We start from the raw sequence: 144,179 nt of genomic DNA, 5'->3' as shown, positions 1-144,179 counted from the left end.
ACCAGCTCAGTCATTCTCGGAACAGGAGGGCCAAGTCCTGGAGGTTTGGGGGGGGTGTGGGCAAGGGGTTGCTGCTTGCAAGCCTTTGCGGGGCCTCCATTATTATCGTGCTGTTGGTCTCCAATGAATCTGAAGGATAGGTGGGATGGGGAGTGCCTGGTTACAGTAGCAGGAAAGGACAACTATTGAGCTGCTATCCTCGCAGAGGGGAGGTTGAGGACATCCTGCTTCCAGCCTATATGTGGGGTTGGCTGACCATGCTGAAATGAAATGAGGGTGGGGAGGCACTTTAAGGATACATCATGTGACTTTTGAAAAGTTAAACGGTGCTAACTTAGGTGGTTCACATCTACTCAGACCTAAACTCACCCGTGCCCACGCTGTTACTATAATTTCTCAGCCTTCCTGACCGTACATCTCGGTGTCTCCCCCGGATCCACAGCTGAGGACGAGGTGGTCTGCTGACTGCCACACCCTGTTGCCGAAGATGGCCTTGGCGGGTGTCCCCTGGAGGGCCGAGTCCTTGAGGATCTGGGCCTACTTTCAGGCAGCACGGCAACATCGGCAGAGATGCGTTGCTCACAGGGAGGGAGGGATTCAGGTGGGTTGGACATCCCTAGAGTCTTCTGGGTGGAAGGCCCCAGGCTGCGCACCAAAAGATCCTCTTCCCTGTGGGTGCTCGGAGGGGTCCCTGGGTTCCTCCATGGAATGGAGGGGCACCTGGAGTGAGATCGAGAAGCCCCGCCGTCCTCTGGTGCTGAAATTCGCGGGTTCCCACAATATTCTGCACCATGCAGCTCACGCCCTCATCCATGGAGCAGACATCCCCCACCATGGAGTGCATGTCCTGCACCAAGGTCTCAACCGCGGATGCCACCCTCGTAGTGTTGTCCTTGTGCCTTGAGTGACAGCACCATCTCCTCAGACAGAAGGCAATGGGCCACCTCCATTTGCCTTGTAGTCTGAGGAGGGATGCGGACATCCCTTCCTGATATTTCCAACTCTGCCTTTGTAGCTCCTGCAACTATGGGACAATGGAGTCCAGGGGCATGTCATCTGTCTGGGGCTCAGCAGAATCCTGGGCTCCTGCATCCCTCTGAGTTATGGTTCTCTGGGCCATCCCTACTGTTAGGATACCGGATGACAATCGCAAACAGTTTTTCTATTGTAAAACTGTGAGGAAAGGATACTTCACCCCAGGGATGATTACTCTGAACAATAGGTATCTTTTATGTTAAAACCAAATTTAATTTAAACACAGGATTAACAACATTAACATCAAAGAAATAGCCTTACAATTATCTGTTACACAGTTCTTACATTAAAGGGAAAACATGAATTTACTATCTATACTTGTTATTAATCAATTCCAGTTAAGCAAACCAATACAATTAAAATGCCACCTAAAAATAAAGTTAACACATTAGGTTACTTGGTTAGCTGTGTAGATACTTTTAGAGAGAGACTATTTCAAGAGCAGATCCACACTTCTGTCTTGTCAGACTCAAATCCTATGGCATGCTGCTGTCCAAAGTAAAATCTTATAACAGACTGTAAAACTACAGACAGACCTAGCTCCTCACATTAATTATAGAGTCTGTATCCCACTAAGTTCCATGACCTCCTTAGCTAGGACTAAACAATACTCCCGCATAAATTACCTACACTCCTGGAAACCATTCAAAATATAAACAATGTTCTATTTGTCCTTTATCTGTAACTAACTAAGTGGTTGGAATGAATGATTACTACACATTTTACAACACCTTAATTACAGGTTTAGCAGACATAGTATATGTTTGAATTTGAAACCAGGGTTTTTAATGACATTACTACAACAAAATATAATATATACCAATTTCTTACATTAATTGCACTACCTCCACCAGCTGTGGACCATCAGCTGTGAGGTGCTCACTAGTGACTGATCCAGATGTCTGTCTACTAGATATTCCCATCGAGGTGAGTGTTTCTGCGCTGGGGGAGGGTGTGGGTGCCAGATGTGATGCCTCTTCAATGCTGGTCTCTGATTATTTCCCCTTGGAGCTGCTCGGATCTGTGGTTCCAAGTGGGTGAGAGATTGGTCCAGGCTGGTCAACTGATTGACCTGAAAGGGAAGCAAGATTGCATTAGTGAGTGACATGGGCAAAAGGATAGCAGCAACTGAACTCACATGAGGATGGCGCCATGGTTAGATGTGTTGAGTGTTCTCACTTTTGCCTCTTGCCCCCACTTTCCCTCAGCGGTCCTGGTCCTCCACAGCCAGCTCAAGGGTTCTTTTTTCAAATAGGGTAAGGGTCTTCGTCGGCAGCATCACTCAGGCCGGCTGTGCCCATTCACATCGATTGTGCTCACGTTTGTCCTGCAATGAGACAAATGGGGAGAATGTAGGCAAGGCGTATACCATGTCAGATAGTAAAGATTCCTGGCATGACTGGGATCAGGGATGGGAGGAGGAGCGGAGCCAGTGGGGGATGGAGGGGTGACAACATGGCAAGTGGTGAGGCCCCGGGAGGTGGCTGAGAGTGAGATCACCATGGACGTTTGATGAATGTGTTAAGGGATGCAGGTGGACACATGAGAAGAGTAACTTACCCTGGCTACATGAAGGTCATTCATCTTCTTCCTGCACTGGATCTCTTAGCAAGCTAACACACGCGATCGCAGCCACTGCCTCCCATGCAGGGTTGGTCACTTTGCTGGCTGCAGTATAAATTGATGCTCCCTTCACAATTTAGCATTCTAGCGAATTGTCCTGATGAGTGCAAGATGAAAAGCTTTGACGACATGCCTCTTTCTTCAGCAATACTCGAGTTCTCTACTCCCAACCAACAATTCTTTTCCTTGATTCATAGATGTTTACAGCACATAAGGAGGGCATTTAGCCCATCGTAACAAGCCGGTCGACAAAGATCTGACTACACTAATCCCATATTCCAGCGCTTGGCCCATAGCCCTGGAGGTATGGCAGTGCAAGTGAATATCTAAATACTTCTTAAATGTTCTGAGAGTTTGTGACTCAACCATCCTTTCAGGCAGTGAGTTCCTGACTCCCACCACCCTCTGGGTGAAAAAGCTTCTCCTCAACTCCCTCTTGACCTTATACCTCTTACCTTAAATAAATCTATGCCCACTGATTATTGACCCCATTATTCAGGGGAAAAAATGTCTTCCCATCTATCCTAGTAATTGTATATACATCTCTATCAGGTCCCCTCTCAACTTTCGCAACGCCAAGGAAAACAGCCCCAGACTGTCCAATCTCTCAACGCTCAGACTCTCCAGCCCAGGCAGTATACTGGTAAATCTCCTCTGCAACCTCTCCAATGCAATGACATCCTTCCGATAATGTGGTGACAAGAACTGTACATAGTTGTGGCCCAACCAGCATTTTATACAGTTCCTGCCTGACCGACCTGTTCTTGTATTCTGTGCCTTGACTAATAAGAGGCAAGTATCCCATATGCTTTCTTAACCATCTACCCTGCCACCTTCAGTAATCTGTTGATATGAACTCCAAGGTCCCTCTGATCTTCAGTACTTTCCATGGTCCTACTATTCATAGTATAAACCTTTGCCTGGTTAGATCTCCCCAGTACATTACCTCATGCTTTTCCAGGATGAAGTCCATTTGCCACTCTCTGCCCACCTGGCCAGTCCATTCATATCCTCCTGCAGACTACGGCTATCGTCCTCACTATTTACCACCCAACCAATTTTCAAGTCAGGGCAGCACAGTAGCACAGTGGGTAGCACTGTTGCTTCACAGCGCCAGGGGTCCCAGGTTTGATTCCCGGTTTGGGTCACTGTCTGTGCGGAGTCTGCACGTTCTCCGTGTCTACGTGGGGTTCCTCTGGATGCTCGGGCTTCCTCTCACAAGTCCTGAAAGACGTGCTGTTAGGTGAATTGGACATTCTGAATTCTCCCTCTGTGTACCCAAACAGGCGGCGGAATGTGGCGACTAGGGGCTTTTCACAGTAACCTCATTGCAGTGTGAATGAAAGCCTACTTGTGGCAATAAAGATTATTTTAAAATTATGTCATCCACAAACTTCCTTATCATACCCTCTACATTTAAGTCTAAATCATTGATGCAAACCACAAATAGCAAGGGCCCCAGAACCGAGCCCTGCGGAACTCCACTGGAAGCAGAATTCCAGTCACAGAAATATTCCTCTAAATCGCCCTCTGCTTTCTGCCTCTCAGCTTGCCACTCTCAATGTGCCACTTTATCTTGGATCTCGTAGGCCCTTACATTCTTGACCAGTCTGCCATGAGAGACCCTATCAAAAGCATTGTAAAGTCTACATAGACCACATCAAATGCATTGCCCTCATCAACACTAGAATAGAATCCCTAGTGTAGGAGGCCATTCAGCCATCGAGTCTGCACTGACCCTCTGAAAGAGCACCCTACCCAACGCCCCCCCCACCCCCCATCTCCGTAACCCCACAGAACCTAAGGGGCAATTTTATCATGGCCAATCCATCTAACCTGCATGTCTTTAGACAATAAGGGACAACTTAACATGGTTAATCCACATAACCTGTATATCTTTGGACTGTGGGAGGAAATCAGAGCACCCTTTTATACATGGTATGTAAACTTTACCATTCTCAAACAATATCTACTGAGACAGTAAACAAAAATGACATCGATACACAAGACAAGTCAACTTTTTCTTGGCATTTAGGAAGCTAATGAGAAATTAATAACAATAATCTTTATTATTGTAGGCTTACATTATTACTGAAATGAAGTTACTGTGAAAAGCCCCTAGTCACCACACTCCGGCGCCTGTTCGGGCAATCCGAGAGAGAATTCAGAACGTCCAATTCACCTAACCTGCACATCTTTGGGCTATGGGAGGAAGCCAGAGCACCCGGAGGAAACCCACGGAGACACCGGGAGAAAGTGCAAACTCCACACAGTCGGCCACAGCTGGAATTGAACCCGGGTCCCCAGCGCTGTGAGGCATCAGTGCTAACCACTGTGCCACCAAGTTATCCTGGTTATCTCCTCAAAAAATTTGATTAAATCCGTGAAACACAACCTTCCCTTAACCATTCCATCCTGATCATCCCTGATTAATCCGTATCTATCCAAGTGCAGATATACTCTGTCTCTCAGAATTCCTTTATTCAATTCATTTATGGGATGTGGGCGTCGCTGGTTAGGCCAGCATTTATTGCCCATCCCTAGTTGACCTTCAGAAGGTGGTGGTGACCTGCCATCTTGAACCGCTGCAGTCCTTCAGCTGTAGGTACACCCACTGTGCTGTTAGGGAGGTGTTATGGGCCAGGGTTTAGAGAACCCCAAAGTGTATCATGGAGTTCACCTGACCCACAATTTTTACTAGATTGTGGTATGGGGAGCACACGGCACACTCTACAGGTGTGGTACATCAGAAATGGAAAAGTATTTTTTAAAGCAAAACAATGTTTATTCTATGAACTCAAGTTAACCTTTCTTTAAACATAGTGAACATCTTAGCAACCATCAATTCAAATACGACCCCCAAAGAATACAACACTAAGTAATGCTTGAGCTTTCCTTTCAACTCCAGAAGACTTAAAACAAAATCTTTAACAGAAGCACCTCAGGTTTAACTTCACTTCTGAGAACAGTTACCACGTTGAAATCAGTAAATGGACATTCATAAGCTTGCAGAGATTCACACACATCCTGCTGTGATTGCAGCTTCTTCAAAACTAAAATGAAACCAAACCCACCCTGCAGCAAAAAGCCTAAAGCGAAAGTAAAAAGCTGACAGACAGCCCAGCTCCACCCACTCTCTGACATCACTGCAGTAATAAACACCCATTTCTTAAAGGTACTCTCACTACAGATATTTATATACACACCCATTTATAAACACCCATTTCTTAAAGGTACTCTCTTTTATATTTAAAAATAATTTTTATTAAAGGTTTTCATAAAACATCAATAACAAAATGAAAAAGTAACCCAACAGGGTGAAGTACAAAACACAGTCCAGAAAAACAACCCTCCATACACCCCCCCCCCCCCCCCCGCCCACAATAGGCAGCTATTTTAGATGCATTTGGTTATACCAGAGGAGATCCCGTAGAAGGTCTAAATCGTTGCAGACAAAAGAAGGGAGAGCATCCGACTGCATACGCAGGACGCCTTTGGATACACTTCAAAGTGGTATTTGGAAATTTAGTCCGCGCACTCTTAAATGTCGAAAACACAACCAAATGGACCTGTATTTTAGTCTCCCACGCCACGTCAAAAAGCCTGTGCGAATTATGACCCCCTCAGACGCCACACATAACGAAGTGTGGGTTCTGAAGAGACTTTCTAGAGTTTGGGAACAATCCCTACATAAAAAGGCAGAGCAGGAGAAACAGAAGCAAATATGAATCTAGTAAGAACACATCAGGACCCCGCATGGGTAAACGAGGGTAGACATGACAGACAGCACCACAGCCCACAGGGATGCTACAATTGTGGACAAAAGGGACATTACGCCCGCGAATGCAATGTCCCCCCGAACCAGCAACGGAATCAGCAAGCGAACGCCCCACATAAGAACAATGCCAGGCCTATACACAGTATTAGCAGCCGCCCAGACAATTCTGCCATAAATACCACAGATTGACGGTGTTCGGACTCCCCAACTTGGGTCTGCGACACACTCTGGGACAAGTCAGGTAGACCAGTAGTCACAGGCACAGTCCGGGTACACCCCGTAGAGTTCCTTTGGGACAAAGGAGGGTCCCGCACCACTTTAAACTCCTCCACAATGTTTCAGCGTGACAAATGGCCTACTACAGACATTATCCCTCTTAGCGGATTTACAGGACATATCCAGCAGGGATATATTACAGCCCCCGTAGATATCCAAATCGGAAACGTTAATGCCAAGCACGTTGTTTTAGTAGATTTGCTCCGAACAGCAGAACACATTTTAGGGATCGACTTCATAAGTTCACACAACCTTTCCTTTGACCCCGTGAATAAGTGTGTTTGGAAAATGGCTAGAACAGCGAGGGCCCCCGCCACGCTCACAGTAGGAGACTACAAACACAGAATCTGCTTAGTAGGCGATTATTGGTTTGATCCGTAAGCCATTAGTACAGGTAGGACAATTAGAGAGGTCCTAAGGAAACACAAAGCATCCTTCGCCCAGCACAAGCACGACTGTGGAAAAATTCTGGGAACAGTCGCCATTATAGGTCCCGATCCCAAGCCAAAAAAAAAATACGGCTTCCCACAGCAAGCCGAGGGAGAAATTGCAAAAGTAATTCAAAGTTTGGTAGACCAAGGTGTAAATCGGCCCTTAGCCTCAACAAACAATGCCCCAATTTGGCCCGTAAGGAAACCAGACGGTACATGGAGACTGACCACTGATTACAGAGGACTCAATAAAGTAACTCCATTAGCAGCCCCCACCATTGCCACGAGCCCCGAGACAATGCTGAAGCAGAGACTAGTCAAGGTATTTTACAGTACTGGACATTAGCAATGGCTTCTGGTCCATTCTATTAGATAAGAATTGTCAATACAAATTCGCCTTCACGTTCCAAGGACGGCAATATACGTGGACATGCCTTCCGCAAGGTTTCCACAACTCCCCCCTCCATTTTCCACCGACAATTGGCAAATGGATTATCCAAATTTTCCTGACCCGAATGCCTCATTGGACGACTTGCTCCTGCAAACTGACACCAAGGAAGAGCACATTTCGCTCCTTTCCGAACTATTAGGTCTTCTACACTCAATTAGATGTAAAGTTAACCCGAAAAAGGCCCAAATCCTAAAAGAATAGGTCTTTTATTTAGGCACAGTCATCACACACGGAAAAAGAGAGACAGAGCAAAAACAGATTGATTTGATTGTTAAATTGCCCTTGCCCATAATGTCACTGCACTCCGGTCATTTTTAGGACTGGTTGGTTACTGTAGGAACCACATAGACGGTTTCGCCACCAAGGCAGCCTCACTTTCCGAGCTCCTAAAAAAGAACGCCCCTTGGGAATGGCTTCCACAGCATACGGATGCCATTGATACATTAAAACGCGCCCTAGGTACAGCACCCGCTTTGCAGGTGCCAGACCAACACTCCCCATACGCCATAGAAGTAGCGACCACCGACCAAACCCTATCGGCCGTACTACTCCAAGAAAGGCACGATCGTTTAGGACCCGTAGCCTATGCCTCACGAGTTTTGGACCCAGTGGAGCAAGGATTTTCAGCCTGCGAACGGCACTTGCTCGCAGTTTTTGGGGCCTCCTCCCCCTCCATCACCCACTTGCACACCATCGTCGCATTGGCGGCCCAGTACTACCCACAGAGGTTGGGTATACTTCGCATACATCACAGGCCTCAACCCCGTAACAATTTTAATCGAGCACACCCCAATGCAACTACTGTTAGATGGTAGGTTAAAGGACGTTTCAGTTAGCCAGATTAAAGCAACGCGCTGGACCCTACTCTTACAAGGAAGGGACATCACAGTAAAAAGGACAAAGACACACATTTTTAGCAGATAATTTGCAGTATGAAGGAACCCCACACGAGTGTGAAATCATCGCAGCCAGGCACAACACAGGACCCTTTATTCCTAAATCGCTACCAACAAAAGCAGGCACCAGACCGCAGAGAACCCAGCCCACGGATAAATCTTTAAAAATTTATGCAGATGACTCCTCCACCGTTGATAATGGAAAAAGGATTACAGGATGCGGTATATATGTGGAAGACACGCAGGGACGCGCATTAGAGCAGATTTCGCTAAAATTACCAGGACATTTAGGATCGCAGGCAGCCGAGTTAGCAGCCATCGCATACATAGTGCAGCACCCGGATTCTTTCCCGAGCCCCGCAGATGTGTATTCGGACAGTTTATATGTCTGTAACAGTTTTTTTTTAAAATAATTTTTATTAAAGGTTTTCATAAAATATCAATAATAAAATGAGAAAGAAAAAAGAACACCAACAGGGTTAAGTACAAAACACAATCTAAAAAAGCAACCCCCAAACCCCTCCCCCCTGTACATAAATAATAAATTAACATTAACACCCCGACTTAACACAACAGGTGTATACACCCCCTCAGACCCTCCAGTGTAAATAACAAACAAAAATCAAGTAAACCCCCCCGAGCTGCTGCTGCCATTGACCAATGTCTATCGTTCTACCAGAAAGTCTAAGAACGGTTGCCACCGCCTAAAGAACCCTTGTACCGACCCTCTCAAGGCGAATTTCACCCTCTCCAATTTAATGAACCCTGCCATATCGCTGATCCAGGATTCCACACTTGGGGGTCTCACATCTTTCCACTGAAGGAGAATCCTTCGCCGGGCTACCAGGGACGCAAAGGCCAGAATTCCGGCCCCTTTCGCCTCCTGCACGCCCGGCTCCTCTGCCACCCCAAATATTGCGAGCCCCCAGCCCGGTCTGACCCTGGATCCTACCACCCTCGACACCGTCCTCGCTACGCCCTTCCAAAATTCCTCCAGTGCTGGGCATGCCCAGAACATCTGGGTGTGATTTGCTGGGCTCCCTGAGCACCTAACACAACTGCCCTCACCCCCAAAGAACCGGGTCATCCTTGTCCCGGTCATATGTGCCCTGTGCAGCACCTTAAACTGTATGAGGCTGAGCCTCGCGCACGAAGAGGAAGAATTCACCCTCCCTAGGGCATCTGCCCACGTCCCCTCTTCAATCTCCTCTCCCACGTATCTTTCAACTCCACCACCGAGGCCTCCTCCTCCTCCTGCATCACCTGGTAAGTTTCCGAGATCTTCCCCACTCCCACCCCCCCCCCCCCCCCCCACCCGAGAGCACCCTGTCCTGTACGGTGTGTGGCAGTAGCCACGGGAATTCCACCACCTGCCGTCTGGCAAACGCCCTTACCTGTAAGTACCTGAAGGTGTTCCCCAGGGGGGAGCCCGTACTTCTCCTCCAGCTCACCCAAGCTCGCGAACATGCCGTCCACAAACAGGTCCCCCAACTTTCGTATCCCTGCCCTGTGCCACCCCGAAGCCCAAAGAACAGGTGGAGACCTGTTCTTCCTGGGGCGACCGCTGGTTCCCCCGTAATGGGGTCCACGCCGAGGCTCCAACTTCCCCCCTATGCCGCCTCCACTGCCCCCAAAGTTTGAGGGCCGCCACCACCATCGGGCTCGTGGTATACCTCCTTGGCGGGAGCGGCAGCGGCGCCGTTGCCAGCGCCCCCAGACTCGTACCCACACAGGACGCCGTCTCCAGCCTCTTCCATGCAGCCTCCTCCCCCTCCATCACCCACTTGCACACCATCGTCGCATTGGCGGCCCAGTACTACCCACAGAGGTTGGGCAGCGCCAGCCCCCCCCCTATCTCTACTCTGCTCCAGGAACACCCTTCTCACCCTCGGAGTCCCTCGCGCCCACACAAACCCCATTATACTCCTGTTAACCCGCCTGAAAAAAGCCTTCGGGATAAAGACGGGGAGGCACTGGAACAGGAACAAAAACCTTGGGAGCACCGTCATTTTGATTGACTGCATCCTACCCGCCAAGGACAGCGGCAACGCGTCCCACCTCTTGAACTCCTCCTCCATTTGCTCCACCAGCTTTGTAAAGTTAAGCCTATTCAGGGCCCCCCAGCTCCTGGCCACCTGGACCCCCAAATATCTGAAGCTCCTCTCCGCCCTTTTTAGCGGGAGCTCGCCAATCCCCCTCTCCTGGTCCCCTAGCTGAACTATGAACAGCTCGCTCTTCCCCATATTGAGCTTGTACCCCGAAAAGTCCCCAAATTCCCTAAGGATCCTTATTACCTCTGGCATTCCTCCCACCGGGTCCGCCACATACAGCAGCAGGTCGTCCGCATAAAGCGACACCCTATGCTCCTCCCCACCCCGCACTAACCCCCTCCAGTTCCTCGACTCTCTCAGTGCTATAGCTAGGGGTTCAGTCGCCAGTGCGAAGAGCAGGGGCGTGTCTGTAACAGTTTGACGGAATTCCTGCCCCTGTGGGAATGTAAAGGATTCATATCCGCCGACGGTAAACCCCTACTCTCAGCGCCATTACTGAAGCACATTCTTGAAACAACTAAAAGGCATAATAAAAGTCAGTCCCCACCCGGTAACGTAAAAGCAGACGCCCTAGCAAAGGCAGGATCACGACACGGTCACTTTTGGCAACCCCCCGAGAGTGCCCCAGTACATGCAGTCCAGGTCTCACAGGCGAATATCCAACATTTAGCACAGGCCCAAAAGGCAGACGACACTCTTCAGCAAATTTTAAATGGTAACTTCCCAGCCCCCTACGACAAATTCAAGGACACACTGACGGTACAGGACGGAATTGTATTAAAGAATGGAATTTATGTGGTCCCCACCCAGGACAGGAAGCAGATTATTTGTCAATTTCATGACGGACACGGACATCAGGGGATAGAAACCACCATTGCCCACTTAAGACCTTTGTGCTGGTGGCCCGATTTAAAAGCAGACGTCATACATTATATTGAAAATTGTTTAATTTGCGCTCAAAATAATCCAGACAGATACTCCAGGAAAGGTCAGTTAATGGCCCATGGACGAATTTACAGTTAGATTATATTGGCCCCCTCCACCCCCTGCAGAAATTGTTTTAAATATGTGTTGGTGATGATCAACACCTTCACAAAATGGGTGGAAGCATTTCCCTCCAGGACAAACACGGCTAAGGCAACAGCCAAGATTTTAACACAACAAATATTTACACGCTGGGGACTCCCCCGCTGCACTGAATCGGACCAAGGTTCGCATTTTACAGGAAGAGTGATGCAGAAGGTTTGGATGATTTTTGGGATAAAACAAAAATTCCATATTGTCTAACACCCACAATCCAGCGGCATTGTGCAACGTATGAACAGAACCCTAAAAGCGACTATCAGGAAAATGGTGCAACAGCACAACACTACATGCGACACAGTTCTCCCAATTTGCACTTATGTTTATTAGGAACACGGCATCAAGTTCCACTCCCCACACCCTTATGACCGGACGACCCATGAAAGGAACGGAATATTTATTAGGACTTGATTTGGTCAGCCCCACAGTCACCGCCCTCACCCACGAAAAAGCAGTCCAACAGGTAATGGAAAATGTCAAGGCAGCCCAGCTCGCTGCAGCTGTCCGACTAGGCGCTAGAAAAAAGCAGAGTAAGGCCTGCTTTGATAAAACAGTACACCCAGTAGAGTATACAGTCGGTCAGCAGGTGATGTTTTCCCTATATAACCCCAGTTCATTCCTCTCCCCTAAATTTTCAGGACCCTACTCGATTTCAAATAAAGTAAGCCCCTCGGTATATAAAATAACATATCCTAATGGAAAGTCAGGGTGGTTTCATATCAACCAACTCAAGGTTTATGGAACCCAGGGCAGCCACTCACACCACGTCTCCCTGGCAATAGCAGACGACTACGCCCCGCCCACTGACAATCTAGGCCGACCCTCCCCCAGCCAGGACAGCACGTCCACAGACCCGACCTTGTTCCCGCCCCCAGGAACGACTTTCCACCTTAAACTTGATTCGGACGCTAGCGACAGCGCTCCAGACTTACTTGAAATTCATGACCAATGGCACAACCGCCCAGGCCCCAGTCATTCCAGCCCCAGGAACCCCGACCACGATATGTTTGGCCTCTCATACCCCCTTTCATTGCCACAACCAGAGCCACTGCCCGACGATAGAAATTTGCCCTTTGCAGCTACCTCCCCTTCTGACCAAAGAATTACCCATTGGCACCACAATAACTCTTGTCGATTGATACGCAACGACGATTCGGATCCCACCACGGCCCACACGGCCACGGCACGAAAACGCCAGACACAAGTTTGGCAACCGGGAGATGGTGATGACTCAAGAGTCTGACTCCCGTTATGGTAACCCTTTTATGATGCTTTTTGAAATGAAACCCTGAGGTGTCCAGATGATGAGAAAAAGGAACCGATTGAGATTTACAGTGTCCTATTTTCTGATGGAACCTGCCCGCCTTTCTCGAATTTCTTGATACACTATTCTTCCGGTCTCGAATGTTTAATTAATGTCGCCCGTCCACTAAATTTCTTGATGCAGTCATGATTACTCGTCTGCACATTCTCAGAGTCCGTATGTTACAAACTCTTTCCGCTCGTGTAAGGTCTCCCAGGCGGTGGAGTAACGCCACTAATCCCTGCCCTGCCTGAGGACCCCCTCTGCATTCGGTCAGCCAAGCTCAGGTAGTGGAGCAACGGCACTGATCACCGCCCTACCCGGGGATTCCACCCATTCTTGCCCTGCCGCGGCTCATACGCACCCCATGTTCCCATCACTGATTTGGAAAACATTTTTAAAACTCTTTGGTGTCTCTGGCAGGTCTTTGTTTCCCCTGATCTGTTCTTTTTTTTTGCTAACCCCAACTGCTATTTACATGTTCAACACGCTTGGTTGAAACAATATTTGCTATTACAAAAACTACCTCGGCGCTGGACGGATAAATTGTCCTCCCACTCAACGCACCAACCACAAGCTGCGAGAATTCCTTGCACTTTAACAGAATGTTCTTTTCGATTGTCTTGTCTCCAAAATGGTTGTTTTTTTTAAAAAATGAGGGAGTCACACATGGTGACAATTCTAATGGGAAATTGATATTAAGGAGAAACAGACAGACAAATGAGATATTAAACAAAGGTAATAACAGATATTATGCTTGCACCCCCAGGAATATACGAGGATACAAGGAACAAAAAGACAAGAGGAAGGCAGAACTGATGACCTCCATCATGACCATTGTTGGATCACTCCAGTTGCGCGCGTCGACGACCCTTGTAACCCACACTACATTGGCCCCAAACACAACCATACCACACGATACCCCTAGCCCGGGCACACCTCACACGAAAATAAACACTGATACCCCCACATGGTGCGATAACATCGTAAAATGGTATTCGCTCTCATACATGGTAGAAGCCCTATTAGTTATTGCAATCCTCTGCAGTGTCGTTCAGACACTTAGACTTCGAAAATGGCGAAGGAGAGCCTCCCGCTCCCCGATATATACACTCCAAGCCCCCTTTGTTGGACTTCAACAGATCCCACACTCTTTTTGAATCCTTTTCTGATAAATGAAGTTCGCGTTTCGGTAAATGTAACAAGTAGGAATGTGATGCTGTTATTGTTTAAAATTTTTGTACTGTAATATAAGTTCTTTTTGGTTATTAGCTAGCAGCATAAGTGTAGTTTAGGTGAGGACGGTTAGAGGTTTCCCTTGTGTAAAGAAGTTAAATGAATGATGAAATGTTATAGTGCCCCTTTAGAATTTATGAATGTGTTAAAAACTTAGGTAAATGCTCCAATGGGACAGAGTAGTATAGAACCTGTCCTTGACCAAGGGTACCCGGCGCAACAAAGAACAGATGAAGGATCAGTATTGTGATCCACCACGCTTCGCGTTTAGGATCAAGAGGACGGACTGTTGCCATCTGGGATGGCCACTTACAAAGGAAACATGGATACTTGCAAAGCCTCAAGGGAAATATGGCCAATACAGGATTCAGGCAAACTCAGAGCCTAAATGTATATTTGCTAACAGAGAACCAGACAGTATCGAAACTCCTAGCCGATTTGTATTCTAAGAGCCCATTTTCCCAGGACAAAGGACTGGTACTCAGGTATCAGATACAATTCCAGACACATTAACGTCACTCCCTTCACCCAGGAAGCCCAAACAGCCAAGGTCAATGGCCGCTCAGGACACGCCCAGCCGTCAAGGCACCCACCCCTTTATTAGCTCAAATCGAAGGCAGTAATCAAAGCCTGCCGAATTATTGGGTTCAAAGCTAAGGACCGCCCAAAAGAGCGCGAAACCCCAAAGGATAAAGAGAGACATTGCCATGTGTTCGATCTTTTTTGGCCCTGGCACACCGGCCTTCTTCAGCTCGACCTATACCTGAAGCCAACTGCAGCACCACGACCAGAAGCAAGTTCAAGATCAACAATCGCTACCAGGCGGATGGACCCAGCAGAACCGAAGTTACTTCTCCAGACCCAGCCACTCCAGATCCGAACAAAGGCCTTGTTCCTCTGCCAAAGCCGGGTGCCTGAAGTGAAGTACAGGTTGTTGTAGTGCTAGGTGTAATTTAGCTTGTAGTGCTTTGATGTTGCATGTGAGAGTTAATCTTGTGTGTAAATAAACTATTATTGAACTTGAACTAACTGACTGGTTGTTGGGTCTTTGATCCATATCCGGTTGAACCTTGTGGTGGTATCATCTGATACCTGGCGACTCTGAAAAGCAATATCACTCAATATTAAAAAGGGCAACATTATTGGCGTCTCCGGTGCAAATTGGCAACAGAGATTACCTATATGGTCCGTAATTGGCCCTACTCTTTCCCTAGTTATTGTCTTGTTCTTTGTATATTAAGAAAAACCTTTTGGGTTTTTCTTTATTCTGCCCGTCAAAGCTTTTTTATGCACTCTCTTTGCTTTCCGAATTTCCATTTTAAAGTTCCCGCCGACACCGTTGTATACTCCTATCATATTTGCCCTCCGTATCTACCATAAACTTCTCTTTTTTCTTCATCCTCACCTTTATGTCCCTTGATATCCAGGGTTCTCTGGTCTTAGTCCCACCCTTTGTCTTTACAGGGTCAATATTTATCCTGTACTCTCACTGTTTCCTCCATGAAGGCTTCTCACTAATCTGACAGTTTTATCCGCTAGTAGCTGCCACCAGCCCACTTGTCTCAGTAAAATTAGTCTTTCCCCAGTTAAGAACTTTTATTTACGGCTCATCCTTATCCTTTTCCATAACTATCCTGAATCTAACTGAATTATCATCACTAGCTCCAAAATGTTTGCCAACTGATGGGCCTTCCACCTGCCTGGGTTCATCTCCAAATATTAGGTCCAGAATTTTTCCCTCCTTGTTGGGCTTTCTATGTACTGGATAAAAAAGTTCTCCTGGATGCAATTTAAGGATTTTGGCCCCTCCCTACCTTGCACACTAAAAGTATTCCAGTTAATATTTGGGTAGTTAAAATCACCTTTATTACTGCCTAGTAGGTTTATTCACAGGATGAAGCCTCACAGATGTCTGGCTCTTACCTACTACCCCCCATGTGCCATCTGGCTCTCTTTATGATCCCAGTCCTTAATCAAACAATGCCCATCATTTGTGTATCTTTAACAATGTAATCAACAAACCATTAACACAAAAAATACAGGAGATCATCAAAAGGCTATCCAATTGCCTCATCGTTCACAAGTTCCCTCATTTTGTTCCTTTTCAAGTATTTATTATATTCCCTTTCGAGTCTGCTTCTGCCAACTGTGCAAGCGGCATATTCCAGTTCACAACTTGTCTCAAAAATATATATATTCTCCTCCTTTCCCATTTGAATGTTCAGCCAGTCACCTTAAACCTATGTCCCCAGGTCCCCACCCTCTTTACTTACCTTTATCCTCCAGTCTCTCTATATTAACCGATGTCCCTCACAGATCATAAGATATAGGAGCAGAATAAGGTCATTCGGCACATTGAGTCTGCTCTGCCTTTCAATGCTCATCCCCTGTATCATTTTGGTAAAATCTCCTCTGCAACCTCTCCAAGGCCTTGACCTCTTTCCGACAGTATGATGCCCAGACTTGAACACAATACTCCATCTTGAGCAGTGTTCTTCAAACTTTTTTTCCGCGGACCCAATTTTTACCAACCGGCCAACCTTCGGGACCCAACCCGGCCGACCTTCGCAGCCCATGCTGGCCGACCTGCGCGACCCACCATTTTCTCTTACATTGTTTTCTGCTGACAAATATGGAGGAAATGGTTTTGGGTCCCTTAGGCCCTCGTCCACGCCCCTCCAATGGAACCTGTTGGATGAAGGTGAAGCCTTCCGGTGTTGGAAAGTATGGAGTCTCCATCTGCCCAAAGTTCTTCATTTTATCCAATAAAATTTTATCAAATAAAAACCCCCCGAACTTGTAGAAAGAAAAGTAAAAATAAAATAAATGAATAAAATGAATAAAACCACCCCAAACTTGTAAAACAAAAAGCTGCGGCTGTTTCAAATAAAAAAGCGACGACACTGCGTATGCGTGCCTGATCATCGGCGCGCATGCACATAGTTATTTGGCACGCATGCGCAGAGTGGCTGCATTTTTTTGAAATGTTTGCGGCCATTTTGAAGGCCGCATGCAGCCAGCGTTATTAACAGCCGGCTGCTGCGGCTGTTGGGCGCAGATTTGCACGATCAGGGGCGCCACGACAGATGACACCGTGACCCTCCCGACACCCGCCCGTGACCCACCCATGGGTTGCGCCACCGAGTTTGACAATGCCTGATCTAGAGGACTAATCACTGATTTCTAAAGGTTCAGCAAAACCATCTTGCTTTGCAATCTACGCCTCTATGAATAAAGCCAAATGTTTTATTTTTTTTTCTGAACAGATTTCTCACCCAGTCCTGATGCCTTCAAATGATTCCTGTAGACAAAATCCGCCAAGTCTCTCTGTTGCTGATACATGTTTTAAAATTACACTGCTGCCTTTCTTAATTTTTCTTACCCGCCAAAAAAATCACTTCAAATTTCACTGGCCTATTTCATTCTTAACTCTGTAACTATCCTCCTCATTGTTTATTACAATCCCAACCATTGTGCCAAACCTGAGACTGTCATGGTCCATGTAGCAGAACAAGAAGGCAGCTCACCACTACCTTCTCAAGGGCAGCTAGAGATGGCCAATAAATAAATAACCGAGCCAGCTATCCCACAATTGAGTTAATATAAAATGTGATTGTCTATGATTCTATCAGTGCAGACTCGGTGGACCAACTCAAGGGGCCGAATGGCCTCATTCTGCACTGTAGGGATTCTATGATTCTATGAACTTATCACACATGAACCATCAGAGAAACACATCTTTTTCAAAACAAGAACAATGACTCATTTGTTAAAGATTATGATGAAAATAAATGCACATCTCGTCAATCTTAGATTTCTGAAAATTATTAAAATTTTCAGCAGACTGTTCATGGTTTTACTGTTGATTTCGAAGTCAACAGATCCATTACACTAAATTGAGTTTTTAAGCTGCTCCAACAAGGTAGAGCTTCAACTCTCTTTTGTAATCACTTTGATGAATAATTTTATATTTTGGTCTTCATAACAAGTACTCGGGCATTCATTACAACTCTGATATATCATATGGCTATGTGAGTGAAATGCATGCCAACCTAAGCACCAGGAAGCCAGAAGGAATGGAGGGAGGAAGAAAGAAATCGGGTGGGATTCTCTGGCCTCAATGCGGCATGTTTCTCGGGAACAGGAGGCAGCAGGCGTGGGCCGACAGCGAGAACTCCTGGTCTTGCCATGGTAAATCGGATTTCCCATTGAATTCACCCCACGCTGCTGGGAAACCATGGTGGGAGGGGTGCACTGTCAGTGGGACAGGAAGATCCCGACGGCATGAACAGTTGGAAGATCTCATCCATAGTGTGCATTTCCGTAGCGCTTATCACGGCTTTAGGATGTCCCAAATTGGTTTACAGACAATGAAGTACTTTTGAGTACTTCAATTGAGTAATGTAAGAAATACACCAGCCAATCTGTGCTCAGTAAGCTTGTATAAATAGCAGTGTAATGGTAATGTCACTGGACTAGTAATTCAGAGGCCCAGGGGAACATGGGTTCAAATCCCACAACTGTTGAATTTAAATTCAATTGATAAATATGGAGCAAGTTAGTCTCAGTAACGATGACTATCAGACTGTCATTGATTGTTGTAAAAAGCCATCTGGTTCACTAATGTCCTGTAAGGTAGGAAATCGGTCGTCTTTACCCGGTATGGCTTATATGTAACTCCAGACCTCCAGAAATGTGGTTAACTCTTAACTGCCCTCTGAAATGGCCGAGTGAGACACTCGGTTCAAGGGCAATTAAGAATGGGCAATGAATGTTGGCCCAGCCTGCAAACGCCCACAACCCTTGAAAAGATAACAAAGAAAAACCACAATGAAGTAATGACCAGCTTTGGTGGCACTAGTTGAGAGGACAAACCTCAGCTCTTTCCTGAAAAGTGGCCCATGATCTTTTACGTCCACCGAAGGTTTAACCACTCGTCCAAGGGATGACTCGTCCAACTGTGCAGTACTCCCTCAGTAGTACACTGGAGAGTCAACACGGGTTATGTCTACCATCTCTGGAAGGGGACATGAATTCATGAGCTTGAGACTCAGGAGACAGGAGGGCTACCCCTGAGCTAGGGCTAACCTAAAGACTTGATGGAACTTCCAACAAATTGCTCCTGCACTACGCAGTGGTAAAAGCCCTGTTTATTTAACATGTACAAAAGCAGTATTCCCTGATTTGACAAAGAGTCATCCAGACTCGAAACGATAGATCCATTTTCTCTCCACAGTTGCTGTCAGACCTGCTGAGATTGTCCAGTGTTTTCTCAGGGGGCTGGGTTTCAGATTCCAGCATCTGTGGTAATTTGTTTTCAACTCCCTGATTGGTAAACATGCCAACAACCCCCAGCAATGAGGTTCTGTATCTGGATGTGTGCCCATTTAACTACAGAAGGCCCTCGGAGGCTTGGAGGATCCCAAGTTGTGAAACATCACTTTTTGTGGCTAATACATAGTGCAAAATATGAATTCCAAACAGACTGGAGTGTTAAGCTGTTATTTCAAACAAGAACTGAGGAGGCACCTCCTCCCACCTCACCGGGAAGGGGGGGGGGGGGGATACGCCAGTTCCACGGTATTTCTGACAAAGCATCTTTGTATCAGCAAGCCTGCAGCTGCCACAGGTCAAGGACAGGTTACCCTTGGGGCTACAATAACAAGTAAACCCCTTCAGAGATTGTCCCCATTTTAAACAACCACATGCACCAAATGCAAAAAAAAATACAATGAGGGGAAGGAAGGAAGAGCCAAAAATGAACACCTGCTTTATTTGAAGTGAGGGCACAATTAAAATACACAAACTTATTCCTGTCTACGGTTGCAGAGAAAGGTACTCTGGATTTAATTACCCTTTCTGCCAAATCTAAATGATTTAATCCAGTCCCATTAACAATTGTATTATTGACCTTAAATCACTGCCACAAAATTAATGCCACTTCTCCTGCTCTTCAATGTATTGTCCTCTCTATAATCAGTCCCTATCATTATTCCAGTGCTGGTCCCTGATCTGGTCTCTCTGTCGCCGGGGTGGGGGTGGATCTGATGCTGCAGCTCCTCGGGGGAAGCACGCCTGCTTTGCCGGCTGCTAGCGCACTTTGCTGGCCGCTCTCCCTACCTGTTCGTCGGGGGGAAGCTGCGAGGAGCTCCGCCATCTTCTCCCTCCTTGGCCACTGGTCTTCCGGGCAGAAAGCGCAGTGCGGCAGCCCCCAGCCCCGGGGGAGACCGAGGCAGAGCCCGGGACACAGAGACAGACAGAGCCGGGGACACACGTACAAAGCCCAGCACACGGACTCAGAGCCGGGTCAGCTACCTGAGCAGCCCGTCTCCTCTCTCCCACTGTGTACACCTCCGGACTGCAGCACTGAGATACTCTTCAGTATGTCGAGGATTTAACAATGTACTATGCCTCCCCCACTGTGTGTGTATGTAAAGAGTGCTGTCCAGGCAACTACATACCTGTGTCACATGTTGACCCCAGTCCAACGCCGGCATCGCCACATCATGTTGATGTATGTTGAGGAATGTAAATACTGTGTTACATGGAGGCATATGTTAAGGACTATACATGCCCATGTATAAATTTGGAAGTATGTTTTGGGATGTACATACCTGTGTACACATGTAGAAGTGTGTTTAGGAATGTATATACCCTTGTACACATGTAGAGGTGTGTTTAGGGATGTGCATACCTGTGTACACATGTAGAAATGTGTTTAGGAATGTACATAGCTGTGTACACATGTAGAGGTGTGTTTAGGAATGTACATACTTGTGTATATTTGTAATCTATAATAATAATCTTTTGTTACAAGTAGGTATACATTAACACTGCAATGAAATTACTGTGAAAAGCCCTGAGTCGTCACATTCCAGTGCCTGTTCGGGTACACAGAAGGAGAATTCAGAATGTCCAAATTACCCAACAGCACATCTTTCGGGACTTGTGTGAGGAAACTAGAGCACGCGCAGACAAGGGGAGAACGTGCAGACTCTGCACAGACAGTGATCCAAGCCGTAATCGAACCTGGAACCCTGGCGCTATGAAGCAACTGTGCTAACCACTGCACTACCGTGCCACCTCAGATGTGTTTAGGAATATACATACCTGTGTACATGCAGTTATGTTTAGGCATGTACATACCTGCGTACACATGTAGAGGTGTTTAGGAATGCACATAGCTTTGTACACATGTAGAAGTGTGTTTAACAAAAACAAAGAACAAAGAAAAGTGCAGCACAGGAACAGGCCCTTCAGCCCTCCAAGTCTGCGCCGACCATGCTGCCCGTCTAAACTAAAATCTTCTACACTTCCAGGGTCCTTATCCCTCTATTCCCATCCTATTCATGTATTTGTCAAGACGCCCCTTAAACGTCACTATCGTCCCTGCTTCCACCACCTCCTCCGGCAGCAAGTTCCAGGCACCCACTACCCTCCGTGTAAAAACTTGCCTCGTACATCTCCTCTAAACCTTGGCCCTCGCACCTTAAACCTATGCCCCCTAGTAATTGGCCCGTCTACCCTGGGAAAAAGTCTCTAACCATCCACTCTGTCTATGCCCCTCAATTTTGTAGACCTCTATCAGGTCACCCTTCAACCTCGGTCATTCCAGTGAGAACAAACTGAGTTTATTCAACCTCTCCTCATAGGTAATGTCCTCCATACCAGGTAAAATCCTGGTAAATCTCTTCTGTTTAGGAATGTACATGCCTGTGTACACAAGTAGAGGTGTGTTTAGGAATGTACATACCTATGTATACTTTGTAAAGATGTGTTTAGGAATATGTATACCTGTGTGTACATGTAAAGGTAATTTTAGGAATGTACATACCCGTGTACAGATGTAAAAGTTTGTTTAGGAATGTACATACCTGTGTATACATGTAGAGGTGTGTTCAGGAATGTACATACCTGTGTACACATGTAGAGGTATGTTAAGGATATACATACCTGTGTACACATATAGAGGTGTTTTTAGGAATGTATATACCAGTGTACACATGTTGTAAGGATCCTCGTGTTTAATCCTATTTGTTTCCTGTTTTCTCCTTTTTATTTTTTGCTATTACATTGCTTGACTTGTGGATGGTTTATGGACATGTGTCTTGAAGGAAACCTGTATCTTAAACTGAAGCAGAAGCAGTGACCTGGGATTTTAAGAAAGCAGTCGGCATGAAGCAGCCTTTCATTTAAACAAGCAGATTCCAGAATGATTTGACTGACTTGGTTGGCGGCCAATGAACTGACTTGGAATTCTGGGCTTTGCCGATAGCCCGTGGTGATTGGTTCTGAGTTCTCTGGAATGTTTCTTTCCCAAATAAAGCCGGGTTGTAGTTTTGCCTTCAGTTCAGAAACTGGAAGTAGCTTCACTGATTTTCTCTCTCGGATATAAAATCTCTCAGCAAAATCCAGTGTAAGAACTCTTCTTCCCCCATAAGGCTTGAGAACATTTTAGTGAGACTGAAAGGATTGAGATTAAAAATTCAGGCTGGAAGCTGGGTTTGATGCGAGACTAAGAATCTTATGAGAGAAGATGTTTCAAAGGTGGACCTTTGAGTTAAAGGCCCAGTTTAATAAAGATTAAAGTATCTCTCCAGAGGAAATCCTACTGCCTCTGAGTACTGAATGAATGTTCTGCCACTGGTGGCAGAACTGTACACTGGTGGCTTTGATCACCCAGTTGTGTAATCAACTTTTGATATCAGGGTTTGATACCTTTTGTATTGAAGTTTTGATGCTTTTGTGGTAGCTTGATAGGATACAATAAAGGAAATTATTGTATGATAATTTGGGTATTTGAGTGTCTTTGCCCATAACGTCAGTTGACCAAAGTCTCAGGGCCAACAAGAGCAATTAAAAAACTACTTCAGGGACTTCCGGTTGCGGCGGGGATGAGCTAGCCGCACGTTTCGGCGGCTCCAGCTCCGACGGATCTTCGGGCTCTTTTAAGAGCCCCAACGGGGACTTTGCCGGCCGAAAAACCCGGTGTGAGGTGCGTGGGAAGGGAGTCCCCCCCGAACGACGGAGGGAAAAACCGGCGGCGGCGGCTGCAGCCCGAAGAATCTTCAACCACAAGGTCAGAGGGAGTGGAGAACAAAATGGGTTGCTGCTGCGGAAATCCAAAAGGAATTGGCTAAAGAGTGGGTGGTCGGGGGCGGAGTGCGACGCTGGGGGAGCGAGCGGGTGCGCGGAGGCGGGATATGGGACTGGCCTAGAGAAGGTAATGGCTAGTCGACACGGGAGGGGGGCAGGTAGCCCCCCAGTGAGGCTGATCACGTGGAACGTGAGAGGCCTGAATGGACCGATAAAAAGGGCCCGAGCGCTCGCGCATTTGAAAGGACTAAGGGCAGACGTGGTTATGCTCCAAGAGACGCACCTAAAGGTGGCGGACCAAGTTAGGCTAAGGAAAGGATGGGTGGGACAATTGTTCCACTCAGGACTGGACGCAAAGAACAGAGGGGTGGCCATTTTGGTGGGGAAACGGGTAACATTTGAAGCAAAGAACATCGTAGCAGATAGCGGAGGTAGATATGTAATGGTGAGTGGTAGGCTGGAGGGAATGGAGGTCGTGTTGGTTAATGTGTATGCCCCAAATTGGGACGATGCGGGGTTCATGAGACGGATGCTGGGGCGTATTCCGGACCTGGAGGCAGGAAATTTGATTTTAGGAGGGGACTTCAATACGGTGCTGGACCTGGGGCTAGATAGATCCAGCTCAAGGACCGGAAGAAGGCCGGCAGCGGCCAAGGTACTTAAGGGGTTTATGGACCAAATGGGGGGAGTGGATCCATGGCGATTTCTTAGACCCAGGGCGAGGGAGTATTCCTTCTTCTCCCACGTCCATAAAGTGTACTCCCGGATAGATTTTTTTGTTTTAGGAAGGTCGTTGATCTCTAGGGTGGAAGAAGCTGAATACTCAGCCATAGCGGTTTCGGACCATGCCCCACATTGGGTGGACCTGGAAGTAGGAGAGGACAGGGAGCAGAGAACACTCTGGCGATTAGATGTGGGACTGATGGCAGATGAGGGAGTGTGTGCAAGAGTGAGGGGGTGTATTGAGAGATACCTGGAGGTCAATGACGACGGCCAGGTCCCTGTGGGAGTGGTCTGGGAAGCACTAAAAGCGGTGGTCAGAGGAGAGCTGATTTCTATTGGGGCCCACAAAAGGAAAACAGAGGCCAAGGAAAGGAATAGATTACTGGGGGAGATTTTAAGGGTGGACAGGGAATTTGCAGAGACCCCGGAGGAGGAGCTGTACAGGGAGAGGAGACGACTCCAGACCGAGTTTGACCTTCTGACCACCAGAAAGGCGGAGGTACTGTGGAGGAAGGCAGAGGGGAGGAGGTATGAATATGGGGAAAAGGCTAGTCGCCTGTTGGCGCACCAACTGCGAAAGAGGGCAGCAGCGAGGGAGATAGGAGGAATTAGGGATGAAAGGGGAGACACTGTGCGAAGGGCAGGAAAGATAAATGAGGTGTTTAAGACCTTTTATGAGGAACTGTATAGGTCTCAGCCCCCAGAGGGAGAGGAGGGGATGCGGCAGTTCCTGGACCAATTGAGGTTCCCGAAAGTGGAGGAGCAGGCGGTGGCAGGCCTGGGGGCGCCGATTGAGGTGGACAAGGTTATTAAGGGACTGGGAAGCATGCAAGCAGGGAAGGCCCCGGGGCCGGACGGGTTCCCGGTGGAATTCTACAGAAAATATGTGGACTTGTTGGCCCCGTTGTTGGCGAGGACGTTCAATGAGGCCAGGGAAGGGGGGACTCTACCCCCGACGATGTCGGAGGCGACGATATCACTAATTTTGAAGAGGGACAAAGATCCGTTGCAGTGCGGGTCCTATAGACCTATTTCACTATTGAACGTGGACGCCAAATTGCTGGCAAAGGTGCTGGCATCGAGGATAGAGGACTGTGTCCCAGGGGTGGTGCACGAAGACCAGACAGGGTTCGTAAAAGGGAGACAATTGACTGTTAACATGCGACGACTATTAGGGGTGATAATGATGCCCTCAGTGGAGGAGGAGGCAGAGATAGTGGCGGCAATGGACGCAGAGAAGGCATTTGATAGGGTGGAGTGGGAGTATTTATGGGAAGTGTTAAGGAGGTTTGGGTACGGGTTTATTCGCTGGGTTAGACTACTTTATGGGGCACCAACGGCAAGCGTAGTTACAGGTCGACATAGATCGGAGTATTTCCGATTATATAGGGGAACAAGACAGGGATGCCCGCTGTCTGCATTGTTGTTTGCATTGGCAATTGAACCTCTGGCCATGGCGTTGAGAGACTCCAGGAAATGGAGAGGGGTGACGAGAGGGGGAGAAGAACACCGAGTCTCGTTATACGCGGATGACCTATTGTTATACGTGTCGGACCCAGTGGGGGGGATGATAGAGGTTATGCGAATTTTGAGGAGGTTCGGGGAATTTTCGGGGTATAGGTTAAACATGGGGAAGAGTGAATTATTTGTGATACATCCAGGGGACCAGAGTAGAGAGATAGAAGGCTTACCGCTAAGGAAAGTGGAAAGAAACTTCCGATACTTGGGGATTCAGATCGCTAGGAGCTGGGGAACCTTGCACAGACTTAATCTGACACGGCTGGTAGAACAAATGGAGGAGGACTTTAAGAGGTGGGACATGCAGCCTTTATCGCTGGCGGGCAGGGTGCAAGCAATTAAGCTGATGGTCCTCCCGAGGTTCTTATTTGTATTTCAATGTCTCCCTATTTTAATCACCAGGACCTTTTTTAATAAAATAGATAGGAGCATTACGAGCTTTGTGTGGGCAGGGAAAGTTCCAAGAGTAAGGAGGGGGTTCATTCAACGCAGTAGGGACAGAGGAGGACTGGCACTACCGAACTTGGGAGATTATTATTGGGCCGCCAATGTGGCAATGATACGTGGATGGATGATGGAGGGTGAGGGAACGGCGTGGAAAAGGCTGGAGAGAAGGTCCTGTAAAGGGACGAGTCTAGAGGCGCTGGTGACGGCACCGCTACCGCTCTCACCTAAAAAGTACACCACGAACCCGGTGGTGGCGGCAACACTGAACATATGGGGACAGTGGAGGCGACAGAGAGGGGTGCGGGGAGCCCTGGTGGGGTCCCCTATCAGGAACAACCATACGTTCGCCCCAGGAAGAATGGATGGAGGATTTCAGAGCTGGTACCAGTTGGGAATTAGGAAGGTGGGAGATTTATTCATAGATGGGACTTTTGCAAGCTTGGGAGCACTGGAGGAAAAGTATAAGTTACCCCGGGGAAATTTCTTGAGATATATGCAGGTGAGGGCGTTTACTAGACAACAGGTGAGGGAATTTCCGCGGCTCCCGACACAGGGGATACAGGATAGGGTGCTTTCAGGGGTGTGGGTAGGAGAGGGCAAGGTGTCAGAGATTTACAGAGAGATGAGGGAAGAGGGGGAGGAGTCGGTGGGCGAACTAAAAGGAAAGTGGGAAGAAGAACTAGGGGAGGAGATAGAGGAGGGTATGTGGGCTGATGCCCTAAGCAGGGTAAACTCCTCTTCCTCATGCGCCAGGCTTAGCCTGATTCAATTTAAGGTGCTACATAGAGCACACATAACGGGGGCAAGATTGAGCAGGTTCTTCGGAGTGGAGAACAGATGTGGGAGGTGTGGCAGGAGCCCGGCAAACCATGCACATATGTTTTGGGCGTGCCCGGCACTGGTAGGATATTGGAAGGGAGTGACGGGAGTGATCTCGCAGGTGATGAATGCCCGGGTCAAACCAAGCTGGGGGTTAGCTCTATTTGGAGTTGCAGAAGAGCCGGGAGTGCAGGAGGCGAAAGATGCCAATGTCGTGGCCTTTGCGTCCCTCGTAGCCCGGCGCAGGATCCTACTCATGTGGAAGGAGGCGAAACCCCCCGGACTGGAGGCCTGGGTAAACGATATGGCGGGGTTTATTAAACTGGAGCATATAAAGTTTGCCCTGAGAGGATCGGCTCAAGGGTTCACCAGGCGGTGGCAGCCATTTCTCGACTACCTAGGGGAACGTTAGAGGGAAGACAGATGACCAGCAGCAGCAACCCAGGGGGGGGGGGGGGGGGGGAGAAAGAGAGGGGGGAGGAGGTCTAGTTGAGTATAGGTCAATAGAGTATGAGGTTTTGTTACTTGTGTGTTATTATTATTATTATTATTATTGTTAAAAAGTTAAAAATTTCTGTTTTGTTATTGTTATCGTTTCGTTTGTTTTGTAAGCGGGAAAAATGTTGCTCAGGGAAAAAAATTTCAATAAAATATATATCTTTTTTTTAAAAAACTACTTCAGTTCTGTCTTCACGGCGGAAGACACAAATTCAGGGAAACCAAGGGTCCAGCGAGAAGAAGAAATTGAAGGAAATTAGTATTACTAAAACAATAGTGCTGTAGAAATTAATGGGACTGAAAGCCAACAAATCCCCGCGGCCTGATAATCTACATCTTTAGCACAGGGCTAAATCGCTGGCTTTGAAAGCAGACCAAGGCAGGCCAGCAGCACGGTTCAATTCCCGTACCAGCCTCCCCGAACAACCTCGCCGGAATGTGCCGACTAGGGGCTTTTCACAGTAACTTCATTTGAAGCCTACTTGTGACAATCAGCGATTTTCATTTCATTCATTTCATCACAGGGTGCTAAAGGAGGTGGCCATGGAAATAGTGGATGTGTTGGTTGACATCATCCAAAATTCTGAAGATTCTAGAACAGTCCCCGCAGACTGGAGAGTAGTAAATGTAACCCCGCTGTCTAAAAAATAATAATAATCTATATTAGTGTCACAAGTAGGCTTACATTAACACTGCAATGAAAGTTACTGTGCAAATCCCCTAGCCATCACACTATGGCGCCTGTTCGGTTACACTGACGAAGAATTCACAATGTCCAATTCACCTAACAAGCACGTCTGAGGAACCCGGAGGAAACCCACGCAGACACGTATAGAACATGCAGACTCCACACAGATTGGACTGCACCTTTAATTCGAGTGGCTGGTAAACGGAGGATTGATTTATGACCTCAGGCAAGGCACGTTACAAAGAACTGTTCATATTTTGGATCAGCAGATTAAAAGAAGATCATTGCTGACACATCGTGATGGACCTGGCAATCGGCCAATGGACTGTTTCAAATGGCATCCTGGGAGGAGAGCCTGCTGCAACGACCTCGGCAGCAGAAGCAAGGACACTCATCTTTCATTTCATTTTAATTCCTAATATTTAACCCCCCCCCCCTCGTGTTGTCTGCCTTGTGTGTGTTTGGGTAGAGGGTGGAATGGTAAAAGTGGGTAGTAGTAGATAGCTGGCTGTTATTCTGTTATAATGATTGCATGTTTCAACTCTATTTCTGTTTTAGATAAACAGTTGTTGTGTTTAACTTACACATCTGGTCTGGACATCATTGAAACAATCCAGGGCCAAAGATCTTAGAAATTTTATACGAATTATTGGTCAATTCACTAGTGTTGGGACTCCGGGGCCTGTGGGGCTGGAATTGACCGCACACTCGCCTAGAGTGTCATACCATCAGTGAGTGGGCAAACACATGCTTTTGCAGGATAATGTGGATGAGTGTGAAGTTATCCATTTGCAGATACAGAATGGCAGAGTATTATTTAAATAGTGACACACTGGGAAATGTTGAAATACAAAGGCAGTATTGAGTATCCTTGTAGACCAGTCACTGAAAGCAAGCATGAAGGTACAGAAAGCAGTTAAGATGGCAGATGGTATGTTGGCCTTCATTGCAAGAGGACTCGAGTACAGGAGCAAGGATGTCTTACTGCAGCGGGGGGGGGGGGTAAACTAATTTGGCAGGGGGATGGGAAACTGGTATGTCGTCCGGAAGATAGATTTGCTGGAGTTCAGGAAGTTGAGGGTAGTGCAGTACTGAGGAAGGTACCACGGTCATAAGAATGGACCTGCAGGCATGAAGGAGGTTTGAAGTGTGTCTACTTCAATGCGAGGAGCATCAGGAATAAGGTTGATGAGCTTGAAGCATGAATTGGTACCTGGGACTATGATGTTGTGGCCATTACGGAGACGTGGATAGAACAGGGGCAGGAATGGTTGTTGGAGGTTCCAGGGTTTAGATGTTTCAGTAAGATTAGGGAAGGTGGTGGAAGAGGTGGAGGAGTAGCATTGTTAATCAAGGATAGTATAATGGCTGCAGAAAGGCAGTTTGAGGAGGATCTGAGGTAGTGTGGGCTGAAGTTAGAAATAGGAAAGGAGCAGTCACTTTGTTAGGAGTTTTCTATAGGCCCCCAAACAGTAACAGAGATGTGGACGAAAAGATTGCAATGCAGATTTTGGATAGGTGGGCTAGTCACAGGTATTTGTCCTGGGTGACTTTAACTTTCTAAATATTGATTGGAACCACTATAATTCTAATTCGAATAGTTTGGATGGGGCTGTTTTTATCCAGTGTGTGGAGGGTTTCATAGAACATAGAACAATACAGCGCAGTACAGGCCCTTCGGCCCACGATGTTGCACCGAAACAAAAGCCATCTAACCTACACTATACCATTATCATCCATATGTTTATCCAATAAACTTTTAAATGCCCTCAATGTTGGCGAGTTCACTACTGTAGCAGGTAGGGCATTCCACGGCCTCACTACTCTTTGCGTAAAGATCCTACCTCTGACCTCTGTCCTATATCTATTACCCCTCAGTTTAAAGTTATGTCCCCTCGTGCCAGCCATTTCCATCCGCGGGAGAAGGCTCTCACTGTCCACCCTATCCAACCCCCTGATCATTTTGTATGCCTCTATTAAGTCTCCTCTTAACCTTCTTCTCTCCAACGAAAACAACCTCAAGTCCATCAGCCTTTCCTCATAAGATTTTCCCTCCATACCAGGCAACATCCTGGTAAATCTCCTCTGCACCCGCTCCAAAGCCTCCACGTCCTTCCTATAATGCGGTGACCAGAACTGTACGCAATACTCCAAATGCGGCCGTACCAGAGTTCTGTACAGCTGCAACATGACCTCCTGACTCCGGAACTCAATCCCTCTACCAATAAAGGCCAACACTCCATAGGCCTTCTTCACCACCCTATCAACCTGGGTGGCAACTTTCAGGGATCTATGTACATGGTCACCTAGATCCCTCTGCTCATCCACACTTTCAAGAACTTTTCCATTAGCCAAATATTCCACATTCCTGTTATTCCTTCCAAAGTGAATCACCTCACACTTCTCTACATTCGCCACCTCTCAGCCCAGCTCTGCAGCTTATCTATATCCCTCTGTAACCTGCTACTTCCTTCCACACTGTCGACAACACCACCGACTTTAGTATTGTCTGCAAATTTACTCACCCACCCTTCTGCGCCTTCCTCTAGGTCATTGATAAAAATGACAAACAGCAACGGCCCCAGAACAGATCCTTGTGGTACTCCACTTGTGACTGAACTCCATTCTGAACATTTCCCATCAACCACCACCCTCTGTCTTCTTTCAGCTAGCCAATTTCTGATCCACATCTCTAAATCACCCTCAATCCCCAGCCTCCGTATTTTCTGCAATAGCCTACCGTGGGGAACCTTATCAAACGCTTTGCTGAAATCCATATACACCACATCAACTGCTCTACCCTCGTCTACCTGTTCAGTCACCTTCTCAAAGAACTCGATAAGGTTTGTGAGGCATGACCTACCCTTCACAAAGCCATGCTGACTATCTCTGATCATATTATTCCTATCTAGATGATTATAAATCTTGTCTCTTATAATCCCCTCCAAGACTTTACCCACTACAGACGTGAGGCTCACCGGTCTATAGTTGCCGGGGTTGTCTCTGCTCCCCTTTTTGAACAAAGGGACCACATTTGCTATCCTCCAGTCCTCTGGCACTATTCCTGTAGCCAATGATGACATAAAAATCAAAGCCAATGGTCCAGCAATCTCTTCCCTGGCCTCCCAGAGAATCCTAGGATAAATCCCATCAGGTCCCGGGGACTTAACTATTTTCAGCCTGTCCAGAATTGCCAACACCTCTTCCCTACGTACCTCAATGCCATCTAATCTATTTACCTGGAGCTCAGCATTCTCCTCCACAACATTATCTTTTTCCTGAGTGAATACTGACGAAAAATATTCATTTAGTATCTCGCCTATCTCTTCAGACTCTACACACAACTTCCCATCCCTGTCCTTGACTGGTCCTACTCTTTCCCTAGTCATTCGCTTATTCCTGACATACCTATAGAAAGCTTTTGGGTTTTCCTTGATCCTTCCTGCCAAATACTTCTCATGTCCCCTCCTTGCTCGTCTTAGCTCTCTCTTTAGATCCTTCCTCGCTACCTTGTAACTATCCATCGCCCCAACTGAAACTTCACACCTCATCTTCACATAGGCCTCCTTCTTCCTCTTAACAAGATTCCACTTCTTTGGTAAACCACGGTTCCCTCGCTCGGCACCTTCCTCCCTGCCTGACCGGTACATACTTATCAAGAACACGCAGTAGCTGATCCTTGAACAAGCTCCACTTATCCAGTGTGTCCAACACTTGCAGCCTACTTCTCCACCTTATCCCCCCCAAGTCACGTCTAATGGCATCATAATTTCCCTTCCCCCAGCTATAACTCTTGCCCTGCGGTGTATACTTATCCCTTTCCATCCTTAACGTAAACGTCACCGAATTGGGATCACTGTCCCCAAAGTGCTCACCTACCTCCAAATCCAACACCTGGCCTGGTTCATTACCCAAAACCAAATCCAATGTGGCCTCGCCTCTTGTTGGCCTGTCAACAAACTGTGTCAGGAAACCCTCCTGCACACACTGTACAAAAAACGACCCATCTAATGTACTCGAACTATATCTTTTCCAGTCAATATTTGGAAAGTTAAAGTCTCCCATAATAACTACCCTGTTACTTTCACTCTTATCCAGGATCATCCTCGCCATCCTTTCCTCTACATCCCTAGAACTATTTGGAGGCCTATAGAAGACTCCCAACAGTGTGACCTCTCCTTTCATGTTTCTAACCTCAGCCCATACTACCTCGGAAGATGAGTCCCCATCTAGCATCCTCTCCGCCACCGTAATACTGCTCTTGACTAGCAGCGCCACACCTCCCCCTCTTTTGCCTCCTTCTCTGAGCTTACTAAAACACCTAAACCCCGGAACCTGCAACATCCATTCCTGTCCCTGCTCTATCCATGTCTCCGAAATGGCCACAGCATCGAAGTCCCAGGTACCAACCCATGCTGCCAGTTCCCCTACCTTATTTCGTATACTCCTGGCATTGAAGTAGACACACTTCAAACCACCTACCTGAACACTGGCCCCCTCCTGCGACGTCAAATCTGAGCTCCTGACCTCTATACTCTCATTCTCCCTTACCCTAAAACTACAATCCAGGTTCCCATGCCCCTGCTGCATTAGTTTAAACCCCCCCAAAGAGCACTAACAAATCTCCCCCCCAGGATATTTGTGCCCCGCAGGTTCAGATGTAAACCATCCTGTCTGTAGAGGTCCCACCTTCCCCAGAAAGAGCCCCAGTTATCCAGAAATCTGTATCCCTCCCGCCTGCACCATCCCTGTAGCCACGTGTTTAATTGCTCTCTCTCCCTATTCCTCATCTCACTATCACGTGGCATGGGCAACAACCCAGAGATAACAACTCTGTTTGTTCTAGTTCTGAGCTTCCATCCTAGCTCCCTGAAAGCCTGCCTGACATCCTTATCCCCTTTCCTACCTATGTCGTTAGTGCCAATGTGGACCACGACTTGGGGCTGCTCCCCCTCCCCCTTAAGGACCCGGAAAACACGATCCGAGACATCACGTACCCTTGCACCTGGGAGGCAACATACCAAACGTGAGTCTCTCACGCTCCCACAAAATCTCCTATCTGTGCCCCTGACTATCGAGTCCCCAATTACTAATGCTCTGCTCCTCTCCCCCCTTCCCTTCTGAGCAACAGGGACAGACTCCGTGCCAGAGGCCCGTACCCCATGGCTTACCCCTGGTAAGTCCCCCCCCCCACAAGTATCCAAAGCGGTATACTTGTTTCTCACAATATTTCCTCACACAATATGTGGATAGACCGACAAGAGGCAGGGCCACATTGGATTTGGTACTGGGTAATGAACCGGGCCAAGTGTTAGATTTGATTGTGGGAGAGCACTTTGGAGATATCACAATTCGGTGACTTTCACTATAGCAATGGAGAGGGAAAGGAACATACGGCAGGGCAAGGTTTAGGGTAATTACAATGCGATTAGGCAAGAATTGAGGAGCATAAGATGGAAACAGGAACTGTCAGGGATAGGCACAATTGAGATGTGGAGCTTGTTCAAGGAGCAAATACTGCATGTCCTTGATATGTATGTCCCTGTCAGGCAGGGAGGAAATGGTCGGGTGAGGGAACCATGGTTTACAAAAGAGGTTGAATGTCTTGTCAAGAGGAAGAAGGGTGAGAAAACAAGGTTCAGTTAGGGCACTTGAGGGATAGAAGATAGCTAGGAAGGAGCTCAAGAAGGGGCTTAGGAGAGCTAGGAGGGGGCATGAGAAGTCCTTGGCGGGTAGGATCAAGGAGAACCCCAAGGCTTTTTACACTTATGTGAGGAATAAAAGAATGACCAAGGTGAAGTTAGGGCCGGTCAAAGACAGTAGTGGGAACGTGTGCATGGAGTCTGAAGATATAGGAGAGGCCCTAAATGAATACTTTTCTTCAGTGTTCACAAAGGAGAGGGGCCATGTTGTTGAGGAGGATAGTGCGATACAGGCTGGTAGGCTGGAGGAGGTAGATATTCGGAAGGAAGATGTGTTAGAAATTTTGAGAAGCCCGAGGACAGATAAGTCCCCTGGGCCTGATGGGATATATCCTAGGATTCTTTGGGAGGCGAGGGATGAGATTGCAGAGCCTTTGGCTTTGATCTTTATGTCCTCACTGTCTACAGGAATAGTGCCAGAAGACTAGAGAGAGGCGAATGTTGTCCCCTTGTTCAAGAAAGGGAATAGGTATAACCCTGGGAATTATAGGCCGGTTAGTCTCACTTCGGTCATAGGTAAATTATTGGAAAGGGTCCTGAGGGATAGGATTTATGATCATTTGGAAAGATACAGCTTAATCCAGGATAGTCAGCACAGAATTGTGAGGGGTAAGTCTTGCCTCACAAGTTTGATTGTATTATTTGGGGAGGTAATTAAGCACATAGATGAAGGTAGAGCAGTTGATGTCGTATACATGGATTTTAGTAAGGCGTTTGATAAGGTGCCCCATGGTTGGCTCCTGCAGAAAGCAAGGAGGCATGGCACAGAGGGAAATTTGGCCGATTGGATCAGTAACTGGCTATCACATAGAAGACAGAGGGTGGTGGTAGATGGTAAATTTTCATCCTGGAGCCCAGTCACCAGCGGTGTACCACAGGGATCAGTGCTGGGTCCTCTGCTATTTGTGATTTTTATCAATGACTTGGATGATGGAGTTGAAGGTTGAGTTCATAAATTTGCTGATGACACCAAGATTGCTGGAGTAGTGGATAATGTGGAGATCTGTTGGCTGCAGAGACATTGATAAGATGCAGAGCTGGGCTGAAAAGTGGCAGATAGAGTTTAACCCTGATATACCATCAATTCACAGCGAGACCATATGAACTAGTGAACGAAGGCTTTATTACAAAGAACTAGCCTGCCAGTGACTTCTGTACAAATGAGCGCCACCCACTGGGCGCAGGACTATATACCGTCCTGGGGGGGGGGCGGAGCCAGAGGCGGAGCCCACCGACCGGGCTTCCAGCTCAATCCTTAAAGGTTAAAGGTTACACAGGCACCACATCTCCTGGTGAATACATTTCACCACAAACCCTGATAAGCGTGAGGTGATTCATTTTGGAAGGACAAATTTGAATGCGGATTACAGGGTTAACGGCAGGGTTCTGAAGAATGTGGAGGAGCAGAGAGATCTCGGAGTTCATGTCCATAGATCTCTGAAAGTTACCACCCAAGTGGATAGGGCTGTGAAGAAAGCATATAGTGTGTTAGCATTTATTAACAGGGGGATTGAGTTTAAGAGCCGTGAGGTTATGCTGCAACTGTACAAGACCTTCGTTAGACCACATTTGGAGTATAGTGTGCAGTTCTGGTCACCTCATTATAGGAAGGATGTGGAAGCATTGGAAAGGGTGCAAAGGAGATTTACCAGGATGCTGCCTGGATTGGAGGGTAGGTCTTATGAGGAAAGGTTGAGGGAGCTAGGGCTTTTCTCATTGGAGCAAAGAGGATGAAAGGTGACTTAATTGAGATGTATAAGATGGTGAGGGATAGAGTGGACATTCAGCGACTTTTTCCTCGGGTGGATGTAGCTGTTACAAGGGGGCATAACTATAAGGTTCATGGTGGAAGATATAGGAGGGATGTCAGAGGTAGGTTCTTTACTCAGAGAGTGGTTGGGGCGTGGAACGCACTCCCAGCTATGGTAGTGGAGTCGGACACTTCAGGAACTTTCAAGCGGTTATTGGATAGGCATATGGAGTGCACTAGAATGATTAGTAGGTTGATTTGATCTTAGCACAACATCATGGGCCAAAGGGCCTGTATTGTGCTATACAGTTCTATGTTCCATACAGGGCCTTGGTGAGACCACACCTGGAGTAATGTGTGCAGCTTTGGTCTCCTTACCGAAGAAAGGATATACTCGCCATAGACAGAGTGCTGTGAAGGTTCACCAGACTGATTCCTGGGATGGCAGGATTGTTAAATGAGGGGAGATTGAGTCACCTGGGCCTGTATTCACTGGAGTTTAGAAGAATGAGAGGGGATCTCATTGAAATGTTTAACATTCTGGCAGGGCTGGACAACCTGGATGCAGGGTTGTTGTTTCCAGTGGCTGGGGGTGGTGGAGGAGAGGGTCTAGAATGACAGGGTACGCCATTTAGGACTGCGATGAGGAGAAACATCTTCATTCAGAGGATGGTGAACCTGTGGAACTCTCTACCATAGAAGGCGGTGGAGGCCAAGTGACAATATATTTAAGAAGGAAATAGATGTCTGGACTCTAAAGGTATCGAGGGGTATGGGGATAAAGCAGGAACATGGCATTGAGACAGAGAATCAGCCATGATCCTATTGAATGGCAGAGCAGACTCGGAAGGCAGAATAACCTACTCCTGCTCCTATTTTCTATGCTTCTATGTAAAATAGCGAGTCTTGGCAAATGGTTGTTTTTCGGACTAGAGGATGGTGGACAATGATGTTTCCCAAGGGTCAGCGCGAGGACTATTGTTGTTTATGACTTGGATACTGGATTGCAAAGAAACATTTCAAAATTTGAGCTCCAAGATTAGTTTGGAGCAAAGGTGATTGAGGTGGACAAGATTATGACAGGTTTCAATTAGGTAGGTAAAGAAAAACTCCCATTAGTTGATAGTACAAGGGGCGGTCACAGAGTGAAGGGTAGATTGCAGGGTAGCAGTGTGGACAAGTTTTACACAGTGAGTGGTATTGACCTGGAGCGCACTGCACATGAGGGTGGTGGAAGCTAAGACAATGAATGATTTCAAAGGAAATGTAACAGGCACTTGAGATGAATAAACTTACAGGGCAATGAGGATAGAGTGGAGAAATGGGACTGACTGGGTTGTTCAATAGAGAGCCAGCATGGCTCAGTGGGTCAAATGGGCATCTTCTCCACCACAATGACTCCATGGCCGGGATTTTCCGGCTGTTATGTCCTGGCCCTGCTGATGGCACGCCCCTGTCACAGGTTTCCCGGCGGTGAGGGGTGCATTCAACGGGAAACCCCATGGATAACGGCGGCACCATGGGTTTCTGCTGCCAGCCAAAGGCAGGCCCCCTCCGCCGCTGCGAAACATGCAGCAGGTTGCCCTGAAAATCCCACCCGGTGACCCTTATGATTCATAGAATCATAGAAGTTTACAGCATGGAAACAGGCCCTTCGGCCCAACCAGTCCATGCCGCCCAGTTTTTACCATTAAGCTAGTCCCAGTTGCCCGCACTTGGCCCATAACCCTCTATACCCATCTTACCCATGTAACTATCTAAATGCTTTTTAAAAGACACAATTGTACCCGCCTCTACTACTACCTCTGGCAGCCCATTCCAGACACTCACTACCCTCTGAGTGAAGAAATTGCCCCTCTGGGCCCTTCTGAATCTCTCCCCTCTCACCTTAAACCTATGCCCTCAAGTTTTAGACTCCCCTACCTTTGGGAAAAGATGTTGACTATCTACCTTATCTAAGGCCCTCATTATTTTATAGACCTCTATAAGTTCACCCCTAAGCCTCCTATGCTCCAGGGAAAAAAGTCCCAGTCTATCCAGCCCCTCCTTATAACTCAAACCATCAAGTCCCGGCAACATCCTAGTAAATCTTTTCTGCACTCTTTCTAGTTTAATAATATCCTTTCTATAATAGGGTGACCAGAACTGCACACAGTATTCCAAGTGTGGCCGTACCAATGTCTTGTACAACTTCAACAAGACGTCCCAACTCCTGTATTCAATATTCATATCCATCTAGTGGACAATTCATACTGAAGAGAATTTCTTCCAAACCTTTAGTTTCATGTCCATTGCTTCAAAGATGGTTTCTCCATGGAATATGTTTCAGTGTCTTGATGGTTCAAAATGTCATCTCACTTTCCTGACCACATTAATTATTTAATGCTGTGCTGTTTCTCAGATAACCGAGCATATCATAGGCGGGTTCCGACATGGAAATTCACCATTAATTTCTGCATGTCAGTTTCTCTACATGGAAAATCACATTTGCACAATCACACCGATATCGCATTAGCATGCCACGTGGAGCATCTGATACAAACTCTTGAAATGTCAAATGATCTTACCAAAGGACTTGGAGTGTCTGTCTCAAGATCATTGCTTATATCCTCCTGTAGGCTCATGATGCCTCGGGCAACTGTCAGATTAGCAAATATTGATTCCTTAAGTAGTTAATAGGCAACAATACAAACAAGCATTAGAGAAACCTTCCATAAGTAATGTTATGCTGACTTGTTTCCCAAAATTCCTTTCTTCCTTGTGCATAATCTTCTCATATAACTACTGTTGTTGGCTTATCCCAGTTTGACTATCCCACTTTGGTTGGTTTGATATTAAAGGAGGCCTGTCGTTGTGTACATGTTGCAATATCATCCTAGTCAAAACTAACCATAACTCCTTTAACTTTTTTTGCTGACACGTATATCATAGGCTGGCCTTATCTACTATGCTGTACTGTCCCATGTCCAGTAGTTCAAACACACCCAACCTCATAGTTTCATACCATCATATGAAGAAGTTTGACACCATAAGGCAGCCTGCTTGATTGGCACCCCAACCATAGACATTCATTCCCTCCACCAACAATGCATAGTGCCAGTCATGTATACCGTCTACAAGATGCATTGCAGCAACTCACCAAGGCTCCTTGGACAGTAGCTTCCAAATCCATGGCCTCTACCATCTAGAAGGTAGGCGAGGGGCAAGGTTAAGAAAGCGGGACCTTCATGAATAACCTCAGCCAGTTCGGGAATTGAACCCTCACTGTTGACCTTGCTCTGCATGACAAACCGGCTGCCCAGCCAACTGAGGGCAAGGGCAGCAGTTACATGGAAGCACCACACCATGGAGGTTCGTCTCGAAGTTGCTCTCCATCCTGGCAACTAGGGATGGGCAATAGATGCTGGTCTAGCCAGCGACACAATAATTGAATAATTCAATAAAATGTCTTCTGTGACCTACTGGGAAACTTTTTGTAGTATTGCACCCAGGTGATTTGTTCACTTCCTATTGGAGATGATTTTTCTGTCTCTATCTATAATCCTCGGTCACTTCCTCTCATTCAATCTTACACAGCCTATTACTTACCAGTATCCCCAAAGATAGTGAATCACTCTATTAGGTTAAGGCCAAGTCTTTGAAAAGAAAACTCTTTAGTTCAAATTGTCATCATCACTGTGCTGTAACATTGGATGTCTTCAATGAAGATCTTACCCCTTGCTGCTGATCTCTTGCTGCAGTGTTCATGTGAACCCTGTTTAAAAGAGAATTAATCGTGGCTCTGCTTCAGAGTCCAATGTATAAATGTTGAAAATCCTATCAATCAATTTAGAAACTTAAAATTCAAACTGTAATAATTTCCAAATTTTCAGCTTTTTTATTTTTGTGGCAGTGATTTCCACATACACATCACTCTCTATGTAAGTAATTCTGTTTGTTTTTTCTCCCAACTGCCTGCCCTCCCAACTAACCCCCTAATGCCTGACAACTCTCCCATCCCCTGACTACACCCTCCCAACTCCCCAAATACCCACATTCCCTTGACCACCTTCCTGTCCCCTGCCTACCAGCCCCACTATCTCCTCACCCCCAACTACACCCGCCCCTCCACTGACCACTGGGCCCTATCACATCCCCAGCTACATATCCATTCCATCATTTGTCCCACAGTCTGACCTTATTAGCCTGTTATACTGGCCAAGCCAGTGATACCGACATCTTATGAAAGAATAAAAACAAAGGCCTTTTGAAACTTCTTGCATTATTCAGGTCTACACTTTCAAAAGAAAGAACACAAATGAGGTCAAGCAAGATTTTCTCATGTGAAATCCATGCTGACTCTTCCTCATTAAATTCTATTTTCCTATCACCAATGTGAAGCTGACTGGTCTATAGCTGTTATATTCTTTTATTTCTGCAAAGAGAAAAGGTATGGAGGTGCCACGCTCTTGAATTTCTTCAAAGCATGATGCAGGGTTTATTCAGGAGGTGTTGCTCATACAGAGCTATGATGAAGAACTGAAGCCGCGCAAACACACTGTTCACTACAGATCACGTGACATTCCACCAGCAGGGATGTATCACTTAAATACATAACACCCCTGTCCCATTACTTCTTTAGTACAAACAACAATTTTCTTAACGTTTAGATCATAGAATTTACAGTGCAGAAGGAAGCCATTCAGCCCATCGAGTCTGCACAGGCCCATGGAATGATCACCCAATTTAAGCCCACACCTCCACCCTATCCCCATACCCCAGTAACCCCACCTAACCTTTTTAGACACTAATGGCAATGTTGCATGGCCAATCCACCTAACCTGCACATTTTTGGATTGTGGGAGGAAACCGGAGGGCCCGGAGGAAACCCACGCAAACACAGGGAGAACGTGCAGAGTCCACACAGACAGTGACCCAAGCTGGGAATCGAACCTGGGACACTGGAGCTGTGAAGCAACTGTGCTAACCACTGTGCTACCATGCTGTCCGTTTAAATAACAGACTCAATTATACATTAGATAGATTACTTTGCATCATTATTTTGATTTTTTTAAAAACATATTTACAATTTAATAAGGCAGTCTCTTAGGTGGACGTCTATTTCTTTTGGGTTGGACTCAACGTTTTGGAATCTGGCTACTCGAGACCTTTGAAATATTTTTTTTCTTCTGTTGGTAGTACTTCCTATGAAGTTACTGCAGTGTCCATCTCCATTGGGGTTGAAGATTCCTGAGAAACAGAATTTGTCTTTGTGGTTGATCTCTGTCAGAAGTATCACTGCTTAGATTGTCCGATGGAAACACTTCGAGAAGTTTCAGCAATTTCACTGTTGGTCAGTGTGACATCACCAAACTCTCTCAGGCTGCAGGGTTGCTGGGAGAGGTGGGTGCATATTTAAAAGAGACTTCAGTTCCTGGAGCAGGCCACAGGCTCCAGGGTTGCTGGGAGAGGTGAGTGCATATTTAAAAGAGACTTCAGTTCCTGGAGCAGGCCACAGGCTGCAGGGTTGCTGGGAGAGGTGAGTGCATATTTAAAAGAGACTTCAGTTCCTGGAGCAGGCCACAGGCTGCAGGGTTGCTGGGAGAGGTGAGTGCATATTTAAAAGAGACTTCAGTTCCTGGAGCAGGCCACAGGCTGCAGGGTTGCTGGGAGAGGTGAGTGCATATTTAAAAGAGCTTAGTTTACAGGTCGAGTGGCAGTTGGAGACTTCACTTCCTGGAGCGGGCATATTGGCTCATTGGAAATCAGGCAGGGTACAAAAGGTGTGGCAGGAGTGCCCTTAGTCATGGAGTGCTGATTGGAACAGAGTGCATCTGAGTTTAGGTGAGTGACTGAGTTCGGGTGAGTGGCGAGAGAGGGCTGTGTTTTTGTTGGTGTTCGGGTTTATCCTTGAGGTTCTATTAAAAAAATTTTTTTTAAATTAATTAACTCGTTGAATATGGCTAGACAGGTGATGTACTGTTGCTGTATGATGATGGAACTGGTGGATCCCATTGAGACCGTCAGTGACCACATCTGCAGCAAGTGTTGGCTGCTCGAGGAACTTCGGCTCAGAATTGATGAGCTGGAGACACTGCGGCGCACATCAGGGAGGGGGAACATTACCTGGACGCTTTGTTTCAGGAGGCAGTCACACCCGGTAGAATAAGTACTGTTAATTCGGTCAGTGGTCAGGGACAGAGTGGTGTGACTGCAAGGGAGGCAGGTAGGGGGATCCTGAGTTTAGGAGTTGAGGAGCCTCAGCTCTTGACCTTGTCCAACAGGTATGAGGTACTTGCTCCCTGTGTGGATGAGGAAGAGGGCTGTAGGGAGGATGCGTTGACTGACCACTGCACCGTGGTACAGGAAGCCATTCAAGAGGGGGGAGCAAAAAGATAAGTGGTAGTTGTAGGGGATTCTATAATTAGGGGGATTGATGGCATCCTTTGTAAGCCAGATCGTGAGTCCCGCATGGTATGTTGCCTGCCCGGTGCCAGGGTGAGGGACATCTCTGATCGGCTTGAAAGGATTTTGGAGAGGGAGGATCCAGTTGTTGTGGTCCACGTTGGGACTAACGACATAGGTAAGACTAGGAAAGAGGACCTGTTTGGGGATTATCAAACACTAGGGACTAAATTAAAGAACAGGTCCTCCAGGGTTATAATCTCTGGATTACTACCCGAGCCACGTGCCAATTGGCATAGGGTTGAGAAAATTAGGGAAGTTAACACGTGGCTAAAGGAGTGGTGCGGGAAAGAGGGATTCCATTTCATGGGACATTGGCATCAGTACTGGGGCAGGAGGGACCTGTACCGTTGGGATGGTCTTCACCTGAACCATTCTGGGACCAGTGTTCTAGCGAATAGGATAAATAGGTTGGTCACAAGGACTTTAAACTAGCAAGTTGGGGGGAAGGGAAGGGTAAAGCTATGGACAGTATAACGGTTAATGGAGAGCAAGGCAGCAGGTTACGTGACAGGTTATTATGTAGAGATGGTTCAAAGACAAGGAAAATTAGGAGAAAGGGTAAGAGGAAAAATAATTTGCGAAATGTTACTGATCAAGGTGTCAGGATTCATAACAAAGACAGAAAAAACAGCATAAGTGTACTTTACCTGAATGATCGTAGTATACGGAATAAGGTGAATGAGTTGATGGCGCAAATCATCGTGAATGACTATGATTTTGTGCCCATTACTGAAACATGGTTAAAAGATGGTCACGACTGGGAGTTAAATATCCAAGGGTATCAGACTATACGAAAGGATAGAGTGGACGGTAAGGGCGGTGGTGTAGCTTTGTTGTTTAAGGATGGCATCCGGGCAATAGTAAGGGATGATATTGGTGCTATGGAGGACAAGGTTGAATCAATTTGGGTGGAAATCAGGAATAGTAAGGCGAAAAGGACACTGATAAGGAGTAGTGTCTTTAGGCCACCAAATAGTAACAGGATGGTAGGGCAGGCAATAAGCAAAGAGATGATTGTAATCACTAAGGAGGCAGTATTGGGCAAGCTAATGGGGCTAAAGGTAGACAAGTCTCCTGGCCCTGATGGGATGCATCCCAGAGTGTTAAAAGAGATGGCTAGGGAAATTGTAAACGCACTAGTGATAATTTATCAAAATTCACTAGACTCTGGGGTGGTCCCAGAGGATTGGAAAGTAGCAAACGTGACACCACTGTTTAAAAAAGGAGGTCAGCAGAAAGCGGGTAATTATAGGCCGGTAAGCTTAACTTCGGTTGTAGGATAAATGCTGGAATCTATCATTAAGGAGGAAATAGCGGGGCACCTGGAGGAAATTGTCCCATTGGGCAGACGCAGCATGGGTTCATAAAGGGTAGGTCGTGTCTGACTAATTTGGTCGAAGTTTTTGAGGACGTTACCAGTGCACTAGATAACAGGGAGCCAATGGATGTGGTATATCTGGATTTCCAGAAGGCTTTTGACAAGGTGCCACACAAAAGGTTGCTGCATAAACTAAAGATGCATGGCATTGAGAGTAAAGTGGTAGCATGGGTAGAGGATTGGTTAACTAACAGAAAGCAGAGAGTGGGGATAAATGGGTGTTTCTCTGGTTGGCAACCTGTAACTAGTGGGGTCCCTCAAGGATCAGTGTTGGGCCCGCAGTTGTTCACAATTTACATAGACGATTTGGAGTTGGGGACCAAGTGCAATGTGGCAAAGTTTGCAGACGACACTAAGATGAGTGGTAAAGCAAAAAGTGCAGAGGATACCGGAAGTCTGCAGAAGGATTTGGATAGGTTAGGTGAATGGGCTAGGGTCTGGCTGATGGAATTCAATGTTGCCAAGTGTGAGGCTATCCATTTTGGGAGGAATAACAGCAGAATGGATTATTATTTAAACGGTAAGATGTTAAAACATGCTGCTGTGCAGAGGGACCTGGGTGTGCTGGTGCACGAGTCGCAAAAAGTTGGTGTGCAGGTGCAACAAGTGATTAAGAAGGCTAATCGAGTTTTGTCTTTCATTGCTAGAGGGATGGAGTTCAAGACTAGGGAGGTTATGCTGCAATTGTATAAGGTGTTGGTGAGGCCACATCTGGAGTATTGTGTTCAGTTTTGGTCTCCTTACCTGAGAAAGGACATATTGGCACTGGAGGAAGTGCAGAGGAGATTCACTAGTTGATCCCAGAGTTGAGGGGATTAGATTATGACAAGAGGTTGAGTAGACTGGGACTGTACTCATTAGAGTTTAGAAGGATGCGGGGGGATCTTATTGAAACATATAAAATTATGAAGGGAATAGATAGGATAGATGCGGGCAGGTTGTTTCCACTGGTCGGGGAAAGCAGAACTAGGGGGCATAGCCTCAAAATAAGGGGAAGTAGATTTAGGACCGAGTTTAGGAGGAACTTCTTCACCCAAAGGGTTGTGAATCTCTGGAATTCCTTGCCCAGTGAAGCAGTTGAGGCTCCTTCTTTAAACGTTTTTAAGAAAAAGATAGATGCCTTTCTAAAGAATAAAGGGATTCGGGGATCCGGTGTACGGGCCGGAGAGTGGAGCGGAGTCCACAAAGATCAGCCATGATCTCATTAAATGGCGGAGCAGGCTCGAACAGTTCCTAGTTCTTATGTTCATTGTCCATCTGTACAGTGTATGATATTGGACCGGTCTTTGCTAGACCAATTTCTCATTGGTAAAATAGTTTCTTGCTCTCTCTGGGTAAATACTCTCTTTTTAGAGTTTTGCTCCCTCCTAGAAATCTGTGCTTGTTGTTGTCACTTGACAATCTCTGAAATATCAGATGGTATTAAAAGGTCAAACTTTGTCCTTAGTTTTCTTTTGAAGAGCAGTATTGCTAGAGATCGCGGTGTTGTTTCGTGTGTGGTGTTTCGGTAGCATTGTGGATAGCACAATTGCTTCACAGCTCCAGGGTCCCAGGTTCGATTCCGGCTTGGGTCACTGTCTGTGCGGAGTCTGCACATCCTCCCCGTGTGTGCGTGGGTTTTCTCCAGGTGCTCCGGATTCCTCCCACAGTCCAAAGATGTGCAGGTTAGGTGGATTGGCCATGATAAATTGCCCTTAGTGTCCAAGATTGTCCTTGGTGTTGGGTGGGGTTACTGGGTTATGGGGATAGGGTGGAGGTGTTGACCTTGGGTAGGGTGCTCTTTCCAAGGGCCGGTGCAGACTCGATGGGCCAAATGGCCTCCTTCTGCACTGTAAATTCTATGATAATCTATGATATCAAAAAGTTATTCATTTGCCTTGACAATGTATATTGATCCTTTGATGCCCTGATTGAGTGTTTAAGTGACTGTACAAATTGCTTTGTCAATTCATTTGTTACAAGATGGTACAGTTCTGACTTTATGTGCCGTATGCCATTCCCTTTTAAATAGTCTTTGAACTCTTTGAAAGTGGTCTGAGTTCCATTGTCTTGCAAATATTTCAACCAACCCAATAATATGTTACGCTTTTGTGGATTTCATAATCACTACTTCCGTCCATTTAGAATGCACATCTACAATCACTAGGAACATGTGTTCCTCAATGGACCAGCATAGTCTGTGTGTTAACTGCCACAGCTGTGCTGGCCATTCCCACAGATATATGGGTTGCAGAGGTGGAGTGTTTTTTAGGTTTGCACAGGACTGACATTGCACAGGACTGATTCGAGCTCGAATTCCAGCCACCAAAAAGAATGGTGTGCCAGTTCCTTCATCCTCACACCAAGATATCCCTCATGCAGTTGGTCGGCACGGTAACATAGTGGTTAGCACGGTTTGCTTCATAGCGCCAGGGACATGGGGGCCGGTTCAATTCCTGGCTGGGGTCATGGCAAACTTCATCCGCACCGAAGATGTATACAAAAAGAACATCCAAGCCTACTAGTCGAGCCTACAAGGTGGCTGCTAACTCCATTGAAGATTTAAGAGTTAAGGTGCTTTCAGTAAACAGCTTCCTCTTGATAGCATCATTGCCGATTCCACATATCAGCCTATCATGAAGAGTGTTGTCTACTGCCCCACCAAATTCACCGTATTTTGCTAACCTTCTAAAAGTTGCCATGAATTGTAAAATGCTTTCACCTTCTTCCAGACTACAACAGTGGACCCTAAACTTTTCTGCAATTAGGGGTGGTCTTGCTGAGAAATGCCCTCTAGAATCTTAACTGATTGTAGGTTTTGTCTCCCAGCTTTGCTTAACGGACTAGGTTTTGCAGCAGCATAAAAGTTTTACGCCCGATCGAACTGAGAAATGTTGCGACCTTTAGGTCTTCCAGTTTTTGATTAGCGATGTGATAAAGTTGAAATTCTCTTCATAGGAGTTCCAAGTCTCACAGTCTTCATCAAATACATTCATGGCACCAACGTTGCCCACCATTTCGGATACCGGCTCCCAGGGTCTGTACTTCCTTCCTTCCGTTTTCTTAATGCATGGAGCAAGAGATCTCCTCCTTCACTATCGTTTAATTTTTTTCTTCTTTGAGTAGTAGCTTGCACAGAATCAGACAAACGTTTGAATCCCCGTTCCCGCAGCACGTTTCAGTTCGCAGACCCTGCAGCTTAGAGTCTAGCCATTTCCAATGGTAAGTAATCTTTTTAAACCTTTGTTCTGGCTTACTCACAGTTGCACTTAGTTTTTTTTTTCCAAACCCTCCTACATCAGTGGCTTCTTACCCAATTGACATTCGAGTCCAGTCCCGAGAATTTCTTCTCTGCACCCTCATCAGCTGTTCTCACTTTCGTCGTCAACAATCTTATGCCTCAAAAAATTTCTCTACTCAATCCTCATGGCCAGTTTTCACATTGTAGCACCATCAATATGACGCGAGGCAGGTTGAGGTAATGTCAATTGAAGGCTTTATTAAGCAGAACTTTATCCCCAGCAGCGTAGTTACAGAATGCAACTGCTGAGGGAAATGGAGGGAAAAACTGGGTTCTTATACCGGCATTTCTGGGTGGAGTCCAGTAGGTGGCAGAACCTATCAGGACCTGGCATCCCTCCACCAATAGCCTGTCGACACGTGGTGTACCGTATTACCCCTAATACATACCACCACATTCACCCCTTGTGGAAAAAAAACCCGGCGGGATGGTGGTTCGCATGGTGGTAGGGGTTTACAGAGTCGGTACTGTGCCGTAAATTTGAACAAAACACAAAATTATCGCTTCAACTGGGCCAACGGGCCAAACAGGGTCGGCATGATGCCATAACTATAACAAGACACAATAACTGAAAACGTTGAGAGTTAAAGTGATTCGATGAGCCGGATGGGCGCCCTGGTCGTCCTTTCCGATTGTCTCGGGCGTGGTGGTGATGGCGCTGGCTCAAGTCCCGTCGACTCTGGGAGCGTAGCGCTGTCCCCTGTGTCCTTACTCCTGGGCGGGTCTGGGAGGAGAACCGAACCCCCCGGGAAGGGGGTGGCTGCGGGATGAACCGGCGGGAGTGAGGAGGTGGTGATTGGCGTTGGGGGTGTGTGGGTAGCTCCGGCGGGCGCCAGATCTCGCAGGGAGACCGTGTCCTGTCGCCCATCGGGGTACTCCACATAGGCGTATTGCGGGTTGGCGTGAAGGAGATGCACCCGTTCCACCAACGGATCTGACTTGGGCGCCCGCACATGTTTCCGGAGCAGAATGAGTCCCGGAGCTGCTAGCCAGGTCAGAAGTGGCGTTCCAGAGGAGGACTTCCTAGGAAAGAGGAGGAGGCGCTCGTGAGGCGTTTGATTCGTGGTGGTGCACAGCAGGGACCGGATAGAGTGAAGGGCATCCGGGAGGACTTCCTGCCAGTGGGAAATTGGGAAGCTCCTAGACCGGAGGGCCAGCAGGACGGCCTTCCAGACCGTTCCATTCTCCCTTTCTACCTGCCCGTTCCCCCGGGGGTTGTAACTGGTCGTCCTGCTCGAGGCTATGCCCCTGCTGAGCAGGAATTGACGCAGTTCGTCCCTCATAAAGGAGGACCCCCTGTCGCTATGGATATAGTCGGGGAAACCGAACAGTGTAAAAATGGTACCGAGGGCTTTAATGACCGTGGATGCGGTCATGTCGGGGCAGGGGATGGCGAAAGGGAAACGGGAGTATTCGTCAATGACATTCAGGAAGTACGCGTTGCGATCGGTGGAGGGGAGGGGGCCTTTGAAATCCAAACTGAGGCGTTCAAAGGGTCGAGAGGCCTTAACCAGGTGCGCTCTATCTGGCCTGAAAAAGTGCGGTTTGCACTCAGCGCAGATCTGGCAGTTTCTGGTGACTGTTCGGACGTCCTCAACGGAGTAAGGGAGGTTGCGGGCCATAAGGAAGTGGTAGAAACGAGTGACCCCCGGGTCCTCGTGAAGGGCTTGTAGACGGTCCACTTGTACATTGGCACATGTGCCGCGAGATAGGGCATCGGATGGCTCGTTCAGCTTTCCTGGACGATACAAGATCTCATAATTGAAGGTGGAGAGTTCGATCCTCCACCGCAAGATCTTGTCGTTCTTGATCTTGCCCCGCTGTGCATTATCGAACATGAAGGCAACCGACCGTTGGTCAGTGAGGAGAGTGAATCTCCTACCGGCCAGGTAATGCCTCCAGTGTCACACAGCTTCCACTATTGCTTGTGCCTCCTTTTCCACTGAGGAGTGGCGGATTTCTGAAGCGTGGAGGGTTCGGGAGAAAAAGGCCACGGGTCTGCCTGCTTGGTTGAGGGTGGCCGCCAGAGCTACATCCGATGCGTTGCTCTCGACCTGGAAGGGGAGGGACTCATCGATGCCACGCATCGTGGCCTTTGCGATATCCGTTTTGATGCGGCTAAAGGCCTGGCATGCCTCTGTCGTCAGGGGAAAAGTAGTGGACTGGATTAGTGCACAGGCCTTGTCTGTGTACTGGGGGATCCACTGGGCGTAATAAGAAAATAAGTCCAGGCAACGTTTCAGGGCTTTGGCACAGTGGGGGAGAGGGAACTCCATGAGGGGGCGCATGCGTTCAGGGTCGGGGCCTATCACTCCATTACGCACTACGTAGCCCAGGACGGCTAGACAATCGGTGCGGAACATGCATTTTTCTTTGTTGTAAGTGAGGTTCAGGGCGTGAGCGGTCTGGAGGAATTTTTGGAGGTTGGCGTCGTGGCCGCAGATGGTGAAGTTGTCGAGATACGGGAACGTGGCCCGTAAACCGTGCTGGTCAACCATTCAGTCCATCTCTCGTTGGAAGACCGAGACTCCGTTCGTGACGCCGAATGGAACCCTTAAAAAGTGGTATAATCGCCCGTCTGCTTCGAAGGCAGGATAGTTGCGGTCACCGGGACGGATGGGGAGCTGGTGGTAGGCGGACTTGAGGTCCACGGTGTTAAAGACCTTGTACTGTGCAATCCGATTGACCATGTCGAATATGCGGGGAAGAGGGTACGCATCTAGCTGAGTGTACCTGTTGATGGTCTGACTATAGTCGATGACCATCCTCTGTTTCTCCCCGGTCTTAACAACTACCACCTGGGCTCTCCAGGGACTGTTGCTAGCCTGGATGATGCCTTCCTTCAGCAGCCTCTGGACTTCGGACCGGATAAATGCTCGGTCCTGGGCGCTGTACCGTCTGCTCCTTGTGGCGACGGGTTTGCAATCCGGTGTGAGGTTCGCAAACAAGGAAGGCGGTTCAACCTTGAGGGTCGCGAGGCCGCAGACAGTCAGTGGGGGTATAGGGCCGCCAAATTTAAATGTTAAACGAGGTTGCATTGGAAGTCCAACTCTAGGAGTGTGGGCGCACAGAGATGGGGGAGGACATACAGCCGGTAATTTCGGAACTCCCTCCCCTGCACCGTTAGGTTAGCCATGCAGAACCCCGTGATCTGAACGGAGTGGGATCCCACCGCCAGGAACATTTTCTGGGTGCTTGGCCGAATTACGAGGGACAGCGCCTTACCGTGTCCGGATGAATGAAGCTCTCCGTGCTCCCAGAGTCGATAAGACACGGCGTCTCGTAACCATTCACTAGGACTGTAGTGGTTGCAGTCTAGAGCGTCCGGGGTCGCGACTGGTCGAGGGTCGTCGAAGCCAGACGTGGTTGTTGAAGTTGAGCATCGTAATCAGGCAGTATGTGGCCGTCTGTGTCGGGGTCCTTCAGCCAAGATGGCGGCATCCACGGATCGAGCGTGGTCGGGGGTGGACAAAATGGCAGTGCCCATCTCTCCCTCGTGGCGTCCGGGGTCCAAAATGACGGCGTCCGTTGGTCACACGTGGATCGCTGGGGGGGGGCTGGGTCTGTGGTCCCGTTTCTTCCCCGGAGATAGTGGCGACCCCGCGGGACTTGCACACCATCGCGTAGTGGCCTTTCTTCCCGCAGCTTTTGCAGGTAGCCGCGCGGGCCGGGCATCGCTGCCGAGGGTGTTTCGGCTGGCCGCAAAAATAGCAGCGGGGCCCACCCCGGTTGGTCTGGTGTTTTGGCCGCGCAGGTTTGCGGGGGTGGGGGGGGGGGGGGTGTCGGAGAGTTGACCGCAGCGGGGTCCACGGAGCCCAAGGGGCTGTAATGCGGTCGGGGGCGTAGGCACGGGCGTTACGCGAGGCCACATCGAGGGATGCCGCCAGGGCCTGAGCTTCTGTAAGTCTCGGAGTTTCTTTCTCTGGCGGAACTGGGAAGAGGCCAAACCTGCCACATACGCATCGCGGACCAGGAGCTCTGTGTGTTCACTCGCTGTTACCGCCGGGCAGTTGCAGTTTCGACCCAGGATCTGCAGGGCGTTATAAAACTCGTCCAGCCATTCCGCCGGAAAAAACTATTTTGTGGCGAGCTGGTAGCAAGCAAAAACCTGGTTGGTGGGCCGGATGTAGATATCCTTCAGCGCGGCGATGGCACCGGTGAAACCGTCCTCATCCTCGATAAGGGAGTAGACGTCAGGACTCACCCTGGAATAGAGGACCTGCATCTTTTGTTCGTCAGTCGGTGTGCCGGGGGCCGTTCGGAGGTAGCCCTCAAAGCATGCCATCCAGTGTTTGAAGATAGAGGCCGAGTTAGCTGCTTGGGGTGCGACGCGCAGGCACTCCGGGGTGATTCGGAGCTCCATGTTCCTACGTCGTTTTCTTCAATTTAAATTCTGCTTAATAAATTGTAGCACCGTCAATATGACGCGAGGCAGGTTGAGGTAATGTCAATTGAAGGCTTTATTGAGCAGAACTTTATCCCCAGCAGCGTAGTTACAGAATGCAACTGCTGAGGGAAATGGAGGGAAAAACTGGGTTCTTATACCGGCATTTCTGGGTGGAGTCCAGTAGGTGGCAGATCCTATCAGGACCTGGCATCCCTCCACCAATAGCCTGTCGACACGTGGTGTACCGTATTACTCCTAATACATACCACCACACACATCATTCTTTTATTTCCGCAAAGTGAAAAGGTATGGAGGTGCCACACACTAGGATTTCTTTAAAACACGATGCAAGGTTTATTCAGATGTTGCTCATACTCATTGCTCCAAGATGGAGAACTAACGAACAGCCTGTGCAAGCACTCTGCTGACATCACTACAGATCATGTGACATTTCATCAGCAGGAATGTATTACTTAAATACATAATAGCTTCTTGAACTTTCATTTCCCTTCTGAATCTTAGCTATCTGCCACTCCTCTGGCATCATGCCTTTTCCGAACATATTATTAAATATATGTGACCGTGCTTCTACGATACAATCCCTGGATCCTTTCGAACATGTAAATACAATCTATCCAGATGAGGAGCTTGATATTCTTTGATTTGTTTATTTAATATTTCTAGATATATCATTTTTAATCTCACCTGTTCATATCATGTCGATCTGATCTATCTCTCCGGTAAATACTGGAAAAAAATAATAACTTAATGTTTCTGCCATTTCACCATCATTGTGATTTTATCATGTCCATCCCTTTTTGTCCATATTCGCAACTTTAAAAAAAAAAAAATACCCATATGTTTTTCAATTATTACATTTTATGGATCCTCTTTGCCTTCCGAATTGTTTTGAATACATAAAAGGTATTTTATATTTGTTCATGGGACTTGGACATCGCAGCCAGTATTTATTGCCCATCCCTAATTGCCCAGTTAAAAGTCAACCACATTGCTGTGGATCTGGAGTCGCGTGTAAGCCAGATCAGGTAAGGACGGCAGATTTCCTTTCCTCCAGGACATTAGTGAACCAGATGGGTTTTTACGACAATCGACATTGGTTTCATGGTCATCATTAGACTTTTAATTCGAGATTTTTATTGAATTCAAATTTCACCATCTGCTGTGGCGGGATTTGAACCTGGGTCCCCAAAGCATTTCTCTGGGTGTCTGGTTTACTAGTCCTGTGACAATTTCACTATGCCACCGCCTTCCCACTATAGATCCTGCAGAGTATTTCCAGAATTTTGTTTCTATTTCAAGTAATCTGCATCCACAGTATTTTCTTTTGTGAAGGAAGGTTTGAGATGGGACGGTCATGCGCAAGGACAGTGGGGTCAAGGTGGTATTCGAGGAGAGGAGTGCTGACTAAGATTGAAAGGAGAGACGGACTACATCCTGAGTGAAATATGGCTAATGTGGAATCCAGGGTGGGAAGTTAGGTGATCAGTAGTTTAGTGGGAATAGAATTGAGGGGTTAGGACATAGGTCTCATGGATAAGATGAGTTCAGAGAGGTCAGGACAGGAGATTGGAAAGAAACTGGAGAAAGGTAAGAGTTCAGCGAGAGGGAATGTCAGGAAAGTCTGACTAAGTTGATTAGTGGAAGGGACAGAGGCAACTGATTGGGTAGACTTGATCTCAGCGATAGATAAGGTTAGGATGCAGACGATAGAGAAGGGTTTTAAAAGTCAGTTTGCAATAATAAAAAAAAAATGTGCTTGTGGGGATGATACTGGACTAATGAGTTTCAAAAACAGGATTGTGAACCAAAATTGCTTTACGTGGTCCAACCAGATCGGACAATGGGACAGCTAAACAAATTGCCTGCTATATCTTTTCAAGGTTGTATCGCTTGATCTCAAGGGAGCAGAGAAGAGGGCTGTACCAGGAGGAATGGCGACAGAGAGTAATGATTTTAAAGGGAACCAGGAAAAAGGTGGGGGTGAAGCTGCATTTGAGAAAATCTACAGCTGCAAATATCAATATTGTTGTTTATTTTATTTTCCCAAGTTCTATTCTCAGCCCCTAATAATCAATTCTATTGCCCTGATGTTTGTCAAAGTCAGATCCTTCGCAATGATTATCTTAAACCATGTTATATGACCACTATTGCCATATCAATCATAGATACATTACAGAATCCCTGCGGTGCTGAAGGAGTCCTTTCGGCCCATCAAATCTGCACTGACCCTTGGAAAGAGCCGACCTTGGTCCACGCCCCTACCCCATCCCAGTATTTAGCATGGCCAATCCACCTAATCTACACATCTTTGGACTGTGGGAAGAAACTGGATTGTCCGGAGAAAACCCATGCAGACATAGGGGGATGTGCAAACTCGACAGTCACCAGAGGCTGGAATTGAACCCGGATCCCTGGCGCTGTGAGGTAGCAGTGCCACCATACGGCCCAAAGAAGCAGACTCCAAATGATTCCCCTCCAACCCATTGAGACCAATGGCAATTTTGTAACTGCTGCCCTCAATAACTAGGAAAAGATGTGAAGTAAAGTCACCACAGTCAAAAATGACCATAGGTTAAATCACCACCAGTCAGCCTGAGGCACGGGGCAAGGTTGTGAGGGCGGGGCCTTCATGAATAACCTCAGCTAGTACGGGGATTGAACCCAAGCTACTAGCCTCACTCTGCATCACAAACCAGCTGCCCAGCCAACTGAGCTAAACTGGCCCCATGATGTTCCACTCTTTTGCCCCTACCTTTACTCTAACCAACTCTCTGGATTAGAGAAGTACGTGTAATAAAGTATGGTGAGCTGAAATAAAAGTGATCAGTGGAATGAAGTTGGGTCAAAGCTCAGGGCGACAATCATATTACAGAATTTTAGAATTGGTTTTTCCAAATTTTGCCCATTTCACTTTTGAGGTCTTTGAAGGAGAAGGAAACCTAGCCCCATCTAGGAGGAAACATATTATAAATTTTGCTTAGAAAAAGGCATTTAAAGGAGTCCCATCACATTAATGTGGATAATATCCTGGCGTGGGCTATGACAAATCTTACGAAGGAAGCAACGGTGCAGATAGTTTCACCTGAGTGCTGTGGAGTAGGAGGCATCATAGCGGACGCAGTGGCCACAATCCAAAATATGTTAAAGCGCATGGAAGAGAATTGGAGAGAATTTTGTGCTTAACAAAAATACGGTTTCATGAGTTTTCGATCAATAAGGCTTTTTTAAAATTCAAACTGATTTGATTGTCTTAAATGGGTTTTTTGGCAAGTTTTTTCCAATACACAGATCAATGAGACAGGTCTGTCGCCTGTCCCCATTATTGTAGACATTGGTTGCAGAACCATTAGGTTACATGATGCAGAACGAATAAGGCATAACTGAGGTTGTACTCCAGGCTCATGTCAGCGATACCCCAATATGCAGATAATCCAGCTTTAATAGAGAATAGGGAGGCGACATGGAGAGCCATATAGTAGAGGAGTGCTGTGGGGCTTTGGAGGGCAGTGAGAACTATAGTAAATAATGTGGTGGTGGAAAGGGGTAAAGAGGAGTTAGGGGTTTGGAAAGTTCTTGATGTTCATATTGGGGGGTGGGGCAAGGAGGACAGGGAGAAGTGGATTAAATTGGGAATCAAAGACATGAAAAATTATGATATTTTAAAGATAGAGAAAAGGGTGTTGGAAAGTGCAAAAAGAGTGGGAGTGGTGTCAGTTATCATGCTATCCAAACTATGGCATATACTGACACTGGAGGACATTTCTGAATGAAAAGTCCATCTGAGAATTTTTGTGTTTTTGTGTGAGATCGGAAAACGGGGTATTTCTGTGGAATATAATTATACATTTTTGACATTGATTAAACAGATCCCAGTTTCTGTAATGGAGTCCTGGGTCCAAATGTAAAGAAGTGTAGTTATGCCCGAGAAATTTTCAGACCAGCCCTTATTTTTAATAAATGGGTAAATATCGAAGGATGGCATTGCTTTTTTTTAAAAACTTAAGAGTACACAATTATTTTTTTCCAATTAAGGAGCAATTTAGCATAGCCAATCCACCTACCCTGCACATCTTTTGGGTTGTCGGGGTGAGACCCATGCAGCCACGGGGAGAATGTGCAAATTCCACATGTAGAATGACCCGGGCGGGAATCAAACCCGGGTCCTCGGTGTCATGTGGCAACAGTGCTAACCTGCATCATGGTGCCGCCATAAAGGCTGACCATTACTTAATCAAACTTTTATAGAAGTTGGTATTATGTATTGCAGGAGATTTGTTGCCAGAGATGATCTTGAGGAAAGTGTTCTGGGAGAAGAAGCAGGAGGTAAGAGGGAAAAGCAACAAGTATTTTGTATTAGATTTTGAGGTGGCGCCACACGATTGGATACCAAGTGCACAAAACTCTAAAAAAAAAACACAGCGGGAGAAAAGGGACGGGTTGGTCCAATTTGATAATTGCAACATAGATACTTATGGAATGTATTGAGAACAGAGATTCAAGACACATGCTGGTCAGGAGTTTTGGCAGTTAACATGTTGGATAGCTGGATGTTAACAGGATATGGAAAACATTGTAGACAAATTGTGTATCCAGAATGAACTCAAATGGATTTTAAAGTAGCCCATAACTGGATATTTACTATGACGGTCATATGCAAGATTGGACAAGTAGAGGAAGCAACTTGCCCAGTGAGAGAAATGTGGCAAGATTCTGATATTTACATCCACAGTTAAATGGTATTGAGGAATATGTTTGAGTGTAAGGCTTCCTTGCTAGGTGGGGGTCAAAGAGAATGGGACTCAATTTTGAGGTGGAGATTACAGAATATTCTAACCAAGCCTCACAGAATTTAGTGTTCAGTTTGGCTAGATTTGTGATTGTGCAGTGAGGGATGCCTGGTTTTATATGGGGAAGAATAACCCTAAAATCTTTTACTTTCAAAGGAATTTGAGGAGTATTTAAAATAAAATAGATTAATACATACCATGGCAGACAAATTAAACTTCAGCTTTTAAGAACATAAGAACTAGGAGCAGGAGTAGGCCATCTGGCCCCTCGAGCCTGCTCCACCATTCAATGAGATCATGGCTGATCTTTTGTGGACTCAGCTCCACTTTCCGGCCCGAACACCATAACCCTTAATCCCTTTATTCTTCAAAAAACTATCTATCTTTATCTTAAAAACATTTAATGAAGGAGCCTCTACTGCTTCACTGGGCAAGGAATTCCATAGATTCACAACCCTTTGGGTGAAGAAGTTCCTCCTAAACTCAGTCCTAAATCTACTTCCCCTTATTTTGAGGCTATGCCCCCTAGTTCTGCTTTCACCCGCCAGTGGAAACAACCTGCCCGCATCTATCCTATCTATTCCCTTCATAATTTTCTATGTTTCTATAAGATCCCCCCTCATCCTTCTAAATTCCAACGAGTACAGTCCCAGTCTACTCAACCTCTCCTCGTAATCCAACCCCTTCAGCTCTGGGATTAACCTAGTGAATCTCCTCTGCACACCCTCCAGTGCCAGTACGTCCTTTCTCAAGTAAGGAGACCAAAATTGAACACAATACTCCAGGTGTGGCCTCACTAACACCTTATACAATTGCAGCAGAACCTCCCTAGTCTTAAACTCCATCCCTCTAGCAATGAAGGACAAAATTCCATTTGCCTTCTTAATCACCTGTTGCACCTGAAAACCAACTTTTTGCGACTCATGCACTAGCACACCCAGGTCTCTCTGCACAGCAGCATGTTTTAATATTTTATCATTTAAATAATCCCTTTTGCTGTTATTCCTACCAAAATGGATAACCTCACATTTGTCAACATTGTATTCCATCTGCCAGACCCTAGCCCATTCACCTAGCCTATCCAAATCCCTCTGCAGACTTCCAGTATCCTCTGCACTTTTTGCTTTACCACTTATCTCAGTGTCATCTGCAAACTTGGACACATTGCCCTTGGTCCCCAACTCCAAATCATCTATGTTTTGAGAACAAGTGATGGGGGAATGACTGGCCAAAGTGGCAGAACGGTGGTGAGGGTGTTCATGTTTTAGTCACGACTATTGCAGGAAACTGGCTAAGGGTAATGGTCAGGTAAAATGGGATGATCACAATATTGTAATTTTTTCAATTTTGAAAATATCCAATAAAGTAAAACACTTTACAATGGATAAGGCATGGAGTTCTGAAGTTCACAGGTTCAAGTTCCACGAACAGGGATATTGAAGACCGATTTTCGAAGATAGGTAACTATAATCGGTCACTACGGGGATAATGCACACGTTAGAAAAAAAGTGAGATGAGAAGTTCTGGATTGGCCTTGCCAGCTTAAAAGAAATGCGGGAAATTTTAAAATGAAATGAAAGGACCCCGAGGTGAACAGCAACACCACCACTGGCGGGCCCTATTGTGGATGAAAAGGGCAAGGATCCAAGCTATGGCTCGCAGGGACAATTGGTAGGATACGCATAATCTTGAGGAACAAGCATTTCAGCAGCAAAGGACATCAGCAATCTGGGGCAGGGAAGGGTCCCAGCTCAAGCAGGGGAGTGCAAGGATAGTTCTATTCTGTTTAAATACATAGCTACATCATGAATAAATACATCATTTGCAATTTTGATTGCTTTATGTCAACCAAAGTTTTTTTTTTAATGTGGAAACATTCAGTTTATTCATGAACTTAAGTACAAATCGCAATGACAACCAACATCAGGAAGAAAATGACTGTGAAGTGGAGCATGAAACTGAAGTTGGGAGCCTCATCATATTTCCATATTCACACATGTTCCACAATGCTCTAAACTGATAGAGCAGGTTATATAACTTCATGTACCTTCACAAAGAAAATGTAAACCATCACAACTTGGAACTTCCTCAGGGTTCTGCCAATTGGCCGCCGCAACTTCAACAGACACCCCATTTAAACAGTGTTCTGCCAAAGTTTCGGCAGCCAATCCAGAGAACCCAGGAAATTCCTGGTAAACAACATGAATTCCAGTGCAGTGTTAAGAACTGGTGGAGATAATTGGGAAATGGCATTGCTCAGACCTTGATAATTCTGTGCCAAACCTTTTAGGCCAAACTTTTTTTTTTTTTAAATCATAGAATCATGGAATAGTTACAGGAGGGATGGTGGCCATTTGGCCCATTGAGTCTGTGCCAGCTATCTCCAAGAGTAATTGACCTAGTACCTTTTCTCTGTAATCCTGCAAATGTTTCCTCTTCAGATTATGATTCAATTCTCTTTTGAAAGCCATGATTACATCTACCTCCACCACAATCTCAGGCAGTGTATTCCAGTTAAAGAATATGAATTTGCGATTGAAAATGGAAGTGTGATGGGAATGTTGCAATTTGCTGGGATGCTGCTCCTGTGGGTTTTATAAACTAAAGGATGAAGCTTAAACTTTGACACAATAGGAAATAAGCTGATCACCAATCTCAACCCAAAGGCTCAACTGAATGGCTCAAACCAGGAGGAAGTTTATTCCAAGGTGCCAGCACCTTGGGGCAGCAATATTTGGCTCCCACCTCTCTCTCTCTCTCATGTCCACAAAAAGGCTTAGGACACTGCTGCCATGTGGTCCTGAAGGAGGTGGAGAGACATTTCCATGACCATAATAAGAAAGAACAATGCAAACTGTGGTTTTTAACCACATGGTACACAAGGACTCAAGGACTCAAGGTCCTGACAACAACAGTTGGCAGCAATGGAATCTTTAGCCTGGACAGAGTGACTGAGGCAGATACAAAAATCAAGTATTCTTTCAATATTTTGTAGTGGCTGCATTTCAATGGTCAGAAGTGTGACCCTCTGAGAATGCTGTTAGCAATATCACAGCAACACTGTCTTTTGGTACATACAAATAGTGATTGAGCACTCTACGTTGGCCCACTGAATATAAGAATACTCTCGATCCCGCACACAAAAGGCCCTAAGGGACAAACCTGACGCACTCTCTCAAACACACGATGAAACCACTGGAACAACAAATACAAGGTTCAAGATTAAGAATTATTAGGGCCCAAATGATTTCCAACAGGGCGTTGTGCCTGTACATTTCTTAATGAATCAATAGAAACATAAAAAATAGGAGTAGGCCATTTGGCCCTTCGAAACTGCTCTGCCATTATGATCAGATGTTGCACTGGCCCAATAAGGAGTAAGTTTCGAAGAGACAGGTGGGTGCCCAGGTATACTGAATGTGGATGACCAGTTAGGAAGTGGCACCTCCACAACAGTCAACCACAAGCCCTGACCCCACAGGCAATTATATCACAAGAAGTTAAAGCCAAATGCACTTTGCAAGATGAACTGCTTCATGCACAGCCTTTCATACATGGGCCCCACAAAAAGGTCTCCCATTGCCTGGGTTAGGAATAGCTTAAGAGACAGGAAACAGGATATATGCTTCAATTGGCAAAACGTGCCAAATCGCAGCAACTGTCCTAATACCTCAGCTGATGACGGAACAGCAAGTTGTACATCCAAATGTTCTGTAGACACTAAGTAATGTAAATAGTGCGGCTGGGCTAGAATGTTGTAAAGGGACATTAAAAGTGTCAATATTCCTGCAGGCATTGCATATCAGTAGAGTTAAGGCAATAATCAGCCATGATCTAATTAACAGCATGAACTTACATAGCACAACATAAAACATCTCAATTGGTTTCAGAGGAGTTCTAGTGGACAAGGTTAGATGCCAGACCACTAAGAGGTACACAGGACAAGTGATCAAAAGCTTGGTCAAAGAGCTTGATTTTAAGGAATGGCAGAGGAGTAGAAAACAGATTATGGGGGAATTTCAGAGATCCGGACTGTGGCAGCTGAAGATGCAGTTGCCAGAGAGTGGCAAAGATAAATGGAAATGTTCAAGAGGCCACAAATGGAGGTAGTGCAAATGTTTTGGAGGATTGTAGGGCTATAGGTTGTAGAGATAGTGGCGGTAAAGCCACTGAGGGATTTGAACACAAAGACTTTTAAAACAGAGATGTTGCTGGACTGTCAGCCAGCATTTGTTAGCAAGAACAGGGAAGGCTGAACAGGCTTGGAGGTATTTGTTGACCTACTCATGTTCATTTGTCTGTAGTTGCTCATTTAATGCCTCCATCCTATTATGATTTCTAGGCAGAGAACACATTCAGTCTGAAGCAGGCCCATACTGGGACTTGACTGCCAATGCGAGGCTTCCTACAGAAATGTTTCAGAGAGATGCCTTTCTGGGTTAAAGACTGCCAACACAAGAGACTGCCTTAAAATGGATAAACCCCAACAGCTGTAAGGAATGAGAGTTTTTGGATGCATGGTGTGGTCACAAAAAGCCCAAGACCGGAATTCTTTACTGTTGAGATAAGTCGATTCTAAAAGAGAGCATGTGCCCAAACAGGTGAAAGCTCAGAGCCCTGGTACATCGACAAAGCTGGCAAGTACAGAAAATTGTATGTGCTCTGTGGTGCTACCAGTCGTACATCAGAAAGGTGTTGAATTGATTTAATCACACAAGGGCATCTTTTACTTGCTTAATGTCCCTGCATAACAGCTGACTTGGGACTAGTAACGTCCCTCGTGGAAGACTGGAATGTCACCATTCTGCAACAAGTACAATAACAATGTCTTCGCAGTGACCATCAACACGTTCAGCTGCAGCATGGGTGTAACTCATTAATGGTTCCCCTTGAATGCTGCAGTGCTCCTGGGGCAACTGATGTAGAAGCAGCTTCGTCTGCTTATTCTGGAATTCAGCAGCTGGTGATGGGAGTGATGATGCTCAATGATATTTTTCCAATTCTCTTCATCATCTTCTGATACACAGATACATGGGAATTGTTTAGGGCCAACAATGAGAGCCCTACAGCAGAAGGCACAAAGCAGACTGTGATGCTGTTATACGATCAGGACTAGGGATTTTACAGTGGCTGTCCTGGTAACTTTAAATTGACTTCTGACTTTTACTATATGCATGCTAATTACCAGCCAGCACCAAGGAAGTTCCAATGGGAAATGTAGAATAGATGCTGTCACCATGTCATTATCACCTCTCTAAGTATCTCTCCTTCCACAGCACAGTGGTTAGCACTGCTGCTGCACAGTGCCAGGGTCCCGGGTTCAATTCCGGCCTTGGGAAGAACATGCAAACTCCACACAGCCACCAGTGTCTGCATGGGTTTCCTCCCTCTGTCCAAAGATGTGCAGGTTAGGTGGATTGGTCATGCTAAATTGCCGCTTGGTGTCCAAAGATGTGCAGGTTAGGTGGGGTTACCCGAATAGGGTGGGGGAGGGGGCCTAGGTAGGGTGCTCTTTCAGAGGGACAGTGCAGACTCAATGGGCTGAATGGCCTCTGTCTGCACTGTAGTGATTCTATGCATTTCGCAACTGGAGGAAGTAATATTAGAACATCGGACAGGTTAAAACTGGCAAAGGATTTACACCAGCAACAAGGTCCTTTGACGAGCACCTCCAACATAATAGGAGCTGCACAGAAGCATTATAAAACAATGGAAGCAGTTATCAGGCCAGGTGACCAGAAGTTCGTCAAAGGGGTAGGTTTCAAGGAGCATTTTAAACAAAAAAAGTGAGGTAGATTAGGGAGAGAATTCCAGAGCTTGGGGCCCAGGCAGCTGACAGCCAGCAATGGTGGTGCGATTGAAATTGGCGGTGCTCAAGATTCCAGAATTAGATGTGTACAGAATCATAGAATTTACAGTGCAGAAGGAGGCCATTCGGCCCATCGAGTCTGGACCGGCTCTTGGAAAGAGCACCCTACCCAAGGTCCACACCTCCACCCTATCCCCATAACCCAGTAACCCCACCCAACACAGGGCAATTTTGGACACCAAGGGCAATTTATCATGGCCAATCCACCTAACCTGCACATCTTTGGACTGTGGGAGGAAACCGGAGCACCCGGAGAAAACCCACGCACACACGGGGAGGATGTGCAGACTCCGCACAGACAATGACCCAAGCCGGAATCGAACCTGGGACCCTGGAGCTGTGAAGCAATTGTGCTATCCACAATGCTACCGTGCTGCCCTAAGGTTCCCGAGAGTTGTGGGGCAGGAGGAGATTACAGAGAAAGAGTGAGGCCATGCAGGAATTTGAAAACAAGGATGGTAATTTTAAAAATCAAGAATTTGGTCGACAGGGAGCCATTTCTTTATGCCAGAAAACTACCGAAAACATCGCGGCATTCAAAATAGATCTTCCTGAAAAGTGCGGAGCCATTCCATTGTTCAAAAATCTCTGCACGGCCCAGTGTAAAAGCCAATCTGATTGGCTGATGTGAGGCACAGAGCACTGCCACTTCCCAATGTAAACATCACCAATACCCAAAAATCATCACAATCTTAGCAAAACTAAATCTTACTTCATCCTTCATTGCTAATCGAGAGAACGGTCACCTTGAAGAAATCCAAGCATCTGACGCTCGTTTTACTCCAAGAGCATTTCTTCATTTGGCAGTGCCAGCATTTCTGGCACTGCCAGCAACACACACATCCCATGAAAGAACAAAGAAAATGTATATACAAAACAATATAGTTAAAGTGTTTCAGTAATGGATTCAAACAGAAGAGGCCAATCCCCTTCCGAATCCAGGTGTCAGTTAAAGGCATGGGGGTCAGTGAGGGAAATAAAATTAAAATGAAGCCAGACTATTAGGAAGAAAGACAACTTAATTGTGCACATCTGTTGGCATGGCTTATTGAAAATGCGATCCTTAAAAGAAAGCAGAATAAGGACAGACGTCAGGATTTCAATCCACATCGGCCTCCAAGATTTAACAAAGTGACTGGAAATCCCCTTATCCATCCTGTCATGTGCTTAATCGCTTGTCTGGTTTAGGCATACACTTCAGAATTGCTGCCCTCCACAACGCTGGGGCAAGTAAAAGGCTCAAAGTAGTTACACTGAGGATGAGGAGGTACACCTGCCGGGGCAGAAAAGGAAGCAACATTATTTTAGATTTTGCAGCAGAGAGCAGTAGGAATACACGGTAGAGCAGAGTAAGTTGTTACGTAAGCTGAGGCTGAGCAATTAAAGTACATTACCTCTCGAGAGATGATTCCTGACTTACGGGCCCGACTACTCAGAACAAAGGAAAACTCACTGACTTGCGCTAAACCAGCAGAAACTATCCACCTGATGCACTTGCTGTTTCTTGGTAGGATCAGTGAGAGGACAAGTACTGCTAAGATAAACTAGGAGAGAAAAACAAGTGTTAACTTTACTACTCACTGCACTTTTCTTGACAACTGTACGCATTCTAGGTCATTGCACTGTCTAGCACAGACATTTCCATAACCTAGATCCCTGTAATGTCTGACTGAAGATAGTTTTAGTGTTTTCAATAACTTGGGCAGCTGGAGTGCATGGGTTGGCAGCCGAGGAATCAGCTTAGAATCCCTTTTGGTCATGTCCCGATTACAATGTGAAACACACTCCCCGGCAGGACAACTCGCTGCCTTGGAGAGCCAGTCGAATGGGAAGGTCCTTCAGCATTAACTTAAAAAGGAGGACAGCAGCATCAGGAGAACTGAACAACAGCAGAAAACCTTTTTGCAGAAGCTATGGCACAAAGTACATTACAACTGGAAGCCTTTGACTCAAAATTCCACACTGATTATTATACAAATATGCATTGAGCATTGATCCTGCTTTTCTTGATGATTGTGAGGATTCCTTGCACTTGTTAACAATGGCAATTCGTTTGGCGGAAAGGAAGAGGAATTGACAATCTAAAATAACACAGGTACATATGCACAAATCTTTGAAGATGGTAGAATATGTTATAAACAATTAAAAATCATATAGGATCCTGGGCTTTAAAAATAGAAGCATAGAGTACAAAAGGCAGGTTCAACCCTAGCTTAAGTACTGTGCCACTTAAGGATGTCAAATCCTTGGAAAGAGTGCAGAGGAGATTTATTAGAATTTATTAAAGATGTGGGAATTCAGTTATGTGGAGAAATTGGAGAAACTGGGATTGTTCTCCTTAGGAACAGAGAGGGCTATGAGGAGATTTGATAGAGGTGTTCAAAATCATGAAGGGTTCAAGATACCCGGAGTAAATAAAGAGAAACTGTTTCCAGTGATGAGGGACAATTGCAGGGATATGGGCAATCGGCTGGGGAGTGGGACTAACTGGATTGTTCTTCAAAAGAGCACAGACCCGATAGGCGTTGTGCTCCATGACTTGATCAGGTAGGCAGGGTGCAAGGTAAATAAAAGGAAAATACCGCAGATGCTGGCAATCTGAAATTTTAAAAAAATTGCTGGAATAAATTCAGCAGATTTGACAGGATCAGAAACAGAGTTAACGTTTAGAGTCTGTTTGCCTCTCCTTCAAATCTAAAAAGAGAGGGAGAAATCTGATATTTTATACAATTCAAGAGGGGTTGGAGTTAGTGGAGCTGTGATAGGTGGGACCTAGGAGAGATTGCACAAAGAGCTGTATGACACATGACAAAGGTCGTGTTAATGGCAGTGACAGAGGTGCTGAAAATAATAGGTGCTGATAGTGGCATAAAGGTAAAACTGCAGAATGTGTTACTGGGAGAACAAAAGTCAGTGCTGAGTGAAAGAGAAACTTAAGAACAAGTGATAGATGGCCCACTGAGGAGCATGCATTGGACCAAAACATTTTGGATTAAATAAAAAAAGGGATCAAGATTGAGGAGAAGGCCACAGTCTAATGTTGTTGAACTCAATATTGTGTCCAGAATGCTGTAACGTGCCTAATCGGAAGATGAGGTGATGTTCCTCCTGTTTGCGTTAGGCTTCTATTGAACATTACAGCGAGCTAAAGACAGACATGTGGAGACAAGAGCAAAATGTGGAGTTGCAATGGCAGGCAACAGGAAGATGATGGTCAGGTTTGCAGACTGAGGAACGGTGTTCCACAAAGCAGTCATCCAGTTTGCATTTAGTCTCCCCAGTGTACAGAAGGCTGCTTTGGGAGCAGGGATGACAATACACCAATTTAAGGTGGTGCAAGTGAAAAGTTGGTTCACCTGAAAGGAGTGTTTGGGGCCTTGGACAGGGAGGAGCTAAAGGGACAGGTGTTACACCTTCTGCGATCGCAAGGAAAGGTGCCCTGGGAAGGGAAAGGAGTTAGAGGTTAGAATGGACAGGATAAAATTGTTTCCCTTGGTGGGGAATTCTAGAACCAGGGGACATAGATGCAAGATAAGTGGCAGAAGGTGTTTTTTCACAGAGGATAGCGGAGTCTGGAATGCACTGCCAAGTTGTTGTGGAGGCAGAGACCCTAAACTTAAAAGTACGTGAATTTGCACCTTTAGTGCTGCAAGATCCAGAGCTATGGACCGGCATCAAATCTAATTTGAAGAAAGAAAAAATGCAGGTGCTGGAAATCTCCACTCAAACACAGGATGGAACAGGGCATTCAGACTGCGAGGAAACAAAAGTCAAAGTTTCAGAACTTAAGACTATTCCTTGAGACTTGCATTAAGCATATTACCTTGGACACCACCACTGCCAGTGTAAGGCACATTAGGACAGTCAGTTCATAAAGCACAAATGTTGGGAAGACATGTAGACCTGTGATGGGCAAAGGAACAATAAATTGTAATGGCTATTCCTTAAAGCACAGCAGATGCTTTGCAGATACTTTTTCTAAAAATAATTAACATATTACAGTCCTGTTCTGAGTGAGGCTCACTTGCCTCGAAGCTTAAAGCTACGAGACAACACTACACCCCCGGGCCCAGCGGCCTGCCCTGCCACCTGGGCCTTGCGGCCCGCCCTGCCACCTGGGCCCTGCGGCCCGCCCTGCCACCCGGGCCCAGCGGCCCACCCTGCCACCCGGGCCCAGCGGCCCGCCCCACCAAATATCTTTTCTCAAGACCATGACCGAATATTATAATTCACATTATAATTCTTTATCCCCATGTTCATCTCAAGGAAGCAGAGCCGGGATTCTCCGAGCCTCCGCGCCAAAATCGTGCTCGCCCGGGGGTGGAGAATGGGCGTCAGACCTGCAATCAGGTCCAACGCCTTCCCGCGATTCCTCGCGGACTGGAAAATCGCCGCCAGTCGCGCGAGAGCAATCGACACGGCGCTGGTCGGGGGCCACTGAAAGAGGCACCCGCGGCGATTCTCGGCCGGCAGCTGGCCGAGTTCCCGCCGGCGAGGTTCTAACATGGTTCCACCCGGCGGGCACCCGGAGTGGCGGCTGCCGTGACTGCCCTGGTGGGGGGCGGGGGGATCCGTCCCCGGGAAGGTCCTCCAGGATGGCCAGGGTTCCAATCGGGGGCCACCGATCGGCAGGCGCGCGCGACCGGGGGGAGGGGCCTATATTCTCGGGGCCAGCTCGCTGTGTGGGTCCGCCATGCTGCGAGGACCTGCCGCTGCAAGCGGCCGCCGCGCGCATGCGCGGACCTGCAGCCGGAACTGCAGGACCCTGTATCGGCAGCCGGAGCTGCGGGGAGCACTCCGGCGCCCTGCTGGCCCCTTCAGATAAGTGAATCGCTGGGCCAAGGGGCCCGCTGACACCAGCATGAAGCGCTCCCGTGTTTACACCGGCGTCAACACTTGACCGCCGTTTTGGAGAATCCCGTCCCAGGAGTTTAAAACTCTGTCAATCCTTGGACAGAGCCCTTTTGGAGCATTGTGTTCAGAGCCTCTGGATAGGGAAATGTGCATTTTTTCACAACAGCGATGGTCGGGCTCAAGGTAAAATTATGGGAACAGGTCATGTGAATATGAGTTTAACCGGAAGTAAACACGTGGCTAAAAGAGTGGTGCAGGAGAGAGGTGCTCCACTTCATGGGCCATTGGCATCAGTATTGGGACGGGAAAGATCTGTACCATTGGGACAGTCTCCACCTTAACTGATCTCGGAGCAGTGTTCTGGCGGAATGGATAAATGGCGGCAGGATGGCCGGGACTGGGTTATAAAGTTTACAGGAAGGACAAGGAAGATGGCAGAGGGGGTAGAGTTGTCGGACTGATTAGAAATACTATTACCTCCTAGACAGGTCATGCTCCAGAACGGGTAGGCTCCCAGCGATGGAAAGGGAACTGAGGGGGTTCATGGAGCAAATGGGGAGGGGGTAGACCCATGGAAAGCCAGACGGCCGACGGGAAGGGAATATTCGTTCTACTCGCATGTTCATAAAGTATACTCTAGAATCGATTTTTTCATCATAAGCAGGGACTGTGTAGGCGGGGTAAAAAACACGGAGTACTCGGCGATCACCATCTCGGATCATAGAACAAAGAACAAAGAACAAAGAAATGTACAGCACAGGAACAGGCCCTTCGGCCCTCCAAGCACGTGCCGACCATGCTGCCCGACTAAACTACAATCTTCTACACTTCCTGGGTCCGTATCCCTCTATTCCCAACCTATTCATGTATTTGTCAAGATGCCCCTTAAATGTCACTATCGTCCCTGCTTCCACCACCTCCTCCGGTAGCGAGTTCCAGGCACCCACTACCCTCTGCGTAAAAAACTTGCCTCGTACATCTACTCTAAACCTTGCCCCTCTCACCTTAAACCTATGCCCCCTAGTAATTGACCCCTCTACCCTGGGGAAAAGCCTCTGACTATCCACTCTGTCTATGCCCCTCATAATTTTGTAGACCTCTATCAGGTCTCCCCTCAACCTCCTTCGTTCCAGTGAGAACAAACCGAGTTTATTCAACCGCTCCTCATAGCTAATGCCCTCCATACCAGGCAACATTCTGGTAAATCTCTTCTACACCCTCCGAAAGCCTCCACATCCTTCTGGTAGTGTGGTGACCAGAATTGAACACTATACTCCAAGTGTGGCCTAACTAAAGTTCTATACAGCTGCAACATGACTTGCCAATTCTTATACTCAATGCCCCGGCCAATGAAGGCAAGCATGCCGTATGCCTTCTTGACTACCTTCTCCACCTGTGTTGCCCCTTTCAATGACCTGTGGACTGTACACCTAGATCTCTTTGACTTTCAATACTCTTGAGGGTTCTACCATTCACTGTTTATTCCCTACCTGCATTAGACCTTCCAAAATGCATTACCTCACATTGTCCGGATTAAACTCCATCTGCCATCTCTCCGCCCAAGTCTCCAAACAATCTAAATCCTGCTGTATCCTCCGACAGTCCTCATCGCTATCCGCAATTCCACCAACCTTTGTGTCGTCTGCAAACTTACTAATCAGACCAGTTACATTTTCCTCCAAATCATTTATATATACTACAAAGAGCACTGATCCCTGTGGAACACCACTGGTCACAGCCCTCCAATTAGAAAAGCATCCTTCCATTGCTACTCTCTGCCTTCTATGACCTAGCCAGTTCTGTATCCACCTTGCCAGCTCACCCCTGATCCCGTGTGACTTCACCTTTTGTACTAGTCTACCATGAGGGACCTTGTCAAAGGCCTTACTGAAGTCCATATAGACAACATCCACTGCCCTACCTGCATCAATCATCTTAGTGACCTCCTCGAAAAACTCTATCAAGTTAGTGAGACACGACCTCCCCTTCACAAAACCATGCTGCCTCTCACTAATACGTCCATTTGCTTCCAAATGGGAGTAGATCCTGTCTCGAAGAATTGTCTCAAATCATGCCCCACACTGGGTTGACCTGCAAGTCTGCAAAGGGAGCTACCAGCGCCCGCAATGGAGGTTGGACGTAGGATTGCTAGCAGAGGAGGGGTGTGTGCGAGAGACTGCAGAAGTGCATGCAGGACTACCTGCAGATTAATGACACAGAGGAAGTCTCAGCAACGACCCCGTGGGAGGCGCTGAAGGCGGTGGTAAGTGGGGAGCTGATTTAAATTCGGGCCCACAGAGATAGAACGGACAGAGCGGAAATGGACAGACTGGTCAAGGCGATCCACCGGACAGATAGGGAATATGCAGAGGCCCCGAGGGAGGACCTACTTAGAGATAGACGGAGACTGCAGGCCGAGCTGGGAGTGTTGCCCACGAGCAAAGCAGTGGAACAACTCAGGAAGGCAAAGGGTGTGGTCTATGAGCATGGGGAGGAAGCTAGTAGAATGCTTGCGCAGCAACTCAGGAGGAAGGAGGCGGCCAGAGAAATAGGCAGGGTAGTGGACGGTCTGGGGAATAGAGTGGATGACCCGTCAGGACTGAACAGGGTGTTTTGGGAGTTTTACAGCAAGCTCTACACCTCTGAACCCCCTGGGGAGCTGGAGGAGATGAAGTTTCTTAGACGGACTGACCTTCCCAAAAATGGGTAGGGGGTTGGTAGACGGACTGAGGGCCCGATCAGAGCTGAGGAAATACTGGGGGGCTTGAAGGCCATGCAGTCAGATAAATCCCCGGGGCCGGATGGATACCCAGTGGAGTTCTACAAAAAGTTCTCGGAGATAGTGGGGCCGGTGCTGACTAGGGTATTTAACGAGACTCTACCCCCGAAGATGTCACAGGCTACCATTTCGCTGATATTAAAACGGGATAAAGATCCGGAAGTGTGTGGGTCATTGGCTGAGGTCTTGGCGCTTAGAATTGAGGACTGTGTCCCGGAGGTATTCGGGGAAGACCTAACAGGGTTTGTTAAAGGCAGACAGCTGGTAGCCAACTTGAGAAGACTACTCAATGTGATCATAATGCCGCCGGAGGGCAGCGAGGTAGAGGCAGTGGTGGCAATGGATGCCGAGAAGACCTTTGACCAGGTGGAGTGGGACTATTTGTGGGAGGTACTCGGACGGTTTGGGTTCGGGGAGGGCTTTGTTGACTGGGTTAGACTATTGTACCACGCCCCAAAAGCTAGTGCGAGGACGAATAGGACAACATCAGAGTACTTTAGACTACACCGGGGGACCAGACAGGGATGTCCACTCTCCCCGTTGCTGTTTGCACTGGCCAGAGAACCTCTGGCGATTGCCCTGAGAGCTGCGAGGGGGTGGAAGGGAATGATTAGGGGAGGGGTGGAGCACAGGGTATCGCTGTACGCGGACGACCTGCTCCTAGACATATCGGACCCGCTGGCTGGGATGGACATATACTCGGAATATTGAGAGAAGTTGGCAGGTTTTCAGGGTACAAACTGAACATGACTAAGAGTGAGATGTTTGTAGTGTAGGCGAAGGGCCAGGAGAACAGGTTGAAGGGGCTGCCATTTAGGATGGTCGGAGAAAGTATCCGATACTTAGGGATACAGGTGGCGCGAGACTGGGGCAGGCTGCATAAGCTAAATTTGACTAGAGTGGTGGAGCAAATGATGAGCGAGTTTAGGAGATGGGATGCACTCCCGCTATCACTTGCAGGGAGAGTGCAGACGGTAAAGATGACAATCCTCCCAAGATTCCGGTTTATTTTTCAGTGCCCCCCGATTTTCATCCCACGGTCCTTCTTCAAAAGGGTCAACAAGATTATTATGGGCTTTGTCTGGGCGGGGAAGTCCCTGTGGGTGAAGAAAGCGATGCTGGAGAGGAACCGTGGCGAGGGGGAGCTGGCGCTGCCGAACCTCAGCAACTACTAGCAGTGGTTAGCGCTGCTGCCTCACGGCGCTGAGGACCCGGGTTCGATCCCGGCCCCAGGTCACTGTCCAGGTGGAGTTTGCACATTCTCCCCATGTCTGCGTAGGACTCACACCCACAACCCAAAGATGTGCAGGGTAGGTGGATTGGCCACACTAAATTGCCACTTAATTAGAAAAACAAGGATTGGGTACTTTAAATAAGAAGAAATGTTATAGTTTAAGGGAAAGCGGGTGGTGAAGAGCAATGTAGGCCCACTAAAAGCTGAAAATGGAGATATTGTCAGTGATAATGGGAAAATGGCAGACATGTTGAACACTACTTTGCCTCCGTATTTACAGTAGAAAAGGATGACTTGCTGGAAGTCCCGAAAAAATTCATAGTCGATAGAGAACAGGGACTTATTACAATTATCGAAAGTACAGCAACAGTAATTAGGAAATTAATGGAATTAAATGAAGAACAAAGAACAATACAGCATAGGAACAGGCCCTCCGAGCCTGTACCGGTCATGATACCAATCTTTGCCAAAACCCTCGGCACTTCCTTGTGCCGTATCTCTCTATACCCATCCTATCCATGTGTGACAAGGGTGAGAAATCCCCAGGACCTGATGGTTTCCAACCAAGGGTTTTAAAGGAAGTAGGGGAGCACATTGTAGATGCCCTAATTGGAATCTTTCAGAGTTCTCTAGATTCAGGAGTAGTCCCTCTGGATTGGAAAATTGCACGTCACTCCATTTTTTAAGAAGGGTGAAAGGGGGAAACCAGGGAATTACAGCCTAACATCTGTGGTGGGGAAATTGCTGGGATGGGGTAACTAAACGTCTCAAAAACTTCTGGTCGATCAGGGAGATCAGTGGAAGCCACGGAGTTCAGGGCAAATTATTAGCATGGTTAAGAAATTGGTTGAATGGCAGGGGACAGAGTGGGGATAATGGATAATTACAATGATTGGCCGGAGGTGACTAATGGTGTACCACAAGGATCTGTGATGGGGCCTCAATTATTCGTATTATTTATGAATGACTTGGATAATAGCATAGAAAGTCATATATCCAAATTTGTTGATGATACAAAGTAGTGGTGGCATTGTAGACGGTCTAGATGATAGCATATGTTGACAGACAAGGTGAATAGGCAAAATTGTAGGTGAGCATGAGGTATCCATTTTGGGCCAAAAAAGTATAGAACAGAGTGATCTCTAAATGGAAAGAAGTTAGGTACAGTGGATGTCCAAAGAGACTTGGGGGTCAGGTGCATAGATCTTTAAAACGGCAGGAACAAGTGCAGAAAATAATCAAAAAGGCTAATGCAATGCTAGCTTTTATATCTGGACAATTGGAATATAAAGACACAGGGGTTACGCTGCAGCCATACAAAACCCTGGTTAGACCCCACACAAGTTAGGAAGGATATTTTGGCTTTGGGAGGGAATGCAAAGTAAATTTACAAAAATGATGCCTGGACTACAGGGGTTAAGTTACGAGGAGATTTCGTTCAAATTTAGGTGATTAAGGGGATATCTGATCGAAGTATTCAAGATATTAACTGGGAAAGATAGGGTAGATAAAGATAAACTATTTCTCCTGGTTGGAGATTCTAAAACTAAGGGGCATTATTAGGGCCAGGCCATTCAGGAGAGATGTTAGGAAGCAATTCTTCACTCAAAAGGTGGTAGAGGCTTGGAGCACTCTCCCACAAAAGCAGTTGAAGCTAGATCAGTTGTTAATTAAAATCCGAGATAGATTTTTGTTAAGCAAAGATATTGAGGGATATGGCGTTAGGTCACTGATCAGCCATGATCTTATTAAGTGGCGGGACAGGCTCGAGGGGCTGAATGGCTTACTCCTGTTCTTATGCTCCTGTAAATGGTTAAGGAATAGAGTGATCAAAAAAAAAAAATCTCTCCAACCTGGTCAATTACTGACTTATCAGACTCCTCACAACAGCTATGAAATGATGGATAGAATTATCAACAATTCTAAGATAGAACTGCATCAATATTGGTTCACCAATGCTCAATTAATGTCCCAATTAATGATCCACGTTGATCCTGACCTCGCCAGAGGCTTGATTCAGATGTGGTCGCACAGTAGAATGATATAGGGGACGTGGATGTATCTGCCCTCAACATAAAAGGTAACCTCCACAAACAAGCACCTAAATATCGAAGGTCAGTTGGGGTCAAGGGAAAAAGCTTTTAAGTTGGTCAAAACAGACAAGCAGGAGGATGGTCATCAGAGACCAATCTTCACAGCCCCAGGCCAGCCTTGGGTGCAGGGATTTCTCAGGGACGTGTCCTCAACCCGACCATTTTCAGCTGTTTCTTCACTAACCTTCCCTCTGTCATGAGTCGGGATGTTGATTGATGCACATTTCTAATAATGAGGAATTGATGCAGTCTAACAGAACAACATCCAGATTAAGCTGATATTTGCATCAATCTCCAGCAAGACAGCCTCGCCATTTTCCTTTAATCTTCAGTGGCATAAGTCAGCACCAGAAACACTGAGGAACAGTGGCCAGCCCTATCAACAGCATGGTTAGGATAGTAAGATGTACACTGCAAATGCGCTCAACATCTGCAAGGCTCAGATAAGGAGTGTGATGCAATGTCCAACACTTGTCTGAATGGATAAAGCCACAATAGGACTCAAAACATTCAACATCAATCAAGGCAAAAAAAGAAATACATAATTAGTGTCCCTGGATTCACTATTTTGACTCAAAAGTATATCACAATTCTTTCATTTTCAGTATCTTAAAATTCCTCAGCATTATTTATTTGTTCATGGGTGTCACTGGCTGGGCCAGAATTATAATCCCTAATTGTCCTTGAAGTGGTGGTGAGCTGCCTTCTTGAACCACTAAAGTCCATGTGGGGTAGGTACACCCACAGTGCTGTTAGGGGGGGAATTCCACAATTTTGACCCATTGACAGTGAAGGAATGGTGATATATTTCCAAGTCAGGATGTGAGTGACTTCGGGGGAACTTGCAGGTGGTGGGGTTCTTGTCCTTCTGGGTGGCAAAAGTCACGGGTTTGGAAGGTGCTGTCAAAGGAGCAGGGGTTGAAGGATACATCACTGGCATGAGGAGTGCACTGGAGCAGGTCCACAGCCAACTTCTCAGCACAAGGGGTTGATAGAAATCCGACATTTCAAGAACAAAAACTTACTTTGGAGTTAGGCTTTAATTCTGTGACCGAGATTGCACAATGGTGGCCAATGAAGAAAATGTTCATGAAATATTTGTAAAGAAAGAGTAAAAGCACTTTCTGTTGCAGTCAGATTAAGTTTTTGGTGTTGCCTATCAAGTGAGTTTCAATGTTCAACTTACTGAGTGGGAATTAAAAGTTGAATCAGTTAAAGTCACTCTATAGCCAATAAGAAAGTACTAGAGTGCCGTCTTTATTAGATCTAGTTGTTTATGAACATGAAAATGAGGAGGGTAACTCAGCAGGGAAATATGGGACCCGATTTTCCACCTCATTGCACCCAGCGCCGATCTGGGTACAACGGGTGCATTGCTGGAGAAGCCTAAATCGGCTTCGCGCCAGGCGCAAAACCATGCACGAGTCAACCTCACTGGTCGTGATCCATATAATCATATTTAAATGAGCCATTAAGTTCATTTAAATATATGTGATGCCTAGCTGAGGCCGCATTCTCCCAGGGTCCGGGTGTTACCAGCAAGGGCTCACCCAGACGCTGATTAGAACTGGTCTCCACAAGCGGAGACCAGGCATGATGGCCACTTTGGGGGTCTCAGAGGCGATTAGAGCCCCCCAGCTGGTAGGATACAGGGGATGGCAGTACCCTGGCACTCCACCAGGCATTGGACAGTGTCAACCTGGCTGTTAGGGTGTCCAATGCACTATCAGGGTGCCCAGGTACCAGGTTGGCACTGCCAAGGATCAGGGCCTGAGGGGGCCATGTGGTGCCCCGATCTTTGAGGAGCCAGTCTCACTGGCGAGTTCAGCTCTTCACTGCAGAGAAAATTTCTAAGTGAGGGACAGAACAGGGAGAAACTCCCCAAGGCCCAAATAAATGAGCCCAGGTCTGGATCTCACCCAAAACGCCAGCAGGAAACACCCCACAAACTCGCCCAAAATGACACTTGGTCATTTTTTGGGTGAATTGTGCCCATGGTGTGTGCTGGACAATCAAGCTAAATGACATATTGAATGATAAGACATAGGAGCAGAAGGCCATTCGGCCCATCGAGTCCACTCCACCATTCAATCATGGCTGATTACAACTCCATTTACCCGCTATAAGACCATAAGACATAGGCATGAATGTGGAGTATGTAATATTAAAGCACAGAAGTTTTAGGTTTAAGGCATAGGTTAAGTTAAGAGGGGAAAGAATTAATGGGAACCTGAAGAGCAATTTTTTTTTTTTTTACACAGAGGGTGGTACATATGTGGAATGAGCTGCTGGAGGGAGTGGTTGAGGCAGGGGCAATGACAATATTTTAAAGGCGTTTGGATGGTCAGATACATGGATAGGAAAGATTCAGAGAGATATGGGCCAAATTCAGGCAAATGGGGTTAGCTTAGATAGGCTTTTTGGTTGGCATGGACCAGTTTGAGCCAAAGGGCCTGTCTGCGTACCGCTGAATCTATGATTCTATGCAGAAGTCCGCATATTAGCCAGAGAGGAATAAAGATTGAAAAGAATGATGGGAGAGATATCTCAGAATTTGTTAAGATTTGGTTAACTTAACCTGGAGTTCAAACTGTATTTATTGTTAATCTATATATATATTTAAATTTCTATAAGTGTCAGTAAATGTTTATTATCTCTACCTTAATACCTTCAGGGATAACTTCCAAACCCATTAGTGAAAACATCCATTCCCTCACACCTTAAAAAGCTTTTAATTACCAATAGAAGCAAAGAAAATGATAGCCAGAAAATCTCGAATAGGTTCCATGCACAACATGATTTCTTCTGTAGCAGAGTGACCTTGTGATGAAATTAATGCCCCAGCCAAGAAACAACCCAGCTCCATGGAGACATCCAGCATCTCAGTGGCCTAGGGGAAAAAAAATCAAAACTAAAATGAAAAACGATGAACTCTGATCAGGTCTGCTACATGTACAGTGAAGAGCAATGCTACAATCACTAATTTTTTTTTTTTTTTTAAATAATTTTTATTCAAGGTTTTCATAAAATATCAATAACAAAATGAGAAAGAAAAAAGAACCCAACAGGGGTAAGTACAAAACACACTCTAAAAAAGCAAACCCCCAAACCCCTCCCCCCCCTGTACATAAATAATAAATTAACATTAACACCCCGATTTAACACAACAGGTGTATACACCCCCTCAGACCCTCCAGTGTAAATAACATAAACAAAAATAAAGTTAACCCCCCCCCCCCACCCCACTGCTGTTGCCATTGACCAATGTCTATCGTTCTGCCAGAAAGTCTAAGAACGGTTGCCACCGTCTAAAGAACCCTTGTACCGACCCTCTCAATGCGAATTTCACCCTCTCCAATTTAATGAACCCTGCCATATCGCTGATCCAGGATTCCATGCTTGGGGGCCTCGCATCTTTCCACTGAAGGAGAATCCTTCGCCGGGCTACCAGGGACGCAAAGGCCAGAATTCCGGCCTCTTTCGCCTCCTGCACTCCCGGCTCCTCTGCCACCCTAAATATTGCGAGCCCCCAGCCCGGTCTGACCCTGGATCCTACCACCCTCGACACCGTCCTCGCTACTCCCTTCCAAAATTCCTCCAGCGCTGGGCATGCCCAGAACATATGGGTGTAATTTGCTGGGCTCCCTGAGCACCTAACACACCTGTCCTCACCCCCAAAGAACCGGCTCATCCTTGTCCCGGTCATGTGTGCCCTGTGCAGCACCTTAAACTGTATGAGGCTGAGCCTCGCGCACGAAGAGGAAGAATTCACCCTCCCTGGGGCATCTGCCCACGTCCCCTCTTCGATCTCCTCTCCCAACTCCTCCTCCCACTTACATTTCAACTCCACCACCGAGGCCTCCGCCTCCTCCTGCATCACCTGGTAAGTTTCCGAGATCTTCCCCACTCCCACCCACCCCACCCCCCCCCCCGAGAGCACCCTGTCCTGTACGGTGTGTGGCAGTAGCCGCGGGAATTCCACCACCTGCCGTCTGGCAAACGCCCTTACCTGTAAGTACCTGAAGGTGTTCCCCGGGGGGAGCCCGTACTTCTCCAGCTCACCCAAGCTCGCGAACTTCCCGTCCACAAACAGGTCCCCCAACTTTCGTATCCCTGCCCTGTGCCACCCCAAAAACGCTCCACCTGTTCTTCCTGGGGCAAACCGGTGGTTCCCCCGTAATGGGGTCCACGCCTAGGCCCCAACTTCCCCCCTATGCCGCCTCCACTGCCCCCAAAATTTGAGGGCCACCACCACCACCGGGCTCGTGGTATACCTCCTTGGAGGGAGCCACAGCGGCGCCGTTGCCAGCGCCCCCAGACTCGTACCCACACAGGACGCCGTCTCCAGCCTCTTCCATGCAGCCCCCTCCCCCTCCAGCACCCACTTGCGCACCATCATCGCATTGGCGGCCCAGTAGTACCCACAGAGGTTGGGCAGCGCCAGCCCCCCCCTATCTCTACTCCGCTCCAGGAGCACCCTTCTCACCCTCAGAGTCCCTCGAGCCCACACAAACCCCATTATACTCCTGTTAACCTACCTGAAAAAAGCCTTCGGGATAAACACGGGGAGGCACTGGAACAGGAACAAAAACCTTGGGAGCACCGTCATTTTGATTGACTGCACCCTACCCACCAAGGACAGCGGCAACGCGTCCCACCTCTTGAACTCCTCCTCCATTTGCTCCACCACCAGTTAAGCCTATGCAGGGCCCCCCAGGCTCCTGGCCACCTGGACCCCCAAATATCTGAAGCTCCTCTCCGCCCCTTTTAGTGGGAGCTCGCCAATCCCTCTCCTGGTCCCCTAGCTGAACTACGAACAGCTCGCTCTTCCCCATATTGAGCTTGTACCCCGAAAAGTCCCCGAATTCCCTAAGGATCCTCATTACCTCTAGCATTCCTCCCACCGGGTCCGCCACATACAGCAGCAGGTCGTCCGCATAAAGCGACACCCTATGCTCCTCCCCACCCCGCACCAACCCCCTCCAGTTCCTCGACTCTCAGTGCCATAGCCAGGGGTTCAATCGCCAGTGCGAAGAGCAGGGGGGACAGGGGACACCCGTCTCGTCCCTCGGTGCAACCGAAAGTACTCGGACCTCCTCCTATTTGTGACCACACTCACCATCGGGACCTCATACAACAGCCTAACCCACCTGACAAACCCCTCCCCAAACCCGAACCTCTTCAGCACCTCCCACAGGTACACCCACTCGACCCTATCGAAGGCTTTCTCAGCGTCCATCGCCACCACTATCTCCGCCTCCGCCTCCCCCTCCCTCGTCGGCATCATGATAACGTTCAAAAGCCTCCTGTCTCCCCTTCACAAACCCCGTCTGGTCTTCATGGATGATCTGCGGCACACAGTCCTCAATCCTCGTGGCTAAGACCTTCGCCAGCACCTTGGCATCTACATTTCGCAAGGAAATCGGTCTGTAAGACCCACATTGCAGGGGATCCTTGTCCCGCTTCAGGATCAAGGAGACCAGTGCCCGGGACATCGTCGGGGGTAAAGCCCCCCCCCTTCCCTTGCCTCATTAAAGGTCTTAACTAACAGCGGGCCCAACAGGTCCATTTTTTATAGAATTCGACCGGGAAACCATCCGGCCCCGGTGTCTTCCCCACCTGCATGCTTCCTATCCCTTTGATCAGCTCCTCCAGCCGAATCGGGGCCCCCAGTCCCGCCACCAGACCCTCTTCCACCTTTGGAAACCACAATTGGTCCAGGAAACGGCCCATCCCTCCCTCCTCCCGTGGGGGCTCAGATCGGTACAATTCCTCGTAGAAGTCCCTGAAGACACCATTGATGCCAACCCCACTCCGCACCACGCTCCCTCCCCTGTCCTTAACTCCCCCGATCTCCCTAGCTGCGTCCCGCTTCCGAAGCTGATGCGCCAGCATCCGGCTTGCCTTTTCCCCATACTCAGACCGCCCCCTGGGCCTCCCTCCACTGCACCTCCGCCTTCCTGGTGGTCACCAGGTCGAATTCGGCCTGGGGGCTGCGCCTCTCCCTCAACAATCCTTTCTCAGGCTCTTCCGCATACCTCCTGTCTACCCGCTCCCTCTCCCCCCGCTCCTTGTGGGCCCTAATGGAGATCAGCTCTCCCCTCACCACCGCCTTCAGTGCCTCCCATACCATCCCCACTCGCACCTCCCCGTTGTCGTTGGTCTCCAAGTACCTCTCTATACTTCCTCTGACCCGCTCGCTCACCTCCTCGTCCGCCAACAGCCCCACCTCCAAGCGCCACAGCGGGCGCTGGTCCCTCTCCTTCCCCATCTCCAAGTCAACCCAATGCGGGGCGTGGTCCGAAATGGCTATTGCCGAATACTCGGTATCCTCTACTCTCGCTATCAGCGCCCTACTCAAAATGAAAAAGTCGATTCGAGAATAAGCCTTATGGACATGTGAGAAGAATGAAAATTCCCTAGCCCCCGGCCTTGCAAATCTCCAAGGGTCCACCCCTCCCATTTGGTCCATAAATCCCCTCAACACTCTAGCCGCCGCCGGCTTCCTACCCATGTTAAAGTCTCCCCCCATTATCAGGCCCCCCACTTCCAAGTCTGGGATCCGACCCAACATACGCCGCATAAAACCCGCATTGTCCCAGGTCGGAGCATACACATTGACCAGTACCACCCTCTCTCCCTGCAACTTACCACTTACCATTATGTACCTACCGCCATTATCTGCCACAATGCTCGACGCCTCGAATGACACCTTCTTTCCCACCAAGATCGCCACCCCTCGATTTTTGGTATCTAGCCCCGAGTGAAACACCTGCCCTACCCACCCTTTCCTCAGTCTTACCTGGACTGCCACCTTCAGGTGTGTCTCCTGGACATAATCACATCCGCCTTAAGCCCCTTCAGGTGCGCGAACACGCGGGCCGCTTAACCGGCCCATTCAGTCCCCTTACATTCCAGGTTATCAGCCGGATCAGGGGGCTACCCGCCCCCCTCCCCCGCCGACTAGCCATGACCCACTCCTCGGCCAGCCACGCGCCCGCACCCCACACCCGGCCCGTTCCCCACAGCGGCATACCCCCGTCTCGACCCCCCCCACTCGCTCCAGCTCCTCCTTGACCTCAGCAGCAGCAACTCGATTTCCCCCCCACCCACCCCCCCACCGGCTAGGACCCATCCTAGCTGGTTTACTCCCCCCATTGCACTTCCGCAAGTCAGCTGACTCCTCCTGACCCCGGCCACTCCCGCCTCCCCTTCGACTCCTCCCATTGTGTGGAACACCCTCCTCTCCCGCTCCCCATCGACAGGCTCTCCCCCCTCCCCCCCATTCTAAGCACGGGAAACAATCCTCACTTTCCCGCCCCGGCCCCGCCCCAGTCTTCGGCACGGGAAAAAATCCCGCGCTCTCCACCTACCAGGCCCCGCCACAAACCAAAACGGTGCCCAACCCGCACATCCACCCTCCCCAACCCGAAAGAGAAAAACAGAGAGAAAAAGAAACCCAAAACAATGCAAAGGCCCCCCGCCCCGCGAACCAAAAAGAGGCATAACATATCCACCGCAGTCCACCCCGACCCTCAGTCTGTGTCCAGCTTCTCGGCCTGAACAAAGGCCCACGCCTCCTCCAGAGACTCAAAGTAATGGTGCCGGTCCTTGTAGGTAACCCAGTCGCGCCGGCTGCAACATGCCAAACTTCACCCCCTTCCTGTGCAGCACCGCCTTCGCTCGATTGTACCCGGCCCTCCTCTTCGCCACCTCCGCACTCCAGTCCTGATATATCCGAACGTCCGCGTTCTCCCACCTGCTGCTCCTCTCCTTGGCCCACCTGAGCACACACTCCCGATCGACAAACCGATGGAACCGCACCAGCACCGCCCGCGGAGGCTCGTTAGCCTTGGGCCTTCTCGCCAACACTATGGGGCCCCTTCCAGCTCCAGGGGCCCCTGGAAGGACCCCGCTCCCATCAGCGAGTTCAACATGGTGACCACATAGGCCCCCACGTCCGGCCCCTCCGGGAGGCCCAGAAACCGCAGATTCTTCCGCCTTGACCGATTCTCCATCTCCTCGAACCGCTCCTGCCATTTCTTGTGGAGCGCCTCGTGCGCCTCCACCTTTACCGCCAGGCCTAAGATCTCGTCCTAATTGTCAGAGATCTTTTGTCGAGCCTCTCGGATCGCCACCCCCTGGGCCGTCTGTGTCTCCAGCAGCTTATCAACAGAAGCCTTCATAGCAGGTCCGTTTTAATCTCTCTGAGGCAGCGTTGGATACCCTCCTGTTGCTCCTCCGCCCACTGCCTCCACGCTGCCTGGTCTCCGCCCGCCGCCATTTTGTCCTTCTTCCCTCCCTTCTTCTGTTCCACCACCACCTTTTTTGTCACCCCGCTCCTAGTTAAAGCCATATACTGGCTTTTATTAACTCCTTCCCACACCGGGAAACGTCAAAAAAGTGCCCTTGGGGGCCCTGAAAAGAGCCCAAAAGAGCCTCAATTTTTGCGGGAGCCGCCGAATGTGCGACTTAGCTCCGCATAGCTGCAACCGGAAGTCTCGAGAAGGAATCTTTTTGGCAGCGTTCGCTTCACCAATCTGCCCCAAAAAGTCTGAGAAAACTCCTGAAAAAGGTCTTGAGAGTAAGTTCCAGACGGGAGCTGCCGAATGTGCGACCTACCCCTCCATGGCCACCACCGGAATCCTCGTCCCCGCTTCTTCAATGGCCTTGGTAGATCTCTTCACAGTTGTTCCCTCTGCTGCTAGAATTTACCTTTATTAGAGGCCCTCAAGTCAGGTTGCAGCTTTAAGCTTGCCCTGCCCCCGCCTGCATGCTGGAAGAGGCTCCTCTCTCCCCTGCAGTTACAGACAAATCTTTTACTGTTTCTGCCGGGTCTGGTAACCAAAAGACATAACATTCCTGGGGGACACTGTCAGGGGAATGTTACAGTCTTCTTCCCACACCGGGAAATGTCAAACAAATGCCGTGGGGGCCCTGTAAAAGAGCCCAAAAGTCCATTCCAAGCAGGAGCTACCGAATATGCGACCTCTGCATAGCCGCACCCGGAAGTTCCTGCTACAATCACTAACGATGAACCTAAAGAACAGCACCGGTATTGCTGCATTGAAGTAAAGCAGTAATCACGATCGCTGAACATTCCTCAAAAAACATCACCAGTATTGTCACATACAAAGCAACAAGAACAAGCAACCCTCACTCAATGTATTTATTCCCCAACATTTGTGTTGATGCCAAATTAATTCTTCCCCATCATTGCTATTAAAGTTAATACTATTTTTTTTCCTATTATCGGTCAAACATATAACTCAATGCAGTTACACATAAGACCATAAGACATAGGAGTGAAAGTAAGGCCATTCGGCCCATCGAGTCTACTCCACCATTCAATCATGGCTGATTTCAACTCCATTTACCCGCTCTCTCTCCATAGCCCTTAATTCCTCGAGAAATCAAGAATTTATCAACTTCTGTCTTAAAGACACTCAACATCCCGGCCTCCACCGCCCTCTGTGGCAATGAATTCCACAGACCCACCACTCTCTGGCTGAAGAAATTTCTCCTCATCTCTGTTCTAAAGTGACTCCCTTTTATTCTAAGGCTGTGCCCCCGGGTCCTAGTCTCCCCTGTTAATGGAAACAACTTCCCTACATCCACCCTATCTAAGCCATTCATTATCTTGTAAGTTTCTATTAGATCTCCCCTCAACCTCCTAAACTCCAATGAATATAATCCCAGGATCCTCAGACGTTCATCGTATGTTAGGCCTACCATTCCTGGGATCATCCGTGTGAATCTCCGCTGGACCTGCTCCAGTGCCAACATGACCATTAATATGTAGCTTATGGCTCAATTCTTGACATACGGAGAACATCTTCCTGTCATTCGCGAGAATTAGTTTTTTGGTGTATCTTAATGATTATGAAATAACTTTAAGTTGATCAAATATATCAATCAGGGGCAGCACGTTGGCACAGTGGTTATCACAGCTGCCTCACACCGCCGAGGACCGAGATTCGGTCCCGGCCCCAGGTCACTGTCCACTTGGAGTTTGCACATTCTCCATGTCTGCGTGGGTCTCACCCCCACAATCCAAAAAGATGTGCAGGGTAGGTGGATCAGCCACGCTAAATTGTCCCCTTAATTGGAAAATAAATTGGGTACGCTAAATTTATAGAAAAAAAATCAGAACACTACATATAGTTTAATAAGCATACCAGTAATATCTAGTTTTAATAAATGTACTTCCACCCCCTATGTACTGATATCTCCACTCAACTAAAATACAACAATGTAAATTATTCAATCTGACCAAAATCATCAAATCCACACTTTAATTTTCGTTCATGGGATGTGGGCGTCGCCATCTCGGCCAGTATTTATTGTCTATCCTTAATTCCATTTCAGGTGGTGGCAGTGAACCACATTCTTAAACCGCTGCAATCCATTTAGTGTAGGTACACCCAGAGCTGTTAGGGAGGGAGTTCCAGGATTTTTGACACAGTGACACTGGAGGAATGGTGATATAGTTCCAAGTCAGGATGCTGAGTGACTTGGAAGGGAACTTCCAGGTGGTGGTGTTTCCATGTGTCTGCTGCCCTTGTCCTTCGAGAAGGTAGAGGTAGTGGTTTGGAAGGTGATGCCAAAGGAGTCTTGGTGAGTTCCCAGTGCATCTTGTAGATAGCACACACTGCTGTCTCTGTTCATTGGTGATGGAGGGAGTGACTGTTTATGAAAGGGGTACAATTCAAGTGGGCTGCTTTCTCCTGGACGGTGTCAAGCTACATCAGTGTTGCAAGATTTTGAATTAGCAACAATGAACAGTAATATATTTCCAAGTCAGGATGGAATGAAACTTAGGGTTTATTACAAAATTCCAAACAGGATAAGTCGTGTTCTGCTGGGTGTCTTTGTACACATATCACAAAAGGTTAGCACGTAGGTGTGATAAGTATTGAGGAAGGCAAATGGAATGTTAGCTTTACTGCAAGGGGGAAGTCTTGTTACAACTGTACAGGGCATTGGTGAGGGCACAGAGTAGTGTGTAAAATTTTGGTCTCCTACTTTAGGGAATGACATACACTCCAACCTTTCCTATCCAGAGCTCCAAAATCAGGAAACACCAGTTGTTCAGAAAATTTTCAGCAGTGTCCACAACTCTCAAAAGTTTCCACTCGCAGCACTGCGACCCATAGTTCAACTGTGACTATGTTTTCCTACGCTATAGTTAGGTTCCAATGGTAAGCAACTAAAGGACATTTATCTGCCTACCTTTACAAGATTCCACCAGGATAGCAAGATTAAACTTTCCATGCAGCGTCTGTTAATTCTTTTTATTTTAATGGTCCACTTGTGGAGATCTAACTGGGATAGTCACAATTAGGAAACGGTCTCCTTAGATTCAAGAATTCTAGACTTTAGCTGAGTTCAATGAAAGAGGTGCAGCATCTCAGTCATAACTGATTTCTGCCTAGTTAACTATTCAGTATTTGACAAGTCCTCCATTTATCCTTCCAATCCCATGGTCCAAAACTGGGACATTTTGGAAATGAACCCAATGAATTCATTCAATTTTCTAAAAGAAAAGTGATTGAATGCTAGAAGAAGATGAGGAGAGACTATGAAGTGGGGCTAGTTTTAGAGTGTTCCAGAAAAGAGTTCCCAAAGCAAGATGTCTAAATCGCCCGGTGCTAAAACCTCAATGGTTCTTTGGCTATTAAGGATTGCACAGATCCAGAAGCAAGGGGAAATGCAGTCTCCCCTCCAGAGTGCTTCATTTTATATCGCTCCAAAGTCAAGTCTGCCTGATCCCAGCCTCCAAAGTCAGGCCACCCTGATATTAGATACTTCGATGATCACTCGCTAACGAGTACGAATGTCCACCTCAGAAACTCCGGGTTACTGGTCATGGGTTCAGTGAGTTCTTACATGGTTGATGGACCCAATCCTCGAGATGCATCTCTGATTGCAGACTTGGAAGGTGTTTCTGGGAGGTGGGATCGGTCCTTGGACTCTAGACCACTGGTATTCCTTTCACAGGCTCCTTTTCCGGTCCTCCTCTTGTCGTTGGGGTGCCACGAAGAATTGTGTCCCTTCAATCAGGTGGTTCCTCCAAGTAGGTCTCTTCTGAACACGGGTCACCTAGGCGTTGATGTCTATGTTGCACTTCATTCGGGGTGTCTTTGAAGCACTTCCTTTGTCCTTCTCTAGTTCGGGATCCTTCCTTGAACTGAACAAAGAAGATTTGCTTTGGCAGTCGGTACTCCAACATCCTAAGCACATGGCTGGTGGGCAGAATTGGTTTCGGATGATCATAATAATTTTTATTGTCACAAGTAGGCTTACATTAACACTGCAATGAAGTTACTGTGAAAAGCCCCTAGTTGCCACATTCCAGTACCTGTTTGGGTACACAGGTCCGAATGTCCAAATTACCTAACACGCGTGTCTTTCAGGACTTGGGGGAGGAAACCGGAGCACCCGGAGGAAACCTACGCAGGCACAGGGAGAATCTGCAGACTCTGCATAGACAGTGACCCAAACCGGAAATCAAACCTGGGACCCTGGAGCTGTGAAGCAACAGTGCTAACCACTGTGCTACCATGCTGCCCATATCATGGCCTCGATGCTGGTGCTCTTGGCCTGCTCGGACCTACCATGTGGGCCTGTAAAATGTAAATGTTGCCACAGTCCCAGGGGACCATAGGCTGCTCTCCCCATTGAGAGCTGTCTGGTGGTGATTTAACCTGAGTGTCACCGCACCTCAGACGAGGGGCAAGGTTGAGAAGGCAGGGACTTCATGGATAATTTCAGCCATTACGGGAGTTGAACCTGCGCTGTTGGTGTCGCTCCGCATTACGAACCAGTCATCCAGCCAACTGAGCTAACCAACCTCTCATGGACCTGGGCACCACTCCCACAAATTACTTCTTGCCTTTATCATTGCTCATCACAACCCAAACTGCTTCTATCCTGGTTTCCAGAACTCGGGTCATCACTATCTAATGTTCCAATACCATCTTATTCACATCAGCAAGTTTTAGTGCTGACACAAACCTGCAGACAACGTTTTTCAATTGCAGAAAAACAGGAGACTTTTTTTTTCCTCAATCATACACACAGCAAAAATTTCTACCATGCAAATCAACAAATTTCACCAGGCACATTGTTTAGCATATTCTACATTCAACCTGGGTGAGGGGAACAAGCAGGAGGTAAAGGTCTCCATTCTTAATTAAAACCTTTTTCTAGTGTGTTATTCAACATTCCACACAGACCTCTTCTATGATGCACATCAAGTCGGTGTCATCCCACCCCCGGGCTGTGTTTTCTCACAAGTCCAGATCGCTATGCATCACCCACATACCCTTAACATCCACCTCCATAGTAAAACTTTTCTGGAAAAGGCTAATTCACTGTCAATTTTCTAAGTTTAATTTTGATTGAATTCTTTGAGGAGGTTACTCGGTGTGCAGATGAAGGTAGAGCAGTTGATGTCGTATATATGGATTTTAGTAAGGCGTTTTATAAGGTTCCCCATGGTCGGCTCATGAAGAAAGTAAGGAGGTGTGGGATAGAGGGAAATTTGGCCAATTGGATAAGTAACTGGCTATCACATAGAAGACAGAGGGTGGTGGTGGATGGAAAATGTTCAGGCTGGAGACCAGTTACCAGCGGTGTACCACAGGGATCAGTGCTGGGTCCTCTGCTATTTGTGATTTTTATCAATGACTTGGAGGGGGCTGAAGGGTGGGTCAGTAAATTTGCTAATGACACCAAGATTGGTGGAGTAGTGGATGAGGCGGAGGGCTGTTGTAGGCTGCAAAGAGACATTGATAGGATGCAGAGCTGGGCCGAAAAATGGCAGATGGAGTTTAACCCTGATAAGTGCGAGGTGATTCATTTTGGTAGGAAAAATTTGAATGCGGATTACAGGGTCAACAGCAGGCTTCTGAGGAATGTGGAGGAAGAGAGAGATCTTGGGGTTCATGTCCATAGATCTCTGAAGGTTGCCACTCAAGTGGACAGAGCCATGAAGAAGGCCTATAGTGTGTTAGCGTTTATTAACAGGGGGCTTGAGTTTAAGAGCCGTGGGGTTATGCTGCAACTGTACATGACCCTGGTGAGACCACATTTGGAGTATTGTGTGCAGTTCTGGTCACCTCACTATAGGAAGGATGTGGAAGCATTGGAAAGGGTGCAAAGGAGATTTACCAGGATGATGCCTGGTTTGGAGGATAGGTCTTATGAGGAAAGGTTGAGGGAGCTACGGCTTTTCTCTTTGGAGCGGAGGAGGATGGAGGCGACTTAATAGAGGTTTATAAGATGATGAGGGGGATAGATAGAGTGGGTGTTCAGAGACTATTTCCTCGGGTGTATGTAGCTGTTACAAGGGAGCATAACTGTAAGGTTCAGGGTGGGAGATATAGGAGGGATGTCCGAGGTAGGTTCTTTACTCAGAGTGATTAGGGTGTGGAATGGACTGCCTGCTGTGATAGTGGAGTCGGACACTTTAGGAACTTTCAAGCAGTTATTGGCTAGGCCCATGGAGCACACTAGAATAACAGGGAGTGGGACAGCTTGATCTTGGTTTTGAACAAGGCTCGGCACAACATCGAGGGCTGAAGGGCCTGTTCTGTGCTGTACTGTTCTATGTTCTAATTGAAGCACAGCTGATGGTTCATTTTTTAAGCACAAATGTTTTTCCCAAGATTGCCAGAGTGAAATATATTAGAGGTCATAACAGGTGCACCACCAGCTACAAGATTACAGAAAATACTCTGTTATTTTCCTGAATGACTGTCATATGTTAGGCATTTTACACATTTAATCCAGGAGAGATTTCATTTTTTCTGGAATATTGGTGATGCTGGCAAGACTATATTATCATTCTCCACCCTAATATGTCCTGATCTAGTGGCGGTGGACGCCTCTCCTTAAATCACTGCGGTGATGATGCTTGGGCAAAGGTGTCAGTTAAGGATTTCCAGGATTTGATCCAACAATAATGGAACAGCAATAGATATGTACGTCAGGACTGTGTGCCACGAGGGGAACTTGGAATTGATGGTGACATCTGGTGATAGACGCCATGAAGCAGAGGCAGCCACATTGCGGCAGCAGTGGTTATCAAGTCCAATGATGGGAGCACCGATCAAGTGAACTGCTTTGTCCTAGATGGTGAGAATCCCCTCACAATCCTAACTTGGGCCTTGCCAATGTTGGTGAGACTCAAGGGCCAGAAAATGAGCCACGCATTGTGGTATGCTGCCTCTGTTCTTTTCTTGCAGCTTTAGTGATGACAAGGCAACACCAAAACATCTGGCCATTGTTATCATTTGAATTGTTGATAAGAAACTTGGCAATGGTGTTCCTACTGAAGATCACAAGGAAGTACTAGGGCATTTCTTTTTCTCATTATGCTATCTGCCATTTGTGGTGTAAAATGTTACCTGCCGCTCATCAGTCCAAGCTGGATGTTATATAGGCACACTGTAGGATGTCAAAGAACAAAGGACAGTACAGCACTGGAACAGGCCCTTCGGCTCTCCAAGCCTGCACCGATCACGTGTCCTATCTAGACCAACTGCCTGTATTCTTCTATACCCAGTCTATTCATGTGTCTATCTAGATAAGCCTTAAATGTCATGGGTTTTCTTAATGTCGGAGAAGAGATGGTTGGAACGTGCACTCTAAAATCATCTCTAAAAAGTCAATCAATGAAGGAGGGAAGATAATAAGGAGGTGATGGCATAGTGGTATTGTCACTGGACACAGTAATCCAGAGACTCTGGGGTAATGCTCAGGGACCCGCGTTCAAATCCCACCAAGGTAAATAGTGAAATTTGAATTCAATGAAATGTCTGGAATTAAAAGTCTAATGATGACCACAAAACCATTGTTGACAGTCGTTAAAAAAAAAAATCACTGATGGTCTTGAGGAAGGAAAATATGGTCTGGTAATGCGGTTGACTCTAAATTACGCCCAGATACGGCCCAGCAAGCCACTCAGGGCAATTATGGATGACAATAAATGCTGGCCCAGCCGGCAACACCACATCCCATGAATGAATTACTTTTTTTAAAATTTGTTCATGGGACGTGGGCATCGCAGGCTGTACCAACATTTATTGCCCATTCCTAATTAAGAGTTAACCACATTGCTGTGGGTCTGAAGTCACATGTAGGACAGACCAGGCAAGGATGGCAGATTTCCTTCCCTAAAGGACATTAGTGAACCAGATGGATTATTATTATTTTTTTAAAAATTATTTTTATTCAAATTTGTCAAAAAAACAATTTTTGCATAACCGTAGGCAACAATTAACAGAAGAGGGAAAAAAAAGTTAACCGTATGTACAAAGAAAGGAACAATACAACGTAACGATTACCCCCTCCCCTCCCTCCCTCCCCCCAGGATGCTGCTGCTGACCTTTACTGCTCTCCTAGAAAGTCGAGGAATGGCTGCCACCGCCGAGAGAACCCCGCCATGGACCCTCTCAAGGCAAACTTTATTTTCTCGAGGCTGAGAAACCCAGCCATGTCACTAACCCAGGTCTCTACACTCGGGGGCTTGGGTCCCTCCACATTAAAAGGATCTGTCTCCGGGCTACCAGGGAGGCAAAGGCCAATACGTTGGCCTCTTTCGCTTCCTGAACTCCCGGATCGTCTGACACACCAAAGATCGCTATCTCTGGACTCGGCACCACCCGCGTGCCTAAGATCTTGGACATTGCCACAGCAAATCCCTGCCAGAATCCCTTAAGAGCCGGGCATGCCCAGAACATATGGACATGATCTGCAGGGCTTCCCGCACACCTCGCACATTTATCCTCAACCCCAAAGAGCTTGCTCATCCTGGTTGCCGTCATGTGTGCCCGGTGGGCCACCTTCAACTGGATTAAGCTAAGCCTGGCACATGGGTAGCAGCGGAAATGATACCACCTGCTTTTTCAGAAAGGCGCGTACCTGAAGGTATCTGAAAGCATTTCCAGGGGGCAAACTGAATTTCTCCTCCAGCGTTTTCAAGCTGGGAAAGGTCCCGTCTATGAACAGGTCTCCCATCCTTTTCATGCCTGCCCTATGCCAGCTTTGAAACCGTCCGTCTATCCTGCCCGGGACAAATTTGTGATTGTTGCGTATCGGGGTCCAGACTGAGGCGCCCTCCAGCCCCCTGTGCCTTCTCCACTGACTCCCAGATCTTTAATGCCGCCACCACCACCGGACTAGAGGAGTAGCGGGCCGGCGAGAACGGCAGAGGTGCCGTTGCAAGTGCCCCTAGGCTGGTACCTTTACATGAGGCCAACTCTAACCGCTCCCACGTCGACCCCGCCCCCAATACCTCTAATCATGGCTATGTTAGCCGCCCAATAGTAGCTGCCCTCCGGGTGGGAAGGGGCTGGTTTAGCACACTGGGCTAAATCGCTGGCTTTTAAAGCAGACCAATGCAGGCCAGCAGCACGGTTCAATTCCGGTACCAGCCTCCCCGGACAGGTGCTGGAATGTGGCGACTAGGGGCTTTTCCCAGTAACTTCATTGAAGCCTACTCGTGACAATAAGCGATTTTCATTTCATTTTTTCATTTTCATCCCCCCCACTGCGCTCCAGGTACAGTCTCTTTACTCACGGAGTCTTATTTGCCCATATGAATCCAGAGATGATCTTGTTCATCCGCTTAAAGGAGGACTTAGGGATGAAGATGGGAAGTTACTGGAAGACTAACAGAAATCTTTGGAGGACCGTCATCTTAACAGTCTGCACCCTCCCCGCTAGAGATAGCGGGAGCATGCCCCACCTTTTGAAGTCCCCCTCCATCTGCTCTACCAGCCGAGATAATTAAGCTTGTGGAGGGCATCCCACTTTCGAGCCACCTGTATCCCTGGGTACCGAAAGCTCTTCTCGACCAATTTCAGCGGTAGCTCTCCCAGTCCCCTTTCCTGCCCCTTAGCTTGGATCACGAACATCTCGCTTTTCTTCTCGTTTAGTTTGTACCCCGAGAAATTGTCAAAGTCCCTCAGAATCTGCATGACCTCCCCCATCCCCTCTAGTGGGTCCGAAATATACAGGAGCAGATCATCCGCATAAAGCGAGACCCAATGCTCCTCCCCATCCCCCCCCCCACCCACCCCCCGAACCAACCCCCGCCAGTTCTTTGAAGTCCGCAGCGCTATAGCCAGTGGCTCTATTGCAAGGGCGAATAATAACGAGGAATGGGGCACCCCTGCCTTGTCCCCCGGTGGAGCCTAAAGTAGTCCGGCCTCACCCTGTTCGTGCACACACTTGCCACTGGGGCCTGGTAGAGTAGCTGGACCCAACCTATGAACCCCTCACCGAATCCGAACCTTCTTAGTGCTTCCCACAGTTACTCCCATTCCACCCGGTCAAAGGCTTTCTCCGCGTCCATTGCCGCCACCACTTCTGCCTCCCCTCCCTCTGAGGGCATCATGATGTTTAGGAGCCTCCGTACATTGGAGTTCAATTGCCTGCCCTTGACGAAGCCTGTCTGATCCTCCCCTATCACCCCAGGGACACAGTCCTCAATCCTAGCAGCTAAGATCTTGGCCAGCAGTTTGGAGTCTACATTCAGGAGCGATACCGGTCTACAAGATCCACACTGTCGCGGATCTTTCTCTCGTTTGAGGATGAGTGAAATCGAAGCATGTGACATTGTTGGGGGGAGGGTCCCTCTCTCTTTGGCCTCATTGAAGGTCCTTAGCAGGAGTGGGCTCAGCAGTTCCGAAAATGTCTTGTAGAATTCTACAGGGTAGCCATCCAGCCCCGGGGCTTTGCCCGACTGCATGTCCCCTAAACTCTTTACCATCTCCTCCAGCTCTATCGGGGACCCCAGTCCCTCCACCAGATCCTCTTCCACCTTTGGGAACCTCAGTTGGTCCATGAATTGCTTCACCCCCCCCCCCCCCCCCCCCCCCCGCGGCGAGGGCTCTGACTCATACAATTTACCGTAAAACGCTCTAAAGACTTTGTTCACCGCTCTGGGTCTATGACCGTGTTGCCCTCCTTATCCCGTACTTCCCCAATTTCCCTGGCCGCCTCCCTCTTGCGGAGTTGGTGCGCCAGCATTCTTCTCGCTTTCTCCCCGTATTCGTAGACAGCCCCTTTGGCCTTCCTCAGCTGTGCTACCGCATTCTCAGTGGTCACCAGGTCAAATTCCGCCTGCAACCTCCAGCGCTCTTTCAGTAGCCCCGTCTCGGGGGTCTCCGCGTAACTCTTGTCTACTCTGAGTATCTCCCGACTAGCCTTTCTCCCTCCGCTCTTTCTTTCTTCTCTCTATGAGACTTGATGGAGATCAACTCCCCTCTGATAACTGCCTTCAGGGATTCCCACACCGTGGACGCCGCTACCTCCCCCGTATCATTAGTTTCCAGGTCATTCTTGATGTTCCTCCTTATCCGCCTACAAACCTCGTTGTCTGCCAGCAGCCCCGCATCCAGCCTCCACAGTGGGGGCTGACCTCTCTCTCCCCCCCACCCCCCCCCCCAAGACGCAAATCTACCCAGTGTGGAGCATGATTGGAGACTGCAATGGCCGAGTATTCTGTCCCCTCCACCCTGGGGATCAACACCCTGCTCATCACAAAGAAATCTATGCAGGAGTAGACTGTGTGGACATGGGAAAAGAAAGAGAACTCTTTCGCCCTCGGTCGGGCGAATCTCCACGGGTCTACGTCCCCCACCTGTTCCATGAATCCCCACAGTTCTTTAGCCGCCGCTGGTCGCTTCCCTGACCTGGGGTTTGACCGGTCCAGTACAGGGTCTATAACTGTGTTGAAGTCACCCGCCATAATCAGATTGTGTGAGCTTAAGTCTGGAATTTTACCCAGCGTGCGTCTCGCAAATACAACGTCGTCCCAGTTCGGGGTGTAAAAGTTCACTAGCACCACCCGGGTCCCCTGCAGTTTCCCACTGACCATTATGTATCTGCCCCTCTTGTCAGCTACAATATTCCCTGCCGCAAAAGCCACCCGTTTGCTGACCAGGATTGCTACTCCTCTGGTCTTTGAATCCAGCCCCGAACGGAACACCTGGCCCACCCACCCTTTTCTCAATCTTGTTTGGTCCGCACGTTTTAGGTGCGTTTCCTGTAGCATGGCTACGTCTGCCTTTAGCCCCTTTAAGTGCGAGAATACGCAAGCCCTCTTGACCGGCCCATTCAGGCCCCACACATTCCACGTAATCAGCCTGGATGGGGGGCTAGCCCCCCCCCCCCTCCTGATTAGCCATCTCCCTTTTTCGGCCAGCCTCGAGCCTGCATCCCCCGCTTACTCGAGCCCTCCCACTGGAGGTCCCCCCCCGACTCTCCCTCTGTTCCCCCAAGTTGGCACCTTTTCAGTCAGCCAAGCAGCATCCCATCCGCCATCTCCCCAGCAACCCCATGGTCCCAAACCCCCAAGTCAAGCACCCACTTGACACTGGCTCTTCCCCCCATTACGCTTCCGTGAGTCAGCTGACCCATGCTGACCCCGGCCGCTCCCGCCTCGGTCTCCGATTACTCAGATGCCTCATTTTGCTGGCCCCCCCCCCCCCCCATGGAAAGCCCACCTTATCAGCTTCAACAGCCCCCAAAGGACATTTTCCGCCCTCTTCCCGCAGCGAAACAAACAGCCAACCCCGGGTGCAAACCTGGCCCCATCAAAGACACGGCCCCAGCTGCCAGGAGAGCAGCCCCACGTGTAGGGCCCCCCTCCTCCCTCTGCTGCCGAGTTCTACAAAAGCCGAAAACATGGCCGAAGAAACAGGGAACAAACAAAAATAAGAGACAGCACAATGTCGCTGCCTCCGGCTAGTCGGCAATTACCATCCCCACCAGAGTAACGTCCCAGTGTGGCTGTCCTTTAGTTCGAGTCCAACCTTTCTTGCTTAATGAAATTCCACGCCTCATCCGGTGTATCAAAGTAATGCTGGCGATCTTGATACGTGACCCACAGTCTCGCCGGATGCAGCAGCCCGAACGTCACCCCTTTGCTGTGGGGAGCCGTCTTAGCCCGGTTGAATCGAGCGCGCCTCTTGGCCAGTTCTGCTCCCAGGTCTTGGTAGATGCGGATTACGCTGTTCTCACCTGCTGCTCCGCTCCTTTTTAGCCCATCGCAGGACTCGTTCCTTATCTGAGAAGCGGTGGAACCGTACCACCATGGCCCTCGGCGGTTCATTCGTTTTGGGCTTCCTTGCAAGGACTCTGTGCGCTCCATCCAGTTCCAGAGGCCGAGGGAATGCTTCTGGCCCCATCAGGGACCCCAATATCGTGGTCACGAATGCACTCGCGTCCGACCCCGCCGCACCCTCAGTAATGCCCAGAATGCGCAGGTACTGCCTCCTAAATCTGTTTTCAAGGTCTTCCAGCCTCTCCTGCCACCTCTTATGCAGGGCGTCGTGTGCCTCCACCCTGACGGCCAGGCCCAGTATCTCGGCTTCATTATCCAAGACCTTTTTCTCAATCTCCTTGATCGCCTTCTGCTGCATTTTCTGGGTCTCAACCATTTTCTCCATAGAGGCCTTCATTGGGGCCAGCATCTCCGTTTTCAGGTCAGCAAAGTAGCTTCTAAGAAACTCCTGCTGTTCCCGCGACCACTGGGCCCACGCTGCCTGATCCAAGCCGGCCATTTTCTGATCCCATGCCCGTTTCTGCCACTTCTCGCTGGTCGTTTGTTTGGCCGTCCTGCTCGTGGTCCCTTCCATAAACTGCTGTGGGGAACCTTTTAGATCGTTTGTCCGCCGGTTTGTGTCGAAAAGGGGCAGTCAAAGCTCCTTGAAAGGGCCCATTAGTCCGTTAGCGGCGGGAGCTGCCAAAAACGCGACCTACCCGCGCATGGCCGCCACCGGAAGTCTTCTTTAGTTTACTTAAATACTTTTCTTCTCTTTCTCTCGGGGAGGTTGGTGAACTTGGTATTCCTGATCTGGCTGCCTGGATCTGAGCTCCGCACTGGCCCGGCTTGTGCCCCGCTTGAACTTGCCTGAGCCACACTTACCGGCACCGCTGCTCCCTCGCCACAGTGCTGGGGCCCCAAACTCCATGGCCAGTTTTTCTGCTGAGGACATCCGATTTTTGTTTCTTTTTTATTTAAATAAAAAGTTTCCCTTCGATTGGGCAGATAAGCCCGAAGTGCCGGAGCCTGCGCGGGAGCCACCCGCGATGCGGCCGTCACTCCATGCCGTCGTACCGGAAGTCTCCAGATGGGTTTTTATAACAATCGACAATGGTTTCATGGTCATCATTAGACTTTTAATTCCAGATTTTTATTTAATTCAAATTTCACCATCTGCAGTGGCGGAATTTGAACCTGGGCCCAGCATTACTCTCGGTCTCTGGTTTACTAGCCCAGTGAAAATAGCATTACTTCAGCACCTCCCTGGGAGGGAAAAGCGAGTAAAGATGGTTCGGTTGAGGATGTTACATGCCAGGAATATCATGGGGATTATCCACTGACAACATGTTTTATGGTGTATCATGCACCTTCCAGCCACTGGGATTGTCTTTTAATCCACCCCCATCCCCTCCCAAATTATCTCATCTTTGTTAGGCCCAATGCATAGTTGAATACAGCCTTGATATCAAGCACAGCTACTTTCACATCTTCTCTAGCATTCAGCTGAGGACGGGAACAGAGTGGTTGTTAACAAACCTGAGTATTGCACAGTAGTGTCCCATGATTGCAATACTGAAGACTCCGATCGCTTTACTGAGTGGCTGGCAATTTTCTGGGCTAGGTTTTTGCTGCTTTTTCTCGATAGGATACAGCCAGAGCTTTTCCACATTGCTGGGTGTCAAGGCTACACTGAAATAGGAAACCCATCTAACTGTGGTGGGCATTAAAGCCAGAATGAGTGAGGCCCATTTTCTTTTGTGTCCTGCACTTATAGTGCAGGCCATTCAGCATCGCACGTGAATGCACACACATACAGTGCACAAGTTTCCCCCCCCCCCCCAATCGCTTTTGCTTCTTTGTGTGTCCTTGTTCACGATCCATTCATGAGTGGGGAACAATTTCTCCCTATCTACTGTCCAGACCCCTCATGAATAGGATGGGAATAGAGGGATACGGACCCAGGAAGTGTAGAAGATTGTAGTTTAGTCGGGCAGCATGGTCGGCACGGGCTTGGAGGGCCGAAGGGCCTGTTCCTGTGCTGTACATGTCTTTGTTCTTTGAATAACTCAATCAGGTCTCCTCTCTTCCTTCTTTTCTCCGATGAAAACAGTGCTAATTTCTCAAAAGTTCTGTAAAGTTCCTCATTCCTGGAACCATTCTCGTGAATCTTTTCTCCAATGTAATAATAATCTTTATTGTTATCACAAGTAGGCTTACATTAACACTGCAATGAAGTTACTGTGAAAAGCCCCTAGTCGCCACATTCCGGCACCTTATCGGGTACACAGAGGGAGAATTCAAAATGTCCAAATTACCTAACAGTACGTCTTTCAGGACTTGTGGGAGGAAACCGGGGAACCCGGAGGAAACTCACGCAGACACGGGGTGAACGTGTAGACTCCGCACAGACAGTGACCCAAGCCGGGAATCGACCCTGGGACCCTGGCGCTGTGAAGCAACTGTGCTAACCACTGTGCTGCCCGATGTTTGGTCATCATTAGACTTTTAATTCCTAACTTTTTAATCAAAGTCAATTTCACCATCTACCATAGTGGAATTTGAACCCGGGTCCCCAGAGCATTACCCTGGGTCTCTGTATGCTTTATTAACCGCACTCTCAAACTGTCCAGCCACCTTCAATGACTTGTGCAGATATCGACCCAGGACCTGCTGTTCCTGCATCATTTTGACAGTTGTACCGTTTATTTTCTATTGTCTCTGCATGCTCTTCCGACCAAAATGAATCACATTTCCGCACACTGAACTTCATCTGGACCCTGTCCACACATTCCACAAACATGAATACGACTGTTTGAAGTTCTACACTATCCCCTCATCGTTCACAATGACACCAAGTTTCATACCATCCACAAATTTTGAAATTGTGCCTTGTACACCAAGATCTGGGTCACTGATGTACATCAGGAAAAGCCAGGCTCCCAACACTGACTCCACTACAAACTCCCTCTACCTGAAAAATATCCATTAACCACTACTGTTTCCTGTCACTCAGTCAATTCTGTATCCATGTTGCTATTGTGCCTTTTATTCCATGAGCTGTAACTGTGCTCACAAGTTCGTAGTGACATGACATCAAATATCTTTTGGTACTCCATATACACTATATCAACAGCATTGCCCTCATCAACCCTCCTTTTTACTGCTTCATAAAACTCCAGCAAGTTAGTTAAATACAATTTTCCCTTAAGAAATTCAGGCTGGCTTTTCTTAATTAACCTGCATTTGTCTATGTGACTATTAATTTTGTCCCGACATATTATTTCTAGAAAGTTCCCCCTATAAAAGTTAAAACTAACTGGCCTGTAGGTGATAGGCTTATCCCAGAATCATTATGGTGCAGACAGAGGCCATTTGGCTCATCGTGTCTGCACCGGCTCTCCAAATGAGCATAGTGACTTTGTGCCATTCCCTTGCCTTTTCTCAGAACCCTTGCACATCTTTTCACCATTTTTTGAACAAGGGTGCAACATTTGCAATTCGACAGTTCTTTCACACCACTTAGAGTCTGTGCCTCTGCAAGTTCAACTCTCACTTCCCTCAGTATCCTTGGACACATCTCACCAGTCTTGGTACCTTATTTACTTTTAAGTACGGACAACATAAACATCTCCTCATCAATTTTAAACCCTTCTAGTGTCTGAATTACCTCCTCTCGTACCATGGCCTTGGCAGCATTGTTTTCTTTGGTAAAGCCAGATCCAAAGTATCAATTTACTATCTCAGCCATGCTCCCCGTCTCCATGTGTAGTTTGGTCCCATTGAGTGCTAGTCTTTGTTCACACTCTTTGCTTCTTATTTACTTTCTCCCCTCTCCTCTGACCCTTCTAGATTAAGTCTGGTCCAACTTATTCCTCTTTATCTTAATTTCAACCTCTTTTGTCACCCAGGGAACCCAGGATTTGTTTGCACTACCTTTCCCTTTCAAGGGTATATACTTTGACTGTGCCTGAACTCTCTCTTCTTTGAATTTTCTTACCAATCTTTGATTGATCTCAATTTATTCCGCCCAGATCCGTTCTTAGCCCACTGAAATTGACTTCCCCCAGTTGATTATTCTTACTGTCGATTGTTCATTGTCATTTCCAAAGTCACCCTACACCTTAGGATACAATGATCACTGTCCCCCTAAATGTACTCCTATCGACACTTGATCCAAAGTGACTGCTGGCTGGTACTTCTAGGTGCTCTGCAGCTGCTCAATGACATCCTTGACTTTGGCACCAGGGAGGCAACGCACAGTGCTGGATTCATGTCTGCTATTTTATCAGAGGAACTAGAGTTGAGCATATAAAGGTCAGACACACCCACATTCTAATAACAAAACAAAAACACCATCTCCTGACATACACTTGCATATTCCCAAATAAACCAAGGTTTGTCTTCCAGCTGGATTTTCATCGAGGAATAAGAGGCGTGTAGTGCTATGACATTACAGATTGTGGTGCTGCTGATGGCCCACAGAGCCTCATGAATGCCAGATTTGAGCAGCTAGAGCTGCCTCGTGCTACTCCAAATCACACAACAGCAGTGTCACGGTACGCATTAGCAGGTGTCCTCATTGTGAAAATGCAACTTTGTCTTCACAAAGATTTTACAAGTGTCACTCCGACCAATACTGTCATGAACAGATAATCTACAAAACCTAAACTGGCAATGACATCAAATAGGCTGCTGCATGTTGGCCTCCTCACAATCTGATGAAGGATATCCTGTAACCGTATCCTTCAGGCCTCATACCATTAGTAGTACTAACAACACATGTACAGTGGACATTAAATATTCCCCACCCAGAGTATATTTTGTGCCCTTGATTACTGCTTCCATGGCATTTAACGTGGTGTAGCTGATCTGTCAATTGAAAGGCTTCACAGGGTCCACATACTGAGGTCACCTATGATCACACCCGCCTACCTGTGTAACATATGATCAATTTGCATTTGAAACGCAGGTTCTGTCCAGTAGCTGTGTCCAGACAAAGCCACTAACAGAAGTGTGCTTCTCACATTAGCTTCAGGCAATGAAGTTCAACAGCGTAAAACAGAGGGAAAAATGTTGATATAAAGTCAGACAGACAGAAAGATAGACACAGCAACAAGGGGAGATTGTGAGAGAGATACAGAGACACAAAGACAAAGAGAGCGAGATAAAGTGAAAGAGAGAGAGAGAAGGAGAGGGGGAGAGATAGAGAAGCAAAGGTAAATATGTGTTGAGGGGTCTCTGGGCAGCACTGGTACAATATCAATGGGGAACAGTTAGCACAAAGCATTGTTAGAAGCATAGCCAGGTTGTGGAAGAACTATTTTGTTTGGAGATAATGGAGCCAGTTTGTGCTGGAAGAGGTGGGATTTCTCACCCATAGACACAGCTCCAGGTGGAAATATGATATACTGCTCTAGGTAACTGTTCCAGACATATGGCTCTGGATGAAATATTTAAATTGCATGACTCTGGATGGAAGTTTTACACTGATTTCTATCTTTTCCAATGACAGTGCTACAATACCATAACATGATTCAAAATAAATGTATTATTACCATTAACATAAGAAAGATAAATGCTGAAATTCCTAGGACAAGTTTCTCTCTATTTCCTTTACCCTCTGTGTGCAGTTTTCTGTAAAATGGTCCAATGAGATAAGTCTTTACCACAAGAGACATCAGAAGAATTGCAGCCAACGAAAACAGAATTTGACCAATAAGGGCGAAAATCCGCAGTATTTCTAAAATTATACTGTGGAAAAAGAAGAAATGCAAAATTGTGAAAACATATCCCAAAATAATTTGAAACATGATACTGATATGTGCAATACATTCTTTTTAGGTTGGGGTCTTACTTTTCAGACAATTATCTTTCGCAGCATAAAATATTTAAATCTTTTGTCCTTTGTTCAGCTTCTATATGATACATTGGATATTCCATGGGATAAATTCATTTGCAACGACTACAAATTTACAGCAAGTGTGGTCACATAGCCATCCAGACTATTGTAAAATCTCCTCCCGAGCCTTGCCCCGAATTCCTTGCTGTTATTATTGACAGCTAAGTTTCTGCTGCTTCTCATTGTAGAAAATGCTTAATTTGCTGTTTATGCTTTCATTCATTTTGGTTCACAGTCCATGTAGTTTATTGGCTACCAAATCTCCTACTTCAGACTAAATCAATCATTCCTGTCCTAGCCAAATCCACCTCAAACAATGAGCCAAACCATCAAAAGAGCTTTACAATCTAGAGCCATATATATCCTGGAATTCTTGACCTTCTTAGTGTCATAGGATATTAATTCCGCATACGCATATATCTATATTCCACTTGCAGAGGTGCATATGGACTATGATGTTGCTGAAACATTCATCTACTGTGAGAATGGAATATTTGAGCTGATAGCATGCATGGCAGCCAAGAAAGAAAAGTAGAGAAATATCCAACTTCGGGCAACTGCAGATGACAAATTCCACAAAGGTTCTGACCAGTATTTTATTCACTGCCTGCCAAAATGTTATCGTTGTCTGATTTCTGTCAATGAACTAAAATGCAATAATCATTTAACCAAGAGCCTCCAAGAAATATACCCAGACTGAGAAATACCTTGGGTTGTCATCAGTTGACCATGTAGCTCATTCTCTGCACATGAACATCAAATACGTCTGAATGTATAATTGTAACCTGTGTGAAAATTATCCTCGAGATCGACAAGTGCCAATGTTACCAGCAGGAAGCTCTCTGTGCAGGCAAATGTACAAACCAAAAAAAAAAACACTATCCACTGGAGCACGTCAAAACAGTTCCCTAATCTTTGTGGTATGCTGTGCTGTGTGGGGCTTTTCATAGTAACTTCATTTGAAGCCTACTTGTGACAATATGCGATTTTCATTTTCAATGGGCCTTGCCGCAAATTGAAGCAAATCATGGAATATATTCTTGAATGGATGAGGCACAACACTTTCCCCAAGAGAAGGAGTAGATTGGAGGCACTCTGGCTGATGGCAGAATTACATTCTCTATCACTAGTAAGCTGTGTGAATCCTAGGTAGAGTAATTCTTAACTCTAACTAGTAAGAGCAGTAAAAGCCCATGAAATCCTGACAGTTAGTAGAGAAAGGTTTCCTTCCCACTCAAAAGAAAAATCTAAAGTGTGTGCTGGTGTCTGAGCCATTACGATTTCTTTGGCTTGTCACCGTGGAATATGGCACGGGTAGCAATTTCACCGAATGGTGCATCGATCATTTTAGACAATTGATAACAGTTGAGCTCTGGTGCTAGTGAATATAGACATCGGGCAACAGAAGGAGGATGAAAAACAACCAGGAGGGGGAGAAAAAAGACAGAAAGACTGAAGCAGGGAGAAATGAAAAGGCAGATACGAACATCAGAGGCAAGAAAACAAAGAGAAACAGAGAGAGAGAGAAAGACATCATAATTGACAGTGAAAAGACAAAAACTGGCAGGTTTGAGATAATGACAAGACAGAGACAGGGAAATTGCAAGATTCAGGTTAGGCAAGTACCATATTTCGTATCTGCAGAAGGTGACATATGTCAGTAACACTTCTCTGATACATACATACAACAGTATAGCACAGAACAGGCCCTTCGGCCCTCGATGTTGTGCTGAGCCTTGTACGAAACCAAGATCAAGCTATCCCACTCCCTGTCATTCTGGTATGCTCCATGTGCCGATCCAATAACGGTTTGAAAGTTCCTAAAGTGTCCGACTCCACTATTACAGCAGGCAGTCCATTCCACACCCTAACCACTCTCTGAGTAAAGAACCTACCTCGGACATCCCTCCTATATCTCCCACCCCGAACCTTATAGTTATGCCCCCTTGCAACAACTACATCCACCCGAGGAAATAGTATCTGAACGTCCACTCTATCTATCCCCCTCATCATCTTATAAACCTCTATTAAGTCGCCGCTCGTCCTCCTCCGTTCCAAAGAGAAAAGCCCGAGCTCCCTCAACCTTTCCTCATAAGACCTACCCTCCAAACCAGGCAGCATCCTGGTAAATCTCCTTTGCACCCCTTCCAATGGTTCCACATCCCTCCTATAGTGAGGTGACCAGAACTGCACACAATACTCCAAATGTGGTCTCACCAGGGTCACATACAGTTGCAGCATAATCCCGCGGCTCTTAAACTCAAGCCCCCTGTTAATAATGTAGCAAAGATAATGATAAAAACAGCCTCTTAGCTGATAAATACAAAGATGATGCCTGGTGAGCGAGGGGACCTGATAGTCCTGAAGACTGTGGAAACACAATTACAGAATCAGAATCCCTGAATTCTTACAGTGCAGAAGGCCATTCAGCCCATTGAGTCTGCACTGGTTCTCTGAAAGAACATTCTACCTAATCCCATTTCCTGCCTTACTTCCACATTCTTTTTTTTTTCAGATAGCAATCCAATTCCAATTCAAATACCTCGATCAATATAGTGTGGCAGTTAGTGTCATAGAGTCAGTTTTACAGCACAGCAGGAGGCCCTTCAGCCCATCGTGTCTGCGTTTGCCATCAAGCACCTATTTACTTTAATCCCATTTTCCAGCCTTGGTCTATAGCCATGTATGCTAGTGTATTTCAAGTGCTCATCTAAACGCTTGTTAAATGTTGAGGGTTCCCACCTCTACACCCTTTCAGGCAGTGAATTCCAGACTCCCACCACCCTCTGGGTAAAACATTCTGCCCCTTTGTTAGGATATTGTATGCTTGTCCTGTGTTCCCTTTTAATACCTGTCCTGCTGCCAACCCTTACCTTGCTCTGATATACATTCTTTGGGTTAGCTGCTACTAAGTTACTGCACCCTTTGGGATTTCTGTTTAAACTGTAGTCTCGGGACACTGGAAAAACCTCCCCTTTCAGATGGGCTGGTCCAAAAACATCCGCTTTAGGTTCTGTGGCAGAATCTGTGATGTTGTTTGATAACCTCTTCATTCACTTGAGGATGGAGCAGTGCTCCGAAAGCTAGTGTTTGAAACAAACCTGTTGGACTTTAACCTGGTGTTGTAAGACTTCTTACTGAGCTCACCCCAGTCCAACGCCGGCATCTCCACATCATGGCTACCATCGACACCGCAAACTGCCGGCTCAAAGTGGAGAGGATCTCCAGGAAGATAGCGCATATAGACACTGACATTAAGTTTCTACAAAGATGCAAGAAAGCAGACAAGATCCCTAAAGGGCTACAGATCACAAACCCACTCAAGTCGACCTACAACACAGACTACGTTGAGAGACTCTGCCGTCACACCTCTCTCACACTCCTCAACCACCTCATACGCCAGCTCTACAGCAGACGACGCAACCTGGAAACCAAGATAGAGGCCATATTCTCAACTTGCGCTCAGGACGCAGCAGACCAGCTGCGGAACACCGCCAAACAGATGAGGCGACGATACTATGCCACCTATATGCACACCAAGAACAGGAAGCTTGAGAAACTCGACATCACCACGAGCAGCAACCAAACCTCCCCGGTACCATAGTAGAAAACAATACAGGGAAATCTACTGTCAACTTGTCGGACTACACTCTTCAACCAGACAAAATCAAAATCCTCAGCAGAGGGCTCAATTTCTGCACCACCACCAAAATGGACCCCATCAGTCTCGCAGCAGACATGGAGGAATTCATCAGGCGAATGAGACTCCGGGAATTCTTCCACAGACCCCAAGAGGCCGACAGCGAACCCAAGGGACATACCTCTTCATTCACCTGAGGAAGGAGCAGTGCTCCGAAAGCTAATGTTTGAAACAAACCTGTTGGACTTTAACCTGGTGTTATAAGACTTCTTACTGTGCTCTCTCTGCTAGATGATGGCAAAAGGCATTGTAGCCAAATCTGTGAAGACTTTCCTGTTTAAAAGAACACAGACAGTCAACAGGACTGGAAAAGAGATCTTAAATGTGAAAGTACAAGTTTTCCCAAAAGTCAGTAACCTGCGAACTGTGTGTCGGGGCTGGGAAGAGCTGAAGAAGTGAAGCTTAAAGGGCAGCACGATAGCATTGTGGATAGCACAATTGCTTCACAGCTCCAGGGTCCCAGGTTCGATTCCGGCTTGGGTCACTGTCAGTGCGGAGTCTGCACATCCTCCCAGTGTGTGCGTGGGTTTCCTCCGGGTGCTCCGGTTTCCTCCCACAGTCCAAAGATGTGCAGGTTAGGTGGATTGGCCATGCTAAATTGCCCTAAGTGTCCAAAATTGCCCTTAGTGTTGGGTGGGGTTACTGGGTTATGGGGGTAGGATGCTCTTTCCAAGAGCCGGTGCAGACACGATGGGCCGAATGGCCTCCTTTTGCACTGTAAATTCTATGATTAAAGTGGAAACATGTGATAAAAACTGCCAGAGTCTTCTACAGGTGAGTGGTGAGTAAAAACTGCTAAATTCCAGGGTCTGTATCGTTCTCACGGGGTGGCGCCAGCTCCATCTGGTGGTAGAAAGGCAGAAGTGTAGTGTCCTGTGTACAGTGTCCTGTGTACAGCACCATCTGATGGCCAGCGACGTGAACTGCACTGATCTGAACACACTGGACCCAGCTCCAAGTGGTGGCCAAAGGTTGGAATCGCACCATCTGGTGGTCAAAGGACAGAGTGCGCCAACCTGAACCTCTCGAGTAAACCCATTTCCCAGAGGCTACAACCGCAGTAGTGAAGACTCATCGCAGACCTACCCCTTTAATCCCTATTTTACTTTATAGGTCTACAAAATTATGAGAGGCATAGACAGAGTGGATAGTCAGAGGCTTTTCCCCAGGTTAGAGGGGTCAATTACTAGAGGACATAGATTTAAGGTGCGAGGGGCAAGGTTTAGAGTAGATGTACGAGGCAAGTTTTTTTACACAGGGTAGTGGGTGCCTGGAACTCGCTAATGGAGGAGGTGGTGGAAGCAGGGACGATAGTGACATTTAATGGGCATCTTGACAAATACATGAATAGGATGGGAATAGAGGGATACGGACCCAGGAAGTGTAGAAGATTGTAGTTTAGTCGGGCAGCAATGTCGGCACTGGCTTGGAGGGCCGAAGGGCCTGTTCCTGTGCTGCACGTTTCTTTATTCTTTTCCTCGCCACCCTTACCTTGTGTCTGTCTGGGTAGAGGGTGGGGCGGGATTCCAGAGAAAACCTCGACCAATCGGCAAGGGCCATTGATGAGGCTTGGCAATTCTAAACAGTCCATTAGCCGATAGCCAAGTCCATTATGATGCGTCAGTACTGAAGTTAAAGCGACTCCCCAGAGTGAATCCTACAGCCTGGGAGGTCTGACTGAACGTTATTGCCAGAGGGCCTCCACTAGCAGTCCACCAGTGGCTTCAATCCCCAAGCGTCTTGGGAGGACAGTCAGTTGCAATGATCTCGACATCAGAAGGACACTCATTTTTCATTTCATTTTAATTTCTATTATTTTTCCCCTTCTCCTCCCTGTGTGTCTGTCTTGTGTGTGATGGGTAGAGGGTAGGACAGTTAAAAAAATGGGGGGCGGGGCAGAGGAGTAGCAGACTAGCTGACCATCATATGTTATAATTATTGCATATCTTAACTTTGTTCCTATTATACATTAACAGTTGCATTTAACTTAGAAAGCTGGTGACTAAACTTATTGAGCAGTCAAGGGGCCATAGATTCTGCAAATTCTCTATGAACTATTGGCTAATTCACTTGTGTTGGGATTCGGGATCTGTGGGGTTGGAATGGACCACACACGAGCCCAGGGTATCGTAACATCTTGAACTTGACCCTTGGGTGTTAATATGATCAGCATCTCTCAAAAGTCATATTTACACCCAGAGCCCAGATGAATAGAAGGTAAATTTAAACTGACTTGTGGGGCGAATGGCTGAAATGATCTTTACCAGTGGACTAAATCCATTACCCAACCAAAAGGGTTTCTTCAAGCTTACACCCAAAATCTCCTAGTGCCAGTCATGGCAATCCCCTGCACACTCCCTAAAGCAGGTAGTGGTTTAAAAATGGGTCCTAACTCCCGAGGGTAGATGCAGGAAGAATGTTCCCGATGGTGGGTGTGTCCAAAACCAGGGGTCACAGTCTGAGGATACAGGGTAGGCTATTTAGGACAGAGATGAGGAGAAATTTCTTCACCCAGAGTGTGATCAGCCTGTGGAATTCATTACCACAGGAAGTAGTAGAGGCCAAAACATTGCATGTTTTCAAGAAGTATTTAGATATAGCACTTTGGGCGATAGGAATCAATGGACGTGGGGGGAAAGCAGGATTAGGCTATTGAGTTGGATGATCAGCCATGATAATAATGAATGGCGGAGCAGGCTCAGAAGGGCTGAATGGCCTCCTCCTGCTCCTATTTTCTATGTCTCTATGTTTAACTAAATCAGAATGCTGGTAGATACTATCTAACCACTGACTTCACCCTTGAAGGAGATTCTTATTTCTAAACAACCTGTTACTTTGTACTATCACATTCAGAGTCTGACTGGAAGGACAATGTTGTCATAAGGTGGTTACACCATTGGAGAAGAAAACAGTTAAAAATCATGACAAGCAACATTCAATTGTACAGGTACCTGCCAAGGACTTACCTGTTAGAAGCACTACTGCCTGCCTGAGTTAGAGTGGGCATCACAGCAATGAATAAGCTTAGCTGAACGTCCTGCATCACCAGCATTCCAAGCAGCACGCTGCTGTATTCCACATCCCCTATTCAGCAACAGGAAAAGCAAATTAAAGCTGTGCATAATCTATGGGCAATAGTTAGATGAAATGAATGGGTCCACTTCAATCATGTTTTTAAACATTTTTTTTATCCAATCCTTTAAAGTTACAAAGCCAATGCACAGAGTGGCCAGGGCAAACTCTTAACCCATCGCATAGCTTGTTCCAAAAAACAATTCAAATTGAAGCCAATTCAGGTCTACACAAGAGAGACATACAAGATCCAAGCTGACAAGAAAAGACATTGCAGCTCAGCTTGGGCTTAATCTGAAGGTTGATCAAAGGGCCGAGGAGCAATCACTGGAATCATGTTACAAGGTAATGTACATTTGTTGTAAATCTTAGCTCAGCTGGCAAAGCATCCAATCCAGTGTAAAGCACAATGTGAAAATTGGGAAAGAAAAGAACATTAAGGCAACAAAAATAAGGACATTCCCTTGATTTTCAATGGCAGTATTTTTTTTTTCAATAATTCGCATAGGTTCCTAAGTTGTTCTCTCACCCTAATTGTTGAGAGGTACAGTCTGTGAAACTAGCTATTATCCAACTCTCACTTTCTTTCAAAAAAAATCAGCGGACCCTGGACTCGTATTTTCAAATCAAACTCCAAAATTCTCATCTAATGTTCAGAAAATAGCAAGTCATACAACTACATGGACAAGCCAAGAAAATCCTCCCACTCATTACCGGGATTGTAAATATTTTTAATATAGCACTTGAATTACCAGTTTTGCAGAAACCAATGTGAGCAGGGAGTATAGTTTCAGGCAAGCAGTATTAGTAAATTCACAATGTCATATTTTGTTTGCTAATATCAGAGGGTGACTCCAGTCACTACTGTGCAGCATTTTTAACTAAACTGGATTTTGAATTTGGACTGTTTTTTTCCTGAAATTCAATTTTTAACGTGTTGAATGCAGAATTATAGTCTGCAGATAAAATCAGCCTCACATGCAGGGTCACATCTGCAGACACAAGAGTAAAATGCCAAAGCAAAATATGTTGGAACATCTGTATGACAATTAGCTGGTTGCCAGGGATCAGTCAAACTTGATGACATTAGCATTCGTGTTCCTGGCTTCAACATCATCAGGTCACTGGTTCAAACAACGGCTTGGCCCAATTACATTGTCAGAGCTCAATCGGTGTATTTCGATAAAAGTCTCTCTGGGGTCCAGTAGGTGGTTCTCAACTCCCACTCGAAAGAGACTAAAACTGAAGACTGGAAAAAGAGATCATTGGTAGGCAAGTCTTCAGAATGATTTCATTGCCTCGTTGGTTCCAACCATGTAGGCAGGGTCAAATCGCCACATGTCAAAGATGCAAATTAGTTGCAAGTAGATTTGTATCTTCCCAACAGTAGCAGTTCCATCTGCCTGTCTGGCATTGCAGTAATCCTCACTCACTATCTATCTTAGGTTCAAGGGCTTTATCCAGACACAGCAGAACCCAGGTAGGTTCCTGCCTCAAACAAGGAGTATGCCAATGGTACAGAGAAACCTCAGGCACTGCTGCTGTATCCAAAGAGGTGCCAAGGGTCCTTAAACAGGTGGAAGAGTCCCCAGAGACAAAAGCCCACAGTTAGTAAGCCGGTTGGGCCAGAATGGAGTGAGAAATAGCCCACTGGATCCTCTCCTTCCATTTGGGGAAATCAGGGCTGTTACTGCCACAAACCCAGCCTGTCCAGCACCAGAGAAAGCGTGGTAATGGATAGGTGACATACTGGGCTCCATGTCCTCTCAACATCACATGTGGCAACTGTAATAGGCATAACCGTTAGCCCCTCCCCATCTTGTCAGAGTGTCTCTCCGCTCCTCTTCCAGCTCCCACCCAGCTTCTCCCACTCCTCAATTTGAAGGGCGATTCAATTCACAAATACACAGCCATCCTACATTCATATGGCCCACTGCTTCCTTTAACATTTACCTTCTTTTTCTCCTCTAGCACCAAGTGCCAGGAATCTGGATACTAAAGGAGTACTTGATAGAGACAAACATGTAGAAATAAAGATAATTTGTGTTGGCCTGATATTCAACAGTTGTCCCCAGAATAATCCAAATACAACCATCAGGAGTGTCATATAACTGGTTCCTTGCAAGGAAATCTTCCAGACCTAAGGGCAGTGAAATGTAAAACAGTGTACTTTGAATTAATATTCAAAAATATTAAGCATTGTTACAATATTCTTTTTCTTCTTAGTATAATTAAAGACCAAAATGCATTAAAGAACGTAATTCCAAATTCAAATTGTACAAGACATAGATCTTTCCTAATCAGAAGATGACCTGTTTTGCATTGATGACAGCACAGGCACAACACGAGTGAGGTAAAGGTTCAGTAAATTGAGACAAGTGCTAAGGTGATATCCAGCTTAGATTTCAAGAGGCTGAAGCTTGCAGAAGGAAGGAATCACTGAAATAAATGAAGAATTCCACAGGTTTGGTGCTCCTCCTCTGTATGCTCGCTATGGAATCACAAACTCACAGAAAAATGCAGTGCAGAAAAGGCCCTTCGGTCTATTGAGTCTGCACCGCCGTCTGAAATGTACCTGATCTGCCAATCCTAATCCCATTTGCCAGCCCTTGACCCATAGCCTCGAATGTGATGACGTGCCAAATGAATTGAAGACTCAAGCGAAATGTAAAAAGATAAGCAAAGTGATGTTCCGGCTGTCTAGGTGGAACAAAAAGAGGAAGGTTCAGAGAACCACTAACTACAGTAGCAGAAACTATGCCAGATGCCAGAATGTTCATCTATCCCACAAGAGATTTTCCTTGAATCCAGTCAAGTTTGTAAATAAAAAGAGTTGGAAGAGCCTCCTAGGCAGGAGCAATATTATCATCTTGGGCACATATCAGCTTTATAGAGTTCAAATATGTTGAGAAAATTTTTAAATTAATAATCTAATCCTTTGAAGCTATTTCTATGTATCAGAAAATAGTCTACCTGACAGATAATTGAATTTTGAGTACTTTTCCCATTCACTACAATCTTCTAATGAGTACAGTCTTCCAACATTTGCTAAAAAATTGCACAGATGTCTCTTGCCATTTGACTATCTATCGGATTAAGATAGTAGCTGTGCCCATTCTCTTAGAAGAGGGACATAATGCAAACAATGAAGGCAGAGGAGGGGATTTAGAGAGTTTTTTATATGTGTGGAAGGAGTTAATGGGCCAACAGTGAATTACCTCAGCACATCAGATGGATTATTTGTGAGCAGGTACAGATTTAAGGTGAGTTTGAAAGAAAACTCTGATGGAAATGAAGATTTTACGGATTTTAGCAAGGATAGCAATTTTTTTTTTTAAATGACCGTGCTAATGATCTGTGACTGAATGACAACTTATTAACTGATGAATGGCCAGAAAACATGTGGTTTTATCAGAAGCTATTACTTGCATTCTTCCAGAGCTCAGTATACACTGGTAGTTTTTTAAAAAACTGGGGGCTGGGAGTCAGCATGCCAGGAGAGTTTGAAAACCATCCAGGTGACACTCATTCTGTGGTCCATTAACACAGTTTGCTGGTATGTTTTTTTCCCAAGATGATTTCAAAGAAAATGATGCTTTGATCCCTTCAGCCTTTGAATCAGTAGAAGCAGAGCCAGATATCATCAGCATACGTATGAAAACTGACCATAGCATCAAGGCAAATCATGCAGATGGTGAACAGGCAACCAAGTGGGTGGGAGAGGAGTGTGATTCATCTAAAATGAGGAAAATGCATTTGGCGTAGTCTACTTGGACTTCAGTAAGGCTTTTGATAAGGTCTCACATGGGAGACTGATAGCAAAGGTAAAGGCCCATGGGATCCAAGGAAATTTGCAAATTAGACCCACAATTGGCTGATTGGCAGGAAGCAGAGGGTGATGGTCAAGGGGTGTTTTTCTGGCTGGAAGCCTATGTCCAGTGGAGTCACAGAGGTTATGGAGCTTTACAGCACGGAAACAGGCGCTTTGGCCCAACTTGTCCAGGCCACCCAGTTTTTAACCACTAAGCTAGTTCCAATTGCCCGCATTTGGCCCATATCCCTCTATAGCCATCTTACATATAACTGTCGAAATGCTTTTTGAAAGACAAGAAATTGTACCCGCCTCGACTACTGCCTCTGGCAGCTCGTTCCAGACACTCACCACCGTGTGAAAAAATTGCCCCTCTGGACCCATGTGCATCTCTCCCCTCAAACCTATGCCCTCTAGTTTTAGACTCCCCTATGTTTGAGAAAATATGTTGACTATCTGCTTTATCTATGCCCCTCATTATTTTATAGACCTCTATAAGTTCACCCTGCCTCCTACGCTCCAGGGAAAAAAATCCCAGTCTATCCAGTCTCTCCTTATAACTCAAACCATCAAGTCCCGGTAACATCCGAGTAAATCTTTTCTGCACTCTCTCAGTTTAATATATCCTTTCTATAATAGGATGACCAGAACTGTATACAGTATTCCACGTATGGCCTTACTAATATCTTGTACAACTTCAACAAGACGTCCCAAATCCTGTATTCAACGTCCTGAGCAACGAAACCAAGCATGCGGAATGCCTTCTTCACCACCCAGCCCATCTTGTTGTTTGTGGTTTATACAAATGATTTAGATATGAATGTAGGAGGGTTGATCTGTAAGTTTGCGGATGATACGAAAATTGGCAGGGTGGTAAATAATGAGGATAGCCTTCGATTACAGGATATAGATGGGCTGATCAGTGCAAATGGTATTAAGTCCAGATAAGTGTTAGGTGATGCACTTAAGCAGGACTAATAAGGCAAAGGAACACATGATAAATGGCAGGTCCCTGGGAAGCACTGAGGATCACAGGGAACTTAGTGTGCATGTACATCTGTCCCTTAAGGTAGCAGAGTAGGGGGATACAGTGGTTAAGAAGGCAAACGGTATACTTGCCTCTATTAGCCGAGGCATAAAGTTTAAGAGTAGGGAGGTTATGCTGGAACTGTATAAAATGTTGGTTAGGCCACAACTAAAGTAGTGTGTGCAGTTTTGGAATCCACATTATAGGAGGGATGTGATAGCACTTGAAGGGTCCAGAGGAGATTCACCAGGATGTTACCTGGGCAGTAGAAATTTAGTTATGAAGAGAGATTGGATAAACTTGGATTGGAGCAGAGGAGACTGAGGGAGAATATGATTGAGATGTATAAAATTATGAGGGGCTTAAGTAGAGTAAACAGGAAGAAACTTTTCTCCTTGCTGGAGGGATCAATGGCCAGGGGGCATAGATTTTAGAAGGGGCAGGAGGTTTAGAAGGGATGCGAGGAAAAACATTTTTACCCAGAGTGTGGTGGGATTGTGGAATTCATTGCCTAAAAGGGAGGTGGAGGCACAGATCCTCATATTGTTTAAGAAGTATTTAGATGTGAACTTGCGATCCCAAGGCATACAATTTGCAGTTTTGGTCTCCTAGTTTGAGGAAGGTCATTCTTGCTATTGAGGGTGCCCAGTGAAGGTTCACCAGACTAATTCCCAGGATGGCAGGACTGACATATAAAGAAAGACTGGATCAACTGGATTTGTACTCACTGGAGTTTAGAAGAATAAGAGGGGATCTAATTGAAACATATAAAATCCTGATGGGTCTGGGCAGGCTAGATGCAGGAAGAATGTTCCCGATGCTGGTACGTCCAGAACTAGGGGTCACAGCCTAAGAATAAGGGGTAAGCCATTCAGGGCTGAGATGAGGAAGAACTTAATCTCTCAGGGAATTGTGAACTTGTGGAATTCTCTACCACAGAAAGCTGGTGGGGCCAGTTTATTGGATATATTCAAGAAGGAGCTGGATGTGGCCCTTGCCGCTAAAGGGATCAAGGAGTTTGTAGAGAAAGCGGGAGTGGGATACTGAATTTGCATGATCAGCCATGATTTTATTGAATAGTGGTGCAGGCTCGAAGTGCCGAATAGACTACTCCTGCTCCTATTTTCTATGCTTCTCAGGCTATGGGCCAAGTGCTTGGAAATGGGAATAGACCCATGGTGGTCGCACAGACTCAATGGGCCGAAGGGCCGTTTCTGTGCTGTATGACTCTATGACTGGTGCAAATGGATAACTGCTTTATATCCTAAGGTTTTCGCCACTTACAAGGCACAAGTTAGGAGTTCTCTTCACTAGCCGGGATAGTTGAAGCTGCAAACAAGACTCAAGAAGCTTGACACCATTCAAGAGAAAGCAACCTATTCGATCAGGTGGATTTCATCACCCTAAATATTCACTCACTCCTCCGCCCAGCCAATGCTTCTTCAACAACACCCTCCCAAACTCATGATATCCATCACCAAGAAGGAAAAGAATAGCACATGCACGGGAACATCTCTTCTATGTTCTCCGCTAAAGTCATGTGCTATCCTAAATATTGCTGTCTCTGCATTATCACTATATTAAAATTCTGGAACATTAACATCAATTCAAGTGTCCCTTCACCAAACAGACTGCAGTGGCTAACGAACATTTTAGAGATAGGATGTGTGGAGCAAGAGGTTAAATGCCGAGGATGATGAACTTAATTTTTTGAGAGGCTTTGTAATATCCAACTGGCTGAATGGTTTAAAGCACTGCATTCAGGGTACTGCCTCTTCTGGAGAGATAGAGCCAAACAGACATTAGTTGTTGCTGCTGGGATTATTAGCCAATGTAGGTTTGTAAGAAAATCTTTGAAAGTAAGTTACAGTTTGCTTAATCTTTATTAGTGTCACAAGTAGGCTTACATTAACAATGCAATTACTATAGACACTTTCAAGGGAGGGAGGTCGATTTAAGTTCATAACAGTTCTGTTGTTTCCTAAGTGGTTATTCCAAAGAATCTTTCAGATGATGTTTTGTATATTGTGAATACACATCGGGAGTTCTTTGATTACGTGGTGAATCAAGAGATCTGTCCATTCTTCTTTCAGAGAGCTTTGGAGCAAGATGCAGTAACGGGTGCACAGCAGACAATGTATTTTTCAGATGCGGTTTTTGTGTTTTGGAGTAATGAAATAAAAATCTTTTACCCACACTATCACCACCCTCAGTTCTTGGCACATTTTGTCGGATAGCATTGCAAAATTCCATAACAAACTTAGTGAACTGAGGCTGCATCTGCAGTGCTCTCCAGTGAGTGAAACACAAAGCCAAATTCTCTGCATTGTTATTGTCCCATTCTTCAAAATAGTCTTGGAAGTGATATGGAGAACCTGAACTTAAAGGCAGACTGCACAAAACTAGGAAAAGATGCATTTGAGAGTCGCTCCTCATGCTGTCTGGGACAGGGGTACATGCAGTAGAATTTTGGGCAGGTCAAAGTTTGAGGATGAAGGCTGGAAGAACAGCAAAAGGAATGAGATGAGAACTGTGCATTATACACCGGGTGAAAATCATCATCATCTTTATAGTGTCACAAGTAGGCTTACATTAACACTGCAATGAAGTTACAATGAAAAGCCCCTCGTCGCCACATTCCGGCGCCTGTTCGGGTACACGGAGGGAGAATTCAGAATGCCCAATTCACCTAACAAGCACATCTTTGCGGACTTGTGGGAGGAAACCGGAGCACACGGAGGAAACCCACAGAGACACTGGGAGAACATGCAAACTCCGCACAATGACCCAAGCCAGGAATCGAACCTGGGACCCTGGAACTGTGCCATGTGAAAGGGCTGAACGAGAGTCCGTGGATTTGCATGGAAATTAGAACAGATTGCATGATATGCAGCCAAGCCAGTCTCAGTTGGCATTTATCTAATGATAGTCCTGTTCCCACATGCCCTCTCTCGTCCTAGAACCCATTATCCTTTTCCTTCAACCATCAATCGAACCTGATTCTTAACTGTTAATATAGTCTCTGCTTCAATGATTAATTTAGGTAGTGTATGAGAAAGGACGAATTCAGGGTTGTTTTGAATCTTTACAATTAGTAACAACTCTGGTAATTAAGAGGGTGGTTGAGTTATGCTGGTCAAATGGCAAGTGCGTTTGAGCTGAGAGTTGAGGATTTGGCACTAGAGGTGACTGTTACACTTCAAGTGACAAGCTAGGGAGATGGGGTGAAGAAAGATGTGCAAGGGACTAGGGCATTTACAGTAACTACTGGAATAGAGTTGACAGCGTGTGCCATAAGTGATGCAAAGTAAGATGCCAAATTTGAGTGAGAGTTGTAATGCCTGAGGCAGTAAAGTAATGGGTGCTTAGGTGGAGAATAGCACAATGCTCGATTCATGGAGCAGTTATTAAGCGAATAATAATAATTATTAATAGTAATCACTAGGAGGGCAGAGGGAATGCTACAAGGACACTCTGAAAGCCTCCCTAAATAAATGCAACATCCCCATCGACTCATGGGAATCGGTTGACTTAGAATTCACAAACCGGAGAAAAAGCATCCACGGAGGCGCCAATCACCTCAAGCATCGTAGGGTGGTGCATGCGGAGGTCAAGCGTAAACTGCAGAAGGACAGCGCAGAATCCAGAGTGTCCCATCCGCCCATCTCATCAAACACCACCTGCCAAACCTGCGGCAGTGTCTGCAATCCAGGATTGGAGTATTCAACCATCGCAGAACACACCTCCCCGGAGTGGAAGCAAGTCATCCTCGACTCTGAGGGACTGCCCAAGAAGAAGCAGCAGATTTAAGGGAATAGGATATAAAGAAACAGAGAAGGGCAAGGTGAAATAAGGAGGGAGTGAATAGGGAGGCAAAATAATTGGGCTGTGGTAGGCAGCCGTGATGTGCAAGCAATAAAGTTGGAGCTAGAAAGAGTACCAATGGCAAAGATGCAATAGGGAGTAATACGAAACAACAGTACAAACTCAGGTACAAAATAATGGTCAATCTCACTGAAAGGTTTCACTCTGCAGCTAGTCGCAAGTCAGGAAGTGGAGTTAGATGAACATCAAAGGTTATGAATTCTAGAGACAATTGAGTCCAAGTCTTTGTTTGGGGAGGGGTGAAAAATCACTTAATTAATTATATAGACTTTTTCAATCAAATCAAGAATCATTGAACAGCAAATGAAGAGTTAATACCTTTCTGAGTCTATCGGGAGAAAACTCCAGACCAACAACAAACAGAGTGAAGAACACACCGAACTCACCAAGTGTCTCCACTTGCACGATAGACTGTGGAAAAATAAATGTGGTATAACATGAACATCCTCTACAATCAGAGCAAGAAATATTACAAAGCATTTACAGCACTGTAAAGTTCACTCAGTCCATCAGATCCTTATTTATCCTGAGCCTCCTCCCAGCCTTCATTTAACCACATTAACATATTTTTCCATTCTTTTCTCCCTCAAATATTTATCTGGCATCCCCTTCAATGCATTCATGCTCTCCAACTCAGGTATGTCATATGGTACAAGTTCCACATTCTAACGACTCTGGGTAAAGACGTTCCTCCTAAACTACAAAATGAATGTATGAGTAACTACCTTCTATTTATGGTCTCGAATTCTGGTGTTACTCACAATGTTTACTCCTTAAAATCTGTTTCAGGTCAACCCTCAGCCTTCTCTTTTTTTAAATAATACCAAAATCACTCTTACCAAAGTCACAAAACTCAAATGAACATGACAAAGTTGAACTTCCCTCCTAGTCCTTCTAATCCTGTCTGCACTGCAGCCACATCCATCCTCCTCCAACATCTCTCCACCATCGTCCAGCTGGGTGGGACTGCTCTCACCCAATTCCATTTTTATCTTTTTAATCATAGCCAGAGAATCACTGGCAATGGCTCCACTTCCTGCTCCCGCACCATTAGTGTCCTTCAAGGCTCGAGCCTCCTTCTATTTCTCATGCATGTGTGGCCCCTCGGGACGTTATCCGAAAGCACAAGCAATAGTTTTCACATGCGTGATGATGACACCCACCACCTCTCTTGACTTCTCCACTGCTGTAAACGCTTTAATTGTTTTTTCAGCATCTTGTACAGAGTAGACTTTTCCTCCAATTCAATATTGGGAAGACGAATACCGTTGTTTCTCATACCCACTCCAATTTTCACTCCCCACTTCGGCCTTACCCTTCTCCCTGGCAATAATCTGAGTGTAAACCAACCCATTTGTAATTACATCATACAGCACAGCGAGAGGGCATTTGGAACATCATTCCTGTGCTAGCGCTGGTTCTTTGACTGGAGATCTTAACTCTAGCCCCATTCTTCTGTTCTTCCTCCCTATCCTTCCTTTTCTAATACTTATCAGTTTAATTGATGCTGTAACCTCTGTAAACCTTCACCGTACCCAACTCAGGTCGCCAAGTTAGCATGACTTGATGTGCCAGAGATTATAACATCAAGTCATATATAGATCAACTCATTAACAAATCCATTGGTGCAAATCACATGTTAACCAGCTGTATCGTATTGGACTGCTTGCAAAGCATGGTACAGCAGCACAATGCCATTCATGGTTGAAGACTGCAATAGTCAGTGAGTAGTGAAGCATTTGGCCACTCAGTTTCAGCCAGGGAAGAGACAAAAGCAACAAGAATATCTCAAATTCAACCAGTTAGACCATGGTGCAAAAGAACAAGGGACAGGCAAACAATAACCTGTAATTATATAACACTTTCAATTTAGCAAAATATGCTTGCGCTCACAGCATTGTCAAACAAAATTTCACACCAGATAAGGAGATACTAGGGCAGTTAGCAAAAAGCTTTGTAAAAAGAGGCAAGTTTGAAGGAACATCTTAAAGAGGAAAGAGACATTGATTTAGGGAGGGAATTCCAGAGCTTAGCACTTGGGCATCTGAAGGCATAGCCAACAACGCTGGAATGAAAAAAAATCATGGCCATAATTAGAGGAGTACAGATAGCTCTGAGGGTCGTAGGACATTACAGAGATAGAAATGGGCAAGACCATCAGACTTTTAAAAACCAGGATTAAACTTTTTAAATTGAGGCAGTTGAGTGGGGCAGACTCAGGCAGTCCTAGTGACAGGCTGGATGTGATTGGAAACTCACTTTGGGGTCAAGGTATAATACCAAGGGAGGGACTGCTAGGTATCCATACCTAAAAATGCACTGTGTGTCATATAATGGGAGATGGCATGGTTACAAATCTCACCACCAGAACTGTACAGCAGCACCATAAAAAATGATATTATTCAACTGGAGCTGGCACAATAGCTCACCAACTGCTCTGCCATTTCTTTTATGAGATCTGCACATTCTTCACAATACAAAACTAACAGCTGTAATCTTGATGGATATGTTATTCCACTCTCCAATAGTAAATGAATTAGTTAGTAAACAAACTGCTTGTTCAAAGACAATTTCAGCTGGGAACGGTGCCCTACTGTATGATCCAAGTAGAATTCATACCTTGATGCGGTTTAGTCCTGAAGGACCCAAGAGGACTCCACAAACGATATAACCAAACATTGTAGGAAGCCCCATTAAAGTACAAATCCAGCCACAAGGCAGAGATATCACCACGATAGAAACTATATCCTGAAAATAAATTGCACAATTTCATGAATTTCATGAAAATAGTTCATTTTTAACTGAGATGGGCTGCCAAAACGGTCTACACATCCTATAATGCTAATCTGAAAACTCGTAGTGTATAATGTCATGAAAAACAGACTACAGTTTCCCCAATTACCAACGGGCACGTTGAACAGTTTCTTTTGAAAATATTTTATTCACATATTTCACATATACAAAAAGAACAAAACAATTCAATAAACAAAAAACAACCGCGCCTCTCATCCTACATTCCCCATTTTAAACCACTTACCCTCCAACCTCCCGCTTTCCCAATACGCCCTACGCCCCCCCCCCCCCCCCCACCAAACTCGCTGACACCTCAAACCTCCTTACAAAAAACTATAAATTGCTTCCATCTCAGGGTGAACCCCTCTGCCAACCCTCTCAAAGCGAACTTGGCCTTCTCCAGCCTCAGGAATTCTGCCAGGTCGCTCACCCACTCCCGCTTTCAGCGGCTCGGAGTCCCGCCACCCTAGCAAAATTGTGTCTCCGGGCTATCAGGGAGGCAAAGGTCAAAACATCGGCCTCTCTCACCCCTGGACTCCCAGGTCTTCCGACACTCCAAATATCGCCACCTCTGGACTCAGAACCATCTCCATACGCAGCAGCTCTGACATCACGTCCGATAACCCCTGCCAAAACTCCCTCAATCTCGGACACGCCCAGAACATGTGGACATGATTTATGTTGAACATTTTAATCAAGACCTGTGCTTTTTTTAAAGAAATATAAGAGAAGACACTGATCAAACGATGGCGCATACTGTAAAGGAATCCCTTCTGGAAAATACCTATGCAGATTGTATGAGCAGACCTTCCTGGGAGGACATGGGATTTCACACCTGAAGAGGTGTCAAGGTCGACTTCAATCCTGAATGAAAAGGTATGGAAAATACAGAAGGCTGGGTCTTATTCTGGGTTTGCAAGGACAATGGAGATTGTTTTCTACATCTCATCAGACATACAAAAACACCCATGACTATTTCCCTTCCTGGGAATGCAGAGGGAAAATGGATTAAAAACTGTCCAATGACCAGTGAATGGGAGAAGAACAACAACAACAGGCCACCTCACTCTATCTTTTTGCTGGAGACAGGTTGTCCAGCAGGCAAAAGCAGAAAAAAACAGGTCAACCTTTTTGGTTATCTCTGCAGAGAAGCAGTTATCACTCCCTCTGGGGACAAGTCAACCAGTGTCTCAAACAGACTACGAATCTGCAAAGTACAGGCCTACCGAAATCACCCAATGTACCATCATCATTGACCAAGTCAAGGACTGATTTGTATATATTTTTTAAGCTCTTATTTGGATTCTTAAAATCTCCATTCTGACTCTTTGTACAAGTGCTACGCCTTTATTCTTTTACCTTGGGTTTTCGTAACTTACTCTTTCTTTGAATCAAGAAAGCCTGGTTAAATTGGCTCCTTATAAAAAGTAGACATATTTGGATAGTGAAAATGCATCCACGGTGAAATGATTTTAAATAAATCTTTGTTACGACCAACCGAGGAGGTTGGAAAAAAGCGGAGCCTGTTTAATCCTCCACAGCCGATTTTAACAATAATAAAGTGTTGAACAAACGGGATTAAATTGGTTCCACACAAAGCAAGTTGAAACAGTTCTTGGTTCACACTTCTGGTTGATACAAAAGAGAGACAGGTCATTGGAGTGACATTCAAGGCAACAAAACTGCAAAGTATCAGTCAATTCTTTGGCTAGACCCAAAGCAGCCTCTTGTTGACAAGTAACTACCCCAAAGCTGTGGAGTTCAGTCTCATCTGCTGAATTGTATTGACACACAAACTATAGTTCACTTTGTTGTAGCAATATTAATCAGGATGATGCACAAGGAATGGTTTGACACAATATGTAAAATGTCTGAAAGTCATTTGGAAGAACAATTTCTGAGTCAATGAACTTTGAGGTTTTCCCAAAAGCTGACGGCCTGGAGAGTCTGTGCATGTTTAATTTACAGCATGACTGAAACCAGGGCTAATGAACCCAATCCAAACGCAACTCTGTTCTGTGAGGTCTTGAATGGCAGATGATTTCAGAGAGAGGCCCACCACCTTCGCAGAATGACTAGGAATGGGCAGTAAATAAAGACTCGTCAGGTTTCCCACATCAATAATTTTTTTTAATTGTTCGTCATCAGACGTGCATCTCCACATCATACAGGACAAGGTGAAATGAACAGGGACTGCTGTTAAGACCATCAAGTGCAGCCAGTGTCCAATTCCTGTAATGACTCATTACATCCCAAAGTTCAAGTCACTGTTTATTTCTGTCAACTTTAACATCATTTTCAAAACTCCAATAGATCACCTCCATCACCAATAATGCTCTGCTGATTTGGTGGAATCTTGGTTGCTGAGCAGCACACTCTCTCATGGTCTCAGTTGCTTTCTTGAACTGCTGCAGTCCATATGGTATATGTACACCCACCAGTGCTGTTAGGAGTTTTCACCCAGCGATAGTGAAGGAACAGTATTATATTTCCAAGTCAGGATGGTGAGTGGCTCGGAGGGGTACTTCCAGGTGATGGTGGTGTCCACATGTATCTGTTGTCCTTGTCCTTCTAGATAGTAGTGGTCGTGGGTTGGAAGGTGCTGCCTAAGGTGATTTCCTGCAGTGCATCTTGTAGATGGTACCCATCGCTGCTACTGTCCATCAGTGGTGGAGGAAGTGAGTTGTTTGTAGATGGGGTACCAATCAAGTGGGCTGCTTTGTCCTGGATGGTGTTGTGCTTCAAGCATTCTTCGAGCTGCACTCATCCAGGCAAGTGGAGAGTATTCCCTCACACTTCTGTATGAGAGAGGCATAGATGTCTGCAGTACAGAAAAGTCCCTTTGGTCCATCGCATCTGCACAGTCAAAAACAACCACCCAAGTACTCTAATCCCGTTTTCCGGCATTTGGCCCATAGCCTTGTATGCCTTGGCATCGCAAGTGCACATTGAAATGCTTCTTAAATGTTATGAGGATCTCTGCCTCCACCACCTTTTCAGACAGTGAGTTCTGGATTCCCAGCACCCTCGGAGTTAAACTGGTTTTCCTCACATTACCTCTAAACCTCCTGCCCCTTACTTTGAATCTATGCCACCTGGTCATTGATCACTCCACCAAGGGGAAAAGATTCTTCCTATATAATCTATGTCTCTCATAATTTTTTACATCTCAATCATGTCCTCCCTCAGTCTCTCCTTCTCCAAGGAAAACAACCCCAGTCTATCCAATCTCTCTTCATAACTAAAATGCTCCAGGCCAATCAATATCCTGGTACATGAAATGAAAAATGAAATGAAAAGAAAATGAAATGAAATGAAAATCGCTAATTGTCACAAGTAGGCTTCAGATGACGTTACTGTGAAAAGCGAAGTAGACAGCGAAAACAGCGCCGGAGGAGAGAGCCGGGAGATTTAAAAAGCGCGGGAGGAGAGAGCCGGGACAGCGAAAACAGCGCCGGAGGAGAGAGCCGGGAGATTTAAAAAGCGCGGGAGGAGAGAGCCGGGACAGCGAAAACAGCGCCGGAGGAGAGAGCCGGGAGATTTTAAAAGCGCGGGTGGAGATAGCCGGGACAGCGAAAACAGCGCCGGAGGAGCGAGCCGGGAGATTTTAAAAGCGCGGAGGAGAGAGCCGGGACAGCGAAAACAGCGCCGAAGGAGAGAGCCGGGAGATTTAAAAAGTGCTGGGAGAGGTGAGTGCACAAAAGGTGTGGCAGGAGTGCCTTTAGTCACGGAGTGCTGATTGGAACAGAGTGCATCTGAGTTTAGGTGAGTGACTGAGTTTGGGTGAGTGGCGAGAGAGGGCTGTGTTTTTGTTGGTGTTCGGGTTTATCCTGGAGGTACTATAAAGAAAATTTTTGTAAAAAATAATATTTAAATTAATTAACTAGTTGAATATGGCTAGACAGGTGATGTGCTGTTGCTGTATGATGATGGAACTGGTGGATCCCATTGAGACCGTCAGTGACCACATCTGCAGCAAGTGTTGGCTGCTCGAGGAACTTCGGCTCAGAATTGATGAGCTGGAGACTGAGCTGCACACACTGCGGCACATCAGGGAGGGGGAACATTACCTGGACGCTTTGTTTCAGGAGGCAGTCACACTCGGTAGAATAAGTACTGTTAATTCGGACAGTGGTCAAGGACAGAGTGGTGTGACTGCAAGGGAGGCAGGTAGGGGGATCCTGAGTTTAAGAGTTGAGGAGCCTCAGTCCTTGACCTTGTCCAACAGGTATGAGGTATTTGCTCCTAGTGTGGATGAGGAAGAGGGCTGTAGGGAGGATGCGTTGACTGACCACTGCACCGTGGTACAGGAAGCCATTCAAGAGGGGGGAGCAAAAAGACAAGTGGTAGTTGTAGGGGATTCTATAATTAGGGGGATTGATGGCATCCTTTGTAAGCCAGATCGAGAGTCCCGCATGGTATGTTGCCTGCCAGGGTGAGGGACATCTCTGATTGGCTTGAAAGGATTTTGGAGAGGGAGGGGGAGGATCCAGTTGTTGTGGTCCACGTTGGGACTAACAACATAGGTGAGACTAGGAAAGAGGACCTGTTTGGGGATTATCTTTTTTAACAAAATATATTTATTAAAGTTTTTTAACACAATTTTTCTCCCTTACAAACAAGAACCCTCCCCCACCCCCCGCAACAAAAAAAAAACGAGAAATCGCGCAGAGCAAGATATATACATGGCAAAATGATATATTTACACAGCTTTGTACACTGGCTCTCACCCGTACGTGCCAGTTTCCCCAACCCTTCATGTTATCTCTTGCTCATCCACTCTCCCAGGCAGTCCCACCTTTCCCCTCCTCCCCTCCCAGGACGTCCCCCCCAACACCCCCCCCCCCCCCCCCAAGGTTGCTGCTGACCGACCTTCCTCTAGCGCTCCGCGAGATAGTCCAGGAGCGGTTGCCGCCGCCTGTAAAACCCCTGCACAGACCCTCTCAAGGCGAACTTAATCCTCTCCAACTTTATGAACCCAGCCATATCATTTATCCAGACTTCCAGGCTGGGGGGCTTCGCCTCCTTCCACATTAGCAAGATCCTTCGCCGGGCAACTAGGGACGCAAAGGCCAGAATGCCGGCCTCTTTCGCCTCCTGCACTCCCGGTTCGTCCACTACTCCAAATATTGCTAGCCCCCAGCTTGGCTTGACCCGGACTTTCACCACCTGAGATATTGCTCCCGCCACTCCTCTCCAGAACCCCTCCAGTGCCGGGCATGACCAAAACATATGGACATGGTTCGCCGGGCTCCCCGAGCACCTTCCACATCTGTCCTCTACCCCAAAGAACCTACTCAACCTCGCCCCCGTCAAGTGCGCTCTGTGGACCACCTTAAATTGTATCAGGCTGAGCCTGGCACACGAGGAGGAGGAATTAACCCTACCTAGGGCATCAGCCCACAGACCTTCCTCGATCTCCTCCCCCAGCTCCTCCTCCCATTTACCCTTCAATTCTTCTACCAGCGCTTCCCCCTCTTCTTTCAACTCCTGGTGTATTTCCGACACCTTGCCCTCCCCGACCCATACACCCGAGATCACCCTATCTTGAACTTCTTGTGCTGGGAGCAACGGGAATTCCCTCACCCGTCGCCTCACAAAAGCCCTCACCTGCATTTATCTAAAGGCATTTCCCGTGGGTAACTCGAACTTCTCCTCCAGTGCCCCTAGGCTCACAAACGTCCCGTCGATGAACAGGTCCCCCATTCTTCCAATCCCCACCCGATGCCAGCTCTGGAACCCCCCGTCCATCTTCCCCGGGACAAACCGGTGGTTACCCCTGATCGGGGACCACATCGATGCTCCCATCGCACCCCGGTGCCGTCTCCACTGGCCCCAGATCCTTAGCGTTGCGGCCACCACCGGGCTCGTGGTATACTTTGTCGGCGAGAGCGGCAGCGGTCCCGTCACCAACGCCCCCAGGCTCGTTCCTTTACAGGACGCCATCTCCATCCTCTTCCATGCCGCCCCCTCTCCCTCCATAACCCACTTGCGGATCATCGCCACATTTGCTGCCCAGTAGTAGCTCCCCAGGTTTGGCAGCGACAACCCTCCTCGGTCCCTTCTGCGTTCCAGGAACCCTCTCCTTACTCTCGGGGTCTTATTCGCCCACACAAACCCCATAATACTCCTTCCTACTCTCTTAAAAAAGGCCTTAGTGATCACGATGGGAAGGCAATGAAACACAAACAGAAACCTCGGAAGGACCACCATTTTGACCGACTGCACTCTACCCGCCAGCGAGAGCGGTAACATGTCCCATCCTCCTCCATTTGCTCCACCAACCTCGTCAGATTCAGTTTAGTAGGGTCCCCCTCTCCTGGCTATCTGGATCCCCAGATACCGAAAGCTCCCCTCCGCCCTCCTCAGCGGTAGGTCCCCTATCCCTCTTTCTTGGTCCCCCATCTGAAATACAAAGAGTTCACTCTTCCCTACATTGAACTTATAGCCCGAAAACTCCCCAAACTCCCTTAGATTCTGCATGACCTCCACCATCCCCTCCATTGGATCCGCCACGTACAGCAACAGGTCATCCGCATATAGCGACACCCGATGCTCTTCTCCCCCTCGGACCACCCCCTTCCATTTATTAGACTCCCTCAATGACATGGCCAATGGTTCGATCGCCAATGCGAACAGGGGGGACAGGGGGCACCCCTGCCTCGTCCCTCGGTACAGTCGAAAGTACTCCGACCTCCGCCGGTTCGTCACTACACTTGCCATCGGGGCTCTGTAAAGGAGCTTAACCCAATTGATAAACCCTCCCCCGAAACCAAACCTGCGCAGCACCTCCCAGAGGTACTCCCACTCTACTCGGTCAAAGGCCTTCTCCGCGTCCATAGCTGCCACTATCTCCGCCTCTCCCTCCTCCGATGGCATCATTATCATGTTTAAGAGCCTCCGCACATTGGTGTTTAGTTGCCTGCCCTTTACAAATCCCGTCTGGTCCTCGTGGATTACCCCCGGGACACAGTCCTCGATCCTCGTGGCCAGCACTTTTGCCAGCAACTTTGCATCCACATTGAGGAGCGAGATCGGCCTGTACGATCCACATTGCAGTGGGTCCTTGTCCCGCTTTAGGATCAAAGAAATTGTCGCTTCCGACATTGTCGGGGGCAGGGTCCCCTCCTCTCTTGCCTCATTAAAGGTCCTCATCAGTAGCGGGGCCAACAGGTCTGCGTACTTCCTGTAGAACTCCACCGGGAATCCGTCCGGTCCCGGGGCCTTCCCCGCCTGCATGCTCCCCAAACACTTGCTCAGCTCCTCCAACCCAATTGGTGCCCCCAAACCAGCCACCTCTTGCTCCTCCACCCTCGGGAATCTCAGCTGATCTAGGAATCGTCTCATCCCCTCTTCCCCCGCTGGGGGCTGGGATCTGTACAGCTCTTTATAAAAGGCCTTGAACACCTTGTTTATTTTCGTTGCACACCGAACCGTGGCTCCCCTTCCATCTTTGACTCCCCCTATTTCCCTCGCTGCCATCCTCTTACGGAGCTGGTGTGCCAGCATCCGACTAGCCTTTTCCCCATACTCGTAGGTCGCCCCCTGTGCTTTCCTCCACTGTGCCTCCACCTTCCCTGTGGTCAACAGGTCAAACTCCGTCTGGAGCCGTCGTCTTTCCCCAAGTAATCTTTCCTCCTGGGCCTCTGCGTATCTCCTGTCCACTCTCAAAATCTCCCCCACTAACCTCTCCCTTTCCATACCCTCTGTTTTCTCCCTATGAGCCCTAATGGAAATTAGCTCTCCCCTGATCACTACCTTCAACGCCTCCCATACCACCCCCACCCGCACCTCCCCGTTGTCGTTGGCCTCCAAGTACCTTTCGATACACCCCCTCACCTTCCCACACACCACCTCGTCCGTCAGCAGTCCCACATCCAGCCGCCACAACGGGCGTTGGTCCCTCTCCTCTCCCAACTCCAGTTCCACCCAGTGGGGGGCATGGTCCGAAACGGCTATAGCCGAATACTCCGTCCCCTCCACCCTCGGGATGAGCACCCTACCCAGAACAAAGAAATCTATCCGGGAGTAGGCTTTGTGTACATGGGAGAAGAAAGAAAATTCCCTGGCCTGCGGCCTTGCAAACCGCCATGGGTCCACTCCCCCCATCTGATCCATAAACCCCCTAAGTACCTTGGCCACCGCCGGCCTCTTTCCAGTCCTTGATTTGGAGCGGTCTAGTGCTGGATCCAACACTGTATTGAAGTCCCCTCCCATTATCAGGCCTCCTATCTCCAGGTCCAGAATGCGCCCCAACATGCGCTTCATGAACCCTGCATCATCCCAGTTCAGGGCGTATACGTTTACCAACACCACCCACATCCCTTGCAGCCTACCGCTCATCATTACATATCGCCCTCCATTGTCCGCTACAATAGTCTTGGCCTCAAATGACACCCGCTTTCCCACCAATATTGCCACCCCTCTATTCTTTGCGTCCAGTCCCAAGTGGAATACCTGTCCTACCCATCCCTTTCTTAGCCTGACTGGTCCGCCACCTTCAGGTGTGTCTCTTGGAGCATGGCCACGTCCGCCTTCAGTCCCTTTAAGTGCGCGAACACTCGAGCCCTCTTCACCGGCCCATTCAGGCCCCTCACATTCCACGTTATCAGCCGGATTGGCGGGGCTCTCACACACACACCCCCCCCCCCACCCCCCCCACCCCCCCCCCCCCCCACGCCCCGCCGACTAGCCATCTCCTTTTCTGGGCCAGTCCCGTGTCCACGCCTCCCTCACCCTCCAGTCCCCCAGAGGGGGGACCCCCGTCCCGACCACCTCTTCTGTGTCCCATTCCCTTTCGGCCAGTGCAGCAGCAACCCTTTCCCCCTCCCCCACCCTTCCCCTCCCCTCCCCCTCTAGACCCCTGTCTAGCTTTTTTGCTCCCCCCATGTCACTCCCGTAAGTCAGCTGACGCCTGCTGACCCCGGCTTCCCCCCGCTGTCCCATTGACCTCCCCGCGTGGGAGTCTCCCAATCCATATGCATTCCTTCGTTCCCCTCCCCGCCTTTCTTCCCGCGCGCGGGAAAACACCCCGCGCTTTCCAAAGCCCGCTCTGCCCCCTCTGGCGCAGCTCCTGTCGCGGCCTTGTCTCTCTCCCCCAGCCCATGTAACATTTCCTGCGCGTGATTGACCCCCTAGAAACAACAACCATCACACATCAAACCTCAAACATCCCCCCTACCCTCACAAACCCTCAGTTAGAGTCCAGCTTTTCGGCTTGGACAAAGGTCCACGCCTCTTCAGGCGTTTCGAAGTAATAGTGTTGGCCCTTGTATGTGACCCACAGTCGCGCTGACTGCAGCATTCCGAATTTCACTTCTTTCCGGTACAACGCCGCTTTGGCCCGGTTGAAACCCGCTCTCCGCTTTGCAACCTCCGTGCTCCAGTCCGGGTATATTCGGATCTCTGCATTGTCCCACTTACTGCTCCGCTCCTACTTGGCCCATCTCAGGACCCACTCTCTGTCCGTGAACCGGTGGAACCTCACCACCATCGCCCTTGGCGGCTCATTTGCCTGGGGCTTCTTCGCCAGCACCCGATGTGCCCCGTCCAACTCCAGCGGCCTCGAAGGGGCCTTCGTGCCCATCATCGCCTCGAGCATCGTGCTTGCGTATGCCCCAGCATCAGCCCCCTTCACTCCCTCAGGGAGACCCAGGATTCGCAGATTCTTTCTCCTCAACCTGTTCTCCAGGTCTTCGAGTCTTCCCGCCCACCTCTTGTTTAGGGCCTCGTTCTGCTCCACTCTCACCGCCAGACCCACGCGCTCGACCTCGTTCTGACTGACTCTTTTCTGTACCTCCTGGATCTTAGCTTCGTGGACCTTCTGGGTGATCCCATGTCCTTCAATTGCCGAAAGCATAGGCGCCAACATCTCGCGCTGCTCCTCGAAGCAGCGCTTGATGAACTCCTGCAGCTCCCCTTTGTCCCTGGCCGCCGCCATTTTTTTTTCTTTCCCTCGCTTCTCCCGTTGCTCCAGAGCCGCTCCTTTGGCCGTTACACCTCTGGTCCATTTAAAAAGTCTATGGAAACTCCTGAAAAAGGTCTGAGAGTCAGTTCCAGACGGGAGCTGCCGAATGCGCGACCTACTCCTCCATGGCCGCCACCGGAAGCCTCGTCCCTGCTTCTTCAATGGCCCTGGTAGATCCTTTCACAGTTGTTCCCTCTGCTGCTAGAATTCACCTTTGATAGAGTCAAGTCAGATTGCAGCTTTCAGCTTGCCCTTCCCCCGCCTGCATGCTGGAAGAGGCCCTGGTCTAAACCTGCAGCCAAAGCCAAATCCTTTACTGTTTCTGCCGGGTCTGGCAGCCAAAAGACACAACACTCCTGGGGGACACTGTCAGGGGAATGCTGCAGCCTTCTTCCCACACCGGGAAATGTCAAACAAATGCCGTGGGGGCCCTGTAAAAGAGCCCAAAAGTCCGTTCCAAGCGGGAGCTACCGAATATGCGACCTAGCTCTGCATAGCCGCACCCGGAAGTTCTGTTTGGGGATTATCAAACACTAGGGACTAAATTAAAGAACAGGTCCTCCAGGGTTATAATCTCTGGATTACTACCCGAGCCACGTGCCAATTGGCATAGGGTTGAGAAAATTAGGGAAGTTAACACGTGTCTAAAGGAGTGGTGCGGGAAAGAGGGATTCCATTTCATGGGGCATTGGCATCAGTTCTGGGGCAGGAGGTACCTGTACCGTTGGAACGGTCTTCACCTGAACCATTCTGGGACCAGTGTTCTAGCGAATAGGATAAATAGTCACAAGGACTTTAAACTAGCAAGTTGGGGGGATGGGAAATGTAAAGCTATGGACAGTATAATGGTTAATGGAGATCAAGGCAGCAGGTTACGTGACAGGTTATGTAGAGATATGGGTTCAAAGACAAGGAAAATTAGGAGAAAGGGTAAGAGGAAAAATAAATTGCGAAATGTTACTGATCAAGGTGTTAGGATTCATAACAAAGACATAAAAAACAGCACAAGTGTACTTTACCTGAATGCTCGTAGTATACGGAATAAGGTAAATGAGTTGATGGCGCAAATCATCGTGAATGACTATGATTTAGTGGCCATTACTGAAACATGGTTAAAAGATGGTCACGACTGGGCGTTAAATATCCAAGGGTATCAGACTATACGAAAGGATAGAATGGACGGTAAGGGCGGTGGTGTAGCTTTGTTGTTTAAGGGTGGCATCTGGGCAATAGTAAGGGATGATATTGGTGCTATGGAGGACAAGGTTGAATCAATTTGGGTGGAAATCAGGAATAGTAAGGCGAAAAGGACACTGATAGGAGTAGTGTCTTTAGGCCACCAAATAGTAACAGGATGGTAGGGCAGGCAATAAGCAAAGAAATAACGGATGCATGTAGAAATGGTACAGCGGTTATCATGGGAGATTTTAATCTGCATATCGATTGGTTTAACCAGGTTGGCAAAGGCAGCCTTGAGGAGGAGTTTATAGAATGTGCCCGGGATAATTTCCTGGAACAGTATGTAATGGAACCTACAAGGGAACAAGCAGTCCTAGATCTGGTCCTGTGTAATGAGGCAGGATTGATTAATGATCTCATAGTTCGGGATCCTCTTGGAAGGAGCGACCACAATATGGTGGAATTTAAAATACAGTTGGAGGATGACAAGGTAAAATCAAACACTCGTGTTTTGTGCTTAAACAAAGGCAATTACAATGGGATGAGAGAAGAACTAGCTAAGGTAGACTGGGAGCAAAGACTTCATGGTGAAGCAGTTAAGGAACAGTGGAGAACCTTCCGAGCGATCTTTCACAGTGTTCAGGAAAGGTTCATACCGACAAAAAAGACGGTAGAAAGGGGGGAAATCGACCGTGGATATCTAAGGAGGTGAGGGAGAGTATCAATTTGAAGGAAAATACATACAAAGTGGCAAAAATTAGTGGGAGACTAGAGGACTGGGAAGTCTTTAGGGGACAACAGAAAGCTACTAAAAAAGCCATAAAGAAGAGTAAGGTAGACTATGAAAGTAAACTTGCTCAGAACATAAAAGCAGATAGTAAAAGCTTCTACAAATATATAAGACAAAAAAGAGTGGCTAAGGTAAATATTGGTCCTTTGGAAGATGAGAAGGGAGATTTAATAATAGGAGACGGGGAAATGGCTGAGGAGCTGAACAGGTGTTTTGGGTCAGTCTTCACAGTGGAGGACACAAATAACATGCCGGTGACTGATGGAAATAAAGATATGATAGGTGAGGACCTTGAGATGATTGTAATCACTAAGGAGGCAGTATTGGGCAAGCTAATGGGGCTAAAGGTAGACAAGTCTCCTGGCCCTGATGGGATGCATCCCAGAGTGTTAAAAGAGATGGCTAGGGAAATTGTAAACGCACTAGTGATAATTTATCAAAATTCACTAGACTCTGGGGTGGTCCCAGAGGATTGGAAAGTAGCAAACGTGACACCACTGTTTAAAAAAGGAGGTCGGCAGAAAGCGGGTAATTATAGGCCGGTAAGCTTAACTTCGGTTGTAGGGAAAATGCTGGAATCTATCATTAAGGAGGAAATAGCGGGGCACCTGGAGGGCAATTGTCCCATTGGGCAGACGCAGCATGGGTTCACAAAGGGTAGGTCGTGTCTGACTAATTTGATAGAATTTTTTGAGGACGTTACCAGTGCAGTAGATAACGGGGAGCCAATGGATGTGGTATATCTGGATTTCCAGAAAGCTTTTGACAAGGTGCCACACAAAAGGTTGCTGCATAAACTAAAGATGCATGGCATTGAGGGTAAAGTGGTAGCATGGGTAGAGGATTGGTTAACTAACAGAAAGCAGAGAGTGGGGATAAATGGGTGTTTCTCTGGTTGGCAACCTGTAACTAGTGGGGTCCCTCAAGGATCAGTGTTGGGCCCACAGTTGTTCACAATTTACATAGACGATTTGGAGTTGGGGACCAAGTGCAATGTGTCAAAGTTTGCAGTCGACACTAGGATGAGTGGTAAAGCAAAAAGTGCAGAGGATACCGGAAGTCTGCAGAAGGATTTGGATAGGTTAGGTGAATGGGCTAGGGTCTGGCAGATGGAATTCAATGTTGCCAAGTGCGAGGCTATCCATTTTGGGAGGAATAACAGCAGAATGGATTATTATTTAAACGGTAAGATGTTAAAACACGCTGCTGTGCAGAGAGACCTGGGTGTGCTGGTGCACGAGTCGCAAAAAGTTGGTGTGCAGGTGCAACAGGTGATTAAGAAGGCTAATCGAGTTTTGTCTTTCATTGCTAGAGGGATGGAATTCAAGACTAGTGAGGTTATGCTGCAATTGTATAGGGTGTTGGTGAGGCCGCATCTGGAGTATTGTGTTCAGTTTTGGTCTCCTTACCTGAGAAAGGACATATTGCCACTGGAGGGAGTGCAGAGGAGATTCACTAGGTTGATCCCAGAGTTGAGGGGATTAGATTATGACGAGAGGTTGAGTAGACTGGGACTGTACTCATTGGAGTTTAGAAGGATGCAGGGGGGATCTTATTGAGACATATAAAATTATGAAGGGAATAGATAGGATAGATGCGGGCAGGTTGTTTCCACTGGGCGGGGAAAGCAGAACTAGGAGGCATAGCCTCAAAATAAGGGGAAGTAGATTTAGGACCGAGTATAGGAGGAACTTCTTCACCCAAAGGGTTGTGAATCTCTGGAATTCCTTGCCCAGTGAAGCAGTTGAGGCCCCTTCTTTAAACGTTTTTAAGAAAAAGATAGATGCCTTTCTAAAGAATAAAGGGATTCGGGGATATGGTGTACGGGCCGGAGAGTGGAGCTGAGTCCACAAAGATCAGCCATGATCTCATTAAATGACGGAGCAGGCTCGAGGGACCAGATGGCCTACTCCTGTTCCTAGTTCTTATGTAAGCCCCTAGTCGCCACATTACAGCACCTGTTCGGGGAGGCTAGTACGACATCTCCTCTGCCTTGTACCTTCTAGATGGTGAACAGGCTTTGGGAACTCAGGATGTTGACAGTGAAAGACTCAGTGATGTTGATGCCATTGAATATCAAGGCCTTGATGTCACGCTTTGTCAAATGCTGCCTTGATGTCAAGGGCAGTCATGCTTACCTCACCTTATAAAAATTGGTATACAGAGAGAGAGACGAAGAAATGTTTATACAATAACAGTACCATCTCATCATTTGTATTCCTTTATTCCACTAATAGTACAAAGGACTTGCATTTTTTTTAAAGTTGTTTCTAGGCATTAAATTGCTAGTTTCATTTTTGCCTTAATGAATACCTTTGTTATTTGGAATTTAGATTAATGAGGTAAAACTGAGCAAAAGGGGTACAGAAATTCTGCCAACCTGACTTGAAGACTGTTAAACATAGTGATGGATTACGCTGCAGTCAGATGCTAAGCTAACAAATAAAAACATCTTTCTGAATTAGAATTGCATTTATTCTTCATATTCATAGAATCTCTACAGCGGAAGCCATTCGACCCATCAAGTCTGCAACAACCCTCCGAAAGAATATCCTACCCAGACCAGCGCCCCACCCTATCCTCGTAACCCCACCTAACATTTTGGACACTAAAGGCAATTTAGCATGACCAATCCACCTAACCTGCACATCTTTAGACTGTGGAGGAAACCGGAGCACCCTGAGGAAGCCCATGGGGAGAACTTGAAAACTCCACACAGTCATCCAAGGTGGGAATTGACCCCAGGTCCCGGATGCTGTGAGGCAGCAGTACTAACTCCCGTGCCGTCATGCCGTCTCTTCCAATTTATGTATGATCCACAAATTAATATTTTGCTTTTAATGTCCTCCTCTATATTAAAAACATAAATAACAAAGAAGGCCAAGACAGAACCTTGGATGATCTCACTGGCAAACTATCAGAGGACAATCTAAAGAATGTGGATGGTTTCATGTCACAACCTCAATGATGACCTCTAACCAACAAGTATTCAAGCTAACACCTTAAAACTAATGAAATAGATAGAATTGACAGAAATAGTTTTAGATTTCTTCTGGTTCAAGAAGTTGATGTCTCAGTTTCACAAGAAATGGATAAAACTCTGCCCTTACAGTAGTTATTGGTTATCTGATTAGAGAATGCCAGAGCCGACTAATCACAGACAACATCTGAAGCGCTGCTGGTTCAATAGCAACAGATAGAGCTCCAAATTATTTCAATAAAGCATTTGTCTTGGGCCTCAATACAGTTCTATCCAAATGCTATGAACAGGTAGGTTTATTCTTCCATCAGGACTTGGTGTTCTGCAATCCACCTTACAGTCACCAAGAAAGCCATTCAGCAAATGAGAAGAAAAAAAGAGCCCTAGTTACAAAGATAAAAAACATAGGCCCCAATTACCTTTATAAAATGAATATCAGCTCGAGGGATGGTCGAGTCCCTAGGTTTGGTCAATATATACTGGTTGTTCTGAGAGTCAATGAGCATGCTCAGCCCCAAACCACCCTCTACGTTATGCACCGAAAGGTTGTGCTTATGGTCTTCCTCATCCTCTTCAACTCTGATAACTGCTTCAACATTTCCACCACGGACCTGAAAAATAAAATTACTGTCATTCCACACTGTGGTAGACCAATTGATGCTAATTATCACATTTGGGCCAGATACATTCAGCACAGTCCCAATTCAATAACTATTCATTGTCACAACTGATTGCCAGAATCAATGCAAGTGCCCAGAGAGACTCCAGTAGAAGATGCTGCAACACTAGGATTTACTCATTGCTGAGATGTTTGTAAACAAAGCAGATTCCAGTTTTCACCAATCACAATTTTCAATACATTTTATTTGAAATACAGTTACATTAACAAACGGTAATCAATTTGCAACAGGTTACAAATAGTTTTTAAAAAGAAAATCCCCCGTTTCCCCCCTCCCCAAATTAAGCCCCTATTCCTCCCATCTACCACTAAGCACCCCCTTCCCCTACCCTTTGGCGACGAAAGTTTCTTTAAACAGGGATAGAAAGTGCTGCCATCTTACAAAGAACAGTTCTTCTGCCCCAGAGTGCGTATTTCATTTTCTCTAACTGCAAGAATTTGACCAGATCTCCAAGCCATGCCAAACCCTGGTGGCACCGCCGATGTCCAACTCAATAGGATTTGTCGCCTTGCAATCAGCGTGGCGAAGGTCACCACGTCAGCCCCCATTAAATGTCTCCAATGTTCCTCCTGAAAGCGTTCTTTCGTAGGCTGGTCAGATGAATTTTGGAGTTTGTGTGGGCAGGTACAACTCCCAGAATTCGGAGAATCTTTTTGCAAAGAGGGTGGAAGGTGCGGGTTGGCACTCCCAAACCTAAAATTTAGGGCGATACAGTGGCACAGTGGTTAGCATTGCTGCCTCACAGCTCTAGGGTCCCAGGTTCAATTCCGGCCTTGGGTAACTGTGTGAAGTTTGCATTTTCTCTGTGTCTACGTGGGTTTCCTCTGGGTGCTCCGGTTTCCTCCCACAGTCCAAAGATGTGCAGGTTAGGTGGATTTGCCATGCCAAATTGCCCCTTAGTGTCCAAAAGGGTAAGTTGGGTTACGGGGATAGAGTGGACTTAAGTAGGGTGAACTTTCCAAGGGCCAGGGCAGACTCAATGGGCCGAATGGCCTCCTTCTGCACTGTAAATTCTATGATTCCATGAAACCTATTATAGTACTACTGGACAGCAAGCCTAGAGAAGGTGAGGCGTTGGTGGGGCGGGGGGTGGAAGAGAGAAAAAGAGATCATCAGAATGGGTTTGGGTGAAGGAGGTCTCCTGTGTGAGATCGAGTTTGAGGGCCTTGGCGGCAGCCCCAATCCCGTTCGCACATGACAGATATACTAGGAATCCTTTGGTTGCATCTTTTCTCAGAATATGGAACCAATTGAGGTGGCACTTTGAGCTAAGAGGCATGTCGACACTGGTCCCATTATGTAGGGAACATCGTTTTTTGCCAGGAAAGATGGATGTGGTGTACGGTAGGTGGTTCAAGGAAGGAGTAGAATGGTTGAGTGGCCTATTTATTGAAGGAATTTTTGCGAAAGTGGAGGAATTACATGGGAAATTGGAGTTGCCTAGGGGGAGCAAATTTAGATACATTCAGGTCCGGAACTTTGCATGCAAAGAACTGCCCTTGTTTCCTCATCTGCCGGCACAGACACTACTGGAGAGAGCTAGGGGAGAGGAATATTGGAGACATTTATGGGTGGCAACTGGGAACTGATATGGTGCCAATTGAAGAAATAAGGAAAAGGTGGCAGGAGGAGTTGGGAATTGAGCTTTGGAATAGAATCATAGAATCCACAGTGCAGAAGGAGGCCCCCGGAAAGAGCGCCACCCAACCCCACGCCTCCACCCCACCCCCACCCCTTTGGACACTAAGGGCAATTTATCATGGCCAATCCACCTAACCTGCATGTCTTTGGACTGTGGGAGGAAACGGAGCACCCGGAGGAAACCCACGCAGACACGGGGAGAACGTGCAGACTCCGCAGAGACAGTGACCCAAGCTGGGAATCGAACCTGGGACCCTAGTACTGTGAAGCCACAGTGCTAACCACTGTGCTACCGTGCCGCCAAATATTGGATGTGTAGTGAAATATGATGGTTACTGTTTAACCATTTGTTTTTCCTCGATGTATTTTTAAATTCAGAAAGTTGTGTCCGGAACAAAAACCTCTTGCCAAGTTCGAAAATTAGGATATAACTTTATAAGCACCGTAAGAGTGATAGTCAGATTTTAATTCACAAAGTGAGCATGAACTTAATTTCGCTGTCTAGTACAGTCTGAAGAAAGGAGCAGCATCAATTCAGAGAGTTTCCACCTACAGCGTTAGATGCACATCAACACTGGGATATTCTGGGCATTGAGTGTTCTGTCCCAGGACATAGTCGCAATTCAAGATGTACTTGAGATTTGAGTCGACTAGCTGCGATAATGTACAACTACCTGCAGAGTACCTTCTCATAGTTAAGCTGCGACCAAAGTTTAAAGAACCCCATCTAACCTCGTAATGGCAGAACCACCCACAACCATCATATCAGAGCATCACACTGGACGTTGATCCGATATTCAGAGCTGACACTTCATGTTTCTTCTCGAGGCTATTGGGGTTGGGGTTTGAACCCAAACCATCTGACCAAGATAAGAATACTGACAGGATACCAGTGGTGACTCTTATCTCGAGCTGCTGGTATTTTAACACCATAACTTGTCAGCACTTTCAGAATCACAAGCAGGAATACCAGCACTCAGCAGATGGCTCTCTCGGAGACAGAATAGTTTGTAGCGCACATACTACATTTGTGTGCATTTCCTGTGATCAACTTACCTCTATTTTAAACTCCATTCTCCCTGTTTATTCCAGATTCTGCCCAATCCTAGTTCTCCCTAACTGTACAATAAACTCCTCAATACTCACAGATTGGTTCAGAAAATATTTCCCTCATCTGCTTCACTTCTCAATAAATGTACAAACAATGGAATGTATTTCACACTAACATTTAAATTCATTATTGATCCTGGTGCTTTTTAATGTCTTCATTGAAATGTTTAATCAAAGGCTTTCACCTGTCTCAGATGCCTCATCCTGGAGTTGATACATGTCCCTGGCACGGTGAAAAGTGGAAAATCAATTGTTCTCTCTGGGCAGTACAGTGTATTGAATTCTCCATTGAAACATCAGAATCAGAAAGTGTATTCAGCCCAGTGTCTATCCCCTTTGGAACCACAATCATTTATTTCAGAAGAAATATTAGGAATGTAATCAACCCAAATTCTAACTGCTGTTAGAGTCAGAGATACCAGGAGTGTCCAAGAGCCCCAGGAATGAGGAATTACAGTATCAATTTGAGGGGTCAGCCTTTTGGCACTGAGGTATGGAGAAATGTCTTCATTCAAAATAGAGTGTGAACTTTTGGAATTCTCTACACCATGGAACTGTAAATGCTCATTTAATATCTTCAAGACAGAGGTCAATAAACTTTTGGATACTAAAGGAATCACGGGCTATGGGGAGAGTGCATACTCTGCATCAGATCTGCAAGCCACTCTCCATCTCTTCAATTCTGTATACAAGAAACTTGGTCTGTTCTTGAATGTTGCTAAATCAAAACTCATATAGCAACTTACACTTGGTCAGCCAAATATTCCACCTCCCATATATGTTGTATTAGAGGCTCTAGAAAAAGTTGAGCACTTCAAACAGATTGACAGCCACCTCTCTCAAATGGCCCCCATCCATGAGGGGATCCAACACCGGATCAACTGAATCAGCTGGGCCTTCTACAAACTATGGAAGTGAGTTTTTGACATCAAAGACCTGTAAAATCAACTTCAATGGAATGGCTAGTGTCTGCATGGCTGAAAATCTCTTCCCCAGGTCCTATTTTCTTAACTATCAAAGGTTCCAGGGGAGGACAAAGAATAATCTTCAAAGACATTCTTAAGCTCTCTGTGAAGCACAGCAGCATTGACATTAATATCTGGGAGGAGTTTGCTACCAATTGTTCAAAATGGCAGCAGCTTGCCCATTAAGCTGCATCACACTTTGTGTCCTAACATACTAATGATGAGGCCGAGAAGAAAAGGATGCAAATCCTGAATTCTGGACCCCACTACCCCTGGTATCCAAAGATCTGTGGGTCAGTGGCTGGTTCAGTCACAAACTCATGACCCCGAGTAGACGCCATCCTTAAATTGATGGCCAGCCAATAACAGATAGTGCAGGAAGCTGTAGATGAGGTAGAAGATCAGTCATTATTTTACAAGCTAAATGGCCAACTCCAGCTCCTACCTCTTTACTAAGTCTTTAATCAACAACTCACCAGCTTGTTGTTGTCAAACATATGGTCGTCAATCTCCTCCTCCAATCGGTCAGCAGCCTTCCGCACATCTTCAAGGATTTCATCAAGGATTGACAAGCTTCTGTTTGCATGCTGCATATTTTTAAGTGCCTCAGCTTGGTGTTTCTCTGCAGCCAATAACTCCACATATTCTTTTTCTTCCTGTATATGAAAGAGGGCAGCAAAAGTAGCAATAGATTAATCGTTGACTGGTTGCTGAGTATTTCCAGCTCCATCTGTCAACAGATGGGCTGTTGTAACTGGGAGAAGGGAGAGGGGTAGGGAGAGGAAACTTTATTAAAAAAAGATACATCTCAGTGCATCCTCCCCAGTGACTGCCAGAAACATCACAACCCAAAAAGAATCGTAAAACAATAAATAATCCCAAAGGGAGGAAACAATATCCACTGGCTCCCGATTTCTGAGGTTCTGCTCTGAAGAGAATAATTTTCTCTCTCTCCAACTCCAGATTTTATTTTTGCTTTCAAATCTCCTCCATCTCTCCCACTCATTCTCCAGCTCTGCAAATCACAGGTTCCCTTCCACCCTCACTCCAATCATAGATTCCGTCTTTGGAGGAGCAGTTGGGAGGGAACCTACTATTGGTGAAGCTGCAGCTGTGATGAAAGGGAGTTAATGATGCAGGAGTGGGAAAAGAAACCATTTCTGAAGTTTCTCTAGTTATGATTAGATAGATATCAGAGGAACCAAGCGAGGGAAGCCCTGCTAAACTGAGAAAGACAGGTGATACAATGGTGTGAGGTGGCTTGTTCATGCTAAAAGGGCTGAAAGGACAAGGCGAGATAGTGCCAACTGCCAGTCACATAGGATATCATTGCAACTTTGATTACCTAAAATGGGTGGGTTGTCAGCAAATCATACTGGATGGGGGCCTCAGATAAGAGAGGACAAAGACAAGGACTGAGCGTACCATCTCCTGGATATTAATAATCTTTTATTATTGTCATAAGGCTTACATTAACACTGCAATGAAGTTATTGTGAAAATCCCCTAGTCGCCACACTCCAGCACCTGTTCGGATACAGTGAGGGAGAGTTCAGAATGTCCAAATCAACTAACAGCACGTCTTTCAGGACTTGTGGGAGGAAACCGGAGCACCCGGAGGAAACCCCACACAGACTTACACCAGCTGAAGAAGGAGCTTTGAAGGAATGAGGAGGATCAAGCCTACAGCCTAAACCTGGGACCATTGAGTACACATTAGTATCACTTCATCAGATGTTGGAAAAGCAATATCATTCAGGAGGAGAAACGTATTCATTTTTCAGATACTACCGCTTGCAAGTTTTTTTTTCAAACTTTTGCAATGTGCATTGGTGGGTGGCTGTATAATGAGAATCAGGTTGGGAGCATGGAGAATAGTAAAGCCAGTTTTTCCAGAAGTTATGATGTATAACAAAGAAAAACAAAGAAAAAATGCTGACCTTTATAGCAGCTTCTCTTAAGGCTTCCAGACGTTGTTTGCTGCTTTCTCTCATGTTCACAATATCTTTGTAATCCCCTTGAAGTACTCTTTCAAGTCCATGGACTGCCTGGAAGACTGATTTCTCACTTTCATTCAACTCCTTCTGGAAGATCTCAAAGGTATGTACCTGGAAGATCTTTTCTTCCACTGACAGTCCTGAGTCTATTCCGACGGCTTTAATTGCTTTCTTCAGTTTGTTGAGCACCACATTCTTCTGACGAAGCATGCCTGACAACTTCTTGCAATTCTCCATGATCCACAGTGTCCCCTTTGTGATTGCTGCTCCTCTCCCTCGGTGCAGTTTGATTGCATGTTTGGCCACATCGACATACTCTGCTGCTTGCACCAAGCAGCAGGAAGCCAGGATAAAAACAATCCACAGGATTTCAGATTTAGCCCGCTTCATTTGTCGACACATAATTCACAGCTACAGAAAGACAGTCTGAAAAATCTCCAATTTGTATCATTCCAATCCTGAAACAGAATAAATAATCAAAATGACAGCAATTTTAACTACACCAAAACTGGGCAATACGAAGTGTGTGCAATGCCATGAGTTACTTTACAAAAACACAATTTCATTCCTCATCCATTAAAAGTTCAGCCACCAAAAGACATCACAAAGCAGACATTTCTTGTTTAAACAGTACAGGTTTGGTCAAATTTGACTCTCAAATTAGCCATCCACTGATTCCCATCCTTCTACCCATACTTACCTCAGAATGTTTTTTCCCTCCGACAATTATAAAATTGAATTTTCCACAATTAAACTTTAAATATGTATGATAAGTCAATGTTAGGATGTGCTTATTGCAGTATTACTCTAGGCATATTCAGGTAGATAAACAAACTTGCATTTGAACCAGAATTTCTCTTATGCAGAAATTATGCCAAAATCAATGCCAATGGAACAGTTCAACTTCCCAGATTGCAACATAAATCCAGCGTGAACAAGCCCAAATACAGAGCCACCAGTTCCATGTGGGCTGTTATCTTCTTTAATTGAACCTCACTCACAATACATTTCTGCTGTTTATGGGGTAGGCACAATAAGAATGCCAATCCAGCTGTTAAGGTTCTTCTGAGTTACAATGCAATGGAATATTCTCCATTTACCTGGATGGGTGCAGATCTACAGCAGCGCTCAAAGCTCCATCCAGGCCAACAAGGACATACAATTCATACATTGTCACTGGGTCAAAAACCTGGGAGCCCTTCGGTACAAGGATTTCAGAGTTTTGAGAAGGCTCACCGCCTTGGGGACAATTGGCAGATAGGCAGCAATCAGTCGCATCAGTGATTAATAATAAAAACAAACAGTCATGGAAGGTGGAAGTGAAGGAATGGTTCAAGCAGATCAGTAGTTGCAGTTTTATGGTGAATGGAGTACAAAATGATTCTGTTGTCATTAAACTCCCTCTTCAAAAAGATTCTCAAAACTCAACCAAGCTGTGGACATTCCTTAGTTTAAAAGTTGTGCTGTAAATGTAAGTTGTGATTGAAAAATGATTCCACAGAATGCCAGGATCAATGCAGAGTCAAAGGGTGAGCCAATACAGTAAACACAGCATTAAAATGACATTAAACAGCAGAGAAACCAGCCCCATCGTTCAGTGTAGATGTTAATACCCTGCCACCAGGCTTCGTCCCACCCTGTCAACATTTACAGTACGTATCCAACTTCCCCTTAAATCCACCTGAACAATTGGCCTCCAGCCACTCCCAGGTAGGTAATAAGGTGCACCTCCCTCACCCTCAAGTTCTGCCATCTTCCCTCCTCTCCTCTCCGCTCCGCACCTCGGCTACGTCACCACCCGGATGGCATCACGCGACCCCCGGCTGACGCGATGACGCAACGCGCATCCTTCTCACGTCAGCTGCTGGGGTGCCAAGGCGCGCGATTTCAGACATCCGGACCGAGTCACCAGGAGGCGGGGCCTATCGGCCGGCCGGTGGCTAGCAACCGCAGTCATGAGAGTGAGTGGTAATAGTCCGCTTGGGTAGAAGGTTGTGATAAGGAAGGGAAAAGCACGGTTTCTGCGGGGGATGAGGGGGTGGTTCAAATCCTGCTCCTGACCCACATGAAGTGCTGTAAAAGTCACTCACTTTGGGCATCCTTTCATTACCACATTTACCCTTGAAATTCGCAACTCATCGAATGACAAGTAGTCCATGTTCAAATGCTGCAAGATCAAGGCGATAGCCAGATTTGGGCTGACAAAAGGCAAGTAACAGTGACCCCACACAATACCAGGCAATGGCCATCTCCAAGAAAAGAGAGAATTTAAACATCGTTGACATCACGCAATGGCCATCTCCAAGAAAAGAGAATTTAAACATCGTTGACACCACACAAGTTAGAGGCAAGGATATCTCCAAAAAAGAGAGAATTTAAACATCATCCCTTGACATTCAATGTCATTACCATCTGTCCCCCACTGTCAACATTCTGGGGGGTTACCATTGATCAGAAACTGAACTGGACTATCCATATTAATACTGGCTATCAGAGCAGGACAAATCGTGCAGCAACTAGCTCACCTGACTCCCAGAAGCCTATCCACCATGTACAAGTCAGGAGTGTAATGGAATAGTCTCCACCTGCCTGAATGAGTGCAGCTCCAAGAAATTTGACACCATCCTGGACAAAGCAGCCCTTTTGATTGCTATCCTTTCCACAAACATTCACTCCACCACCGATAAACAGTGACAGCTATGTGTACTATCTACAAGATGCACTTCAGGATCGCACTAAGTTTCCTCAGGCAGCACCTTCCAAAGCCACGACTGTCGTGTTATTCACCCTGGGTAACACGGACTGCAACTGGATGCAGTTGTACTGTAAAGTAGACACCAAACTTAGACGTTAGTTCAATATGTTTTATTGAACTTCTGGAGCAGTGCACACAGCTTGCTGTGGGTTGACACTCTACTAATCTAAGTGTGCTAACTATAACAAACTAGACCAGACTAGCTCTGAGCCACGTGTAGAAGGTACTAACCGATATATACACCCTGACTGTCACTACAGTTGTCACCAGTGGAAAAAGGCAGAGTGCTGATGCCTCGTGTGTTTTATAGTGGGAAACCCCCCTCTAGTGTTCTGCCTGGTTATTGGTTGTGTTCTGTCCTGTGTGTTGATTGGCTGTACAGGGTGTCTGTCACTGCCTGTCTGTATCTCATTATGTGCATGAGTGCATATCATGACAACGATCACTACCATCTAGAAGGACAAGGGCAGCAGATACCTGGAAACACCACCACCTAGAGGTTCCCCTCCAAGCCACTCACCATTCTGACTTGCAAATATATTGTTGCTGGGTGAAAATCCTAGAACTCCTTCCCTAACAGAGTTGGGGGTGTATCTACAACACATGGGCCTCAGCGGTTAAATAAGGAGGCCTTTGGGGGCAATTAGGGATGGGAAACAAATGCTGCCTTCAAAAAAATTAATAAAACATTCACGTTTCCTCTCCTGTTAATTCTTTGATAATAACCTTATAGATCTCTGCAACATGCACTGAATATAACGGATGAAAAATTACTTTTTATAGTCAGAATGAAGATTTAAATATTTGCACATTGACCAAACTATGGCTTACAAGGGAAATTAGAGATAGTATTAGATCCAAAGAAAGAGCATACAAATTAGCCAAGGAAAACAATAGATCTGAGGATTACTGAATTTAGAATTCTGCAAAGGAAGACCAAGGGTTGATTAGGAAAGGAAAATAGAGTAAGAGAGTAAGCTTGCAGGGAACATAAAAATTGACTAAAAGTGCCTATAGGTATGTGAACAGAAAAAGATTGATGAAGAAAAATATAGGTCCCTTAGAAACGGGAATTTATAATGAGGAATAAAGAAATGACTGACCAACTAAATACATACTTTGGTTCTATCTTTATAAAGGAGGACACAAATAACACCAGAAATGTTGGGAAGCAAAGGGTTTAATGAGAGGGAGGAACTGAAGGAGATCATTATTAGTAGAGAAGTGGTGTTGGTGGGATTGAAGGCTGATAAATCCTCAGGGCTTGATAATCTACATCCCAGAGTAATTAAGGAAGTGGCCCGAGAAATAGTGGATGCATTGGTGGTCATCTTCCAAGATTCTATAGACTCTGGAACAGTTCCTACAGATTGGAGGATAGCTAATGTAAGCCTACAATTTAAAAAGGGAGATAGAGAGAAAACAGGAAATTAGAGACCAGTAGCTCTGTGGTAGTGGGGAAAATTCTAGAATCCATTATCAAAGATTCTATAGCAGAGCCCTTGGAAAACAGTGGCAGGGTTGGACAGAGTCAGCATGGACCCATGAAAGGGAAATCATGCTTGACAAATCTACTGGAATTCTTTGAAGATGTAACTGGTAGAGTTGACAAGGGGGAGCCAGTGGATGTTATGTATTTGGACTTTCAGCAATCTTTCAACAAAGTCCCATATAAGAGATTAGCGTGCAAAATTAATGTGAGATGGATAGAAAACTGGTTGACAGACAGGAAACACAAAGTAGGAATTAACGTGTCTTTTTCCAAATGGCAGGAACCCCAGCTTTTTGCTGTATTTAATATTTAGATGAGGGTGTTAAATGTAATATCTCCAAATTTGCAGGTGACCCAAAACTGGGTGGGAGGGTGAGCTGTGATGAGGATGCAGAGATCCTTCATTGTGATTTGGACAAGTTGAGTGAGTGGGCAAATTAATGGCAGGTCCAGTATAATTTGGAGAAATGCAAGGTTATCCACTTTGCTAGCAGAACCGGGATGGCAGATTATTATCTGAATTGCCATAAATTAAGAGAGGGGAAGGTGCAACAAGACCTGGGTGTTCTCGTACACCAGTCGCTGCAGATGCAGCAGGCACTAAAGGAGGCAAATGGTATGTTGCCTTCATAGCAAGAGGATTCGAGTGCAGGAGCAGTGACGTCTTGCTGCAATTATGCAGGGCCTTGTTGAGGCCACAAGTGGAATATTGTGTGCAGTTTTGGGCTCCTTATCTGAGGAAGGATGCTCCTGCTCTAGAGGGAGTGCAGCAAAGGTTTACCAGAGTGATTCCTGGGAATGCCGGACTGACGTAAAAGGAGTGATTGAGTCGATTAGGATTGT

At 46.8% G+C, this 144,179-nt stretch overlaps 2 protein-coding genes across 15 annotated transcripts in view; both read right to left on the bottom strand.

Moving 5' to 3' along the window:
* The window catches only part of LOC140428209 (MAP7 domain-containing protein 2-like), a 300,511-nt gene extending 279,778 nt beyond the window's left edge, over nucleotides 1-20,733 (bottom strand). For 3 of the 13 annotated variants that reach the window (XM_072514399.1, XM_072514401.1, XM_072514409.1), the window contains exon 1: nucleotides 20,284-20,558. In XM_072514399.1, the coding sequence (XP_072370500.1) occupies nucleotides 20,284-20,320 (37 nt within the window). In that variant the 5' untranslated portion in view covers nucleotides 20,321-20,558. Of the gene's footprint in view, nucleotides 1-1,866; nucleotides 2,108-2,214; nucleotides 2,363-2,595; nucleotides 2,725-20,283; nucleotides 20,560-20,624 lie in introns of those variants that run through there. The other 10 variants (XM_072514402.1, XM_072514412.1, XM_072514398.1 and 7 more) reach the window with 7 other exon arrangements.
* A 36,799-nt stretch (nucleotides 20,734-57,532) lies between these two features.
* tmco3 (transmembrane and coiled-coil domains 3) lies at nucleotides 57,533-140,892 on the bottom strand. 2 transcript variants are annotated; one of them, XM_072514397.1, is made up of 13 exons: nucleotides 140,827-140,892; nucleotides 139,033-139,547; nucleotides 137,570-137,749; nucleotides 133,117-133,308; nucleotides 117,608-117,736; nucleotides 115,307-115,399; nucleotides 108,219-108,405; nucleotides 106,160-106,277; nucleotides 99,150-99,345; nucleotides 75,273-75,423; nucleotides 65,397-65,476; nucleotides 62,968-63,117; nucleotides 57,533-62,846 (listed from the first exon to the last, which is right to left on the bottom strand). In XM_072514397.1, exons 2-13 carry the CDS (start codon nucleotides 139,489-139,491, stop codon nucleotides 62,733-62,735), a joined length of 2,049 nt encoding a protein of 682 aa, XP_072370498.1. In that variant the 5' UTR covers nucleotides 139,492-139,547; nucleotides 140,827-140,892; the 3' UTR covers nucleotides 57,533-62,732. The 2 variants fall into 2 exon arrangements, 1 of the variants encoding a protein (XP_072370498.1); XR_011948733.1 differs by lacking the exon at nucleotides 65,397-65,476.
* Nucleotides 140,893-144,179: the final 3,287 nt, after the last annotated feature.

The sequence above is a fragment of the Scyliorhinus torazame genome, chromosome 8 (genome assembly GCF_047496885.1).
Source record: "Scyliorhinus torazame isolate Kashiwa2021f chromosome 8, sScyTor2.1, whole genome shotgun sequence".
NCBI lineage: Eukaryota > Metazoa > Chordata > Chondrichthyes > Carcharhiniformes > Scyliorhinidae > Scyliorhinus > Scyliorhinus torazame.
The sequence above is the reverse complement of the archived record's forward strand: the minus strand, read 5'-3'. Positions and strand labels throughout refer to the sequence as shown.

Coding starts and splice junctions, on each gene's coding strand:
- tmco3 (XM_072514397.1), bottom strand. CDS start 139,491: ATGTGTCGACAAATGAAGCGGGCTAAATCTGAAATCCTGTGGATTGTT. Junction 106,278..108,218: donor TGCTAGAGGAGAAAAAGAAG/GTAAATGTTAAA, acceptor GTTGCTGAATAG/GGGATGTGGAATACAGCAGC. Junction 62,847..62,967: donor CAGGAATCATCTCTCGAGAG/GTAATGTACTTT, acceptor CTGCCCCGGCAG/GTGTACCTCCTCATCCTCAG.